The following is a 121551-nucleotide window of genomic DNA, read 5'->3' as shown; positions in this document are numbered from 1 at the left end:
GTCGGATTGTGACTGTGCCTCTGTGCCTCTGTGTTCCACGCATGTGCGGCCAAACGGTAGCCAAGCAAACAGTCTATATCTTAGACATGTGCTTAATATGGCCCAAGTGCACACAGATATACAAATGTACCGGGCAAAGCCCAGCTGACTAAAATGGTAAACATGCCAAAAACAATTACCAAATGCTGCAAAAGTCGAGAGCAAACAACGAACAGCAAACAGCAAATATTGCACAAATAACCGTACGAAAATAATAATAATAATAATAATTGTGGCCAATTGCTGTTTAGTTGGCAGTTAATTGCAACATGGCCAAGACAATCGAGCTGCACGAGTTGCTCAGCCTAAATGTTCTCCGACTTTACGATTCTTTTCCTCAAATTCAAAAGTTGCTGGGTTCGCTGAAAAAAGGCAAATGAACTAGTTCCAAATATAAATATTGCTAAGTTCGCTCTAAAACCAAATGCGTAAGTACTTATTTTTTAATTTTAAATAGAATAATAATACTTAATAAGTATGAATAAATAACTTTTAAATATAATATAAAAGAATAAAAAAACATCATTTTAAAAAATTAAAAACAAATATATAAAAGTGAATATAAATTACAAAATATTTATTTTATTTTTGAACAAATACAATATCTTTTAAATAAAGTTTATTACTTTAATTATATATAATTAGTAAAGTAATAAACTTTTAAGACTTGAATAAACTATTAAAACTTCCGTTAAAAATATTTATTTGCTAATTTTAATAATCAAAAAATAAAAACATATAAAACATATAAAGAAATTTCGTCCACCTTAATTTATATTTTAAAACTAAAAATTAAAATGATCTGATTATATACATATATTTTTATATCCATGTTAGCTGGCTTATTCAATATTTTTATGATTTTATTGTCAGAAATGACTCTCCATTGTATGCATTTTGTTTATATGAACTAATTCGGAATACAAAATATCCAATAGCCATTTCATCCGTAAATCCAGCATTGAAAAGGTTTATAACTGAATGTAAATGGCTCTTTACAAATCGTTGATCAAATATGTCTACTCATCTTCATTAAATTTTAATTTCCGGTTAAGTTATTAGTTTGTAAAATGCTAACAAAGGAAAGAAATATGAAAGCTTTCGTTAAAAAAGAATGTAATTATAAATAATTGTTATTTCTTTTCAAAATGTACTGCATAACATATTTTGTTTTGTTTCTATTTATTACTGCTTAAACACTTTATAAATTTAATTTAAAATATCAAATTGTGCTTTTGATCTAAGCACTGATAAAATGTCTTAAAAGCCATTTAGGCACTCACATTAATTTAAAGGTGACGAGCAGCGAGACAGAAAGTGCGTTGCTCTAATTAATGCTTTCAATCCCAAAAATGTTTCATTAACTTGTTCAGCTTGTTTATGTTTCTTGACCAAAGATTAGAGTTTTTATTTATGGCCCGAGATGCGGTGAATGAAAAACTGAATATACAGGTTGCTTATTCTGGGCTTTACCAATGCTCTAATGGCTAAAATAAACACCAAACTGTGAATTGATAAATAATAATGTGGTCCACAATAATTTGCCATCCCTCGTTCTTCTTGCCAAATGCAGAATGCAGGCTTAGAGACGGGGCTCACGTCGCGTCGTCGTGGCTGGTGACTGTCGTCGCAGCGACGGGACTGCTGCTTGGCTTGGCTTGACTTGGGCTGGCTTTTTGGTTTTGGCTTTGGCTTTGGCCGTGCCGCAATTACCAAGACAGGCAGCTAATTTTATTTGCTGTAAACGTGCGCCTCCATCTCTTGTCTGTTATTATTATTGTTGTTGCTTTTGTTGTTGTTGTTATTTATGCTGACTTTTTGTCGGTGGGAATTATTTGACGATGACTTTTCAGGCGTTGCGTGTCTGGGACGCATTAGCCACTAAAAATCAGAAGTCGGTCGGAATAGACAAAAGGCGCCTACGTCAATTGAGTTGTCAGCCAATTGACAAGACATTACTCAGGGTGGTCTAACAGTTCATGATTCGGCGAGTGTTAATGGAAGGCGTTGAAATGCTTAAAACACAATTTGATTTGTATTTTCTTTGTTGCTGCTTCGGCAAAGATATGCAAATCGAATAGGAAATCGGGGCAGCAGCAGAGGCGAGTGTCAACAGTTTCGTTGAGTGTATTATATACAATAGAATATATCAAATATTGCCAAAACAAAACTGGTTCGCATGAACGTGTCAGATTATCAGTGAAAGCAAAACAAATAAATAAAAAATAAAAATAGCATTATTATTTAACTAAAGACTATTAGTTGACAATGAGAAATCGCAATAACAAAATGGGTGAGATAGAGAGAGTGAGACTGAGAGAGAGAGGAAGGGATACGACATGCAAATACTCTGCATATATAATATATTAATTATTTTTTGGGAATTTTTCTCCGATAAACTAAACTTCTTTCCTTCTCAGAATTTGAAATTTACTAATGATCATATTAAAAATGAATAAAATACTGCGCAATGTATTTATTGGTATTCTTTTAACACAGTATCGAGTGCTTAAACAAGGTATTAATATTCTGGTAAGTAAAGTTCAGTTTATTATATAAAAATATTGTTTACTAAAAATTAATATTGAAATAGAGTATTTAAAAATTTTTTTTTATTAAAAAGACTCAAAGAATATTTTAAAATATATAAATAAAGTTTAAGTTATACTTTCCTTCAACTGAAGTATGTAAAAAATTAATATTTGAAATAATTCACAATTAACAAAATCACAAATTACTACCATATTTTGTGTAAATCGAAAAAAAAAAATATATATATATAAATAAAAATAAGTAAAAACAACATGAGTTTTGAATATTTAAATATACAATTCATACCTTAATTTGATTTAAAAAATATGTATTTTTAAAGCCTTTAAATAGTCTACTAGATACATAAAAATATCGTATTGTATTTCACATAATTAAAATTATGAGTTGTTTATCTATTAATAAATTAATTGATTGTTATATATCAAACACATGCACGCTGAGCATTATCAAATGACAAACGATGTAAGGTTCATCTCAATAATCTCTACTTATACATTTTCTGCCCAGCAGAGTGTATCAGAAATCTAAGAAGCTGAGCGAGCTTAGTTCATAACTCAGCATTGACACAGTATTTGAGACAGTTGGGAGTAGTCTAATGGATTGCACAACCTTTTTTGCAGAGGCCTGTTCGAGTTTATGTAAGCGAGTGAAATGAATGCCATTTAGATAACATTTAGCTTGGCGTGGCTCACAATTTGAGTGCCTGGCCATATGCAATATGGCCGTAGAAACTTAGAGACGTGTACTAACGCCAAATTTGGTGGATATTTTGTCAATATGTAGCCACGGATTGCGGACCTCAGTTCAGTGCGGGCCCAGTGGATGTCGTGTTCAGGCAAAGTGCAATAATTCACACTCACTTTGGTGTGACCCATTGGGGTTGTATTGGCTGCCACAACACGCTCTGTGCCACATGCCGCATGGTGTGGCATGCGAGCCATACAGATGCCGTGTTCAAATTATGCTTGAACCCCAAATGATTATGAAACTTTACATGCGCACGCTGCCACTTTGTATAGTTTATGGGTTGATAAAGCGGCGAGGCGTGTCGATCGAGAATTCCGCTTGAATTGTTCGAATAAAGTTATTAAATTAAATTTATGATTTCCATAATCAAGCGAAAAAGGAAAAACTAGAAAACTAGACACACAGAGCGTGCAGTTGAAAAATGAATTGTTTGCCAATTCCAAAGTGCCACCGGCGCTACGTAAATTTGTGGTTCGGTTAACAATTTATGACTAATTTACGAATGATTTATCCAATTGACAATAAACAAACTATGCAAAGTTGGCCAAAAACAAACCAAAACAAAACAACAGGAGAAAAATAAGTTGGCAAATTTAATTAAGTCGCACAAAGGCCATGGACAGCAGTTCGCATCAAAGCGATAATCGAATGCATTCAACTTGACGTGCTTGAAATAGATGTAGTACATGCACAGTGGGCGCTTAGCGGAGACACAAACCTCAAATATCTTCGCCTGGAACTGAATCGGCTGAGGCGACGACTCGCTTGCATCTCGGCTTCGACTGCGACTAAGACTTCGGCTTGTCTGTTCAGTCTCGGCTCTCAGTCTGAGACGGATCGAGTCGCTGGCTACTTCAACTTGGCGTTGCATAAAAAGTGGTTCAGTGGAGCAAACGGCTTCAGACTGAAAGCAACGCGTGCGCGACTAAAAAGTATCTTCTAGATATTTTTTATTTATAACTAAACTAACGGCGCGGAAGTGAAGTGTAGGTGCTAAGTACATATATATTTATGTGTATATATATATACTCTATAAAAGTAAATCTGCGAGCATCCTTTGTGCGTGCAAAACTGTGCTAATTTATATTTAATTATAGCAAATTTATTCATAATTTCCAATAAAAATTTGCATTTGCAGCTGTGACGTATACGCAATATTTTGGATACATATTTTTATTAGCGGAATTTAATATATCGAAGGTATTATAAAAATATCGAAGGTGAGTTTTGTGAAGGAAGTTAATAATGTTATTAAATTCTTACTCTTTAAAATTTATAAGGTCTATTTTCAGTAAATTATTATTTAAGAATAAATATTAAATAGAGAAAATATAAGCAGGAAATAGTCAAAATGGAAATTTTTAAAATTTAATTAGCAGATGAAAACAAAAATTTTTTTTATCCCTTCTATACAAAAATTTTGTCTTTTTATCGTTCACATCTATAAAAATGTTTATACAGATATTAACTTGCATTCAAACTATTGATTAACCTTAGTAAAAACTGAAAAAAAGTCTTTTAAATTCTTAAAAGTAAATGAGTAAGTAATTAACGAATTGCTCAAATAATAAAATTAAATGAATTCTATAACATTTAAAAACAAAAATTAAATTTACATAAAACATAGCTTAGAGAATAATTTAAAAATATAAATCAAAATAAACAAAAATTCTCAATAATTAAATTTTAAATTCTCAAAGCATGCATAATTAATACGGAATAATTAATGTTAAACCAGCAGAGCAGCACATGGAATTTAAGTAAATTATATAACTTGAATACGTTCAGGCTCAACAGCTTCAAACAACTGCGACTTTTGCGAAATTTAGCAAACATATAAATTCACAATTAGACATGTTAAATATACAATTTATTGAACAGCTCATGCTGTCAGCTGGATTCTGGTTTCTGCTTTGTTGGGAGAACAATGTCAGCTCAGCTGAGAATTCCAGATTTCAGTGCATATGTTCACATACATATGTCAATGTATTGGTGAAAGTATGCAATCATTATTATTGTAATTCGATTTGTCTATAATCAATTGGACAGATGTCAAAGGCGGCAAGAGCAAGAGCAAGAGTTAGTTAAACAAATTTGCATATTAATTTTAATTGAGCAACAACGAGACACTGAAGTGCAGTCAGTAAATTGAATCGAAATTGAAATTGAAAATGTCAAATTCGGCAATGGATTGCGAGAGTCGAGCTGAGTAAGCCATTGCGGCTCTAGCTGTGGTAGGTCGCGCACACAAAGAGTTCGCTTGTAATGAACACAAATTAACATACAATACGATCTGCCAGCGACAGATTGTCAAACACCAGGGCGAACTACAGAGAGTGCTCCAAATATCTGAGGCTCTGAGTCTCTGAGTCTCTGGTCTCGGGTCTGCAACCTCCGTTGATCCTGCCTAATGAATTATTCATGTACGGCTCTCGGCCAACATTTGTTGGCTGTAACGTGCGGCGTGTTAACTGCTTAACGCATTTCGTTTATTGGCATTTCAGATATTTCTTAGTAAGTCTATTGAGCTATTCGCCAGTTTGTTGCCTAAGTCTTTTGATTGCCATGCAATCAATTCATAAAATATTTATAGCCACTCATTCAAATTCGGTGCACTCCTTCACTTCCGGCTTGAAAGTAACTTTTTATGGCCAACATCGGATTACATGTTGCATGACATTGACCAAGCCAAGCAATATCAAAATAGAAGAAAAGATTGGCTAAGATTCGCACAATATGCGAATATTCGATTTGCATATATGCGAATATTCGATTTGCATATATGCAAATTTAATTCCCACGACTTCAAATTGTGTAAATTAAATAAAGTCATATGAAAGGCCAGTCGCTTGGACAATAGCCATTGAGCTTGGACTTGAGGCTGTCTGATTAATTTGATTGACATTTTACGTTCTTGTCATAGCTGAGACAAAGTCAACTTTTACGCAATTCAACGACAATCAGATATATCAGATATAAATTTAATTTTTTCCCAGTGCGCATCTTTTGTTTTTATTCGTCATTTTCTTCTTTTATTTTTTGACAACTTTAATGAAGATAATAAACTATGCCATACATTGGTACAAGCTGCCAATTAACGAGCCGCATTAAATTCACATTTCGCATACTCTTGCACAGAGCGCAAACCACCTGCTCTCATTTACTATAAACGGCAGCGAAATATATACATAAGCATTAGCAAATGCACATGTTAACCTATTTAACTGTATTACCTCATATAAGTTTGTTGTATTCAAAATACTCGTATCAGTATTATAATTCGACTCTGTCTAACTTTGAAATTAATAAGAAAAATGTTTAAAATATTATCAATGCATTATATGTAACTGTCACAAAATTATATTTATAATAAAAAAATATATATGTTTTTTAAAATATTTGTATGCATATAAAATTATTTGACTTGACGCCAAAATTATTTTGAACATCTTTTTTGTATGTTTTTTTTTTTTAATTTTATATTTAATTTAAATTTGTTTTTGCTATTGAAATACTATTGAATGCTTTTAAACATATTTTTTAAATATATAAATTAAAAATTTTAAACAAATCATGAAAATCAAAATTTTTATTTTTATTTTTTTTTTATTTTTAGAGCTTCACTTGAATTGAGTTAGAGTTAGTCTTAAATACCTTGTTAATTAAATTAAGCTTATTTTGATAGGCTTTTGGCTGCGTTAAGATTGGCCATAAATAAGCTGAGCTATGACAGCTGCTTGACTAATAGAACAGGGAACACTGATATTTATCTTAATGAAGTCGACGCATTGCAAAGTCAAATTGGACTTGGTTCTAAGCGCAACTGGCACTAGCTTGAGGCAGGGCGAGCCATATGCCATATGCCACATATCACATGCCACATGCCATAAGCTATATAAGCTATATAAGCTATATGCCACAGGCCCGACTGCGCCCAGAAATGCGTACGGCCTGATTGACAATTGCTAGGCTCGAAGCAAAAAGCCAAATGCATTATTCGACAGACTCAAGTGAAACTAACGACATTAATTGAGTTTCAGCAGAGCGGCTCAAGTGATTGCCTAGTCGAGCTGGCCTGCTAAAGTCACATTTGGAGCGAGCCACGGCTCGTTGCAGGCCAGGCCCGGGCAGGCATCTCTGGCTAACCTCAAGTGCATTCAAGGCCCCTCACTGGGCCAGTTGCCTGGGCGTACCCCAGTCTGATGGCTGTTGTTGGTTGTGTAACAAACGGAATCAGTTTTGGCTAGGCATACAAATTAACCAACATTTGGGTTCAGAGTTCAATTACAAGCGAGCTCAGCGTCAACAACAATAAGTGCAACGTCAGCGGCTCATTACGTAATGAGAGTTGTAAATCGATACGATAATCAAAACAAACACAAGCCAAACTACAACAAGGGCAAACATACACGAATTCAATTGAATCTAAAACATTCGTCTAGAAATCAACGAGCATTCCATCCGATTCGATGCACAATCGAAACTGAAAAACAAGACCCAGCGTGCTGTCTACAAATCAAAAAGAAGTTACAAAACAAACTTCTATGAATCTTGTGGGATTGTTGGCTAATTAAATTCAGTAGCCCCGAAATAAACGAAACTAACCTTCGGCGCCAGTCAAAAGTCAGTAAAAGTCAATTTAATATTATTTCATCAGCTCGTGTCTTAATGTTCTCTATCGGGTATTTCGAATACCCTGCAGTCTTCATTATAAGGCCAATTGTGGGCTGTGCCCTATGCCTTAAATAAAATATCATTGTCACGAATCTCTACCTGTAACCTTTGGGATTTTATTATAATTTTGTCACGAAATGATTGATGCTTGGATAGATGATGGGAGAATGAGAATGATTAAAGATTGAGCAAGTCTGAAGAAAACTTCAGGCTGGAATCAGGAAACGTGTTCAAGTTCTAAGTAATACAAAAGCTGTGATCGACTTGATTGAATATATTTTAGAGCTACCTGAGTCTTTAAAGGAAATATGTATAAAAATATTTACTGAAGACTACCTCTCAGGCAATTCTAATAGTTGTGCATGCAATAGACGTGAAAGAGAACTATGAGAAATGAAATGGAATGGAGTGCATGCTAATGCATTCTCTCTCTGTCTGTCTCTCACTCTATCTACCTTTCTCTCTTTGCCTTAAAATCTCTTTACTTAATTATGAAAGAGGGCAAACCTCTCACTTACAAGCAAATATATTAAGATGCTATTAAACTAATAAAATGAATGACAAATTAAACTGAATGGCTCAAACAATGCAAACAGGTTAACATGTAATTAATGGCATTGGCCCCTCAATCGCATGATTCACACAGAAGTCTTCCGATTTTGATGCTGTCGCTCTGAAATCAAAGCAATTCTCTATTTATCTCCTCAAGTCTTACAAAAGGGTTTATTGTATAGGTTGCCCTGCGGCGTTTTGGGCCAGCCGAAAGATCAAGCGATTGGCTATTATGAGCATTATTTGGTCAGAGTTCAAAGACGGGTTCAATTGGACAGTAAGTCAATCAGTTTGGGTTTTTGTTTGTGTTCGGTGGTTTTTGTTGTTGTTTTTCATAAGATTTTGGGTTTGTCAGTTATTTGGCCAGTCACGCATGCCTTTCGATTTCTACGAATCTCTGCGCGCTGATTTCTCAATTTGAATGCGAGCGCAATGCAAATTTATCTTTTAACTGAATTTGCATTTGCATTTCTCAAAAACCAAAGTTCGTGATATGTCACAGGCGTTAGAATGTGCCCCACCAAAATAGTAAGCAACAACAAAAAATTGAAAAAAAAAAAAAATTGGAAGTACTACCTAGACACCAACAACAACTGCAACAAGAGCTGTGACAGCATTAACAGCATTTAGTTGACACTTTGTGGCAATTAGCAGCAGCTCAACCATTGACATTCGAAATGGCAGCGCGTCGTATGCCAAAAAAAAAAAAAAAAAAAAAAAAAAAAACAATGAGAACAATTATAAGAAAAAAATCTGTCAACTGCTCTGATTGTCAGCCTATGATATTGTAAGTAGATATCTAATTGTTAAACCAAGTCTTTTTTTCTGTTATTTTCTCAAAACAAAAGCAAATGACTGAGGCAACGAACTTCAATTAGCTTAAGTAGTTATTTTATAAAGACGTATATGTACGTATTAATGAACAGCGTCTAAAGCTTGTGCCAACTGAGTAATAAAAGATAAGCTATAAAAATGTCTAAGCATCTTATATTTATAAGTAGTTTGAAGTATTCCATTCTAATCTGTTTTAGATTCTAGCCATAATTAAGTAGGCAAATGCTTTAATTAATTGCATATACTATACATGTGTGTGTATAACCCGTATCTTCTAGTTGCGTAACCATTAGACCCCCACCTCCAATCTATCTTCTCTTCTACATTCAAACTTGATTAATTACATTATCTGTTCTCATAGATTTTTTTTATGTTCGAATTGATTTTCATAATTATAGCGCTTTAATTACTTCATTGGCTCTTCGTTCTACGGTGCTAGTCTTGGCCAATTCTATTGGCTTCCATTGGCAGCGAGTGTTAACACCTGTCATCGTGGGTTATACTGGCTACACATTTTTTTTATCAGGTATCTGGGTCAATTCGGCTTGTCTATGGCTGTCATTTAATGCAAATTATTGTGCAATGTCTTTTTGGCCTGTTCCATTACACATTTTGGGGCTTGGGCGAGTGGTAAACGCATGTGGGCGTGGCCGGCGCAACAGCCGCTGCCATAAACTATCGAGCACAAGGCGTTAACTTTAATAACGAATTCTTACAAAAGAGAACATTGAATGTGTTAATTGATTGCGTGTGTTTGGCTCCAAGAAAGTTGCAGTTCGAGGTTATTAAAATCATGTTTATTATTAGTATCTGTGTCTAAAAAAACAATATTATTCAGAATCATTATGGTATTCCCAATGATTTGTCCCTGTTTGGAGACCATTCATCCTTACCTGTATACGGCTTTCACAGGTTATTGAACACGTTAAAATACAAATTCTTCAATTTTGCTCTGTTTGCAAGCAGAAAAACCAGATTTGTATACTCTACTAAGAGGTATATACATTTGGCAAATCGTTATAAGCATAAGTTGAAATAAAAATTGGGTTTATTACCTTACAATGTTACTAAAAATTTATTTCCGCGGAAAGCTTGAAAAGAGTTGAGAAAAATAATACAATATAATATATTATTTATTAATTACTGGATTTTATGCAATAACTAAACAAAATAATAAATAAACTAAAATAATAAATAAATATAGCTAACTATAACAAAAATGTATGAACTACTAATGCGCTAATTCTTTTTTTTTTTTTTCAATAAATCAATTCATTTTTAGAGTACTCAGTTTGCTGTGTTACCATATTTGTTACTTTAAAATTTGTTATGCTTCAAAATGGGTTTATCTGGTTATTAAAAAATAAATAAATAAATAAAAAAAAATTGCATACAATTATAATACATTAATTCTTTTTAACATTTTGCTATAAGATTTATCGCAACAAAAAAATTAAATAAAAATAAAAAAAAATAAACAATTTGCAAAATATTCATTAATTTTAATATATGAAATTAGAATATTTGAAGAATTTATTTGATACTTTTGTCTTTATTTCTTTGCTTGATGAAATTTGTAAAAATATTTCAAAAGTCTTGGGGTAAATTAAAAGCTCAACAATTAATAAGCATTACGGATTTTCTTTTATTTGTTGTATAAAGTTTGCTTTACTATTGCCTCAGATAATTCATTACTCAGGTATTCCAGGCAAACTTATTATTTGATTTAATTTTTGTTACTTTTCTTAAAAAATGAAAATTATTCATATGACAATGTTCAGCTGGAAATTTGATAATGGCAGGCTTGTTAGCCTAAGATTTTGGAATCTTAATTTTCTACAAGTATTTTGTCATATAACTTCTTCTAAGCTTCTCGTTCAGGCTTTTCGGAAATTTTGTTTATAAATATTACGAAATTGTTGATGTAGTTGTTGTTGCTGCTGCTGGTGTTTGAGAGAAGTGTTCTAAATTGGCTTTTAAGTGCCTGGCACCCCACGGGCAATTAAACGAATTAAGATTGCCCGAATGCTGCCGTTGCAGTTGCTCGGTTGACAAATGATCTGCTGTTGCAACGTGCAACTTGTTGCAACGCGCAAACGGTAAGCGGGCGGCAAGCAGGCGGCGAGGCCTGTGAACGACATCAATTAGCAATGTTTTTAATGCGGTCGCATTTGGCGTGAAACAGCAAAGAGCCGAAGCCACAGAGAGCCAGGCACAGATGCCAGGTAAAATGCGTACGATAGAAAAACGCCTCGAGTCAATCAATTTAGCTGTGTGCGTGTGTGTGTCGAGCGACGCGTATTACAAGGCAGGCGAGCGGCCTGGACTCCGTTTCCCTCCCGCTCGGTGCTAGAGCCAAAAGTGCTTTTGGGCTGGCGCAGCCTTGGACGCAGTGGGGCTGGCAGATTGCGATGTCGATGTCGATGGCGATGCCGATGCCAGATTGGAAGCCATTTGGAAAGGCGGCGCTCGAATTACGCGTTGACTTACGCAAATTTTTGGCTTTTTGTTTTTCTTGGAACGCCGCCAGGCTCAAAGCAGATGGCGATGGAGCTCCGCAAAAGCATGCAGCGACAACTCCAACGCTCTGGCACACCCTAATGCTATCTGCCTTCCCAGAGACTGGAAACAGCGCTTGGATTTTAATTGAAATCTGCGTTGCCTGACCAACAACATCTAACTAGTTTACGCATTCGAAAGGCCCACGTTGTACGGATAATTAAAAACTTGTCGTTCGCTCTGATACTCTTGAGATTTGCTAAAAGGTTTAGTAGCCACGTCGTTAGAAATGCATTTGGATTCATGCGATATTGACAGCTGCTTAACGAGAGAAAGAGAGAGAGGGAGAGCAATAAACAACATTTGAATATGATTGATTAAATTGTATAACTGAGTAAAGCTGATGTATGATAGGAACACGAAAAATATTACATGATAATATTGTTATATCTATATTGAAAAAAAAAGTATAATAATAATTATAAAAGTTCACTATATGGATTCCAAAAACCATTCGGAAAACCATTTTGGCATATTGTCATATTTATACCAAACTGTTCTTCATGCTATATGTAATTTGAAATCAATTATAAATTTGTCAACTGCTTTTTATGATTCATAAAAAGTTGACAGGCTCATAATTCCTCATCGGAAAGACCTGAAATTGTTGTAATAAAGTTGCTCAATCAAATTGTCATTATAACTTTTACGAACTTACTAGAAATGTAAAAGAATAATCAAAAATCAATACAATGAACTTCAATTAAATATTTATGTGCTTATGATTAATATATTTTTATTATGAAATCAATAAATCTTGACTTAACATTTTCAGTAAAATTTAATTTATAATCTGTTAAAAATATATCAAATTAAATAAACTTTCAATTTTAAATCAGTTTAATATCCAAATTTAAATATAAATAAATATCTATACACTTTTTAGAGCATTCAGAGTTCTGCGTGCGGAGCTGCAAAGTCTCGCGTCGCTTTTTGTTTCTATGTTGCCAGCGGCGCACGTTGCGTATACGCAACATTTGTCATAAGACAGTTTTTTAGTCTCGCTGGGATCATTAATTATTATGTTTTGTATGTTTTCTTGGTGTTTCTATTTTATTTTTATCGCCTGTACCATGGAGCAGTCGTCGTTTTTAAGGAGGATGATTTGATTTGATTATTGAGGTGCGTTGACTGTGCGTTTCGATGAGTGGAACTCGAATATATATTTAGACCACCCTCCTGACCGACTGACCAATCGGACCAGTTTATTAAACGGGTTTCACTTCATTAAGAAATAAAAACAGTAAATAATTGTGACGCACTTTCATGTGACGCCCGCCGCACAACATCTAGCGATTGCCCAATTCCAGGGTAAGACGTGACATCCTGCTACTGGGTAACTTAATATACGCACATTGATTGCATTTTATGGCCCAATCTTGGCCACATTTCGCCCCCAGCCTGGCCAGCAAAGTGAGCGGCAAACGCATTGGACACGCAGGCCCAAAACCAACTAGCCAAAAAAGAAATAAGTTTATGTATCCAAGGATTTTAATTATTTGCACAAAAATCTAATTTCCGTCCCAAATATATATATATATGACTGGGAGCCTGCGTTGCTGCGTTGCTGCGTTAACTGATGCAATCGCGCCAAAAAAAAAAAAAAAAAAAAAAAATGACCAACTGACTTTTGTTGGGCATGTACGACTAAATAATGCCCTGTACATGACATTAATATGTGCCTTTAAATTATATTTATAGTTTAAAATTTGATAATGAAAGTACGTAATCTATAGACTATATAGAATTTTGGACGAGACTCATCTATGGATATTAATAAAAAAAATTAATAGTTGGATTGATAAAAAGATAGTTGGATGGATAGATAAATAGATAGGTGGATGGACTGAAGGACAAGATAAAAATATATACAGATTTCGTTCAATTTAATATCGTTTCTTTAAACCAGTTGCCTAACGCATTGTACTATTAATTAGCTGCATAGTTACACTTTCATTAGTCCATCCAAATAGAAAATATAATAAATAACAATATATATAGTAGCAGAGGGTATATTAAAAAAATATATATATGTATATATAACGAAATACAAAATTGAGTGCCACGCAAAAGTTAACAACAAATCAAACGCCGTAGTTTGACACAGTTTTTTTTTCGGCGCAGGAGCAGCGAGTGGAAAATCAAACGACAAACGAAATTTATAGAGCGCGTAGCAGAAGAGAGAGACAGAAAGAGAGAGAGAGGGAAGGAGTGAGACGCATAGCACTTAAATGGATGTGGATGTTGTTCGCTCTTGTTGTTGTTGTTGCTATTATGGACCAGTTCGAAGTGAGGTGCGTGCGACGTCGCTCAATCAATGCAATTCATTCATTGAATTCGAAATGGCCAACAGCGAATTGAGACCTGAGCGTCTAGAGCCGCGACGCGAGATCTGAGACTTGAACTGTAACTGTAACTGCAATCGGCAATCGACAATCGGCATCGCCAGCCTGGCTGGCCGGCTGACTATCTGACTAGCTGACTAGCTGGCTGGCTGCCTTTGGCCAAGTGCCTTTCGAGCGGCTTTCTGTTATGGCCAGCCTGCTCGCATAAAGGGGCCAGAAGGCAAACCAAAGTGTTGCAGTGATGCAACAGCTTTCGATGGCGCAGGCTTCAAGTGCGCGTCAAGTACACTCAAAGTTGCACGAATCACAGCAAAAGGCTGCTCAAATATCGACTCAAGAGTTAGCTGAGAGGATGAGAGCTGGAGATTGCAAGAGACTTATAATACAGCGAAATCTTTTTTGGCTTAGTTTTTATGCAAATATTCATATATTTCTTACTCAACTTTTACTTACATCTTTCATTCTGCGCAAATGAAATCTGTTTTATCATAGCTCTAGATACTAGATACTACAGTATATACATATATATTTTTTAGTTTTCTTTTTTTGCTGCGACAGTCTCAACGCGCTTTTTGCTCTGCTTTGGGCCAGTGTTCGCTTTTTGCCAAGTGCATTTTTTTACATTTTCTTGTCCACTTTTGGCACACGCTGCAATGGCTGTGATCGTAAAAAATGCGTTGGGTGCGTATGCAAAAAATTAGCAAAAAAAAAAAAAAAAAAAAAAAAAACTCGATACAAAACTGCACAAAAAGTTGCGTTCGGTCACATTTATTGATTTATTGTGGACATTGTGGAGCGCAAAATTTATTACAAATGGAATCTGGGGCTATACGAATCTTGAGAATTGTGTGCGCTTTATTTTTATACCCTAAACCTATTAAAAATGGAAAATCAGGGTATAATGGTTTTGTGAAAAGTATGTAACAGGCAGAAGGAGTCATCGCAGACCCCATAAAATATATATATTCTTGATCAGCACGACGAGCTGAATCGATATAGCCCTGTCCGTCCGTCCGTGTGAGTGCGTCGATCTCAGAAATTATAAGAGCTAGAGAGCTGAAATTTGACATGCATACTCGTGTGTACCATTCGCAGATTTTCGATATCACGCCCTCCTCGCCACCAATTTGTAAAAAACGTATTTCGAATACTAGGGACTTGTGCTATAGATTGTACACACATATTAACTATATGATTACGCTCTGGAAGTTTCATTAAGTTTGTACATATGTCTACAAATGAAATTATTCAACAAGTAAATTCTCATAATATAGCCCACACTGCAGCGCAGTGATTATATGTACATGTGAATGCGTGTGTATGCATGTATGCCTAAAAGAAGTGCAGAATGAGTAGAATATCAGCTTAGAGGGTCCAGGGTATCTCCTAGTCGAGCAGTCTCGACTAGAGCCTTCTTAGTTGTTTTCTTTTTCTTTTTTTTTCTTGTGCGTGTCAGCTGATTTATAGACCGAGCCAAACAAAGGACTTAGGCAACAGACTTTGCCAACACAGAGATTGTATCAAAATCTGCCGCTGAAATCTGTACTTGGGAAGAACAAGCCAGAAAGCTCTAGCTGACTACTCGATTCCCTGAATCACACACGCATTTGCACGCACTCTGCTAACTGCGCAGTTGACAGCGCAGTTGACAGCGCAGTTGACAGCCACTGATCTGTATTATTAGAACTGATTTGTTTCACAAACACCCTTGTATTGTGGATTGAGAACCGGTATCCGAAGCATAACAAATATCTAAACTTTATAAAAATCTATATACGATCCTACAAAAATTTTATCCGCTGTGCTGCGATCTGCATAGCCAATTGAGATATGTGTGCATAAATGACTGGATACTATCTTATTATTGCTGCTGAAGGTTGTTTATTTAGTTAGTTAGCAAGTCAAACACCGCTGTGCTCTCTGATCCATTCACGAACATAGGATACTCTAGCAAATACGGACGGATGGTTAGGTTTTGCGCACGGATTGCCCCAAGACACTACGCCCACCAACATACCGTCCCCATTGACCATGGGACCACCAGAATCGCCGTGACAGGCGCCCTTGCCACCTTCCGAATAGCCAGCACAGATCATGCTATCTGTCACAATGTTGATTAGAAGGTTTTCCTTCCTACACTGCTCCTGGTTGACCAGCGGTAACGGCACCCGTCGCAGCCACTCGTTTGACTCATTAGAGTTCCTTGTGTCGCCCCAACCGCTTACATAACACACTTCACCGTCGTTGAACTCTTGGCCCTGCTTCGGCAGCTTAACAGCCTGCTTGGTCGCATCGAATTCAATTGGTTCCTGCAGCTGCAGCAACGAAAAATCATAATCGTAATTTAAATTGTTGTATTTTTCATGGTTAACAATCTTTTTGATTCGTAGAAGCTGCCCATTTCTTTTAATTTCAGAGGTTCCTAACCGCACGCGTAGTTGATTAGCTTTCTTACCACTGGAGTAGAAACAAGAAGAAGTTAATTTGTGAAAGTAGGATCTGCAGCTCGAACAATTTACCGGGTGCAATGCGCTGCCGTTAGTATCCACTCCTTCGAGATCAGTGAACCGCCGCAAATATGCTTCAAGAATATTAGAAACGATTCTTGCAGCGAGATTTGGTATGGAACATCTGTTATGTTTATAGGCTGGCCACCAACAATGCGACCATCTAGGCGCGGAGGTTGTCTGAGGAGCTCGTTGATTAGCGAAGGTTGCCGCTGGTCTGGCTGTGGTATAGAACGAACGCCCGCCAGGACAGCTACTGCGGTTTGGAGCAGCAAAAAAGTCAAAAGTTTAACTGACATTGTTAAGTTGACTCTGGCGGAAAGAAGAAAGCTCTTGGCTTTTATAAGGCCGACCCAGGCCCAGAAAACAATTATCTAAGTATCCCACTATCTAAGAATGTTGACTTGGCATACAAAAATAATTAGAAAATGAATGCACAAAATATTTCTTTAAGTGATAGACAAGTCAGGAATAATCTTGATGCATTATTTGAGTCAATGAAAAGGTGTTTTAAATTTCATTAGATTACCTTGCTACTTTAAATTACCTGTTTGCTCATTTCATTAGAGCATGGCTCAATATTTTCAAACTATTAATTTCTCGATAACAAAAAGGTTAATTTAAAGCGAAGAAGTGTTTTATGGTCTGCAACAACTTCTTTCATGTCATATAAGTTGTCTTCTATTCGCTTTTCTTATATATGCACGTATCGGTTATTAACTAAATTACTTTTAAAAATTTCCAATTTATTCGTGCATACAGTCGTAATCGATTTGCTACGCCTCCCCAATGGACGTAGATATATCCGCCATAGCTTTTTGATCTTGAGCGGATCTACAAACGAACGGACAGACAGACGGACGGACAGCAATTCGAACATTGCACTATGGTCCAAACTTAGTTTTTTTTTTTTTTTTGGCATAAAGTCTATTTTTCGATGTCTTAAAGTAAATTCATCATACATTATAAAAATGATAATACAAATCTTTAGAAGTGAAACCAAAGCCTTATGAGAGCTTTTAAAAGTGAGCTATCCATCAGCTGATTATTGAATAAAAATTGGAGCAAAAATCATCTGTTGCTTTGTGTTCTGCCACACGCATAAATTTAATCCAGAAAATTGAACTTAATTATGGAACATGAACTTCCATGCACTATCTAATATAATGTTTTATTTTATGTATAGATTGTGAATTTTAGTTTCGTGTAATGTTCAATTTATGTGTATTTTCTTAGAAAATTAACATGCGTTCTCCGTGTTTCGTGGAATATAACTAATAAGCTGTTCCATGCTGAAAGAAACTAATTGGTCCAGATTGTACTTGTGAGTCTTGTCTTCCATGGGAAACCTAAAACTCATCCCCGTTCGTCCCCCTTTTTTCACAATTTGTTAATTTATAGGCACTTATTGATATATGGCGCAGCAACAACCGGCAAATTCAATTGGTATCGGATTGGATTTACACCAATATAAATAAAAACAATATCGAATATGAGATAAAGAAAGAAATAGATAAAAAATCAGTATAATCAGATATCTACCCAAATGTAACTATATGCTTGAACGGTTCTGGTCTAAGCATACTGTATGGCTGGCGTCGAAAATATCAATTACTGTTAATGAAAACTGCAAGACCCCACAGCAAACGGGACGCCCAACCTTATCCTATTTGCATCTATTACCAGCTTTGGCGATACCAAATAAATAATTCGAGTTTGGTTCCCCTAGGATCATTAGGCTTCAGAAGCACGCAATAAAATTTACAAAAAAGACAGATTGTCAAACTCACGAAAAAATAGTCGGATCAATACTATGGCTGATATTTTTTACAGAGCTATGGATTCATCGCATCAAGTGTTTGCTTAAAGGAAAGAGAAAGAAAGAATACAAAAAAAAAAAAAAACCTTTTCACAAGAGGTGCTAAATCTTTTAGAGCTTCCGTGTACAGCTTCAAATGACAACGAACTGGAGAATGATTCTGATGATAATGAGGATAATAATTATTATAATATTGAATTAGATGAAGAAGAAAATGAAATAGAAATAACTAAATAGATCAAAAAAAAAAAAAAAAAAAAAATGTTTAATTCTACAAAAAATATACTTCTTCTAGTTAGCAAGGACGGCAAGAGTGGGCGTGGTCGCACTGATCCAAAATTTGGTGTACAAATTATTAGTGCCATAAAAATAAAATGTGCGAAGTTTGGATCTTATAAATAAATTTTTCGACTTTATGCCAAAAAAAACGTAATCTGGACCATAGTGCATTGCACAAAAACAATACACTCAGTTCGTGAATGATTTTGGAGACTACCACCTCTAGCTCAGAAACTCATTCCTATGTAGATGTTAAAATTTATAACTGAATTTTTGTATAAATATTAATCGATACTATTAATAGTAATAATAATTGTAGTAGCAATCGGAATTGGTAGCATCTGTATACCGTCAGATTTTTATTCATTTCTGCATTTTGGAATAGGTGTGGGTAAATGATTGGAGACTATTTTATAATTGATGCATATTGTAGGTTTTTTATTTAGTTAGTTAGCAAATCAAACACCGCTGTGCTTCCTAATCCATTCACGAACATAGGATACTCTACCGTATACGCCCGGATAATTGGGTAAGGCGCATCCCTTGCCCCAGGACACTACGCCCACCAACACACCGTTCCCATTTACCAAGGGACCACCAGAATCGCCCTTACAGGAATCCTTGCCTCCTTTCGAATAGCCAGCACAGATCATGCGATCTGTCACAATGCCGACTAGAAGGTTTTGCTTCCTACACTCCTCCTGGTTGATCAGCGGCACCTTCACCTGTCGCAGCCACTTGTCTGACTCATTAGAGTTCCTTGTGTCGCCCCAACCGCTTACATAACACACTTCACCGTCCTTGAACTCTTGGCCCTGCTTCGGCAGCTTAACAGCCTGCTTGGTCGCATCGAATTCAATTGGTTCCTGCAGCTGCAGCAACGAAAAATCATAATCGTAATTTAAATTGTTGTATTTTTCATGGTTAACAATCTTTTTGATTCGTAGAAGCTGCCCATTTCTTTTAATTTCAGAGGTTCCTAACCGCACGCGTAGTTGATTAGCTTTCTTATCACTGGAGTAGAAACAAGAAGAAGTTAATTTGTGAAAGTAGGATCTGCAGCTCGAACAATTTACCGGGTGCAATGCGCTGCCGTTAGTATCCACTCCTTCGAGATCAGTGAACCGCCGCAAATATGCTTCGAGAATATTAGAAACGATAATTGTAACGAGATTTGGTATGGAGCATCTGTTATGTTTATAGGTTGGCCACCAACAATGCGACCACCGATGCGCGGAGGTTGTCTGAGGAGCTCGTTGATTAGCGAAGTTTGGTGATGCACGGGCTGAGGTATCGTGAGAACGCCCGCCAGGATAGCTACTGCGGTTTGGAGCAGCAAAAAAGTCAAAAGTTTAACTGACATTGTTAATTTGACTCTAGCGGAAAGAAGGAAGCACTTGCCTTTTATAAGGCTGACCTAGACCTAGAAAGCGATTGTCTAACAATCCCACTATCGAAGAAAATATATATTTTCATGCAAAATATTTGTTAAATGATAGACAAATCAGGAATAGCCCTTGATGCATATTTTTAATTAATGAAAAAGTGTTTCAAATTGTATTGATTACCTTAAGTTACCTTAAGATACCTTTAGAACTCAGTTCATTATTTTAAAACTTTACTAATTTCTAGATAACAAAAAAGTAAGAACGTTGCAGTCGGGCATTACCGACTGCGGAATACTCATTAACATCCAATCAGCAATTTAGTAGTTAAGTTTCGTTCTAATACTGTAGAAAATTCAATCTTTTCCGATTTGCCACGCCCCTTCATAGAACGAGCTAACGGTAAACTATATTTGAATGCTTACTCTAAAAAAATGTGAAAATTACAGGGTATTCTTCGATATGCCACGCCCCTAAAGAGTCGTAAAAATTATTTTTGGGTCATCGATAAAGGAGGTTACTAGTAACTTAACTATCCAAATTTGAAGCTTTTAGCTATTATACTTTAGCAGATATAAGCTTTTGCGGTTTGCCCTGTGGGAGGATCGCGAAAATTAAAGCCCTTTGTAAATCGGAGATATACACGAGCATGTGTTCCAAATTTCAATAGCGCCGAATTGAGCTGCGCTCATACGGACAGACGAACAGACGGACGAACGGACAGCAAGACGGACATTGCACAAAACCAATATACTAACTCACTATCGTGAATGATAATAATTAACTTTCGTGAATGAGTATAAAAAGCTTCATTTAAAGCGAGAAGGTGTGTTGAGGTCTGCAATAATTTCTCCCTTGTCATATACAAAATTTTCTTTTATTCTTCCAATATATACACCTATTGGTTGTTGACTAAATTACTTTTAAAAATTTCCAATTTATTTTCGAGCATACTTCAATTTCATAAATACTTCATATTAAATGATAAGCTCAATTTTCTCTTAACACAAATTAAAAGCAATCTCCAACTTGGCTTTAATCTGTCGCACCCATATACGTTTGCATTACAGCGCTATTACTCAATCTTGATAAAACAAATTGAAACAAGTAATAAAGTCTAGTTTGCGGTGCTAGGAGTGACTAGCCCCGGCCAATCTGCATTATCAAATATACTCCACAGCTGGAATCCACATTAAGGGAAAAACCCTTTACCAACAATGCCATATTCGTACAAAAAAAAAAAAAAAAAAAAAAATTCAATAGAAAATAAGCTTTGCTCAACTTGAAATTTATACCGGCTTTCAATTCACCTCTAGAGAGAGAGCTAAGAAACCTAAACTAAAATAACAGCAGAGAATTCTAGCACAATTCAAACTCAACTATGATTCTCAAAATATGCTACAATACAGACATTTGAATGACTATTGTCACTCTGTAAAGGGATTGCTGAAAATATATCAAAATATCATTATATCGATATATCTTTCAACAAAGTGCGAATGTACAAAAATTGAATATGGTGAAAACGTAGTATTAATGGAACAGCCAAATGTAATTTGTGCCTTAAAGTAATGAAAACCAGTGCTAACATATTATATATGGCATCGCATGAAAATGATGCACTATGATGCTTTTGAGTACCGAATACTGGATTTCAGCGGTCTTTTCCATTTAAATAAAAAATACTTATTCGTATTACTATTATTTTTTAAGACGGATTATAAATTTATTGAGGGATTACAGTTTAAGAAGCAATAATTAAAATATTTATATATCGATATTTTTAAAGTTGCATATCAAATTAGTTATTTTTTCAAAACAAAATATCATCGATAAAATATTTGAAAGATATTTGAAAGCCCTACTCTGCAAGAAATGCCAACGCAATATTGGCTATCTTTGCAACTGACTTTCGAATGGAAGGGCAATTAGCTGTGCAGCCTGCATTCAAAATATAATAACAATACAATTATAAAATATACATATAATTTATATATATATAATTTTGGAGACTCTAACTCTTGCTCAGCAGTTTCTTCGGAAAGGTTGGAAATATAATTATTAACTGAATTTTGGTATAGAAATTAATCGATACTATTAATAGTAATAGTAATAGTAATACGAATCGGAATTGATTTGCTGAGACAGACACGATCTTCGCGTGCTATACAGGGACCTGAATCTTTATACCGTCAGATTTTTATTCATTTCTGCATTTTGGAATAGGTGTGGGTAAATGATTGGACACTATTTTATAATTGCTGCATATTGTAGGTTTTTTATTTAGTTAGTTAGCAAATCAAACACCGCTGTGCTTCCTAATCCATTCACGAACATAGGATACTCTACCGTATACGCCCGGATAATTGGGTAAGGCGCATCCCTTGCCCCAGGACACTACGCCCACCAACACACCGTTCCCATTTACCAAGGGACCACCAGAATCGCCCGTACAGGAATCCTTGCCTCCTTCCGAATAGCCAGCACAGATCATGCTATCTGTCACAGCGATGAATTGACCGTATATCTTGTTGCACTCCTCCTGGTTAAATAGCGGCACCTTCACCTGTCGCAACCACTCCTCTGACTCATTAGAATTCCGTGTCTCGCCCCAGCCGCTTACAAAACACATTTCGCCGTCCTTAAAATCTTGACCCTGCCTCGGCAGCTTGACAGCCTGCTTGGTCTCATCGAATTCAATTGGTTCCTGCAGCTGCAGCAACGAAAAATCATAATCGGGACGTGGATAGTTGTACTTTTCGTGTTCAACTTTCTTTTTGATTTTTTGCAGCTGCATATTTTGGGAGATTTTAGTGGTGCCTAACAACACGAGTATAGAATTGGCTTCAACTTCCCTGGAGTAGAAAAAATAGGGGATAATTTCTGAAATTAAAATATGCTGCCGGAACGACTTACCAGGTGCAATGCGCTGCCGTTAGTATCCACTCCTTCGAGATCAGGACAGCGCCGCAATAAATTTCCGGAGTTATTAAAAAAATTTGGTATGGAGCATCTGTTATGTTTATAGGTTGACCACCAACAATGCGACCATCGAGGCGCGGAGGTTGTCTGAAGATCTCATTGAACGGGCGAACGCCCGCCAGGACAGCTATTGCGGTTTGGAGCAGCAACAAAGTCACAAGCTTAACTGACATTGTTAAGTTGACTCTGGCGGAAAGAAGAAAGCCCTCGGCATTTATAAGGCCGACCTAGACTTAGATAACGGCCTTATAATAATATCACTATCCAGGAATGTTAGAAAATAAAATAATTGGAATATGAAGGTCTAGCCTATGATACAATTTATGAACAGCAGTTTTAAATTACTTTAGATTACTAAAGTTACCTAATTGCTCATCTATTCAGAGCTTGGTTAATTAATTTGAACCTTTATAAACTTTTAGATAGCTAAAAACTAATTTGTAAAAAAAAAAACGATGCAGTGTTATCATATGCAATAATTTTCCTAACGTCACATAAATTTGCATGATTTCGTTTTAATGTAGACACGGCTCTTGACTAAATTCATATTGAAATTTCTAATTTCAGTTTGCATTCATATAACTGTTTATGATTGCTGACTAAATTAAAATGGAGCAAAAAAGAGTGCATTAGTCGAGACTGCTTGACTGCCAGATCCAATAATTCTTCGGATTCCAGTAATTTTTAATGGATTATTATCTCTCTCACCTATTTTTTTAACGACCTCTAAATATATAACTTGAGTATTAAAATAATGTAGGATTGAAACATGGACAGTTTTTAAATTTCCAAGGAATATAACATTAAATAAATAAATAATCTAGCTTATGACAAAATATATAATATTTAATAATCTAGCTTATGACAAAATATATAATTTTCCTTCTAAGGGAATATAGATTGATATAAGATAATTGATTTATTCTCATATAAATGTAATGTAATTAATATATAGCTTTTGTTTTACATAAGCAATCTACTTAGGCTAGCATTTTAAGTAAGCTAACAACCGGTCTTCATAGCTCTTAAGCACATTTCATTTCATCTCATTTGCAATCAGCCCGATGAATAGCTGTCAACTGGTGCTGAAGGCTGCTTATAAATCACATTGGACACTTTCATTTATTTATAGCAATATCATTTTGCTATACGCAAACTTCACGATTGTTCTTTGAAATGTAGTGCATATATAATTGCTATGCATTAACTGAAACCTGTTTTCATATGAAGTAGAACTACCTGATTAGAAGAAGGAAATGATCAATAGTTATTATTAAAAATGATCCATATTCTTATTCACGTGTTGCACGATCCTTGTCCGTAGTTACCGTCTGATCATCAGACATCATTATCATTGGTAGTGATCATTGACTTTAGTCTTTATTCCATGTGAACAAGCTGAAGTTGAGTACAAAGTTGACGTTGCCTGAATACATTCATATCTGTACAAATGTACATGCATATACATATGTCTATTTTGTATTATTATATATTAATATATTATTGTATATATATATACTACTAGTATAAGTATGGAAATACTATATCCTATATATAAGAAATAAACGGCCATCACTCTATAGCTAAAAATGTAAATGGATGGTGGGTAAGATGGAAGGACTTACAGATGGAGAGACAGAGTTATAGACTGAATGTTTTGTAAATAGATGGACAGACATATAAATGAAGAGACAAACCCTCGACTCTATACTCTGTTCGAGTGCATACGAGTGTCTACTTCATGATATCACCCACGCCTCCTGCTGTCTGTTATAGATATTTTCACAAAAACAATATGTTCGACTTGCCCATTTGCAATAGATTCAATAGAAATTCAAGCGCGACTTAAGGCTTAACAATTATAACCCCTAAACACGCCTCACCTTAGTTGTTGTTGTTGTTGTTGTTGCTGTTGTTAAATAGCTTAATTAAGCGCCAAATTGATGTAGAAAAACACTGTTGAATGGTTGAGTTATGTTCCCATGAACCGCGCTGACTCGACGCCCACGCGCAAAGCACAACAGAAACAACAGCAACAACAACAACAACAGCATGCAACAAAAGCGCTTTTTGCCACACGCCACAAGCTGCAACTAGTCCACCCAGTGGCAGGCACATTTGAACCTACCGCCAATTGTGGCTCGACTCGCAGTTGATTAATATCAACTCTTGGGCGTTTTGAGTCGATAATGGAGTAGCGGGTGGGAGTTGTTGCCACCTGCTGCTGCTGCTGCTGCTGCCAGAGCCAAAGGGTATTTACTTATTGATTCCAGCTGACAGCTGCTCGAAGAGTCGAGGGCTTCCTCGTTAAGCTGGCTAATTAGTCGCAGTCCATTATAGCCATTGGCCACGGTAGTGATCGCGGTCTGTGCCTTGGGCAACCACATGCGAGTCCGCAATCCATGCTTGAAATATCACGCCAATTACGCGCCGCAGCTTCCAGTCGCAGCGCGCGTACAGTGGCTGCTGCAAGCGTGCAACCACAAAATTAAATCAATTAAATTACGCGAACTCGAAATGTTGAGTTGATGAACTTTAAATGCTCTATAAAGAGTAGGCGATTTTTTTTTTAATCAAATTAATGATTTTTCTGTGATTTAAGAGATGTAATTTTTGGTACATATTAAAAAACAACAAAAAAATCATGCATAAATAATAATATATATACATACTTATAAAATGATAAATATTAAAATATAATAAACAATATGAAAAATATAAAAATATATCAATGTATATTTATATTGAGCTATACTTTGTATCTAAATAAAGATATAGGAATATCAGAACTATAAAACTCTAGCTGGAGTCAGTTAACGCTCTGAGCTGCCCTGACGTTAATGCAATTCGCAATAGATCTATTTAATTTATTATGAATGAATAGAGTTCTATATAGTATCCATGCCCAACCCACTGTCTTAGTCAATATGCTCTCTCTCGATCGCTTGTAGGGTATCAACTGTGGACAGGTTAAACCACAAATAAACAAAAGCCAAATCAAAGCAACAACAAAAAACCGTTAACTGTAAAATATAAGTGATTTTCATCAATTATGTTTGTGTCTCATTAAACATTTATAAGATTGATTGGGGCTTCCATTATTAATTATGACGTGATAAACTAGACTCACTCCACCTCTTACTCAATCACTCTATCTCTCTCTTTTATAGATGTACCGCCTGTTGGCAGAGCTGCCTCGGCTGTTGCTCCTGCTCCTGCTCCTGCTGGTCGCTGCTCATCCTCTGGCAGCTGAGCCCGCTGGCTATCACTACGATCGTCCGTCTGCGGGTCACTATGCGCCGACGGCGCCTTCGGCCATTGTAACAGGACATCACTTCTCGCCTCTGCCCACGGTGCAGCCGCTGCCCCCTGTGCCGGCGCTGCCGCCGCTGCCCCGAACGCGCATCCAGCAGCCATCGCTGAGCCTGGCCAGCCGCTATCTGCCACCAACGCCAACTGCGCCTGTGGTGAGCCGCTATCAAGCGCCCGCCTATGCTGCGCCGCTGTCCTCGATCACCTTCCATGGCAACGCCCATGCCAAGGTGCAGGCCGAGGCGCCCACACAGCAGTCGCTGCCCATTCATGTGCCCAGTGCTCCGGCTGCTGCCCAGCCGCTGCGCATTCCCTTCGGCAAGACGGCGCTCTTTTCGCCGGGCGAGTCCTACGTGGCCAATGGACGCCAGCTGAAGCAGTATGCGGTCATCGAGATCATCGACAACGACATCAGCGACAGCCCAGCTCCGTTCCTCAACTCCGGCTTCTTGGATCAATATCGTGCGAGTGTGGGTGCCAGTGGCACCAGTGCCACGCCCACGTCTACGGGTGTTGGCTTCCAGCTGGACTCGCGTGCCAATGCTTTGGTCCTAGAACAGCAGGCCCTAAGCTTGCAGCCGCGTGCAAATCAAGGCGATGCCATCGCTCTCGGCTCGGGCGGATTGGGCTACATCCGACTGCCCAACGGCAACGTCTACTTGGGCTCCGGCTCACTTGGCTACATCAGTGGCCAGCAGCGAGTGGCCTCCGTCCTGGATGCGCGCACTCGATCCGAGTCCACATCGGATGCTCTACACTTCGGACATGGACCATATGGTGGAGCGGATAACTTCTTGAGATTCTAATGCCTATTTTATAAGAAGAGTGGAAGAGAGAAGGAGCAAGTTTTTGTACCATCCATTAATTGTTTATTGTAAATATTTAAATAAAACAAACAAAACAACAACATTTGTGTGTAGTTTTATAGCATCTCTATCAATTTATGAATATTCAATGTGTATGCGCATCTCTAAATATTATCGAAATAAATGGAAAAATAAAAACTAACTTTGATTTTTAAAATAGAGCGGGACTAGCAGTATGTAACCTGCTTACAGCACTGGTCATTTGTTAACAGTGCCATTTCGAGCTTAACATATCTGTTAATTAACAGTGCCATTTTGAGCCTAACATAATTTAATTGTTTGCAATTGCTCTGAAAGTGCGTGTAATCTTTACAAACAGCGCACAATTAATTTTATGACCCATTCAGTTGTTGCTTGAAAGTTGCTCCCACTTATTTTGAATGCGCTCTCAACAGCTGTTATCTATGGCGCCAAGCCGAACAGCTGTTCGATTGACTCCCGACAGAGCTGCCAACCTCGCTTGCAGTATTAGCAACATGTTGCCAGCACACAACATCGATATACTCGATACGTATCGACTCGAGCCCAAATGGAATTATTCTTCTTCGAAATTCGTGCGGTGCGGTTGTGCGCGTCGGATAAAAATACGAAATGAGCGTTTTACCAACTGCTTAAAACACCAAACACGCGCAGCGCTACAGACGATGCGAAAGGCGTTAAAAACAAAAGTGAACAGTAAAAAACACGGTCAACGAAATTTCAACAATACTCGCAAACATCTTTTTTGTTAAACAGCTGCAAAATAAAGTTCAACAAATAAAGTGAAACAATTCGTTTTGCAAAAAGCTAAAAAGGAAGAGAAAAAGAAAAAACAGTTGGATGCTGTGCTAAAAGCAACAAATACGTCAAATATTTCGTGTGTGCTGCGCCCTAAAATTGTACAAGTGTGCGTGTGTGTGTGTATTTACGTGTGTGTGTGCGCGGTCCAGTTTTGTGTATAACAACAAAATCTAAGCTGTGTGTCCTTTAAAGGTGCCGCAAAGGTTGTATATGTATTGTGTAGAAAAGCTTAGCTGCAGCAACGCAGGATAACGCATTAGTCATCAGCAGAGCCGCTGGCAGCGCAGTCAGCGCATCCTGTGTCTGTCGACGCCGGCTCGCACAGAAACAAAACACGAGCAATAAGTAACAACAAAAAAGCTTCAACACTAACAACAACAAAAACAACTTGTTCTCCATGCATCGTTTAACCCCTGCATGCGTATAACAACAACAACACGAACAACAGTGACAATAAGAAGAACGCAGGCAAAAGGAAATCGAGAATGGAGCGTAAATTCACGCGCGGCTTGAATAAGCCGGGCATGGCGGCACAGCTGAGAGAGAGCGTCTCTCAGGTGGTGCGTGAGAGCGCCGTTTTGGTAAGTTGTTGTTTTTTACTTTTTGTTTCCTGCTTCTTCTTCTCGTTGTCGTTGCTTGCTGTTATTGCATTGGCATTTGCATTTCTTTCCCTACTTGTTTTGTTTACTATTTTCCAGCTCTGCTGCTTTCATGCTGTGGGTGTGTCCCGTTGCATGTCAGCCTTTATTGTTGTTGTTTGCAGTAAATCAAATAGCTGTAAATGAATTCTTTTTTCGTAAACATTTTTCGACCAGTTTTCAATTTTTATTTATTCCTTCACATTCCATGTTCGCGCTATCGCTCGTGATGCAATGTAAGTTTCAGCTAGTGCTGCCCTATTTTTGGCTGCAGGAATTTATTTCTAGAAGGGAGTGATAGAAAAAAGCTAAAATACCTGGAGTTCACAAAATCAATGTCAGGTGTTAATATTAAAAGCATATGGAAATTGTAGTACAATTATTTTATTTGCATAATTTTGTGCAAACAATTTAGCTAAAAAGTTTCCTCTCCTTCTGGAGCACAACTGTCACTATGCCATAAAAAGCTAGATTTTATAGCGGCATTGTCAGCTCTAGAATTTTTTTTTGGCACATATCCAAAATGTTTGACTTTTCCGTTGTCTAATCATATTTTTCTTTCTTTCTTCCTTTTTTCGCCGCCTTTTGGCACATTTTAAATTTTTTTTAATGACGTTTGTGAAATGCTTGCAAGCAAAATTCAACTGAAATTTCACGTTGCATAAGCAACAACAACTGTCAATGGACGGGGGCCCTACAGACAAGTTCTCCACTGCTCACAACTTGTTCTTGCCATAGCAAGTTTATTCAGTTGTTTCTCCCTCTCTTTCTCTCTCAGTCTGTTACTCTCTCGTTTGCCGCTTCTCTCAGCATGCTTTGATAATAATAATCTTTAGCTGGCCAGCAGCCGTCAAGGTCGTGAAATTTGAAATAGCGCAGCTTCTAGTTTTGTTTACACTTATGTTTGAAAAACAATTATCTGATAATGATATGTTTGCCTTAAACAGTGCAATGAAATGTGCCTACAGGAAAGTGTAGTTATGAAATGGCAGAAAATATACGTACACTTTTTATTTTATAATTAAATACTATTTTTAAATATTCTATCTACTCCAAATGGCATACACATATGTATTTCTCTATCGCTATGTAAATAAAAAACAAACTACATTCAGTCATTTGTTATTTAACAGCCTCTCCCCTAACAAATTGTCTAATGTACCTAAAATAAATAATAAATAATGTAAGCGAAACATTCAAGTACTCCACAGTCAGAACTCTGTGTCAAGCCCATTTGGTTGTTAATAAACAAATGAAATGTCGTAACTGTAAATGTGTCGGAGACTGAACCGATGACTACTCGTCTCTCACTACATTGACCCCAAAATGAGATAAAAACATAAAACAACAAAGATACGCAGCGGGTGTCAACATATTTAATTAATACGATTAAGAACTAGAGTTTGGGTTGGGCAGCTGATAAGGTAATTAGCCAACTGATATGCGCACTAAGCCAAATGTTTTACTTTTATTATAAATATTACTTTATTTTGGCAAAATTAAATTTGGGCCAACAGCAAGCCGGACAAAGCTAAAGTGAAATTTGGCAAAAGACAGAAAAAAAATGTAAACAATTTGCGGTCATTCGCTGTGCAAGAGCCGTAACAAGCTGAAAGACACGGTTCCATCAGCTCTATTTAAACACATATTCGGGCCATGTAGCTGTTATTACATGTTTATATATATTATACACTGCTGACCAACGGCAGAGCAAGTATATTAGTTTATAAGGTTGTCAGACAAAGAGAGAGGATGTATGTCAACATGATAAGATTATCTACGAGCATCAATTTGTGTTAAGATAAAGGCAATTTTGTATGCCAAGCGGTTTGAATGTGGAACTTAAATTGTTTATTTAGAACAGTTTAGAACAGTTTTTACCGTATAATATAAATATATAATATTGACTCAGCAGATGCCAAGAGGTAAAAATATTACAAATTAAAATATGTATAGTCAACTAAACTGAACTGAAATAGACTGAACTGAACTGCGCACAGAGTATTGCGCAGTCATGCAGATTAGTTTGATTTGGTTTTCATTTGTTTTCTTTAATTTTCTACGGCCTGATTGAATGTCAATGGACAACTGTCGCTCCATAAGATATGTGCGCTCTGATATCACTTACCGCCTTATTACGCACTAATTGAATTAGAGAGGAAGAGAGAGTGGGAGTAGGGGCAGAGGGCCTCGGTATGAGTCCCACCCACAACATGAAGCACTCTCTAATTGGCATTGATGCGCATCTAATATTGCCCCCGATAATATGATTTTGTGTGCTGCGGGCCAAGTAATGTAATTAGCGGAACAGTTTTGCGGCAGTCACACGTGGAGAATGCTGCACTCGATTCCTGAAGAAAGTCACGCCCCAAAACCAATCCATGCGCCACATACACGAGTATATGCATTTGATTATTCATAGGCTCGTGGAGCTAATGATAATTGAGCTCAATGGAATTCAGGGCAAACATTGCAAATTACTCAGAGTTAAAAAAAAATGCTTAGTTTTAATGATTGAAAGAATGCAACTATTTGCATGGAGTGAATCATAATGGTATTCAACTATGTAACTTTGGCAATAAAATAAAAGCTGATCGGGCACTGTTATAGTGTGTATAAAAGCAAGGTTATTGTATTTAAATACCTTTGCTTATGACGAAGAATATTAAATATCATACAAACCTAATATCTCTTCTTGACATACATACAGATGTATTCCGTAAACTCTTGACTTACAGTTGCAATAGATACCAGGGCCTATATCATATAGAACTTGCTGCCATGTAAATAATAGCCTCGCAGTGCATTTACTTCTCTATTGTACTTTAAATTGATTTCTGCTTTTAGCTGCTTACAGTTGTTGTTTGCTCAACATATACAATTTCTCGGAAACCACTATAAAGAAAATCTTGCAAGCCGCCAAGACGTCTAAACTTTGCGTCGGTCTCAATTCAAGCGTTTAGAAACTACGATTCATATATGTCAGCACGATAAAGCTGAGAATTTCTAGATTAGAAACATATACATACTTATTATAATGCAGCTGCTAGAGTGTTTGAAATGACAAAAATATGGTTTCTTAGTAAAGTATTTTATATATTTCCATTATATATATAACCATATAAATATAAAGAAACTTAAGATTTTTAATTCCCTTAAGCTCAATAAATTCCATGTTTGCCTTCATAAATCTCATAAAATTCTCAAAAAACTTCATTTATTTAACGTGTTACGTTTTGCCTTTATGTTTTTTTTTTTTTTTTTTTTTTTTTTTTTTTTTTTTGTTCTGCCCACCTTTTTGGGTATGACTTCATCTCTCATTTATGTTGAGCACATAAAACAAAAAAACATGCATTATAAACAGGGTTCCATAAAAGTACAATAGCTATATATTCATCCATCAGTTTGCCCAAGATTCAGCTAAGTGTGGCTCAAGTGCTAAACAAGTATTTGTTTACTTGCGCAAATATATATAGAGACATGTATATGTATATGTGTGCATTGTCTACCTTATATACATAAATACGCAAATCAAATTAACATCTAGTACATATGCACATAATTCATTCGTAGAACTTTTATTGGCGGCATTTGTTATGATACAATGTTAATTTATATTATATTTCGCTCTTCATTCAGAGCACTATAGGTTTTGTATATATATATATATATATATATATATATATATATATATATGTTATATAGCTGTATTTGCTTAAGTGCTTCCTCTATTTACCCGTACGCTCGTATTACCCATTCTATCTGATTGTGTTTTATTTTTGTCGAAAGTGACGCTTCACGTGTTGAGCGCTTGTGTCACGGCTCAACTGCTTGGGGAGGGTTACTGTTTCTGTCTCGCAATACCCTGTGATTGACTCGTTCAAGGCATGAATTATGTTTGTAAACTATTGAAAATGAATGCAATCTAAAAATCTTGATTTCTTTTATAAAAAATTCCATAAATTGTTTTACTAATTTACCACATTAATATAACATACATATATTTATTTCTAAACATAAAAGGTTGGAGCTAATTAAAATGAAGATTAAAATCGTATATTTATTTTCCTTGATGCGAATTGAGTCAAATATTTTATATATGTATATTTTTTATATTATATTTTAAAAGGCAATTAAACTCATTTGAGTATCATTATAAATAATAAATTTATACATAAAAAAAAATAAATAAATAAAATACATATATTAATAATTGAACTAAAATTTTATAATAACGATTCACATGAATAGATTAAAGATTAAACAATCTTACTATACTTCTTTTTATATTTTGGTTCACATAAACAAATATAGAATATACATACTTTCCTCTTGATTATTTGCTGAATTATATACCAAAAGTGAATGTAAAACTGTAAGAGAATTTTTCGACTAAATCATAAAAATAAATTTAATCATATATCATGTTTACATTGGAATATATTAACTATATGTAGCGTACCAAACTATATCCATAGAGCATCTGCCAGTCCAGTACCCATGTTTGTTTGATTTCCTCTCTATGTGTTATTGCTATAAAGGTGTATTCTTTTTTGTATTCTCTTTTTACTTTTTACATTTTGCTGTAGTTTTCATGCTGTTCATTTGTTTGGCGAACGGAAGCATCGCCTCTGAACTTTTGACGTTTGCTTTTTTGTGAGTATGCATATATATATGTATGTGTGTGCGTGTGTTTGCGCTTTAATAAGCGCTACATATACCTGAATATGTTTACCTGCCTCATCATATGCAAACTATAAGTATTAACATCAGTTAATTATTGTATATATTTCCGAATTGTCTATACAAAGTTCTCTCTATACACACTCGTGACGCATCTTATATATAGTTAATGTTTACACACATATAAATATGCTATATATAATCAATGTTCAAGCATTTGAACTTAATAGGTTGTACTGATCCAAGCCAGTTGCTGCTTTTCTCTATCATTTTAGATACACTGCCCTAGAAGCTATCAGCGCAGTCTCTCCATTTTGGTAACGACAACAATTAACAAGCCCATTTAACCCACATTCAGCCATCTATAATCTGCACTCGATATATATAGACTGGCAACAACAAACAAAGGTCTTATCGATTGCCTTCAAAACGCGACCTTCACTTGGGCTGACTAATAAAATGCTTTCTATGGCACGCTCATCAGACTGAGTTCCTAAATGATTAATGAATGCATGTCATGCATTATTTAAGTGTAATTTAATGTACTCCCCGATAATCTCGACTCATAATTTTCAAGCACTTTCCATGCACACATAAGTCATGCGATTATTTCTCCCAACTTTCCACAATTCAAGACATTAAAAATCGTATTCACGATGATGTTGTACTCCTCTGTTTGAACAGTAGATGCATCTTTATCTAAATTCAATTTGCCGCCCGCCTTTTAAGGTGGAACTGATTGACAGACTGACAAACTGACCGACTGACAGTCGTGCTAATATTGACATTGAAAATGGTGACTAGTGGAAAAACTCGAAGCATAAAACTCGAAACTTAAATCCGAAACCTGTTCCTGCACTGAGAACGAATCAAGTTTTAAGCTTTTCCAATTCTATTTCTATTTTTATGAGAGTTGAGAAAAAAGTGAAAAAAAAAAAAAGAAAACAAAACTGCAGGTGCAATCAGTTTTATGGTTTATGAGTCTTGTTATGTCGCTGTTTATGTTGACTCACGGCCACTGAATGCTCCATTTAAGCCGCAAATTGTGGACCCCAGAGACCCCTCACGTCAACTGCTCCCCGCACACATTTGATGCTTATAAAATAAACTATTAATAATACACGCTCCTACTGTTATTGTTGCGAAATTTACCGGAAATTTGGCACAATTGTCGGCACCGGCAAAGCAAAACCAAAAAACAAACAAACAAACTATAAAAATAATTTAATTAAATGTATCCAATTTTTAGTTTTGTGCGAAAATGTGAAAAGAAAAACTTCTCACGCGAATGCTGAAGCCAACGAAAATGCTATGGGTATAGGGTATATTGGCTTATTATAAAAATACATATATATAAATAAGAAATTACAAAATTTTCCTTATCTATCGGCAATTTTTACTGACTTTTGTTCACTTAAAATGAATAAACATTGTATATTTACCTATATATACAGGTATTGCAATAGTCATGCACTCCCGATCAGAGCACTCGCATATCTTTCTTGTTTTGTTTAGATATTTGGGAATTTTCGTTTGTATTTTTGCACAAAGCGTAATATTCTACATAGGAAAAAAAAAGAAACATTCGTTTAGCATGACCTATAATAAAAACATTTCTTGCGAATCCGAAGCGCTGCGAATTTTTTAAATTAATGGCAACTTAATTTATGATCACGCCTCAGATTTTCAGCAATGATAAATAATGCAGAGAACACAAATTGAAGTGGCAGATAAATAAACATCTTGTGGATTCCACAGCAAGTGAAGCAACGACAGCAACAGCAGCAGCAAAAATGAAAATGTGTGAAACCACTAAGTTTAACTAGGCTCTTTAAGTCTGTAAGTCCGTAAAGCTGTAAGAGAAACTAGGGAACGTACGACTAGGTGAAAGGTGCGAATTTTACAGCTGTTATATGCTTAATAATCACAGAGATTTACAATCTTTATATAAAGAAGCCTCTTCGAATGAATATATAAACATTTTCAATGCCTTGTTCGCAATAACGCCAATGGGTGAAAATATATTTCGAATATAATATATATACACTAAAGTATTATTTCTTGTTAATTGGTTGAGTAAATAAATATAGATTTCACTTTCAATTGAAATATATAATCATTGAAGCAAAACATATTCCCATTGTTCATTCCATTCTTTTTAACTAGAATTACTAATTACCTTGAATAGTTCCACGATTTTGTATACTCAATTTAATTAGCAGTGCAATTTCGTATATCTTGTTGATAAAAGTGCTAAAAACTTTAGCCTTGCATACCAAAGAATGTTTACAGAATTGTAATACATGTATCATCTGCGAATGGATATTTTTTAGCATTCAAGAAAAATAGGTCTGAACTGATCAAATCTTTATTTTCTTTGAGTAATAATACATTACTTATCTTTTAAAGATTTACTAAATTATAGCAATATGAACTACTACTATATTTCTTAAATATTTATTCAACAGTCGGTATATTTCCTTAGGTATTAATTTTTGTTTTGCTGTAAAAATTCTTGGAATTTTTTTAACAAATGTATGCAGATTATATTGAAAGATTCTTTTAATTTCAATTCTTAAATAATTTAAATCTTTACAGCGAATCTTTCTCTGCATGCTTTAATATATTTATATACAATATAATGCCAAATTTAAACTTGGCTCAGCTCGTTTAATTGGGACAGTAGGGCCTTCGAGCCCTAGACACACACACAGACACAAATGCTGAAAAGATTCTGTGATAAATCAGACAAGCAAAGGTCGCTGACATGTCGCATTGTGTCTCGTGTGTCAGCAAACACTTTTTTCTTGTTTTGTACCCGTTTACACAGAAAAACAAAGAATGCGAATGAAATCCACTGAAAAGCACGACAGATCCAAACTTTGGCACAGAGAGCGAGGGACAAAGTTTGTATTGTCAGCGCTCCATACGGAAGCGAGTTAACTATATACATATATATTTTTTCATTTTGTTGTTTAGTAACTATGTCAACCCGAGACTCGAGAGATATAACAAACGATGTCTATTCTAATGTGGATACATGCTAAATATTTGCCAGCTAAGTCTGCAGATAAATCTGCCGTGTAGACGAACTCAAGTAGAATTCTATACCAAGTGCTAAATGCTTGCTCACGCATTGCCAACGCATCGATGGCATTTGTTAAGGGAATAGTCGTAAAAAATGATTGTTGAGCATCTGAGAAAATCCATTTGCATTTTACGACTCCAGTCAAATTTTTATGCATTACCTAATGTGGGTATATTGATTTGGGCATTCGGTATGTAATGTTTAGAAGTGGATGTTTATGTTGTCAAAGTTTTTCTGAACAACTGTCAGCTGTCAAATGAGTTTTTGTTTAGAAATAAACATAGTAAATTCTAGCCTAGATTAGTAATTACTCGCCCAGAAGCGTATATCAACTTCCACTTGACACAGCTAAACTTACTTTCTAGTTAATGATAGATGCCCTCACAGAGGTCTGGCCATAGGAGCTGACTGCGTTGTTCGTTAGCTCAGAGTCTCTAAACAAGTTAAATGAGAAAAAGTTAAATTGATATTGAAGTAGCTGCTGTTTGAGAGGGGGCTGCAACTGGGTGGCAGTTGTGCAGCTTGTTTGTTTATTATGCAATAGAGTAGAGTGCAAAAGCAACACCAACAACAACAACAACTGCCGTCAACAAACAACAATAACAACATAGTCAACTGTCAACAGAGCACAAAAGTCGCAGACATTCGCAAATAACAAAAGCGCGAAAAGTGCCAGGAGAAAGGGTAGAAAGATGATGAGTGCGCTGCATGGAGTGCGATGGCATCTAAATAGTTTTAGTAATGCCTGTTTTTTAGAGGCGTGGCAGTACGTGTGGGTGGCGAAATCGTTTGCATTGCGCATTTTTTCTATGAAAGCTCAATTGTCAATAATAAAGCAAAGAGATTCACGATGTAACTGTTCAATTTATGCAGCTCAGCAGTGATTATTGATTACTGTTTGCTGATTATTGATTTCACGTATACTCATTAGATGAACAAATATTGAAGTTTTAGCAGTTCAAACAGTTGAATGCTTTTCTATTTTCTCTTTGATTCTACAAATCAATGAAGTTTTTGTTGTTTATTTATGAATGAACTTATCGCTTATAAAAGCTAAGAGACTTTATAATTTTTATCAGCATGTAAAATACAAAATAAAATACTCAAATAAAATATTTGCCTTATATTACAAAAAAAAATTTATAACAAAAACCTGCTGACAGCCTTATATTCAAGTATCAGTAAGCTATACGATATTGTTTACATAAAGAGATTACAAATTAAATTAAATACCAAAATATGTATTTCATTATAATTGTATATAAGCTATGCACGGCATTAATATTTATCTAGAACTCAAGTCTCCAGTTAACTTAAGTAACGCTTGAAGGCCTTCCCAGCTGCATTAAGATGTGTGTCACCTGCTAGCCTAACCCTTCAAGGTCAAACGATACACTTAACTCCACTTGCCACTTCCCACCTCGGCCGCATTGGCTACTTTATTTCAACAAATTCATTTTGCCCTCTGGCAGTTGCTCAACAGCTTTTGCTGACGGACCGGCGCAAGCAACAACAAAAAAGACCACAAATCAAGCGCTTGGGCTGAGGCTTGTGGAGCGGTGGGGCTCAGCCTTGAGGACAACTACAAAGCAAACGCATGAAAAAGCAAGTGCAGCGCAAAGTAGAAAGAGCACAAAATATATAAAAAAGTTCCCACGCGACAAGAGTGCAGAAGCTAATCGTATAGAAAAAAAAACAACAGTTTTTCAATTCTTGGACATGTGAAGCAGCGAAAGAAAAGAAATAACAAAATAAACTAGTATCAAAGTTTTTTTTTTTTTGTGGTTGAAAAGACTCAACTTGAAAATACCCTGTGTCCCTGTGTCCAGAGCCAAGTTGGACAAACGGAAGTGGCTGACTTTGATTTATGATAGTAACTCAACTTAAATCTGAAAATATTCTTTATTTTATTTTTTTATGCCCTATCAAATGCAACTCGACCGATACAGCTCTTTCCACATTCTCAAGGGTATAAGGAAATAATTAAAGCCGATTCGAATCACTAGAAATCAAAACGATAGAAAGCAAAAGAAAAGCAAACACAAGCTTTTGTAATAAAAAAAAAAAATAAGTAAAATGAAAAACAAAACATTTTTGGAGTAAAAAGCACATTAGACGAACGTAGTTGAAAGAATATTGCGACGTCTTCAATCTAAACTCGTAATTGCCCCGTCTACAATTTAATGAACGTTGTGCTATGGCGTCTGCTTGGGAAAGTTGACAGTTTCAGTGCAATTGCTGTTTCCACTGGAAAATTGGGTGTGTTTTACACACACAGGCATGTCTATATATCATGTGGATGTCTACTTTCTAAATAGTACTTAGCACTTTCAATTGTACATAGAGCATAGCCATAAATAGCTGTAAAACAACAGACGAGAACCTGTCAGCGCCTGCCGACCAACTAATTATGGCCAAGAGACCAATCTTAGTTCGTTTTCTATCTGCAGCGACTGTGTAATAGGCGCTAATCAAGCAGCTGGCCAAAAAGTAAATGTCTGCCATTAATTGCTCAATTGTCACAGCAGCCGAGTTGTCTTTGCTTGGCGAGTTGAATAAACCTCTTGAGCTACAGCTTGAACTTTGGCAACTGCTTCAGCGAGACGATGCCACACCCACCATAAGCCGGCACTGGAGTTGCCATTTAGGTGGGCAGAAAAACAAGTTTCAAGAACCCAAAAGCCGATTAGGATGCCTTCAAGCAGATCTTTCGACGCTGCATTGAGCAATCAAATTATAAATATCAAGTCGAGTGATAGAGGAAGGCCGAAGAGTTTCGTTAAAAATATTTTTGATAACTTGAAATTGTTGAATGCACTTAATACACTATATATTTATCATGCAGACGAATGTCTTACTTGAGTTTATTAATTAATATGTCTTCCTTCTCCTTCCTTCCCTCTCTTTGTCTAATTCATTGTCTCTGCGTACAGGATCTTGTTACCTAGTGCCATCTTAATAATATGTATATTGCATAATCGAATGAAAGTCTTGCGGCACTTTTTCCCACTTGAGTGTTGCGTCAGGTGATGCGATTAGCAGTGCAGCATAATATGTGAGTTATAATGCCACGGCTATTGGCATTATACGAAATGATTTAAATGAGCCGCTGCAGTTGCCTGTCCGCCATCCAACCAATCGCATTGTGCGCAAATGAACAAAAAGCCATCTAATGAATGCCTCGAATTTGTCGAACGTGTTCGAGGCTTGAATTGTGCGGCTAATGATAAACTTCCTCATTTGTGGAATCGCGCATGTAAATTCGCTCACAAATCATCGGGCAATTTGTATTGAGGCTTAAGATTTAGGGCCAGCCGTCTTCCAAACTGGGTGAAATTTGTTTTTATTTTCTTCTTTTTTTTTTTTTATTTTATTTTTTATTTTTGCGCCAAGCTCTACATACAATAGCTCTCTTCAGTTCCACATCAAATCAATAGAATTGTCGGGCAGCTTAGAAAGTTCAATATTGTCAATGCGTTCGTTTTGTCAAAGTTATGCGAGAGATTTTCAAAAGCTCAAGTGGAATGTGTCGCTGGCCCATGGAGCCCTTAAAGAGCTTATTATAATTACAGCACGCATTGAAGTAGTTGACACTTTGAATAAAATATATTTTGTTATCTTTATTAAGAGGCGGTTTCATTTGGTGATGTTCAAGGGTTTGTTTGTATTTATTTCTGGCTGACTTTATATGATTAGTTTTTCTGTTTTTGAGACTTCATTACAGACAATCAATATATTTTCAGAATAAAACTAAAACTAAAATAACTAAATATATTTATAAAAATTATTACTTAAGTGAGCATTATTAGATCTAAAGAAATTGTATCAATACTCTGAATCAAATTAACTTCTACATATAATATATATATAGTAATCTGATTCTCGTATGAACTCCCACTTTTAATTACAATTTTCACATGCTTTACATCTGCTCGAATTCCAGCTCAATATTCGCTGACTAGACGTCAAAAATTGAATTTACGGCAATGTTCAAGCCAAGTAAACACAAACGATTTTTGCGACGGGTTCGTTGCACCCAAACCTGCCCTGATGATGACCAAAACCGAAACTGTCGCGCCTTTTGCGGCCTTTTCCGCTGCGTCACTTGGGAAACCGGGCGCAGTGACAGACGCAGCTCAGAAATGAAATTTTATAATAAATAAAAAAAAGTCTCAGAGTATCCATGCAAACAAACATAAGCATAACCCAGTGCATTGTATGATGACATTGCTATGCAAAGTATTTCTTTTTATCAGCGCAATTCATGCAAATTCTCAGCTCAGTCTGGTGGCCCTTCTCCCTCTTTGTTGTTATTTATGTAAAGAACTCTACAATAATATGTAATATGAAACGGCTAAAAATAGAAGTGGGGACAAGGCATGTGCCTTTAGGGTCGACAGTCTATCCAGCGGATGTGGCGGACACACTTAGATAAAAAATATATATGCGAATTGTTCGTCTAAACTAAGAGTATGTAGTATAGGACTGATAACTATTGAAAGTCCCTCATATTATAGTGTTTATATTCAATATTTTTATACTTGAATTGAATTGAGCAAAAACAAACTTTATGTAGTCCATTATATTTATTATCAGTTTACAGAGCTGAGTCATGTCTTGAGCTTTGATAAAACTGGCACAATATGCGTATATCAATTCCAGCAATTGCAATGGCCTTCAAAATTCTTTAAATTGCAATTCATATAACATAACGCAAACATTAGAATATTTTTTTCTGAAAAAAAATTTGAAGCTGTAGTGAATATGCAAATAAGTTTTCAAGAAATGACAATCAAAACATTTAAATATAATACATATTTATTGAATTGAATATAGGTCATATACAAGGAAGATAAATATAAAACTGAAGCAAAATACCAACTTAGCATTTTAAATTGTGATTTATTTTAAAATACGTTAGAAAATGAAAAGTAAAGTAAATTTGTACTTTATATACATATTTACTTTTTTCATTATATTTATACCCTGAACCCATTGAAAATGGGAAATCAGGGTATAATGGTTTTGTTAAAAGTATGTAACAGGCAGAAGGAGGCGTGGCAGACCCCACAAAGTATATATATTCTTGATCAGGGCGACGAGCTGAGTTGATTTGGCCCTGTCCGTCTGTCTGTCCGTCCGTCCGTCCGTCCGTCCGTCCGTATGTATGAACGCGTCGATTTCAGAAGATATAAGAGCTAGAGACTTCAAATTTTTTTTAAAATGTCCGTAATTACAGCGCGCATATCAAGTTTATCATTAAAAATCGATAACTCATCCCGATCTTTTTTTATCGATAAAAAACCTTATCGAAAACCAGTTATAAAATTATATCTTCTACACCCTTATTGCTAGAGTCTCCAAATTTTTAATGTATGCTTATATGCAATTTATACAATTTCGGTTTTTGTTAAAATTTACCCCCACCCTTAAATTCACCCCCTCACCCTCACTTTTGTAAAAAGCGTATTTCAAATACTAGAGACTTGGGCTTTGGAATATACACACATATTCACCATATGATTACGCTCTGAAAGTTTCATTAAGATCGTATGTCTACAAAAGAAATTATTCAACAAATAAATTCTCATAATATTTCCCCCACTGCGGCGCAGCCCAAGCTCAGTCGCTGCTTACTGCGCAGTTAGCAGAGCGCAGGCTTATGATTGCGTGTGGATGCATGTGTATGTATGTGTGCATAAAAGAAGTGCAGAATGATTAGAATATCAGCTTGGAGGGTTCAGGGTATCTCCTAGTCGAGCAGTCTCGACTGGAGCTTTCTTACTTGTTTTAATTTACACGATATGAAAAAATATACAATATATTTACTATAAGAGATATATCAATTCTAACGTATATAAATGTATATATCAATATTTGACATGTACATTTGCTTTATTTTATTCTATATATCAAATGTTTTTTATTCATTCGCCCATGCAGATATATCTCTCTTACATGGATATAAATATATATATTTTACTTTCAGAAAGTTCCATTAAAACCATAAAAAATCTCATGGAAATGGCAAAACACTTTCATTTCCATAGTGGATCACTTAAGCCCATTAAAATTTTTTTTTTTTTTTTTTTGGTTTAAAAACATTTTTTTGTTTTAGATATAGTTTATAGTGGCACATGCTCTTCAATATTGCGTTATATGCGAATGGGTATGTTTATCAAAGAACATTTGATTTGATTTGAGTGTGGGTCAAAAGTTCGCCCCACGCAGCAAAACTAAAATTAGTCAAAACTTTTCCATAGGCCCATAATGCAAATCAGTTTTGAAGCGATGCCTAAAGGCAGACCACTTCAATGGTTTCCAATTCACTTCAAAGCGAAACAAAAACAACAAAAAATACAATTTTCCCCCGACTATTTGTGCCGCTCTATTGTATCGCTCATTTAAGCGGCTCAAGATCTTTTTATATGAAAAGGCGGCTGCATTGTTGCAATTTAAATTGATTGGCGATTGGTGGGCTCAAAAGGGGGAAAGCGACCCAGCCATAGGGGAGTGATTGCTCTGCTTTAGCGACATTGTGGGGCTGCACTCATAGACATTGACATGGCCTGGGCTCCGCAGGCCTGGGCTGGTCTGGGCTGGCAAGGCGATGTCTACATGCTGCTACTGCCATATCGAAATCATCGAACGCCCCTCTCGGCTCGGTCATTGCCATTACCATAGCCGTAGCCATCGAACATTAACCATAACCAGCGACAAGTAGCCGCATGCCACTTGGCTGCACCGCTGCACCACTGCAATCGCATGGCCAGGCATAGAAATCATCACGTTTCGTGGTGGCGCCTCCAACCCAAACCAGCGTCTGATGATAGCGTTTGCTGTCTGATGACGATGATCAAGATGCTGCTGATGCCGGTGATGATGATGATGATGATGATGATGCTCAGGTTTCACGCCTTGCCAGGCAGCTGGACCAATGGCTGTTGCTCTTGTGGTTAGCCGCTGCGGTTTCGTTCCCTATCAGCTTTTATATATTTTTTTATAACAAATTTGCGTGTAAGACTGTGTATTCAGATCCAGCGATAGATTGCGCCCATATTGACTGATATGAACAAGTTTGCTGGCATGTTAAATGTTGGATGTTGGTATTTCAGCAACGCCCATGGCATTTTTCCATGCTCCGCTTGAAGGTCTCTGTCGTATGCGTAACTAGCTCTAAACAAGTAAGAAGGCTCCAGTCGAGACTGCTCGACTAGGAGATACCCTGAACCCTCTAAGCTGATATTCTAATCATTCCGCACTTCTTTTATGCACACATACATACACATGCATCCACACGCACGCATAAGCCTGCGCTCTGCTTACTGCGCAGTAAGCAGCGACTGCGCTTGGGCTGCGCTGCAATGTGGGCAATATTATGAGAATTTATTTGTTGAATAATTTCTTTTGTAGACCTACAATCTTAATGAAACTTTCAGAACGTAATCATAATGTTCAAATGTATGTACATTCCAAAGCACAAGTCTCTAGTACTTGAAATGCGTTTTTTACAAATTGGGGGCGAAGGGGGCGTGGTATCCAAAATCTGTAAATTACAAAATCTTTGTATTCATTAACTTTATATACAACGCAAATTTGAAGACTCCAGGTTTAAAAGTGTTCAAATTAAGCTAAAAAAACAAAATCAAATTTTCGATTATTCTCGATAAAAAAGTTATCGGATGATTTATCGAAAAAATAAAGCAAACTCGTACTGCGTATGGTACACACGAATATGCATGCCAAATTTCAGCTTTCTAGCTCTTATAACTTCTGAGATCGACGCACTCATACGGACGGACGGACGGACGGACGGACGGACGGACGGACGGACGGACGGACGGACGGACGGACGGACGGACGGACGGACGGACAGACGGACAGGGCTATATCGACTCAGCTCGTCGCGCTGATCAAGAATATATATACTTTGTGGGGTCTGCCACGCCTCCTTCTGCCCGTTACATACTTTTTCACAAAACCATTATACCCTGATTTCCCATTTTCAATGGGTTCAGGGTATAAAAAACACGTTGCCAACCTGTTAAATGCTAATGATGAAGCTCGGTAAAAAAACTTTGAGAACTATTTTCTTATAGCCAATTGATGAAGGAAGAGAGCAACTAAGTATGATGTATGTCGAGGGAAGTTGGTTTTCATTAAAGATGATTCTGTTGCATTTTCAACATTATTTGTTGGTGGCATTACGAGAATTATGGCATGGGTACAGCGACAAATTGAGGCATTTATTGTATTTTTTGCTGCTTGAAGAACCAGAAATGCAGCAGAGTAGCTTGAAGTTGAAAAAATTACAAAATGAATGAAATGAATATATTTTAAATATAAATATTAATTCTTGGGTAAACTTAATTATAGTTATTTAATTCATTAAATGGATAAATTATTTCAAAAATAACTTTTCAAAATGATGAATCTATTGATTTGCCTAATATTCCCAAGACTCTTTTATTTGCTTAATAAAATTATGTATACTCGAGTCAAATCATAATTTACCTAATATTCTCTAGATTCTCTAGCTCATCTACTTAGTATGCTAGGCAATACCCACTGTTCCCTTGATACATTCCATGCCTGCCCAATTGCGTCTTATTACAGGGTATATACCATATAAAGCCGTTATATGCTGTAGTTTGGCTGCCCAATTGATTTGGTAATTGCTTTGCGTAATGCCCGATGCACTTGTCGTCGCTCCAGCTCAGACTTTTTGAGTGGGGTTTATAATTGCGCAAGTGACGACGTGGAGGCAGGCAATTTGCATGCCTGTGCGTGAGTGAAAATCAAAAGATAGGGGGCGTGAAAGAGAGAGAGAGAGAGGGAGAGGGAGAGCACGACTTGGGCCTATAAAATGAAATGCTTTTCACATGTGACAGGCAATCACCGCGAACAGGCGACAAGTGCATTGACATTTAGCTCCTCACACGAACGCCTCAGGGTAGAGGCTACAGGCTGCAGTGGCTATAAGAAACGAGCTATGGACGTGACTTTAGGGGAAGAGTATAGCTGGCAGAGTTGCTCAAATGGAAATCGAGATCCGAATCAAAAATTTACCTTTACTTTTTTTTGACATATGCAAATTCTTAAGATTTATGCTAACTTTTTCTTAAGCTGTTTTATGGCTTCTGTTTATCTTCCCTTTCGTTCGCTCTTTGCATTAATTATATAAATTTATTTTCAAGATTTCACTGAATTTTCGATTATGTCTTTTTTGGCAACAGCTGCAGACATATATAATCTTATGAATAACACAAAATGATATACAAATTCTGCTATTTTCGTAACATTTGTATGATTTAACAATTTAATTCAGTTTCACTTATGGCAAATTTGTATTAATTATTCATCTTAAGGATATTATAATTGGGCTATAAATGACTAAATTCATCAAATTGTTCATTGACTTTTCATTATGTTTGTGAAGGTGTGAATGTATTAAAATATTGTAGACGCCAATGGAATCGCGGATCATAATTTATGTTGGTCTTTAAAGAGCTTACTCAAATCTCTTTCACTCTCTACTAGTCTCGCACAGAATGATTTTATGAGTTACTTTACTTTCTCTGGTTTTAGCAAACGCTTTGCTGACCTCAGACAATCGTTATTAGGTAATGCTTTTATATACCTACAAATATCTATATTTGACCTGTTTAACTGGCCGACACCTTTGCTTGTCACATTTTTCTTTTCTGAAGGCATCACACGATGCTTTCATTTCGCCATTAACTGAAGCCAGAGCCAAGCCCAGGCTGGGGGTTCGCGTCAGGTTGTAAGCGACACCGGAAATGGTACTTTAACCTTTTCGAGCTGGCGTCATGTCACAAAGGGTTGGGCCGCTTAATAGCACCTGCTGCCCACTTGTCAGACTGAGTTTGCCGGCGCACCTCCATAGTGTCATCGTGGCCAAGTTCTGAAACTCGAATGCGCAAAATGAGATCTCTCAAATTGGCTGCGGGCCGTTGCAAAATGTCGAATGTCGAATGCTGATTGCCGAATATCTAAACAAAGTCGATTTGTTTATGCCAATGGCTCGGACCACGCCGGCGTGTAGATGGCATGGAACATATCATTACAAGTTGCAGCCGTAGCCGCAGCAGCAACCTCTGCCAGACACAACAACAAAATATGAAAATCAAACAGAGACGTCGACATCCGCTATGTAATGCGGTCAAGGTCCGAGCAGTTCGTGGGGCGGCATCGGGTGGCTATAGGCAAATGGCCATAAATTTATTGCGTGCTTAAATTCAATAAATTCTTTCGGGCGCGCGTTGCACGAATTCGAAAATGGGAGTCAGCATAGCCATAAGTATTTAGTTATTGGGGGAGCAATACGTATTTATAGATGCGCTGTGCTTTTACAAGTGGCACACATAAATTAGCAAGAAAACAAGAATCTAACCAAAATATCATCTCACCCTCTCTCTCTCTCTCTCACTCTCTATCTCATTGCAGAACAAACCGCTCGTCGTGGAGCCAATCGACTTTGAAGCCTTTATAGCCAAAAATAAAACACTCATACAAAACGATCCGCAGCGCGAGCTGCTTATCTATCCAGCGGACGATGTCTCGGTGAGTTGCGTGGCAAAAGCCTAAAAGCCTGAACGAATAATTTATTCATTTCACTGGGTATGCACAAAACTTTTACTTTCGGATCGGCTCGGAATGAAATGCGGCGTCATAAATCAATGATGCGTACGTTTGAGATGTAGATTAGCGATAAATATGCATCTAGTGCTTAGTTGGAGCTAAACGAAAAGCTGGATCTAAGGATTAGTTTATTCAGAAAGGAGATCCCAATTTGAATAACTTTACTTGAAATTAACTAATAATTCCATTAAAAACTGTGTGTGTGGATACTGATAGTCTGAATAGTTTTAGCATATGTATAAATATAAACCCAATGGTAAATCAGAATATAATTATTTGGTTGCCAGACCTGAGTAAAGCAAATATATTCCTAGTCATATCTATGAACGAAGCTGTTATTATAGCCATGTCCATGGATCTAAGGATTAGTTTATTCAGAAAGGAGATCCCAATTGAGATATACAACACGCTTTAGAAGCTTTTTATTACTAGTTGATAGCTCAGGTCAATTTCCTAATATCTATAAAAATCGAACAATTTATTTCGCTTTTTAAACGAGACTCTCCAGATCTACTAATGAAGAAGAGTATTGTAATATATTGTAATTCCACCTCTTCGCATGTTCAGGGTATCTTTTAGTCGCGCAACCTCTTAGTTGTTTAATATTACTACAACATAATTGCTCTCCCCATGTATTCCAGGAGATTGTCATGCCGCGCAAGCAGCGCACCACTGCCAAATCTGTCACAGATCGATTTGTGCCAGCCAATGAGGCTATTGTTACGCCCCTGCATGGACCAATTGTGCTGGGCAGCAATGGGCACGGCCAGGTGAGCCGGCAGGGCAGCCTGCAGTCAAATGGTAGCCTTCACAATGGCCACAGCAGCACAGGCAGCCTTTCGAATGGCAATGGGCAATTGTCGCGCAAGAGTTCGCAGTGCTCGAATGGGTCGGTGGTCAGTCGAAAGACCTCGCAGGAGTCATCCTATGAATCGGCCTTGTCCTCCAACACATTGCGCTCGAATTTGGCACAGCCCGAGGAGGTGGATGAGTATGCGGACGAGGAGCCAGCGGCTAGCGAGGATGTGACAGATGCAACTGCTCTGGGCACGCGTGCCGAGTGCACGCGCTTCACTCGCCAGGCGCTCTACACGTACCGTGCCAAGAATCATCTCATCCACTACAAGTACAGTGCATATGGCGGCAACTGTAACGATCTGCCCAGGTAAGCCTGTGGGTATTCCAGCCAAGCAGCTTTTCTGATATTTGATGTCTCTACTGATAGCACCTCACCTGCCGAGGAGCTGCTGGAGGAGGTATACGAAATCGATGCTGACCAGGACCGCATCGATGAGCAGATGACTCGCTCCCAGGCAGACAGCATTACCAAACAAGGTTTCCTATTGAAGGGGCCCGACTCGGCCGCGGATCGCATGTTTGCCAACATTGGCAATAAGTCGTTCAAGCGTCGCTATTGCTATCTGCGCCAGGAGATCGATGGCACCTACATACTCGAGCTGCACAAAGATGAGAAGCAGTGCGAGGCCAAGGCCACCATTGTCATGGACTTTTGCACGGAGGTGGTGCAGGTGAGTCGGGAAATATTATCTCCAATCTATCCTATTCTAATTGCGATTCTCTCTTGCACAGAATCCTAAACGTGGTCGCTTTTGCTTTGAGCTGCGCATGACAACTGGACACAAGTCGTTCACCTTGGCCGCCGAGAACGAGCAGGACTTTAAGGATTGGCTGTCCAAGCTATCCTCAGTGCTGGCACAGAACAAGGCGCAGGAGGAGAAGCGCAACGCCTCGCTAGAACGCCAGCCTGCCAATGGCAATGCCAATGCCACGCCCACGCCACAGCTGCAACCGCCGGCCACGGAACCAGCCACTTTTGGCACACTCAAGGGCCTGGATCAGTCGCTGCATCCGCAGCTGATGAAGTATGGACGCGAGACGGATCACTCTATAGCGCAGGCGCGTCGCGAGCAACGTCGCCGTCTCTTCGCCTGCTACCAGAGCAACGCCAAGGCCGTGGGCAACGATAATGTGGAGCAGTATCGCGATCACTTTGGCACACGCGTCCTACTCAGCTGTCAATGCCTGCGCTTTCGCCTGCAATGTCAGTCAGTGGATATGGCGGATGGTGCTGCGGGCGAACAGCTGTGCCAGGTGGAGCCGTACATAACCAGCTTGGCGCTTTATGACGCCAAGGCCGGACGTAAGCTCAGTGAGAACTTCTACTTCAACATAAACGAGCCCAGTGCGGCCCAGATGCTGCCCAACACCCCAGTGCCAGCCTCCGTGGCGGACTGTGGCATCCCCAGGCGTGTGGAGAACGACGAGCGCAATGCTTCCCAGGCTCCACATTCGCTGTTCGACAGCGTCTCATCCGAGCTGCTGCGCTGTCCTCGCCAGCAATTCCATCAGCTGCGCCAGTGCATGCTGTCGGTCAGCGCACCGCATGCGGATATCTATCTGGTGCTGCGCATTGAGAAGGTGCTGCAGTGCAGCATTGCCCAGGCGGCCGAGCCATATATGAAGGCCGCACGTGATCCCAAGCTTGGCCAAAAGGTGCACAAGACGGCCAAGAGCTGCGCCCAGCACATCGGACACTATCGCCAGCCTTTCGCCTGGGCCGCCCGGCCGCTCTTTAAGGCCTACAGCCATGAGCTGGACGTGGACTCCAACTGCATATGCGAGTTCAGCACCATCTATCGACAGGAGCTGCCCAAGCTGCGCGATGAGGAGCTGCTTAAGCTGCTGGCCGACTACCGCAAGCCGGAGAAATTCAGCAAGCTGAACGTCATACCGGGCTATATGCGCCTGCAGGTGCAGTTGCTGGATCAAACGACGCCCTGCGGCTTGACCAAGTCCCTGGCGCCCTTGTCCACCTTCAGTGCCTCCGCCAAGCAGCCGCTCACTCTGGAACTCGCCGAGTTTCAGAGCCAAACCGAGCGTGATGCGCATCCCTATACCAGTTTCTGTAACCATCTCTATGTGTATCCCCTGAGCCTTCAGTTCGATAGTCAAAAACTCTTTTCACGCGCTCGCAACATCACAGTCGTCGTCGAGCTGAGAGATGGCGATGGCGAGTACAGTAAACCTCTAACGGTAGGAAATCCAGTGTTGAATCAAATGTATAAACTAATTTCTGTATTTTCTCTTTGCTCACAGTGCATCTATGGCCGACCTGGCCAGGAACTGTTGGTCTCGCAGATCGCCTGCCCTGTGCTGCATCACAATGTGACGCCCACGTGGTATGAGGAGATCAAGCTGCGTCTGCCGCTGGGCCTCTTTCCGGAGCATCATTTGCTCTTCTCGTTCTATCACGTCTCCTGTAACCTGAGCAAGAAACGCGATGCGCACGCAGCATTTGAGACGCCCATTGGCTATGCCTGGTTGCCGCTGCTGCAGAAGAATCGCATCTGTCTGGAGGAGCAGCTGCTGCCCGTGGCAGCCACGTTGCCCGTTGGCTATCTCTCCATACAGCCGCTGGGCTGGGGTAAAGGGGTAAGTTGTTGCTGTCGTCGCTGCTTGCATCGATCATTGACTCATACATCGTGTTTTGTGTTTTTGATCCACATCCATTCCGTGCTTGCCTAACCAAAAACCCGCTCTCTGTATTTTCTTTTCCGCACATTCTCTTCATGCACTGCATCCGTAACTACTACCCCACCCTACGGCCGACTACAAACCCTTTCAATTTCTCAGCAGAACTGCGGTCCGGACATTCAGTGGATCGACAATCAGCGAGCGCTATTCAGCGTTGGCCTACGTCTGGACTCCACGGTGCTGACATCCGATCAGCATTTGCACAACTTTTTTGCCCACTGCGAGCGTCTGCTGGAGGGCGGCAAGACTGGAGCCCTGCCCGCCGAGACGGAGACCTGCAAGATTCTCAAAGCGGCGCACGCCATCGACATGCGCTCCCTGATCAACTTTCTGCCCACGCTCCTCAACGAGCTGTTCACGCTGCTGGTGCACACGCAGTCCGAGGAGATCGGCCTGAATGTGATACGTCTGCTAACGAACGTCATACACCAGATCAGCGATGAGGCCAAGCGTACGGAGCTGCTCGCTTCGTACGTGAAGTATGTGTTCCATGCGCCCTACTACAGTCAGCAGACAGCTCGATCGCGCACCGTGCACGGCGAGCTGTGCCGCCATCTGCCCTACCTGCTCAATCCCAACAACACGGACTTTCTGATCGTGAACAAGTTTATGCGCTACTCCTCGATCTTCTTCGATCTGATTGTGAAGAGCATGGCGCAGCACCTGCTGGCCACGGGTCGCATTCGCATGCTTCGCAACGAACGCTTTCCCAAGGAGTATGCGGATCGGGTGGAGCAGCTGGTCAAGGCGCTGATACCATATATAACAACCCGCTACGATGATCTCGGCGAGGAGACCCAGCTGCTGAATCGTTCGCTGGCACGGTTTGTCCGGCAGTGCCTCAGCTACATGGATCGCGGCTTTGTGTTCAAGCTGATTCGCTTCTACATGGAACAGTTCTCGCCTGGCAATCCGCGCGTGCTGCACGAGTATAAGTTCAACTTCCTGCAGGAGATCTGCCAGCACGAGCACTACGTGCCGCTCAATCTGCCGTTCGTGCTGAATCCGAAGAATCGACCACCCGAACTGCTGCAGCATTACACGCTCTCGGAACAGTTCTGCCGCCAGCATTTTCTCTCCGGGCTGCTGCTGCAGGAGCTGAAGAGCAGCCTCAACGAAGTGGGCCACGTGCGACGCCATGCGCTGTCCGTGTTCAGGGATCTGCTGGCCAAGCACGAGCTGGATGCGCGCTACCAGCAGCGCGGCCAGCTGAGCCGCATTGCTCTGCTGTATGTGCCCTGGCTGGGAATTGTCATGGACAATCTGCAGCGCATCGATGATTTGTCCGAGTCGGGCGCCAGCACGCCCAACGGCCATGTCTATGCGGACTCGGCGTCGTATACGAAACGGCTCAGTTGCTCCAGCAGCTATGTATTCAGCAAAGACTCCTCGACCTTCGGCTCGCTAACTTCCACGCCACGTTCCAAGAATCGTCTCACGCCCCACGCTGACCATGCCAGTCCCTGTCGCACCTCGATGCACATCAAGGACCACAACTATCTGGCCGCCATTGCGGGCTCGGCGATTGGCAACGGCATCTCCAATTTGTCGCTCAACTCGAACTCCGATTCAGGCGTAAGCTAATTAGAAAATATATTCAATTGTCTATTTAAATTAAATAATTAAATCTCCTTTGCCCTAGCACTCACAGGACACCACAACGATCGGCGCTTACACCAATGGCGAAATGGACGTGGCCATGCGTAACGGTCACAATCGATCCGTGAGCGTGACCCATGCCCAGATTCTCGCACGCTGCGACAAGTTCAGTGCGGCGGAGAGCAAAGATTTGCTGCTCGGATTTCTGTTTATTGTGAAGCATTTGTCGCAGGATCAAATGGTCGCCTGGTGGCAGAGCTGCAACGAGACGGAGACACTGCAGTTCCTGTCCATTTTGGACTTGTGCCTACTGCAATTCCGCTACGTGGGCAAGAAGAACATTGTGATGGCCAGCGAGGCTCGAGTGCAGAGGCCGGCTAAAGCAAATACTCTACCCGCTCGCAGCACGCCGCCTGTGGTGGAGAACGGCAGCGCAGAGCCCAGCACTGGCACCCTCACCCAGACGCGTGAGCATCTGCTCGAGGACATGGATTTGTGCGCTAGATCGCAGCAAGCGCTGTACGAATCAAACCTGGCCACGGAGGTGGGCATGATCATACTGGACTGCCTCGGTCTCTACGTTCTGCAATTCCGCCAGCTACTCGCAGACAGTCTGGTGCTGCCCAAGCTGGCGCGCGTCTATCTGCGCTTCCTGCAGCTGGGCCAGTCGGAGCGCCTGTCCAAGCATCTGTTTGCCGCGCTGCGCGCCTTCATCAACAACTATTCGATGGCCTTGTTCAAGGGCAATGCAATGCTCTGTGGCCAGATGGTCTATGAGCTGCTGAAGGCCTGCGACAGCCGGCTGGTGCACATACGCCAGGAGTCCTGCGCCGTTCTCTATCTGCTGATGCGCAGCAACTTTGAGTTCAGCGGCCGCAAGGCGCTCACCCGCGTCCATCTGCAGGTCATCATCTCGGTGTCGCAGATGATTGGCAATGTGATTGGGCTGAACAATGCGCGCTTCCAGGAGAGCCTGTCCATCATCAACAGCTACGCCAACAGTGACAAGGCCATGAAGGGCACCGGCTTTCCCCTAGAGGTCAAGGATCTGACGCGACGCGTGCGCACAGTGCTGATGGCCACGGCGCAGATGCAGGCGCATCACATGGACCCGGAACGCCTGCTCGAACTGCAGTACTCGCTGGCCAACTCGTATGCCTCGACGCCAGAGCTGCGGCACACCTGGCTGGTGACCATGGCCCGCAATCACGAGCAGAACGGCAATCTCTCGGAGGCCGCCTGCTGTCATCTGCATATTGCGGCGCTAATGTGCGAATATCTGCGACTACGCGGCGGCTGCACCCTCAGCTGGTCCTCGACGGCCTTTGGCAAGATATCACGCAACATTCCGCTGGATGAGCAGGGCCTCAAGCTGGATGCCGGCGCCCAGGACTCGCAGTACACTGAACAAATGCTGCTGGAACAGCTGAAGCAATGCGCCGACTTCCTAGATCGTGCCGAGCGCTTCGAGTGCCTCGGCGAACTTTACAAACTCATCCTGCCCATCTACGAGCGCGCACGCAACTTTATTGAGCTGGCCCAGAGCTATGAGCATCTCACCCAGGCCTACAATAAAATAGTCGAGGTGAATCGGTCCGGCAAACGCATGCTCGGCCGCTTTTATCGAGTGGTCTTCTATGGCATGGTGAGTTGATCTTTTGTGAATCCAAACTTCCTGGAGCTGATATATTTATTTATATTTCAGATGTACTTCGAGGAGGATCATGCCATCGAGTTCGTCTACAAGGAACCAAAGCTGACATCACTTAGCGAAATTTCTGAACGCTTGGCCAAGCAGTATAAGGAAAAGTTCGGCGCCGACGTAGTCAAGCTCATAATGGATTCCTCGCCGGTAAGTTCGAAAAGAAATCAACTTGTTATTTATGATGAGGAGAATTCTTGAGAGCTCATTTATAGCATAGATAACTGGGTAGGAATGATTTGATCAGTAGAATACATACATATATAATATTTTATAACGAGCAAGTGAAATTGAAAAGCAGCTTGAAATATTTGCACACACTTATTGTGCTTACAGGAATACAAATTTTTATTGTGATGTTTGCTAAAACAAATATATATATAACAACATAATCACTGCCTCTATATTGAGTGCTTAACAATCTTATATAATTTGCAGCTTAAGCTCAGCTAAGTATAAAATATATATATATATATAGATAGTTATTCATGGATATAGGTAGAATTGTTTCGACCGGGCTAACAAACTAACTATACGATAACAATCAAGCTGCTTCTGCTGATTGACAACTCATTTAAAAAGAAGTAGACTGCTATACAATTGGACAGATGCTGTTATGAACAACACAATCATAAAACGAATCGGGGAACTAGCTCATTTGAACAAGTACTCGTTGAACTGGACATCGGTGTCGTTGTCGCCCCGCATTAGATTTAGGCGCTGCAAGAGGTGGAATTAGGGCGAATGTGATTTAAAATATTTCTCTTTTCGATTGTCAAGGCCAACTTACGCGCTTCACCTCTGACTGCCGCATCTGGGAGGCATGGGTGCTGCGTGGCGCCACAATTCGTTGAGCTGTTGCCGTACTGTGCTTAGTGCCCTGCGCCTGTCCTACGCCGCCTGTGCGGCTCAAGGTAGCTGCTTTGCTCAGTTTATTACTACTACTGGAAGAGGAAGTCCAATCAGAGACAGTCTTTCCCCTCTAATGTAGACTACTTACACATGGACATGGTCTGGCTGCTGCTTGGACGTGGCGAGCTGTGGACGTGACTCCAGCTTGCAATTCGCGGTTGTCTTGCTCGCCGCATTAGATACGATGCTTTGGCCAGTTTTGGGCTGGACGGAGAATTGGTAGGAGCGTTTAATGCGACTGCCATTTTGATGCACTCGTTCGATTGTCTTCTTGGCCGCCAATCCTGTTGCAGCAGTTGTTGTTGCTGCTGCATGTGTTGCTGTTGTTGTTGCATGTGTTGCTGTTGTTACTGCTGCTGCTGCTGAGGTGCCACTGCCGGAAGTCACGACTGCTGGTGAACTGAAGCGCCATCGCTGAATCTTGCTCTCTTTGTCCTTGTCCTTGTCCTTGTGGGTGGTAGCCTTACGAACTCCAGGCGAACTGCTCCATTTGACATGGTTGTTGACCTTGTACAGTTTGGGATAGACTGTGGACGCATTGTTCGGAGTTGGGCAAATGGTTTTCGGTGGGGCTGACGTTTTCTGCTCGTGTTCCTCTTTCAGCGACTTCTGCCCCGCAGCCGGATGCTGCTTGTTGGCCTTGGCACGCGCGTCAGCGCCATCGGGAGTCGAGTACCTGTAAACCTTCATGGTCGTAAACTCTGGCATGAACGGATCCCACTCGTAGCTCGACAGATCATCCTCATGAAAATGTGTCTCAGTGTTATCTGTGGGGTCGCTCTTGATCTCGCTGATTGCCAGTGGAATAGCGACTGGTACGGGATCAATTTCCATCGGTTCATCTCCGTTGCGAGTTTCGAGTCCGAGTTTCTGGCACAGCTGTTTGAATGCCTCCTGATAGCGGGTGCCGGCATCTTCATTTATGAGCTTCTCAAATGCTTTGATATCCTCGATTTGCCGATCGATTTCCATCTCAGTGAAGCTGCGTTTTTTGGGAAGAGCCGTGCACTTGGGACATATGACTGGCGCCTTTGCCTTGCTCTTCTCGTTCAATGCATCGCCCATGCGGTCCAGGAACTGTCTGGCTAAGTTATATCCAGGTCGATTCGATAGTGATCCATTCTCGTTCACTTCCAGGCGAAGGGAGGCAGTTTGGCAAAGTTGTTTGTCGAGCAACTGCCGTTTGCTGCTCTCCGGGGCCAAGAATTGAACATTGATGCCCTGGCCATTGGCGACCAGACTGAACTGGATCTGTAGCAGTGGCATGTTTGGGTTACCCAGTTGGTTCATCAAGTTGAATAGCTGACGTTGAATGCGAGCCAGCGTCTCGTCTTTGGTCATGTGCGGACCATCGCCGTCCGGCACATTGTTCACAAGTGTGGTGGACGAGCTGGCGGATGCCTTTGTCTCCTCTCGTTGATATTGGGGTTCCGCCTCCTCCTCCTCAGCATCGCTGCTCTTCATGTAGGATGGCACAAACTCAGCCGCGTTGGGATTGAGCGATGACTCGCTCAGGCTTCGACTGTTGCTCTTCATGCAGCAGTTGCTGTCCTCACTGCCCGCCTGCAGCGACTGGATGAAGTCCTTGATGAACTGTTGGTGCATCTCATTGCCAATGTCCATGTTAACCGCTAACTAATTGGCTGATCGCTATTCTAAATTGTTAACTATAATTGAAATTTGGTACTAGTGCACTCTGTGGGTATACAAACAATTTGCTATTTGTACGGTGCTATTTAGTTATAACATGGGTATTTTAGTGATATACATTTGAAATGATTGAATATATTGTAAAGCTGTTGTAAGCCGAAACACAAATGTTGCTGTGATATGCAAGCCCATGCCTCAGATATTCCAAGCAACTGTGATCGACATACATATATGTATGTATATTCGTTTTAATTTTTTTCCAAAATACCCTTTTTCTTTATAGTTTTTGCTATTGCATTATAGGTGCTAAAGCAGACATATAAATAGTTTAGCATAGACGAGAAGTTAGGAAAACAATATAATTCATTATCAATTTAAAATATTTTATTATTAACGTCTTAATCACGAGAATTCGCTCCACCTATCGTTAATGCTTCGAAGCTCACCTTAGAAAGGCATTAAGCTTTTTTTACTAGCGCCATCTATGCCTCAATTTCACATAGCCACTTCAGTTGCTTCTCTCAGGCTCTTATTGCCTTTTATGTGAATCGTTACGTTCTGTTCGCTTGCAGGTAAAGGTTGACGAATTGGATCCCAAACTAGCCTACATACAGGTCACCCATGTCATACCGTTCTTCACCAAAGACGAGCTCGATCAGCGCCTGAACGAGTTCGAGCAGAATCACGATGTGGACACATTCATGTATGAAACGCCCTTCACCAAATCTGGCGCAGCACGCGGCAGCGTGGAGGAGCAATGGAAGCGCAAGACGGTCATTAAGAGTAGGTTAAAGCTATGCATTCTGTTGTGATTGAGTGATGTATTATATGTATCCGTATATGTCTGCAGCCCGATATTCGTTTCCGTATGTGCTCAAGCGCATACCCGTCAAATCACGTGAGATCATCGAGCTGAGCCCCATTGAGGTGGCCATCGATGAGATGCAGTCAAAGGTTTCAGAGCTGGAGGAGATCATTCTGCCGCCGGCCGATGTTAAGAAGCTGCAGCTGCGCCTGCAGGGCAGCGTGGCAGTTACTGTGAATGCGGGTCCCCTGGCCTATGCACACGCCTTTCTGGACGCCAAGGTGATCAACAACTTTTCGCTGGATCGCGTTGAGGACCTGAAGGACGTATTCCGGTAGAGACCAACTGTTTACTGAATACTGAGAATATGCTTGATTAATCTTAAATTCTTTTCGAACTGCAGGGACTTTATTGGCGTCTGCCACAAGGCGCTCTGCGTGAACGAACGAATGATCAGTGCCGATCAGAAGGAGTACCACCATGTGCTGAAGGAGAACTATGAGAAGCTGTGTCAAGCGCTCAGTGAGTTACTCCAAGACGAGTCATTCCAGCCGCTTAGCGACGATGCCGACGCAGCCGCCCAGCGCAATAGCATGGCTTTATTCAATGCGATCAGTGGGGCCTCACATAACTCAAGTACAGCTTAAGTTCAAAAACAAAAACAAAATACCAACAAAAAACCAAACAATACCAATACCAATACACACTTATACGCACAGCTACTAAAAACGGTTTTAACAAAGCAACGTAGAAGCGTAATTTGTAGCATTAAACTCTATTGGGTGTTCCTTTTGTAATGATGTTTGATCTTTCACCTTTGACCTTTGATGTTTGATGTTTGATGTTGTCGTTATCGTTGTTGTTGTGGCAGGTAAACCTAGCAATGCGCCCCGTCCCCTGGTTTGTGTCTCATCTAACAATGCTAAACGCACGCATCCATACCACTAACGTCCAGGTAGTCATTACTAAAAAAAAAAAAAAAAAATAACGCAAACTAACCGTAAACAAATGAATTACTAAAACAAAAAAAGAAACAAGCAAACATCTAACCTAACCTGTACTAATTGCTTGAACCCTATCGAATCGTCAGCCAATTCATGCATTTAATTCAATTTTACTTTCTGTTTTAGGTTTTGGTTTTGCCGTTTATTAAAGCCCATGCAAACCAGCAAATACCATATATATATCCCACACAAACATCTATATAGAATAATGATCTACATATACAATATACGCATATATTTCTATATAAACGACATATATATTTATATATATCGACACGCACACATCCACTCACACAGACAAACGAAATTGTGACTAATTTTTCGACCAGTTGACCAAGCTCCAGTACACTCGAAAGAGAAAGCAAAATTGTTAAGTTCATAAAATTCGATGAATTGTTATTAAATTTTAAGTAAATACATATTGTACATACATCTAAGAATGTTTTAACGATTGTAAATTTTGTTCTATTGATTTTAGTTTATTATTTATATATAATTTGTATTTATAGCTTCTTTTTACAACCATATACAATTATTTCCAGTGTGATGCATGCCTGCAGAAAATGAAAATATTTAAATACCTAAACGTACTTCCTGTTTATTAAACTCAATGATATCCTTTATTAGTATAACTCTGCTGTGTCTTCGACTTAAAAATTGTTTGATAATGCAATTATAGTAAACAGACCTAACTAAATCTACTAAGAGCTGCAGAACTGTGAAACAAATAATCTATATTAATTGGAAATCAAAATATTTAGCTTGAATATATAATAAATTTCAAATTTATTTTACAATACTATGCGTTAGCTAAGCAGCTCTACCAGAACAAATAATATACATATTTGTAAACCTAGACCTAAGTTCCAGAAGCATAAACAGAACTTACCAAAGTATTTAAACAACATGAATATACAATATATATTTACATGCATTTTCTAGTGAAATCGAGTACTAAATAAAATATTTGTTAAACATCAAAAGAAATGTGCAATAATTTTTGAAATTTTATTTTTTTTTTTACTTGCTTGGCTTTAACCAGTGTTGGGTAATTAAATAATGTTTCTTTTACATACGACAAATCATTAGCTTACGAACTATAAGTCCTGATCTGAAGTCAGACTGTTCTGTAAAATTAAAAGAATTAATTTACTGGTCCCTTAGTTCCATATGTCTCCCGTAATTATCTGCATATATATACATATATTGCATCAATATAGTTAATTTTAATCAGATTCTAATTGTCGGTCGCTTTCATGAGACTCAAGCGCTGCAAATGATCGTGAGAATATATAATCTATTTATGAAATTATTACACATTCACGGCGATTACCTTTTGCACCTGTGTTTGGCGCATTAGGGATGTATGCGTGCTTCGCGGCACGAACTTCTGGCCACTAGTCAAACCTTTTTTGATGATTTGCCCTAAACTTTGTCGAGGTGTATGTATGCCTTTATTCGATTTTTTCCTGAAAATAGATATTTTATATACGCCTGATTCAATTGATATATAATTGGATTACGTACTCAAACTTGGGCTCCTGCTTGGCATGCATGGTTTTTGCACGTGTCTCAGCCTTGGAACTGGACATCTTAATGTTTTTCCAGTTTCCAGATGGAGCACTCACGTGCGCCTTGCTGGCGATAGATGGTTTATCGAACGTGGGAAGAGTACCATTGATTGGCACTGGTTCCGGCAGCTGCTGCTTGGCGTTTTTTAGCATTGATTCCTTGGATGTTGTACTGCCCACCAGCTGTTGCACGACATTGGTGTCTCTGATAGTGGCACTGGAGCTGGACTTGCGTTTGCTCTCCACGGATAATTTGCTCTCGATCGAATGTTTGCTACTCATCGATGACTTCAAATCCAAGTACTTCTCATCGATTGGCTGTAGAGCAATTGTAGGACGGCCTGATCCCATGGAATCTTCGTTCCATTCCATCTTATCGTTAAGGACATCGCCCATGCGCGCCATAAAATTGGCGGCCAGCACATTGGGCAGTCTTCGTGGTATTAGGGAGCAGTCGCTCACATCCAAATGTAGGGCAGCATCCTGGCAGAGATTCTCGTCGAGCATCTGCTTGCCGGTGACGCCGGAAATATCGGCCTTGAACTGAACATTGATGCCTTGCCCATCGGCTGCCAGGCTCACGTTGATCGCCTTGAGGGGCATGAACTTGTCGCCCATCTGGTGGAGCAGCTCGAACAGCTGCCTCTGGGCCTGCAAATAGGATGCATCGCCGACTACTTCACGCTGCACCAGCGTGGTGGTTGAGGTTGCCTCAGTTTTTGTCTTTTGCCCACTCGAACGCTTGCTATTATCGTTCTTACCACACTTCAGATACGAAGGTATAAACTCCAGAGCGTAAGGATTCAGTGACGATTCGCCCTCACCATCGGACTCATAGTGATTTGGATTGGACTTGCTAATGATGTCCTGTTTTGTTTCGCTTTTACTACCCATTTTATTAGGCTGCATCACTATGTCCGAAACGTATCCCCAAATTGGTGTGGTCAGTTATAATATGGACAGTAGGTAGTAACTAATCTAATAATTTATTATTTATACTTTAATGTGTAAAACTGTATGAGTGTTAAGAAACTATAGATGTGATTCAAATGCTCGGCAATTTGGCAGCTCCCATGTCAACTGTTCGATTTAAAAACTATGGCATCCTAGTGCTACTAAAAAGTCCGGAAGCTTATTTTCATTTGTCCCAGCTGTATACGAGCATGACGACGCATCGCCGCTATTGTGGCGCCATCTATGTGTCAGATGCTCAAGCAACTGCAAGCGTTTCGCTTTGATCTAACTGTTTATAGCTATTTGTAGGCAGCTAATTTGATATGCTTCATATGGTAGCTAAATATTATTTAATTAAAAATTTGAAATTCTCTTCATAATTAATATGAGAAATCTCCTCCACTCTCTTTAATGAAAACTCCAGTTAACTTTTTGTTATCAGCTTCAATTTGTATATTTATTAACAATTTGTTTTTAAAATTATTTAACAATTTTGTTTTTCATGCGCGAATCAACACGGAAATGTTATTCAAAAAAATGAGAACGGAATTGGCCAAAAGCGCTGGAAGAGTATTCGATCAATCAATCAATCAATGCTCCGTTTAATGCTACATAAATATGTTTTCTCTTTTTGTTTTGTTTCCTTGTAGGCTTAATTTAAGTTTTACATTTTAGAATTACAAACGCACATTGGGATTTCGGGAGCGCACAAAGTTGAGCAGCTCGTCGGAGTCCTCGCAGACGAAGGGCTTGATGTGATGGCAGGCGACATCGTGCCACTTGATGCCATCGTTGTAGAAGTTGTTCAGAATGGACAGGCAGCTCTCGTCGTTGCCCTGGGCCGCCTCACGATTGTCCGGCTGTGGCTGATTGTAGCCACCCGTTGACGACCAGTCGCCGGTGTTGCGCTGCGAGGTGGGGCCAATCTTGGCGCCCGAGCCGGACCAGAACCAGCCGTTCTCATTGGGCGGCTGCAGATCGGGCCTGTCGCAGCCAGCGAAGTTGCACTTTCTGCCCGAGGTCCAGATGTAGCGCACATTGCCGCGCGCAATGCGCTGCTTCACAAAGTCATTCTCCTGGGGCGTCTCGAGCGAAACGGCGTCCATGCAGTGCCGCCGGCAAATGTTGCGCGCATCCAGCCAGTCCACCTCCAGGCTGCGCGTCGGCGCATGCTCCCAGCTGAAGAAGTATGAGTGCGAGACGCCTCGGGCATCGCGATAGGTGGCATGTCGCACACGATTGGCGCAGCTGCGCGGATCGGGCAGCGCCAGACGACGCTGGGCCAGCGCCACAGTGGCGCTCACTGCCACCAGCAGCAACGTGCGCAGCACAAACATTTCGCAGTAGGCTTGGCTCGGCTGTTAATCGACGGGAGAAGTAAAGCTGCAAACAAGTAAACAAAGTTATTTCGATTAGGCGCGAATTGAAACTGTTTTCAGTTTAGATTTTGGATTTATTTTCAGGTTCCCATTTTCATGTACTTTTCTGAGTATTTGCCGAGTGACCCAACGCCCAAAATGGTGCCCAACCCATTTCCATTTCCGCTTGGATGAGTCGACATCTTTTTATGCGAAATCAGTGATTGGAAATACCAGACCGATCCACTCAATAGGAATCGAACCGATTTTGAGCGATTTTGACTGTGTGTTTTGTTTGGCTTTCTATATGGAATTTGTCGCTGACAATTGTTCAATTTGTTCAATTCGCCTAATTGAGTAGTTTTTTCCATTCCATTTTGTAACGGCCTTGCAGTGCAGTCAGCCCTATTTCGTAATCAAAAGAATTTTATAATCAATCGCAAAAATTCTGCTTGACAACAACAGCTGATCCTCTGTCGATTTGTTTAATAACTGTGCATGCAAATTAGTTGATTGTTTTATGCTTTTATCTATTATAAGTTATGGCTTTACTCAGGCAAAATTGTATGCAAATTTTATGGTCTATTGATGACAGCTGCGCCACCTTTAAGACTCATCACACTTGCATGAGTCAATGGTCTTATATAAATATGTTTATTACAATTAGATCCGGCTTAAGCAGTTTTTTAAACATTTGTTAGGCAAATAAATTGGAAAAGAGGTGTATGAGCCATGCTAAAGCTATGCTAATAGGTAGGAGCTATATAAATTGACCTTGGATTTACATTGATGGGAGACTGTGAAATACCAGTTCGAACTTGAATATTACATAGTTGCATAGTTGAGACAGGAGTATTTTTAGCTCATCTGTTTTAGACTTAATGCAAGCTAAATGCATAAGAAAAGGAATAGGAAATTTGACAGCTCATTGCTGAACTGTTTCATTATACATGCATATAAAAGACAATTAAAAGAAATACTGTTCAAGACCCACTCTTCTACAAACATTCAAGTCTTGTCTCTGGCCAACTTTAGCTTCAATTTGAACAAACTTCAGTCCGTTCCCGCGTAAACTCTTGACCTTCGCCCAATTCCAACTGTAGTTCCACTCATAAAAACTGACCTGGCCCAATATAACACACAACAGCAGACCTCTTACACTAAACAACAAGAGAACTGGGCAGAGTGCCAACGCTCTCAGGCGGGGCACATGCCATGCCCGACAGTTTTCTAGCTCTGACACCGTCTGGGTTTGCATACCAAGTAAGACTTTATTTTTTCTTGGCTTTAATGGAGAAAGTTGCAGTGCTGTAGTTGCTGTTGTTGTTGCTGTTGTTGTTATTGCTGTAGCTGTTGGGCCATATATAACACACAGTTGGCTGAATATTCAGCTGTCCAACTTGACTCTTCCGTCTGATAACAGAGCTAACGACTTTGGTTTCGTTTCGTTTTGTTTAGCTTTGATTTTTTCGTAGTATTTTTTGCTTTTTACATTTTGTGCCACGCACAATTGTCTGCAACTTTTTTCTTTCAATATATATATATATATATATATATTTATTTATTTTTTTTTTCATCATTTTCACGGCTTGTAAATTTTGTAATTCAAATTTCCGTTGCCTCATTTGCGCTTCCTATGTGCATTGCACACGTCTTGGCTGGGCTAATTGTCGTGGGTAAGACGAAAGACAATGAAAAGTACAAAAAAAAAAAGCTCAAAATCCAAAACCAAATTCGAATACAATTGAGGGCTGTCTCTTCTTTTATTTATTTTTTTTTTTTTGGCTGTTTGAAGAGGCCAATTGGAATTGTTTTTGAAATTTGTAGCCGCTTATAAATTGTTATGCAATGATTGAATATTTCAATTTGTATTTCGTCTGTTGCTTTTGGTTATTTTTCGGGCACTTGTTAATTGCGTGGATCATTTTTTGTTTTTTTTTTTTTTTTTTGGAGAAAGGCATTTCATATGTGATCGCCCACCTAGGCTTTAAATGTGACTAATAATAAGTGTGGAGCTGCTTCAGCTCAAATAAATGGCAAATCAACCTTCAAAACGTGCTCGATTGCCAAATGAATTGAGAGACAACAAATTGAATGCCTAATATTTTTTAAATTTTTTACTATTAACGTGAACATCTGTGCAACATTCCAATATGCGTTGTGTTTGCAGCGTGTGTGTGTGTGTGTGTATGTGTTTAGTTATGCCATTCCATGCGTTGCCATCTTGACATCTTCCCATAACATTTGGCCTGTCCATGCAGCTGCATTCCCTCTGCCATTGCCTCACAGCTGAAGCCTAACTCTACCATATACATATATATAAATAAACATATATATTTATATCTATGCGACAATTAATCTTCAGCTTATGCACTTTTTGCATTGGCGTCTTTAATACCATCTAATCGAAACTGGTTTTCACACTTGTGTAATTTAAAGTATTTCCTTTTTTGCATTGCATCGAATGCAATTTTTTATTTGTGCATCACGACTTCTAAAGCATTCATTGACTGCTTTATAAATTGCTACGAAATTTTATTGAACCAGTTGGCTAATTTGGCTGCCAAATTGTGGAAGACTAATCAAATTTAGTTGAGTGTGTGAGACGACTGCAAATATTTTGAATTAATTGAGTTTTCAGCGTATATCTAAAAACCATGTTTACATCTTATTTCATTTATGTTTTCAGATAATTCGACAAAAAATAATTAATTATTTTCATGGTTGAGAAAATTTGATTAGGAAGTGTTAAGGCTATGGTTATTTATTTTATAATCGAAAAAATATAATTTAATATATAAATAAATAAATTTCATTGTATATTAAAAAGTATATAATTTTTTAATGTATATAATTATACACTTTATAAAAGAAGAAAATATTTATATACATTTATATAAATATATTTGTAATTTTACTACTTAACTGATGGCTGGTCATATTTTGCAACTAGGTATCTCAGTTATGTTGAGCAATTTGGAAAACTCAGACATATATTTATTTTCAATGGAATCAGTGAAACTTAAGCTAGCAATCATTCACAATTTTGACGAACAAAATTTGACAGCAATTTTTGATTAAGTGCCAGGTCATCTTTGGCGTAGTCCCATTTATCAGAAACCTGCGCGATATTCACAAAACAGTCAATCAGTCTGCCAATCAGTCAGTGAGCCAACTGATCACTCAATCAAACTATCAGACATAGACATCATCATGTCATCTCATATTTGCCCAAAATTAAAAAAATTTAAGCTACAAAAACTGGATTCTTATTTTTACTTATTTTTTAAATATATAAAATATACAAAAATAATGTCTAGAATATAAAATATATTCAAAATTGCAGAAAGTAATGAAAATTAAAAATAAAAATAAAACAAAAGTAATGAAAATTAAAAAAAAAAAAAAAATAGAAAAAGTTGTAAAAAATAAATAAATGAAATAATACATTTTGTCAAAGAATCTGTGACTAGAAAAACTTAATTAAAAAATTACAAATCTATTGCCTAAGATCTATCAGTGGCTGCTGCATCAGTGCAATGAAAGCTGTTTTATTAATTAGAAATCAATGTTAAATCAGATCGTTCATCTCATTTGAGCTGGGAGAGAAATCTGTTGACTATCTGGCAGAGTGGGTCTATGCGTTTGTTTGGCTAGTATCGTGCTCGTATGTAGAACACAGAGGTAGAGGTGAGACAAGTTTTGTGTAGTTTTGAGCATGATGCACCGATGACAACAATTATAAAGAAGACGGATTTGCTAACCACAAACAACTGGCAACTGGAAAACAACAGCAACAACAGCAACAACTAGCACAACTAACTATAGTAACTGTCGACAACCAGTTGGGGCGTCTCTTGGCTTAAAGTAGGTCTGCTCCAAGCCTTTGTGTATCTTGTTAAGTATGTTTGCTAGCTGCTGTTGTTGTTGTTGTTGTTGTTGTGGTTCACGTCAATTAGAAGCATGTGAAGAGAACGTATTTTAGTTATGTTGCAATATTTGTCATATGACGACGACGACGGCCGTGCCGGTGGGTCGAATGGTGGGTCAAATGCTGTGAACTAGAATGCCTCAGTGCTGTTGAGTCTGAAAGGGCTATGCGCCAAGCAGGATGCGCCGTAAACTGTTAAGAAAGTTGCATGCGGATGCGCTGGCTGTGGCTTTTAATTGCCTCAACTGGACAGGTACCAGGTACCAGGTGCGAGGTATGCGAGAAGAGATATGTGGTAGGGGTGTGAGAGGCTTTCTGGTAAACAAAGTCGCGCAAATAATATGTAGAAAAACTGGACAGACTGTGGAAGAAAGTCAGCCAGTTGCCAGTTGCCAGTTGCTCGAAACTGAGCAAGTTTGTGCTCGTCCCAGACAAGACAGACAGCTGGACAGCGTTACAGCGCTACAGCAGTGTGGGACAGTGGGGCAGATGAAATGGCCAACAGACGAAAGACAACAGCCAGCAAAGGAGCTGTCAGGTTGGTTAAGCAAGGTGCGTTACTTTTACTGCTCAGCGGGCACAGCTTCAGGTTTGCAATTGGCAAAAAAAAAAGCCTAAATAAATAACAATAACAATGCCACTAAATGATAGTGAAAATATTTTCAGTTTTTGGTCATGACATAAAAATGAAAAAAAAAAATTTTTTTAAATGTCTACATCTCTACAAAGCAATGAGCTGAAGACGCTTCTGGACGCAAATCTTTTTGAGCAGCCCACGACAGATCTTTGACGCAACGCTAATGAATTGAATAAATGTTTTTCTTTTTTGTGGGAGCAACTGTCTGAGCCAGGCCTAGAGAAAGGTACTTTGAAGCGTGGCTGCGCAGCACGATGACTGGCGGCAGTTAATGATCGTGGCTGCCTTTTGCACTTCAAATTCAAGCCGAATCGTTAAATGCAATTTGTCAGCATCTCTGCACAGGGCCATAGCACATTTGTCACAGTTCCCGAGTTGACTTTGGGCAACTTTCCTCTGGGCGTCTGTGTGTGTGTGTGTGTGTGTGTGTGTGTGTTTGTGCAGATCAATTGCAATTGTTTGGCAGCGACTTTCGCGGCTGTATCAAAAATAAATTATTTGTTGTCAATTCGGCAGCAGCCTTGAAATTGCAGTTGGCTGTTACGAGTCGTTGGCGACGTGACTTGCGATTTCTTCACTGGAATTTCGTTGTCTTCTTTTGAGATTCGCTGCATTATATGGTCACGATGCCCAAAACTTGCTCATCAGCTGTGCAATTTGCAATACAACACCAGCAACAACAAAAGAATGCTAAGTATATATATTTTTGTGGGTATTTGCTGAGTGAGTTTTGAACTGTTATCTGTTTGTCGCCTGAACGCCATAAAGCATCATGAATTTATTTTATGTTTTATGTTTAACGACCTCCAAGCTGCAGTAGCAGTCGCCAGCAGTCAGAAGCCAGCAGCAGTTAGCTCCCATGACCGCAGCTTGACATTTTCGCATATTGCAAAAACTAATAAAACGAAGGAAAAAAAAAAAACGAAAATAAAACAAAATTTGCATGAGGCTGGAAAATTAGATTTTCCGCTCATTTGCACCGAGGCGGCCAAATACAAAACATATTGCACAATCTTCTGCTTCAATGCATGTAATTTGGTAGCAACTCACACACACACACACTCATGCATAGGGGCTGCACGTGTCTGCGTGTGTGTATGGGTGTGGGCCGTTCTCGAGCAGCAGCAGCGTTTTAAGCCAAACTAGGGCAGGTTAATTGCTGTCAGATAAAGAGCTCAGCAAATATGGAGCCCCACGTATCTAAATAAGTGCAACGCTCGATTTATCTTGCAGCTGTAAAATAAGACCTCGAGAAGGGTTTAAGAATAAAAATTAAATGTTTCTTAGTTTAGGTAAAAGCATGTGTGAAGATAAAGGAATTTAAACAAAATTTGACAAAGGGTATAGGGTATAAAAATAAATAATAATAATTAATTTAAATTATTATTATTAATATAAATTATTATATTATATTATTTCGCTTTCTCGACCCTATATCTTTTATATTTTTGGATTTGAATTGATAAGCACATTTGCTCTTCTATTATATTTATTTGATCTTACATCTCATTCCCAAATTAATATTGGCATAAGCTATAAGTATGATATAAAATATATAATTTATTATATTTTATATGGTCTTTATGATTTTTCATAAAGAGTCGCATGATTTGCCTTATGTTCCAATTTCTATTCATCTAGTTCTTTTTATAACATAAGACAAGAATCCTATGTATATGAAAGTTGCTAATAAATGGTAATTACCTAACACTTTTTTGCATAAAATCCACTTCAGTCTCATATTTTCAGTAATAAATTAAATTCTAATCCAAATTCGAACTTCTCTACGATATTAATATAATAACTAGTTTTTGTAAATTTAAACTTAAAAGTTCTCATTGAATTAGTCATTGAATAGAAACTTGATCTTCACTGAGATAAAATTAATATTTCATGAATATTTCATAAATAAATAACAAACTTTTAATCTATATGACCAATTAATTTCTGATCAATTTCAATTACACACCAAAATGCAAACGGTTTCGTATCTCTGAACTCATTTGTTATCAACTAATTTAACCAAAAATTCGCACATTAAAATCCACTACACAAAATCAAAGCGATTCACATATAAACAGTTTTTCATAGCATTGTCCTGCCAGGATCTGCGCAGATATTCACCTTGTGGACGTGTATATATATATACACTATATATATTTACGATGCTAGCAACACAAACGAATCAGCGGCGCCTGCCAGTTGAGCGAGAATGAAATATGTCTGATGTACTTGTAATTGTTTTATTAGAGTGTGGAGAGAGACAACCGCACGCAACGCTTCACTTTTACCAACTGAACGCAACGACGATCTTGCCACGGTTTATAGCTTGTCCCCAAAACAAAAAACCAAACAAAACAAAACAAAAACAAAAACAACAAAAGCAAAAATGAAAAAATGAAAAACAAAACGAAAATAAGGTGCACGGCAAGCCAAAGCCAACGACGACAGCGCTGCGGTTGCCGTTCGAACATGGCTCAAACCGCGCTTGACGCATCTCTCTGTGTGTATGTGTGAGTGAGTCTGGCAGTATATGCCTATGGTCGAACATGAATAGTCCAAGTGAGTCAAGCAATCGCAATTTCCACTCGAACTCCAGTTGGTCATCTCATTGTTAATTGAGTTATGGCCCAGCAAATCGACAATAAATTACACTTCACACTCTCTCACACACACACATGCACACTCGTATAAGTGTGTCACTGTGTTAGGTTTGAGCTGCAATTGGCAAGCGGCGGCTCGTGCAACATGTATGCAGGCAAGCAGCTCCTCGAAACAAGTTTGTTGCCTGAGTCTTTTGTTGCCTGTGGCTTGGCAAAATTATCTATTAGTGAGAAATACGAATGATAATCTATTTGAATGAAATAAATGCAAAATATTTGATGCCGTTACGCGTTTTGTTTGAACAAATGATTATCGAATTACTTATATGTATATATATATTATTTATTTATTTTGCTTCTCCTTTGTTATGCCCCTTGGCGGCATACAAAAAAATAATAATAATAACCCTCGTAATTTATCAGCATTTTTATTTACATTTCACTTATGTAATGCGAGCCGAGGTGAGTGAGCTGCAGGGGGGTACAAAACTGTGTCAATAATGTCAGTAAAATCAATGAAGCGCTATTGCTTCCGGCTAAATATGCTCATCATTAGCCACAAGTTGGAGAAAAATATGAGAAACCAAAAATAAAGGCAACAAATACTAATAAAAAGAAATATCAAAAATAGTTAAGTATTTATTGTGTCTGCTTTAACTTAATTGTAGCATATATTTGCGTAGTAGCGCCTAAACAAATGGTATTTTGATTAATGCTGTGCTAATGGGTTTGCTTGAATGAATTTTGCATGTTTATGTGCTGTCAGCAGGTGTTTTATGCTTAGCTCATTGCAACTGCAATATCGAATTAAGTGAAGATCAACTTTCAATTTCGATTTCAATTTTGAATTCAAGTTCACGACAAGGCAAAAGCGCATCCTCACACGCACACGCACAAGCACACGTACTCTGACAGCCAGGTGAAGATGCGCTTCAAATGCATTTGAGGCGAAGCGAGCGAAGGTCGTTGAGTAAATTAATTTTAATTGCAACTCATAATGTCGCTTGAAGTGGCAATCAAAATCGAAATCATAAACTGCTGCTGTGCAGGCAGCTTGACTTTGAGCGCATTTGTTCAAGTGATTTATGCAGCTGGAGCTGGAGCTGGAGCTGGTGCCAGAGCAGCCCATCTGGCAGATGTGTGAATCCATTAAGTGTGAACATTGCCAAATTGCAGTCGGTCGATTGACTTAATGAGTGACGCAGCCTGAACTTGAACTTGAAGTGTGTCGGTGCGACGTCAAGTGCCGCAACACGCTGACTTGCAAACTCAGCGCTGGACAAAGAAGATAAAAGATGCCAAGCGCCCCATTCCACGGCTATGACTGCAATTGGATTTGGGGCCCACCAAATGACCCCCGCCAGGCAATGCTGGCAATGAAGGCAATTTCGAATTGAGAGCCAGCAAAGTTGGCTGATATTAAAGCGGCTTACCATGAAGCCAACGGCTCGAGGCCTCACGCGCACAGCAGCATGGTATCAAGTAAATCTTTATATATGTATATACAAATATATATATACATATATATATATTTGTTGCTTATGTTTCTGTACTTATGTCGCTCAGTGTGTAGGCCGCTTTTCACTTTTCTCTCGTGCAGCCCACAGTGCGCCTGGCTGGCGCTTAATCAGCCATTTGACATCTCTCATCATTAAATACGAAAAGTTTTTAATTGCCTTTTGCTCTTTGGCTCATTGCTGTTTGTGTTCGGTTTATGTAACATTTGAAAATTGGGCATTGTCAAAGAAATGTGTTGTCATTTAATTGGCATTACGCGTGTTTTTGGGCGCTGATATATTACCCCACCTCATTTAATCTCTCTTCCTCCCACCTCTAGCGCGCCGCAAGGCCGTTCGTTTAGCGGCAGAATCTTCAAGAAGTGCGCGCACAAAGCGTAAACAATGATAAATTACAATAACAACAAATTGTTGTTATATGGCCCCATAATTAACTTGGTCTGTGGTGTTTGCGGCTCTTGAGAGAGCTAATTAACTTGTCTCTATGCAGATGTGACTGTGGCTGTGGCTGTGGCTGTGCCAACCTCTTAGCCATAACCCAGTGACTGACTCGAAGATTCTGTAACTGAAACAGAAACCAAAACCAAAACCCAAACCATTATCATCTGCCATTAAGTACGTACATTTCGAAACGGTAAAATAATTTAATTGCTGCCTAGCTCAAGTTTATCCAAACATTTTCCACTGGCCCTGAATCAAATCAAAAATAAAAAGATAATATATATAAAAAATGAAGTTTACAAAAATAGAATTCAGCATTTTTCAAGGAAATGTTTATAGAGCCGAGTCCGCCAATGAAACTAATCAAACAAACCAAAAATAGCAAATGCTCTGTGTGAAGAGCCTTCAGCGCGCCTTTATTATGATATAGATATATATGTATATTTTTTTTTCATAGTACTAATTATTATTTGCCTGAGCTGCCAAAAGCAAATGTATAACAAAATACTTAATTTTTTTTGTTGGAAATATTTGAAAATTTCGAGCAGCCTTGGGTTTCTAATTGGTTTAAGTCTTAGAGATAGCACCGCTGAGATACGAGTATAGTCTAAATATAACTTAACTCTGACCCTGGAGTATCAATTTATTGTGAGCTGATCAAATGACAGCATATGGCTAACAAAAATCATATTCAAGAACTATAAGCAATCTGATTATAAATAGTTTTATTTTTTAAGCAATTTTTTGATGCTGTACAAATTGGCAGTAAGCAGCATAAAGTTATACTATTTGCTCTCATTCCAGTAAGTTGTTGTTAAGCGACTTAAGACACATCTTAATGGCTGGTGATATTTATTTATATATATACATATATACAAAGAATAGAATTGTATTAAATGTATTTTAAAATGCCTATTCAGTCTTCCCACATTTATGAATTTTTATTTCGTTTCGTAGTTACCCAGCACTCGTTGCCCAGTGGGATCGAATGGGCTGCGTAGATGGCAGTCGGCCTTGTAGCGCTTGCCCAGAATATCGACTTCATAGTCACCCGATTTCAGATAGTCCACGTCCACCTTTTGCCCATCTGCGCGTGATATATACGCCTGCCCCAGGGATTTGCCCATCGTGTATGTATACTCAGCGCGGCGCAGCACGCCCACAGGCTCCCCATTGCGATAGACGCCCTCGAGACCCCAGATGGGCACCTGCTGCTGCAGCGTCAGGTACACCAGACGCTTCTTAACGCCCTCGGCGCGCTGCAGCTCCACGGCGGCACGGCCGCGATAGTCGCCCGTCTTGCGGCAGGTGAAGCCCAGGCCAGCCTCCAAGGGCGTATCATCGGAGCGCAGATCGAAGCTCCACAGATGGTAGCCCTTCTCGCTGCTGAGGGAGTACAGCGCCCGGTAGCCGGCGTTGCGCAAATCCTGGGACTTGCCCGCAGCCATTAGCGCCTTGTACACCGCCACACAGTCCCGCTTGGGCACATGCAGCTCATAGCCCAGCTCGCCCACAAAGCTGACGCGCAGCAGGCGCAGTCCGATGCCGTTCAGCGTGGCCAGACGAGTGCTATTGGGCGCCACATGCTCATCCGAGAGATCGCAGTCAAGCAGCGGCTGCAGAATTTGCCGGCTCTTGGGTCCCTGTATCGAAATGACTCCCAGATCAGCTGTGATATCCGAGAGCTTGGCATCGAAGCCCTTGCGGCGCATCTCGCTGCGCAGCGTGCTGTATGTGTAGTAGGCAGATGCTCCGCCGGCCACAATGTAGTAGCCCTGGCCCTCGAACTTGGGATCGTGCACCTGACCTGATCCAGATGCCAGACGACTGATGGTAACATCCGCCTCAACGCCGCCAGCGTCGTTCAGTGCGCAAGTATAGACAGTTCTGTGGAACAAGAAGATTTACAATTGGTTTTAGTTTATTATTTTTTTCTTTTCAACATAAAATCCAAATATAAAATATAAAATTATTAGAATATAAAATTATTTCAATTCTGTGATGTTTATGCGGAATTAAATTTTTTTTAGTATTTAAATTAAATTTAATTAATATTTAATTCGATTAATTATTATTTTTTTACGTTTTTTTTTTATCAGTAAATCATTAAATATAAAAAGAAAATTATTTTTTTTTGTTATCTATATGAAATCAAAAAATTACTCTAATATTTAAATTTAAATTAATTTAATTAATTAATATATAATTTGAAAAATTTATTTTATTTTTATTTGTATTTTTCATTTATATAATAAGTTTTAAAAATTTCTTTAATATCTGTATTCAATTAATTATTTAGACTTAATTGAAGTACCACAAGGCTAGCAGAAAACTTATTTGATATACCAATCTATAACTAAAATAAATTAATTAAATTATTTACTCACTTGGTTGGATCCCGATTGGTGTTGGCAGAGAAGAGCCAGTCGGCGGCCTTCTGAGCCTGTGGTCCTTCCAGCAGCAGCTTGGAAAAGTAGCTCATGTTGAAGACCACCGCATTGTTGCGACAGGCGAGTGCCTCAGCGCCAATCTGCAAATAGAAACTTTTAAATTCCAATTCCAATATTTAAAGGGTATTGACAATTACCAAGTCGTGATGCTCAGAGAAACTGCTGTACTTGAGATCGCCTTCGAGCACCTTCTCATAGCCGCTATCCTTGTGCCTTACATTCTCATAGCTGCCATACCAGTCGTAGGGCAGCACTGCCGCCGACTCTACGGCGGAGCCCAAGAAGAAGCCGGGACGTTCCCAGCCCTGTTTCTCCTCCATGAAGGCGTTGCACTGCAACATCTCGTCGTGCAGTGGATCCTTTTGGAAGTCACGGCCGGCGATCGGCTGATCGTACTTGAAAACCATGCTGTAGTTCTTTACATAGCTCTCGTGCGACTTCTCCTGTATCCACTTGGTGGCTCGACCCTGGTCCGGGGTGAAGCGTCGCAGATCAAAGCTGAACATGGGCACATCCGGTTGCCCGTTGATGATCCACAGGGCCATCTGCTCGCCACAGCCCCCGCCGAACATCATGCCAGCCGAATTGAAGCCGCAGTTGTGCATGAGGCCGGCTACGTTTGGATCCGGGCCCATCAGAGGCTTGTGATCCGGCGTAAATGACTCGGGGCCGCAAACGGTGCTCTTCACGCCATACTTGGCATAGGCGGGGCACAGTTTCTGGGCACCCTCCACATGCGTCTCGAACACCGACCAGTCCAGCTCGTAGAGGCCAAAGTGGAAGTCCTTGGCCACGGGGTCCAGCATAATGGGATTCGGCTCGTAGCCGCCCATGCAGATGGCATCGCCCTGTATGCGGAAATAGGTGGAATAGTCGTGATCTCGTATGTTAGGCAGACCGCGAACACCCGGAATGGACTCGGAGACAATGTACGCATGCTTCATGGGCAGCAGCGGCAGGTGGGTGCCATGGCGAGCCACCAGATCGCGACCCCACACGCCAGTGGCATTCACAACGGTATCCGTGCGTATATTGCCATAGGGCGTGGCCACGCCCACTACCTTTTTACCATGTGCACCCTGTTCGACCAAAATCTCCTGCACATCACAGTTCTCAATCACCTGGGCGCCGTTGCTCGTTGCGGCCCGCCTCAAGGCCGTGCAGAGCATAGCCGGATCCATGACGCCATCGCCCGGCGAATAGAGGGCGCCAATAAAGGCTTTCGGATCGAGCAACGGAAACAGTTTCTGTGTCTCCTCGGGCGTCAGTATCTCGTTCTCAATGCCCAGCGCAGCACCAACCGTGGCCAGGCGTCGATACTCATCCAAGCGTGTCTCATTGTGCGCTATGAAGATGCCACCATTCTGTATCCAGCCAGGATCAAGGCCCGTCTCTGCCTCCAGCTGGCGCAGCATATTGCGTGAATTGGCCAGCAGTTGGATGTCCACATCGCTGGGGCGCAGTCGCCAGAGCAGACCAGCCGTGTGCCACGTTGTGCCCGCTGTCAGCTGTGCCCGCTCCAGCAGCACCGCCTTGATGCCCCGCTTGGCCAGATGATAAACCGTATGGCAGCCAGCCGAGCCGCCACCAATGACCACCACATCCGCCGACTTTGGCAGTTCTGGAGGCGCCGAGGCTGAGCTCTGCTGCCGGCACAATAAACGCCTCAAGTCCTGGCGTCTTGCCTGCTGTACCACAATGCCTGTGCGCCACATTTCCGATTCGCAACCGTCCGATCTCAATCCACAGTGAAAACTGATCCAAGGCAGTTGGGAAGAAAGCTCTGAACCCAATCCAATTCGCATTGACAATCAAATTTCATTTGACCTCCCTGATCTAGTGGGTCTGCTGCGGTGATAAGCCCGCTAAGTCGAGACTCTTATCATATATACCACGCCCACTTTCGCGTTGTTATCAGCGAATTGTATGAGTAAACCACATATTTACCACCGACAGGTGGCGCCTTCAGCTCTCTTATCAACATAAACATAGCTAAAAATATCAGTATTTAATTATATTCTATATTATTTGGGTTCATTTCAGGTCATTTTTTCAGTTATTAGAAAAAAATCTATAATAGAGTGTCAACAAAAATTCGTTGTTATTATTTTGCATTTATTAAAATAGTAGTAAAATACGTTTAAGAATTTTTTACATATCAACTTAATTATTTTAATAAAAAATTTTTAATTGTATATAAATAAAAAATGTGCAATATATTTACAATTTTTTGCATAACCTTTACAGAATTGAAAATATATATAAACTGATAATCAACAAACATCTTATCGCATAAATGTAAATGCGACTAACAAAACACGTGTGATAATAATAAATGTGCCGCATGCCTCATTGGTTTGTCTATGTGGTCATTATATTGAAGGAAGCTTGGGGATGTGCCATTTTCATGGGTTGCTGGCAAAGGGCAACCCACAGGCCACAAGCCAAAACCAGACCAGACCAGACTCAACCACAACCCTCACAGAAATGTAGACTTTCCAGTACTGCAGTTTCGCTCGTTGTGAATACATGTTAATGTCGGGCTCTAGTTGTTGTTGTTGTTGTTTCCATTTCTATGGCTGTTGCTAACGTTATTGTTATTGTTATTGTTATTGTTATTTCTGGCAAATTGTGCGACAAAATTCTAAGCAAGGCGCATGATTTGTTGCGTTTTTCTCGTATGCACGAGGCAACTGACGCTGTCAGCTCATTAAGCTGGTCTCATTATGCAATCTCGTTGGCATTGTTCAAGATGCAGCCTAGTTGGAGTTGGAGATTAAGTAAATGGAGATAGACATACAGATGGAGATGGAGATGATGCCAATGACAACGAGTACGAGCAACTACTTGTTGCATCTGCTTGGTTGGACGTGAGTCAAGCGTTGCCTTATTTAGTATTCTATAAGATGTTGACTTAACATTTACTTTATAAACTGAAGAATGTATTATCAATAAACGTAATATTCAAATGGAATCTATTCCGAGTCGAATTCTACTAAGCGTTGATTCTCTAATATAGCAATTAGTCATAGAAATCACGGTATAATGGTGTGTAAAAGTAAAAGTAAAAGTGTGAAAGTGTATGTAACAGGCAAAAGGAGATGTGGCACACCTCTTAGACTATTCCACAGTACCTTGACATTTAATAAGTAACAGTATAGTAACCAAGTTGATATTAACTCTCTGCCAACTACTATTTTTCACGCTGCCACACATTTCTATTCCATCCACAACCACAGCCCCGTAAATTATTCAGCGAACGATATGTAGTCCGCTGATTTTAATACAAACCCCCAAGATATGCAACGATATTTTGCATGGTGCATATTTTTGACCGCAAGGTAAAATTATACGCAATTAGAATAATGATGTTATTTGACAAACTTACTGAAGAATCGCAATAATCTGCAATGTTTATTAATGTACAAGAGATAGGATAGGATTTATGTGAGTTATAGTAAAAGGTCTCAGCACATAAAACAGAAATCAATTTCAATCTAACATTTTTTTTACATATACTAAACATTGATTTTATATTATTGATTACATTTCAATAATAAACTCATCTTATATTGTCTTTTGAATTTAATTAACGTGTATTCTATATTATTTATAGATATAAATATTTAAATAGATTATTATTTCCATTTTATTGCTTTTCGCTTTTATTGATTTTTACAGTACATAACAGCAATCACATAGGTATATAGGAACTTGAACTTGAACGCCTGGTTTCAATTTCACAACCTGCTCAATTCAATAGAATTAGGCGTTGCGTTGCTGGTATTCATTAGTAAAACAGCTAAACAGATGATAACAAAATAAAAATGAATAAATAATGAAACGAGCAGCAGAATTGATATATTTCAATGGTCGACTAGAAATCTACCTTAAAATTTGATGAAATGAGACTTACAAATGTTCTATATTTTGTTGAATTAGATTTACTTTGTATATGTAATATTTAATTATATATGTATATATACATATGTGCATTTTTAATTATATTTTTATATACTTATCTAAGCTAAAGTATAGACAAATTATTTATTTTTTTATTCAAGGTAATTGTTTTTTGAGTTTTTAATATTTTCATATTGTATGCTAAATCACAGAGAAGCTACAATTGACGCAGAGCCTCACTTACGCATTTACACAATATTCACATTTAATTCATTAGATTACTCATTTTGTAAACAACCAGAGAGGCAGCGAGACGAAGAGCGGAGAGTTAGAGCCTTGGTCTGCCGGAGCACTTAAATGCGATTACAATACGCGATATTTAATCTCTGATAACAAGCGGAAACCAGACAGTCGTCGATTAGACGTGAGCTCCCTAAAGTAGGCCTCAATTAGAGAACATGTCAGTTTTTATTTAGTCCTCCGTGCGCTGCTTGACGAAATGTTACGCCACAATTCAGCTCCGCCGCGTTGCTGGCAGTTGGCCTTGCGCCGCATCTTCAAGGCTCAGGATTTCTATGGCAGCATACGGCCGATGATTGGGCTGGCCCTGGTGTTGGGCATTACGCCGTATTTCGTCTGTCGCGACGGTTGCCAGGGCGAGCGAGTGGTGCGCGAATCGTGGTATGGATTTGCCAATGCCATCAGCCGCTGGCTACTGATCGCCTACTGCTACTTGTACACACTGCAGCAGAAGGAGAGCCTAATTGGCTACTTCATGCACAACCACATCTCGCAGCTGAGTGCTCGAATGCATGACGTCACCGGCATCGTTGCCGGCATCGTCATACTCATATTGCCGCTCTTCCTGCGCCGTCATCTCCGCAATGCCCTTGAGAAACTGGTGTGCGTCGATAGGCTTCTGGATCACCTGCGTTTTCCCATTGACTATAGGCAGGTTCAATATCAAATTCTGTTGGTGCTACTGCTGGTCTCCACCCTGGATTCCACCATCATAATTGTCTGTCTCGTCTGCCTGTCCATTATGGAGGTGCAGCCCACATATCAGCTTATTTTTAGCATGATGTACGAGCTGATCATCATATCGATAACCATTTGCATGTTTTGCTTGTTGGCCGGTTCGATTCAACGCCGCTTCGAAAAATTGCACAAGGTGAGTCGTTATTCATTTCGATTTAAGTTAATAATATCTTTAAGCCTGTATATATATCTACTTCTTAAAAACTCATATGAATTACAGACTTCTTTTTTTGATTCGCACTTTTTTATAGCTCATATTATATATGTATTTACTTCCTTCATATGACATATGACATAACATACATGAGTAGCACTCAGTCTTATGTAGGTCAATAGCCTTTGCATATTTGCACCTTCTGATATATATCTATGTTCAGCCGCTCACATACCTGACATAATTAAATTGAATTTTCGAGTTTGCGCAAAAAAAGCCAACTGGTGTCCTGCTCGGCCCGCTAGCTCAAGTATATAGCCCGTCATTCAAATGTCATCGAAAATAAACTATTCTGTTTTTTAGCATGCCACGCTCCATAAACGCGATACATTATGCATGCGCACAAGGCACCGAACCAACAGAAACTGATCAGCATATGGCCAAGAGACGCCATACCCCATTGCTCAGCTCCAGCTACATATTGCGCATACGCCTCGTGAGCGGCTCAGCTGAGTGTGACTGTCTGCATGCGTTTGTGTGTATGTGTGTGTATTTGTGTGCTTGTGTGTAGTCATGAGTGTCAAGGATATGTGTTGATAATGAATTGCGAGCCATGAAAGTGTCGGAGCACTTCCGGATGGGCGACAGCAGTTACAACAATATTAGAGATGAACAAATTTCTGCTAGCGGGATTCGAAAATTAATGGGTATAAAAGTAAATTGGAAACTATAAAAGCAATTTATAAAAGCCTTTGAATAGCTAGATTGTTAACTAAAAAAGTAAATCAATTAAAAATATTTATTTCTTGTAGATAAAAAATCATTTTAAAAAAATCAAATATATTATAAAAAAAATAAAATTAAAATATATATTTTAATACCTAATATATTCTAAAAATATAGTCCTAAATTATTGTTTAAAATCATATTATTTATTTTTATAAAATATACTTTACTTGTATTTTCATTATTTTATTTATAATATTTCATAAGTATGATATATTTCCAATTACTACATGTATTCAGAGGAATAGCCTGACAGCCCCTACATTTCAAACTCCTGTTTACTTGTGCTGCCTTAATCAACCTTCAAAATTATATTGAGTTGATATCATAATATAGTATTAAAATAATACCAAACATACAGAGAATACCCAGTAGCCTTATTATTAGACAATTGTATGCATAACAAGCAGGATGTTGTCTGCGAAGCAATGAGCCGAGTGGACAGAGGTTCTCTGTCTTGATACGTCATTGTATCACTTATTCAATGCCAAGGGCCACCCACTCCACCAGTCAACATCCTCGCATAGAGAAAGCGAGACGAGAACTCAGTTATGCTAACAACTAAATTAAAGCCAGACACTGGCGTCTGCTTGACTATGCTATGCATTGCTCACCCTCAAGGCCACGCACCAACACAAGCACCAACACTTGTTGAGTTTGGGCTGCTGCGATAATCCGAGCGTTGTGAGTTGCTCTCACGTTCTGCCAACTGGGAAAGTGAATAAAAGCCGACTGCATGATGAACATCATAATGAGCTACTCGCACACGCCCACGCCTCGGTTACACTTCCGTGAATGATGCTCTCTTTCACTCTCTCTCTATCTCTCTCTCTCTCTCTCACTCACTCAGTCTACCACTCTCCCTCTTTTTGTTTTCATTTTTTTTTTTTTTTGCGATATGTTTTTGTTTTCGCCAGCAAGCGAATCGGGCGGAACGTCGTCCTGGCTGCAGTTCGATTTGTCACTTGGGAGCTAACGGTTGTGCGTCTTCATCATTTGTCGCTTGTCATACAAAATGTCCACGGCGTTGCGTCGGGTGCGAAAGTACTTTATATCGTCGCAGGTCTATGAGGCACTGCGTCCACTACTTTTCCTTACCTTTCTGTATGGACTGACGCCGTTCCATGTCGTGCGCCGTAAGATGGGTGAATCGTATATAAAGATGTCGTGCTTTGGCATCTTCAATATATTTGTTTACATTCTGCTGTGCGGCTTCTGTTACATCACATCGCTGCGTCAGGGCGAGTCAATTGTCGGTTACTTTTTTCGCACAGAGATTTCAACAATTGGCGATCGCTTACAGATCTTCAATGGACTCATTACGGGCGTCGTGATCTATACGTCGGCGATATTGAAGCGCTGCAAGCTCCTGGGCACCTTGACAATTCTCCACAGTCTCGATACGAACTTCTCGAATATCGGCATACGCGTTAAGTACTCCAGGATTTTTCGCTACTCGATCATGTTGCTCATCTGCAAGCTGCTCATTCTGGGCGTCTACTTTGTGGGCGTATTCCGGCTACTCGTCTCCCTGGGCGTGACACCCTCCTTCTGCGTCTGCATGACCTTCTTCCTGCAGCACTCGGTGGTCTCGATTGCGATTTGTTTATTCTGCGTGATTGCCTTCAGTTTCGAGCGACGTTTGAGTATCGTGAATCAGGTAAGTTACATCAAGGTGATTAACCCGCACTCCCTGGACTAGCCCAGCTCAGGGCCTGCGCAAATAGTGAAACTAGAGGGAGGGAAGCTATTGCCTGTTCACCCTAAGGGCACAACACTTATTGCTCAGCCACAAATCAAGTGTGAAATTAATTTATGTTAATTCAAATATTTGTTGACTACGCTTTTGTTAAACTGTTGCTTGTGACCTGACCTCTAATAGATTACCTAAATAGATTTAATTTCACATGTGTGCAGGTGATTATTAGAATAAATTCGTTGGTTTGCTATTTTGGTGTGCTTAGGTGCAAAAGGTAGGAAATGAACAATATGGAGCGATGTTAGACTCGCAGCATGCTAGTTATTTGCTTATTATTGTTGATGGGTCAACTTTAGGGCTAAAATGTCCTCGGCATAGAAGAAAAGAACTATCAAGCAGTAATCACCAGACATGTTGCTTTTAAAAAAGTCAATAATGTTGAAGCTTAGATAATCAAAGCTCATCAAAAATTGTGATATTTGTATATATATATATATATATATATTTCCTCAACTATTACCTACATAGTTGGAATATCTTCGAAGCAATAAATATACATAAAAGATAAGATAAAATCCGATTAGTAATTACAAATAGTAATTGGTGACCTGTCAGCTGACAGTCAATTACAAATAACAAATAACTATGATAAATACAGGAAACTCCATAGTCATAGACCATGTTAAAAATAACGCATTACCAAAAATCCAATAAGCTTCAATCGTAATGCTTCTGATAAGCTTTAATTTTTGAATATACATAAATTTATATTGAATATTGCGATTAAATATTGTATTTTTGTGAAAATATTTGCTTAGTGATAGTTTTAGATTTATACTTACAGAAAGGGTTATCTAAGTATCAATACCTTACCAATTTATAATGGTATCAAGACGTCCTAGAAGTCCTTCAAATCATATTTAAATATGCTCTTATCTCATCCTTCTGTGACACCAAAAAGGTAAACAAACCCATTTACTGTCAATAAATTTACAATTTACAAGCAACACACGTGGGTTAAACTTGTGCTGCTCTTATCAGCTTTATGAGCATCATAATTGTCACGGAAGCAAAGGCTGTTGTTTACTACTGTTTCCCTTTCTTTTATGGTACTCCAGCTATGTCGCATAATTCTAAAAACACAAAGAACCGTTCTACGCCGTTGAGCGCTGAGCTGTTGTCGTCTCAGAGCTCTCGAAGACAACTGGAAATCCTTCCCACCTTTTACAACCTTTTATGGATATTGTATGAACAAACAATTTTGCTAATTTCCCGCAGAGCAATGACCATAAATTTATGCGAAGATATTGCAGCTCATTCGGGGAATCCATAAATATCTTTGAGTTTTAGTAATAAGTATTAATAAGAGTAAAAGACACTAACAAAGCTAAATGGGGACAATCATATATAAACAAAACAAAAAAAAACTAAGAGAATTTACTCGTTCTGCTTATGTTATTTTAGTAGATATCAACCATACTGAATTAGTGTGAGCATTGCAGATATTGTGAAAAGGATAGATATATATATATATATAGACAAACAGAAAGGAAGATGTAAAGTGAGTGTGATAGACCGAAAAAGAAACAGTGTGGTAAGGCATAGAGATAGAGACATTGTAGGAGGGAGAGAGATACATAAGAAAAGAAGAAGATAGAGAGTCAGTGACTGACTGAATGAAGAAGATAGACTGAGAGAGACAGAAAGGTAAATAGTGAGAGACAGAGAAAAGGAATGAGGGAGATTGATGGAGAGGCAAATAGAAAGAGAGTGTGATAGAGAGTGAGAGTGGAAAAAATAGATAGGGACAGACAGAAAGATAGAGCCTACATAGCTATATTAGATATATGATGGACTATACATTCCCATCGCACTTTAGCATTTGTCATTAATCCGTCTGTCCTATCATGACGGGAGATAAGTATTCTTTTTACTCTGAAGCAAGACAGCTACGGCATTGCTCTATATTTCTTGTGAATATTTCAATTGTCTGTTAGGAATTCATTGAGTAAGAGTTAAAGTGCCCAAGGGTGCACAGACAGACAGCCAGACAGACAGCCAGACAGCCAGACAGACGGACAGTGAGAAAAGTGTTACCTTTTAAAATGTGGGTAAATCGTATAACTAATTAGTAAGAAAGCGAGAAAGAGAGAGACCCTAGGGAAAGGCTCCCAGTCACCTGTAACTGGCCATTAATTAAATAGAACAGTTTAAGCTAACAGCACTTACACTCAGTCATATCCGTATTCGTATTAATATTCGCATTTGTATTCGTATTCATATTCGTACTCGCTGTCGTTGACATGCGGCATAAAAATGCTAAAATTATTTACTTTGAGCCAACAAGCATGAAATGAATGAGTCGTGGCCCCACCTCATTAGAACAGAGTCCGGTCCGGTCCGGTCCGGGCGCCGGCGCCCGGCAACATGCAAATTATTTGTGCTGCTTGTGTTCAGTTGACGCGTAAAGCTCCAGCTGTGCAGACCACGGCCAATAGGGCAGCATGGACACCAAAAAGGATATTAGTGTGGAAATCGAACTGAATACTATGCTGCAACATCCGTTTAGGCGTCGCGTTCGTCGGTGGTTCACCGCCAAGCAGCTGTACGAGAGTCTCCGTCCACTCTTCCATGTGACCTATTTGCATGGACTGACATCGTTTTACATTTGCAGCGATGGCAAAACCGGACGCAGGGACATTAAAAAGTCCTGGTTCGGCTACCTAAACGGCATTGCCCATATCGTCGCCTACTCCGTCTGCTATACTCTGACCATTCGCAACAATTGCGAGTCCGTTGCCAGTTATTTCTTTCGCTCTCGCATCACTTACTTCGGCGACTTGATGCAAATCGTGAGCGGCTTCATTGGCGTCACGGTCATCTATCTGACGGCCATTATACCCAAGCACCGGCTGGAGCAGTGCCTGCAGAAGTTCCATACCATGGATCTGCAGCTGCACAGCGTTGGCATCAAGATCATGTACAGCAAGGTGCTGCGGTATAGCTATGCCGTCATGATCTCCATGATGCTCGTTAACTTTGGCTTCTCCTGGGGCACCTTTGCAGTGCTCTACTCATCCAAAACGCAGCCCACCTGGGCACTGCATTTCACATTTATGGTCCAGCATACGGTCATTGCTATTGCCATTGCCATGTTCTCTTGCTTCACATATCTGGTGGAGATGCGATTCGTTATGGTTAACAAGGTAAGCAGCAGACTTAAGGCATACGAGTACCTAGAGATATTTCGTACACATAAACAAAACTGTTACCAGCTATCGCTATATTGTATATATCTGATGTACTGGCCAAAAAATATCGTTCGCGGCAGTTTTCATAAAATAAATTGATCAAATTATTATTATTTTATTGTTGATATTATCGATTAGTATACAACTTTTAATTAAATAATAATGAGAATTAACTCATCAAGTTTACCTCGTTTTTTTTTTACATATTTTTATATATTTATATATTTTATTTTTACTATTTTTTTGTTTGTTTTTGTTTATCAAAATGTTCCCCTTTTATTTTTTTAATTTACAAAATAAAAATCAATTCACAAAAAATTGATATTAAAGATTTCATTCATACGGACAACCAATACATTTATTTAATGTTAAAATTCATTAAAATATCTCAACAACGTTCGACCGTCTTGAATTTCATTTTGACAATGCCTTAATTCGGCAAGTAAGCGAATTAAAGGAACTTAGGGAGGGCAAATATAGGCAGAGCAAGCACTGGGAGAGCAAATCCAGGAGGAGCGACATACCTATGTCTGCGTCTTCAAACAGCTCTTACAAATCGAATTCGAGTGCCGCTCTTATTACTTAGAAATACTTATTTGTAAGACATTCAAATGAGTTACATATATTTGTTCTGTTACTCCCCTATATACATACAAATAATATGTAGATATATAAATATATTTAAATATATACTGTAAAGTATTTATAGAACAAAGAATTCTCTAGAAATTTACACAGCCATAATAAACACAATGGGTTTACCAAAAACTAGTATTTGCACATGTCATTATTTAAGTCAAGGGAATACTGAATCTTAAACAGCTATTAAAAATGCTTTATGCATCTAAAATTCAAGTTGACCGATTTTAACATTATTTATCTGTGCTCATATCTCGCTTCACGGCAATATTAATATGACACATGGGAATAATTACAAACAACATAAAAATATTGCATGTTTCAATGCGTACTCACAGTTGGCTACATTACGGGTTATATTTTGTCTGGGATACACATACACCTGCATATATTATATACATAAAGTATACCAAGTCCTTTGTGTCATACTCTATTTAACGTCAGCCAATTATTGGCAGCGTAGCAAATTCAATTAAATTAATTAACTCAACCCTCGCAAGTTGGGGGACATAAACGCTTTGTCCACCTCACGAGCGCTCACTTTATAATTTCATAGCAAAAACAAACAAAGTGAAAGTGTCATGAAATAGAATGAGAGTCCGACAGGTTTCCCATTACGCGAGACCTGACAGCTCCTCAATTCCGACTAGACGAAGTTCAAGGCTTTAAGCTCTATCAATAAATAATGTGAACCACTAAGTTGCAGTCGCTCTATAAAAGGTGCATCACTTCCGCTGTCCAAATCAGTTTGAACTCTTCACCGCCATGTGGCCAATTTGGAGGGAACTGCTCAGTCCACGCGACGCCTACGGCGCTGAGCAAACGCTGCTCCTTTTCACCTATGTGCTGGGTCTAACGCCCTTCCGGCTGCGTGGCCACGGGACGCGCCACTTTGAGCTCAGTCGTCTGGGCTATCTGAATGCCCTGCTGCAGCTGACCTTCTTTGGCTACTGCTTTCTGTCTGCCCTCGTCCAAGAGCAGAGCATTGTGGGCTACTTCTTCAACTCGCCCATCTCCCAGGTGGGCGACTCACTGCAGAAGTTCATCGGAATGACCGGCATGTTTACGCTCTTCCTGTGCTGTGGTCTGCGCGTGCGACTTCTGATACGGCATTGCGATATGATCGCCTGCATCGATAATCACCTGCTCGACGTGGGCATCTGCTTCAATTATAGCCGCATTATGAGTCTGCGGCACACAAAACTTTTTCTCATCGCGGGCGTTCAGCTGGCCTATCTGGCCAGCTCGATTTCGATGCTAATCTACAATGATGTGCGGCCCAGCTACACTGTGGCCGTTGCCTTCTATGTGCCTCAATTATTCCTGCTCAGCATTGTCGTGCTCTTCGGAGCTATTCTGCACCGCTGCTGGCAACAGTTCGATGCGTTGAATAAGGTAAACGCGAATGGGAATAATTCTGAATTGGTTACAAATATATATCCAATTTGTTTGGTATTCCAACATGCCATACCTTTTTTTGTATTCCTCCTGCTCTTTTTGCTATTTCTCTGCTTATAAACAAAGTAAGGCTATTCGTCATAGATTCGATTTATTAGCTCCATTCGAAATTGGCTTTTTATTTAATTAATTAGGCACAATCTAAATCTAGGTTTTGATGACTCGGGCTAGGCGCTTAATCGCCTGCGTTGCTCATACGCCATGTGGCTGCCGAGCTGTTTGGATAGATTTGTGCACCCGGCCAATGTCTACGACTGCTACCGTCTCATATTTTATATGGCTCTGTGCTGTGGACTTATGCCTTACTATGTGGACAGTTCGGGGGATCGACTGAGACTTTCCTACTTCGGCTTGCTTAGCGCAGTTCTACGAGTGTTTTTCTATCCGGCGAACTTTGTCTACAGCAGCATAGAACGTCACTCGATAATGATCAGCTTTTCGCTGACGAACGTGTCCAAGTTCACGGCCGACCTGGAGTTGTTCAATGGCATGGTCGGAGTTGTAGTTGTGATAGCGACGTCGATATTGAGAAGTCAGGACTTGTTGCAGCTGTTGGCCATATACGACGGTTTGGAGCAGGAGGCGTTTCCACCCGTTGGAGTTAACTTTAGGCAGAGTGAAGCGACCAGAGAAATCGTTCGCCTGTCAACATTTCTATTCCTCACGCTGTTAAGCTTTGTGATCTATAGCTTCGTCTGGGTTTTTCCTCGACTAAATCCATACATCTGCTACTGGGTGGTTGTAAGCTATTTCTCGCCCAATTTTATAGTTTGCATTGTAAGCATAGTCATCAGTGGACTGTTGATCAAACTACGCATCTACCTGAGTGCATTGAATGAGGTGTTGCTGACTCTGAATCACTTCTATGCTTGAGCTAATTATTTTCCATTTTGTATACTTTCAGGTACTCAAGAACCTGGCCCATCAGTGGGATACACGCAGCATCAAGGCCGTGCAGAAGCAACGCTCACTGCAGTGCTTGGACTCCTTTTCGATGTACACGATCGTAACCAAAGATCCCGCTGAGATCATACAGGAGTCCATGGAGATTCATCAGTTGATCTGTGAGGCAGCTGCCACGGCCAACAAATATTTCACCTATCAACTGCTCACGATCATTTCAATTGCCTTCTTGATCATCGTCTTTGATGCTTACTATGTGCTCGAGACTCTGTTGGGCAAATCGAAGCGCGAGAGTAAATTTAAGACCGTCGAATTCGTGACATTCTTCTCGTGTCAAATGATATTATATTTGATTGCCATCGTTTCCATTGTCGAGGGCAGCAACCGGGCGATCAAGAAGAGCGAAAAGACCGGTGCCATCGTGCACTCGCTGCTCAACAAGACCAAGAGCCCCGAAGTGAGAGAGAAGCTGCAACAGTTCTCCATGCAGTTGATGCATCTGAAAATTAACTTTACAGCGGCTGGACTCTTTAATATCGATCGCACGCTCTACTTTACGGTGAGTAGTGGAGTCTCTTAATGGATGATATTTATTTATATTATTCAAAACAAAAAATTAATAAAAGTAAATATTCTTATAAAATCCATTTTATTAATTTATTTATATTATTTAAAATTTGTTTATCATATATACCGTCATATTTATATTCTATGTTCAATTTTAATTATTTAAATAAAATTTTATAAAATTTCTTCATCTTATACAAGATTGATTTTTTCTACTTTAAACTTAATTACATATATATCTTACTTACAACTTATTTATACCATATTTTCTTTTCACATTTCAAAATTTACTTTTAAACAAATTATTTATTTTACTCAATTTTTCAGATCAGCGGCGCTTTGACCACATACCTCATTATATTACTACAGTTCACATCTAATTCGCCTAGTAATGAGAACAGCAGCGGCTTCGACTGTTGCGAAGCGTATCATAATATGACGAATCATACCGTTTAGTGGCAGGACGGACGGTTTGTCGAGCCGAATCTGGAGCTGGTGAAATCACTTGTCGATGTTACGTCCAAGGGTTTTTTGGGGCAATAATATTAAGCAGTTTAATTCGATGTTGTTGCTTTTGCATGTATTATCAATGTATTTTTCATAGATCTATTTATTAGTAGCAATAAATGAAGAAATTTATTGAGCTGATTATATGGCATCTGGCAGCAAATGAGGCATAATTTATATTATGGTGTCGATAGCTTTAACTAATTAATCATGGCAGACAGCAGATGCCCCTTTTGTACAAAGATTGACATGAAAATTGGATGAAATATAACAAAAGTAATATAACGCAAATGAATGAAAAGCATATAATATGCTAAAGGCTAAATCCATTTTCAAACATATACCAAATGTTTTTATACATAATATTTGTATTGTTATACAAAATAGACATTGTATAACAATTCTTATTGGATTATTTCTTAAATTTTACATACACTTTTTTATCTAGTAAAAATTAACTTATGGCGACAGCTTTTTTATTAGTGTAAAATGTAGCACGGAAATGAATATCCCTGTTCGTTCAATTAAGCTAATTAATTACAAAAAATAGTTGGAATGTTTTGTTAATATTAAGAAAAACCGTTTGCAGATATAATAAAACTCTATATTTATTACCCCTGTTACTTTAGTTTATAAAGTAAACATTGAGTGGAAATAGAGTTTTATATACATGTATATGAAGGAAGACCATATATTTATATACATAAAAATATACAGCAAGAATTTCCCACTCTAAAAGTACAATTTACTTTTCAGCTAACGATGAAATAAACCTTAAATCAAACCCAAAACAATCTTTTTCAATTGATCCAAAATAATTTCATTTCAAAAACTTGCCAAAAGAAAAAATTGCGAACTGTTTCGATTTTCATTCAAAGTAAAATTAAAATTAAATATTTTAATACATAAGAAAAGATGAAAAAAAAAGATAACTATGTGTACGAAATCATTTTAAAATTCGCAAACGTTAATGGTTAAAAAATCCATATTGTAACATTAAAATTTTAAATAAAAAATATATATTTATATAAAGCTATACAAATAATTTAAAATCAGATGAACTTGAAGCACTTTTCATATGCATAATCCATTAAAGTCGTCCACAAATTTGTTTATACTCTTTCAGTCATGGAATTTGGTATGTATTGGTGACATAGGCTCTAGCATATACATAATTACACGCACACATACACACCTGTATATATTTCGTAAATAACTTGTTGCACTTGCTAAGCAGCACCTGACGCTATGCTACGCATTTAAGCGTAATTAAATATTTACCGATATTGATATTAGCTTATTAAGCCGTCCAGTTGTCCAAACGACTTCTGTTCCAGTTACGCTAACGATGCTGACATATGACCCAGCCTGACGACCTACAGCAATTTCGCATTTAGTTAGCGGCGAGCGCGCGAGGTGACCTAACGTGGATTCGCGACACGGCAGACCAAACTTGGATTCGATATGGTTTTGAAGGTGTTGAAGCGCATGTCACAGGCGGATAATGTATTCCAATCGCTGCGTCCGCTCACCTATATATCGCTGGTGGGCCTGGCACCGTTCCAGCTGAACCTCAACTCGGACAAGGAGGTGCACACTTCGTCGTATTCCTTCATAGCTGGCATTGTGCACTTCCTCTTCTTTGTGCTGTGCTTTGTGGCATCCATACGCGAGGGCGACTCCATCATCGGCTACTTCTTCCAGACGAACATCACCAAACTGGGCGATGGCACACTGCGCCTCACTGGCATCATAGCCATGTGCACCATCTTTGGATTCGCTATGTTCAAGCGCCAGCGGTTAGTCAGCATTATACAAAACAATATCATCGTGGACGAGATCTTTGTGCGCCTGGGCATGAAGCTGGACTATCGCCGTATCCTCCTCTTCACCTTTCTCATCTCCATGGGCATTGTGATCTTCAACGTTGTCTACATGTGTGTCAGCTATGGGCTGCTGGTCAGCGCCACCATTTCGCCATCCTTTGTCACCTTCACGGCATTCGCGCTGCCCCACATCAATATCAGCCTAATGGTCTTCAAGTTCCTCTGCACCACCCACTTGGCCCAGAGTCGTTTCAGCATGGTGAATGAGGTGAGTCCTTAGAAAGTCAAGAAATATTCCAGCCCAATGGAGTACTTCATTACTACGACAAACAGACAACTACAAATTAAAATCAAATCAAAATTAATTGATTACACACAAGCCAAATAAACTCTTAATTTAATTTTTTTCCCCTTTATGAGTTTGCTCAGCTTAGCGCTGAGAGTTATTCGCGGAGTTGCAGTCGTAAATAAACTGATACAAATGCATTGAAAGAAAGCTTTATAAAATTAGTAATTCCAGCAATAACTAAAATTCGAAACAGAAATGGAAAAATATTTTGAAGTGAGATTATGCATATAAGTATTTAAGTTCTTATGCAAACTACTACATGGACAGAAGACAATAAATAGAAACAGAGGATTAAAGAGAAACAAATACGAATAATTTAGTCAAGCACAACCAACTCCATAATACTCCTTCAAAGTCCAAACAAAGTTTTAAATATCGTTTGTAGATGTCTTATTTACTTACTAGTTGCCACGCCCACAATGAAGCCAGATTAAAAATACATATTTTACAAAAACTGTATGAATAAGTATTTATTGGAATCTAGAGATCTGTAGTGTCAACAGATAGATGACCGAAGTAATATAAAATTACATATAATATAATTATATATTATAATATATATGTATATACATCGTTATGCTCTTTAAAAAGAAAACATTCCCTTGAACTTATTGCTACCTACACAGATTCTCCAGGACATTCTGGATGCTCACATTGAGCTGAACAGCGCTTTGGAGCTGTCGCCCATGCATTCGGTGGTGAACAATCATCGGTATGCGCATCGGCTGCGTAATTTGATCAGCACACCCATGCAGAGGTACAGTGTTACCTCGATAATACGCCAGAATCCAGAGTACGCCATCAAGCAGGTGGCCAACATTCACAATTTGCTCTGCGACATTTGCCACACGATCGAGGAGTACTTCACCTATCCGCTGCTGGGCATCATTGCCATATCTTTCCTCTTCATACTCTTCGACGACTTCTATATACTGGAGGCCCTGTTAAATCCGAAACGCTTGGATTATTTTGAAGCCGACGAGTTCTTTGCCTTCTTCCTAACTCAAATGATCTGGTACATTGTGATCATATTTCTGATCGTCGAGGCCAGCAGTAGCACCATCAGGCACAGCAGCTGCAGCGCCGCCATTGTGCACAAGATTCTCAATATAACCGACGAGCCGGAGCTGAGGGATCGGCTGTTTCGTCTCTCGCTGCAGCTCTCCCATCGCAAGGTCAAATTCACCGCCGCTGGATTGTTTCGCTTGGATCGCACGCTTATTTTCACGGTTCGTCTCCATATAAATACGAATATTTCTTTGAAGTTATTTATTAATGGCTCTCATCGCAGATAACTGGCGCCGCTACATGCTACCTCATTATACTAATACAATTTCGCTCCACTCATCACGTTGAAGACTTTGGAAGTACAAATAATACGGACTATATGTAACTGAACTAAGCTTAACAGCGTCTTTTAAAAATCTTTGTAATATACACATTATTAAAGCTATTTGTTATCAAAAGTATTTAGTCCAGACATTAATTGGATTGGATTATATATGGAAATGTTCTTCCAGGTGAACATAACTGGCTTACTTTATAGAATCGATCGTTTGTTATTTTAACTTGTTTCGGCCCTTTTACCATCGGTGATAATTTTTTTATGTTTTCTGTGTACCTTACAAACGTCTTCGCAGAGCTCCAGTGTTGGGAAGATATTGGAATTTCCAAGGCAACCATTATAAGGAAACATTTCGCACTCATTCGTATCCAAATGGTATGACCACATATTACGAAGTAGGTTGCACGTTCCTCTTACACCGGGCGGAAGCCGGCAAATAGCTAAATAAAAATTAAAATGAGGCTCGAATTCAATAAACAACAATTTATTTAAATTCTATTTCTTACCGTGCTGCCTGTGACTCAGAACAATTGTAAGTTGGCCGCAAGCCAAATAAAATACAAAAGCTAATTTCATTTTGGGCCTTTCGAGATTTACTCAGATATTCTTTAGTTGAAGGCTAATTTACTCTCAGAGCTGCAGGCACAATTCAACTGAAATGAAATAATATACAATTGAATGAACATTTTAAAAATTATAAATTTCAGCCGTAACTAATAAGCGAATCATGAGAATTATTATTATATTAAAGTGCTTAACAAGACATTAAAACTTTAAACCTCATGCTGTTCATTCTATTATATACATATATTTGCAGGCAGATTTTTAATGTAACTTGTAGTATATGAATTAAAAAAAATTAAATTAAATTAAATTATAATATTTCATTAATTTATTTAAATTTTTTGCATATATGTATTTTCCGTGTTTTTCAATTCAACACGCTTAAAACATAACGAGCTCTCGTTCAAGGCGTTGCCAGCACATATAAAAGCTTTGCTCAAACAGCAACAAGCAGTGCAAATCAAGCAGTGAACCATACACATCATTAAACAACGCAGCAACCTTTTCAAAACACGAACTGCAACCGTTAAAAGAGCAAAAGAGACGCGCAGTATTGTCCTAATTTCAGCGGCTTGTCGTTCACAGTTCGCTGAAAAGGCGAGTGTGAACTAATTGCCACAGCCTAGCATAATCGCAGACGGACAGCGCTCGGCTTAGGCGCCATCCGTCACTAATCAGTGGTACCAGTAATCCGCATAGACACGACATTTGGTCACCGCGCACTAGCCGCATAATCCAATAAGCGAACTCAACTAGTGTAACGACATTTGATTGTTTTATTGCCTCAGTAGGTGACAATTTTATGTTAAGTCTATTGAATGGCTTTGCTCAATTGTCAAGAAATATTTGCGTTTGCCCAAACCAACGGACTAGTTACATTCGAAACGTAATAAATACATACACATACATGCATGCATACTTGTATGTAAATGCGAATACATGCATATTTATATATATATATTTCTAATCAGAATGATTAGCCGCATTGATAAGACCTGAACAATTTGTTATCAGTACCATTCGATTTTAATGATTTGTTTACTTTTCCACATACATATGTACAGCCGTCAAAAATGAAATGCCCTCAACACATATAGCAGCTGGATTTTGTATACGAGGAGAGTCAAATATATACATATACGCTTGTGAAGTGAATGCGTTTGGGGCGTTCGCTTGATAACGCCTTCTACAATTGCTCCAGATTGCCCAGCAAAAATGATTGTGATTTTTAATGTACTTAAAAATGCATGTATATCAAAATAAATATAGAATTAGGCCACAGCCAAGCTGCGCTCATCTAAAGAATAATTTGCAATTTTCTTGCATATTTCAAAATACGGCGGATGAAAATAAATAAATAATTATCCACAGTCTAAAGTGCACTGCTTTGCTATGCCTGACTCACAGAGACTCAAGCTTCAAACTACAGTTTGAGTGGCACTCATACGATTGCTCATACATTGCAGTTTCAGAGCCACTGACTTGATATTTAATGCATTTCAATTCAAATTTCAATGACAATCATATAGAAATAAGTGAAGCGCAAATTAACGCTAGAGCACAAGCACACCCACACACTCGCACACACACACCGCCACAATTATGTATGTATGCATAGCGGCAAATATTCATCCGCAGCAACAGCGGCGGCAGCAGCCGCCCGTCCCCAGCTACTTATAGTAAGAACAGAAACGCCGTAGCCAAAGTCGAGGCAGCGCCAACGCCAGCCCCGTTAGTTGCCCGTCCGCTAGAGAGGGCCGCGCACAGTCGTAATCGAGCATTGGCGAGTAACGGTACACAAGCGCAATTTATTTAGCACTCGCGCTCGCATTCGCTTTTCACAGTCCGATTTGATTCGTTCGGCTTTTGTCGCGTGTCGCAAGCGCTGCTCGCGCATCCTCAGAGCCTTAGAGCGTGTGGACAAGCTGCAAAAGTGAGTTACCGTAAAGCAAACAGAAATCAAAAGATTTCGAACAAAAGTAACAGCTGATTTCCATAGGTAAATGGAAAATCATAATAAGTCAAGAATAAGTATTGAAAAGAAAAAAATGCTTATTGTTTAATCGCACACAGACTTTTCAAGATTACAAACAATGGACAATGGCCACGCTTATAGGTACACGCACACACACACACACACACACACACACACAAGTACTAAGTACTTGAGCTGTTAATCTAGTTGCCGATAGGCCCAGACAAACAATGGCAAATCCAAGAGTAAAAGTACAAACTTTAACTTTACTTTAGGCAAATGTTGGTTCTGATTCAGCTCGACTGTTAAAGAAATTAACAACTATTTGTAACTTGTCTATGATTCAGCTAATTAAACGCCAATTAAATGAACATTGTCAACACACTTGAGCGCTTTGCTAATCGCTGTTCGTCACACGAGCCAAAAGAAAACGGAAATGTAATAGAGTAAATAAATATTTAGAGAGCGCTCGGAGCAGTCGGAGCTGTTGCGTTTAATGAACATTTAGTGACTGCTAAAAATACGAACAAATTCAATTGTATAGGTCAGGAAGCAATGCACGCTGACATCTCTGAAGAGGCGAGAGAAGGCGGCATTTGTATCTATATCTCACTCTAGTGGGAAGCAAGTGCAAAGATATAGTAAATATCTATTTGTCTACATACTTATGTGGTTCTTGCAATCATAGCAATAAATTGCAAATTGCGTTGTTGCCACAAAAAAGTCAAGTCTATGCCACAATGCCATGTTTGCGGTCAGCTCTGTATTCGAATCTCAGTCGGGCTGTCGATAATATTAATATCTGAATAGGAATCATTTTAGACTGGGCTGCACTTATAACACTTCTCACTGTCTGATTATACAAATAGAAATATATATATATATATACTCGCATATCTGAGCATATCTGGTTTCCATTTGTTTATAAAATATTCACGTGTATTTGTGGCTAGAAGTTCTCAGCTCTCACATTAATTTTATTTTGTTCAATGGAAATGTAAATAATTTTCACTGACGTAGCTCAATTAAATAATTAACTAGCGTGATTAACTCTCTTGCTTTAATTACAAACTAAAGGTCTATATGTGTATACTATATACAAAACATTGCAATTGCTTAGCTATGCTTATTATAATTTTATTTACTAATCAAAATTCTAAACGATTCAAGCTTGAAACAAAAATATTTATAGTTAGCAGATGTAATCCCTTGGGGAACAAAAAAAAAAAAAAATTAAAACCCTATTTTGACTGGAACTAATACTGCTCTTTCTTAAAGAATTTTATGATTTATGATCCCTTAAATATTTTAAGTTATATCCCCAATTCACTTTTTGATTAATTTATATACTATAAATATTAATCAAGCAGCAGTTGATTTAAAACTGCGCCAAGTTTGTTATTTTAAACGCTGTTGATCAACAGAGCAATTAAATAAATAATTCATTCATTTCCAGTACACATGTAACTGTTAAAAATACACAACAAAGTAATGCCAGTAGATCTGTAGATATCAGCGCTGGGCAGCTTGGGACTTGCACGTGAAATTAGTTTCATTTCATTTAACATGTTCATACTTTTCATATACTGAGAGGGGGAAGAGACGGGGAGAGACGGGGAGAGAGAGAGAGAGAGAGAGCACTGAGCAAAGCAAATAAATTATAGAAATTATAGAATAATATCCGCTCCATTTGTAGCAATTTCACTAAATGCACTAGCGAGATCCTTGTCTATAGTCCATAGTTTTATATATTGAATACGATTGCTGCAGTTCCCTTGCATGCAAAGATCACAAATGTTAACTCGAGCTCTACTTTTTTTCGAGAACAATTTGTTGGCATTTACAACTCATTTCTTTCACACCCGAATCACATTGTCGTTTAACGATTTGGATTTATTATTAAAGTGGAATATCACATGCTTAATTTAATAATGAAAAAAAATGCTTGATGCTTGCCGCAGAGCGCGAATCGCCACTCAGTAAAAGAAGAAGAAGAGACAGAAAAAGAAAAAACGAACCTAATTGAAAGCAATTATTCCATGCAAAGGCTTCGACTCTTTTCATAAAATTTAGTCAACATCTGGCCCCATATATAGAGATATATATGGGTACCATGGCATGCATGTCATTTTATGTTTTGAGCGTTGATCTTGATTTCAATTAAGTTAAATTCACATTAAAAGTACACGTTAAATGCTCTCTCCAAAATGTAGAGATTGTATACAATATATACTACTCTACTAAATTTATTATATTAAAAAATATATTCGCACACTTAAAAAGCATTCATATTATTCCTGATAAATATAACTAAGTAATTGTCAATCAAAATGAACAATTTGCAACACGTCGAAGATCAGATACTCTATTTTAGGCAGTCTACTGTAAAAATCATTTTAGAAGTTTGTATTTGTATTTCTTTTGAAATCAATTATAATATTATGAAGACTAGATGCAACGGATCTACTTCTCAATTTGATAGTTTATAAAAAATAAATAAAATAATAATTTTTTATATTTTTTTGAACAAATTTATGAGAATTCCTCCCGAATAAACTTTCTCTTATAGACATATGTTCGTATATAGGCATTGATATAGCTCAATCTGCTCTGGTAGCAAAGCTCATGTCAGCTATACAATACCCATTAGAATAGAGTAAAAGTTTATACGAATTGCCGGCAAGTAGTTGTCTTTTTTTTTTTTGTTTTTTTTTTTTTTTTTCTTTTTTTCATAACAATATGAATGCATTCATCAACGCGTTGCTGCTCTCTTTATGTAGATATGCGAGTTTTTCTTTTATATACAGTCGTTGGGTACGGCAGAACGGTAAGTGTCAAAGACCCAACCATAGCTCACATCGGGGTCAATTGATAGACTCAATTATGGCAAAATATCACAGAGCCGAGCGACCATTCAAACACATGCATAGAGCCACGCCATATATGTATATATTAGTATATATTTATATACATATATAGAAATATATCTGAACAAATTGAACGTGACACGTTACGTGTGAATTTGGAAGGAAATATGGCTTGTGGACCTGTGACCCAGCGATAAGATTGCAGTGTGAAATGTAATTTCGTTTGCATTTCCGGGATTTGCACGCCGGCTGTCTTCAGTTACCGCCGCTGCTTATCGGGTTCAAAGTACGCTTATCAATGACAGCCGCCCAATTGATTCACGCCGTTTGATGACGCTGTGGTCCGCATATCAATTGCTTTCTATTCAAACAAACCCACACGTATATCGTTTGTGGTAGCTGTAAACAGCAACGGCAATTGTAATTCAAAAAGTTTACAGATACATTAAGTATACGTACATACATTACGCATACGTATCAAGTCACATCGATTATAAAAATATGAAAAAAGATTATATATATACATATATGTATATTTCTATATATGCCGGCTTGCATGTGTAGTCTTCGCAATTATCAACACTGATATGACAGCTACACACACCATCGCAATAATTATGAATACAAATGCCCGATTATTTACTTTGGCTGGGTGTAAACAAGTTACTCACGTGTTGTCATTATTATTGCACAGCTATTAGCAAAATCCACTCAATTGTTGGACACACAGTCAGCTCACTCGCCCGCCTACTTAAAATATTTATTTACTTACTGATATGCAATTTTCGTGTTATAATGTATTTTATTTAAAACAGGTAAGGCCAGTAATAAGTGTGAACAACTTTGGCCAAGTTTAGTTGCAGGAATAAAATCTATTGTATTTTAATTAAATTATTTGTAGAATCTTTAATTAATGATGGTGATCAGCTTTAGCTAGATTTAGTTTCAGAAATAAAATATATTATAGTTAAATTAAATATTTTTTTTTATGATTTTATAATCATATATGGACGTTAGTTAAATGCAGCTTCGTCTTTCTATCGTGAAAGTTTAAGCAAATTAACTAATTAAAATAGATTTCGTACTATACTATTTTACATACGTATTTTTTTTTTAATGTAAAATATTAGTTTTTTATATTTGTTTACTATCGGCCAACATTTATGACAACTTAATCTAAACACAAATTAATTATTTACATTTTCTAAGATTCCCCATTCTAATAATGCCCGTTGAATCATTCCCTAAAGTATGCAATATATTAGTCATATAATTTGATTGTAAAACTCATGTTTTAACAAATACAAATTAAAAGCAAACTAAATATATTTAATCAAATAATCTAATTGTGTTGTTAAGGTACTATAATTGGATTTTACACATTCAGCGCATAAAATAAATATACACAAAAAAAAATTAATCAGAGTTGTAAGTGTTTTAAATTTAAATTCAAGAGTTTTTTGTCAAAAACTTTTAAATATAAACTTGTGAAGAAAATTCGAAACTTTTCATTTACAGTCAGCAAACTAAATCAGTGCTTCATAACCATTTTTAACACTTAAAGGAAACATTTAAAATTTCTCTTATCAAACAAATCACTCTGCAACAGTTGCTCAAGCCGACTCGACCTCATTAACGACTTCAGCATACAACAAAATTAAAGTCTGGCCAAGAAGTAGAACTAGTGCTTAGCCTATTTCTTATTTGCTTTTTTCACGTGATGAAATTTCCCAATTTTCTATGGCTTCACGTTTTAGGCTAATAATAGCATTGAGACACTTTTGACTACTGGAGCAGCGGAAAGCAGCAGAGCGACGTCAGCCATGCCTACACAGAACAGCGCCATGTGGCGGCAGAAGAGCAACCGCGGCCTGTTCATTGGCATCTTTGGATTTTGCCTTGGACTCTTTGGAATTATGTGCGGCATGTTCTGGGAAGATATATTCAATTGGATCAAGCATAAGGTAAGGCGACGTGATGCGTGCAGCTGCAATCGCTTAACGCCAATCAAAAGCCAAATCAGAGACGGGACGAGACGAGTCGCGTCGAGCAGGTGGCTCAAACAAGCCGCCTCAATTGAGGCACACTTGTTGAGATTCTTTAATTAATGGCAATTGGGATTTGATCTTTGTACAGGAAATGGCGCTCGCGCCCGACACACGTGTCTATGAGAACTGGAAGACGCCACCGATGGAGCTGCACCTGGACATCTATCTGTACAACTGGACCAATCCCGAGGAGTTTGGCAATCTGAGCAGCAAGCCCATACTGCAGCAGCTCGGCCCATATCGCTTCATCGATAAGCCCGACAAGGTCAACATCAGCTGGCATCCGGCAAACAGCTCGGTTACCTATCGCCGGCGCAGCTTCTACTATTTCGATGCGGCCGGCAGTGCGGGCAGTCTGGACGATGAGATCACCACGCTGAATGCAGTGGCTCTGGTAAGTATGCCGACCCCTGCTCATATCAATCTTGTCCAACACTCCATGAACTCTTGCAGTCAGCGGCAGCCACGGCCAAGCAGTGGAACGCCGTGAAGCGGGGCATGGTCGATGTGGGCCTGAAGCTGTATGGCCAGGAGATGTCGGTGACGAAAACGGTCGATGAGATGCTCTTCACTGGCTACAGCGATTCCATGATCGATGTGGCCATGGCCATGCCCATCTTCGGCGATGAGGTGAAGGTGCCCTTCGACAAGTTTGGCTGGTTCTACACGCGCAACGGCAGCGCCGATCTAACGGGCGTCTTCAACGTCTACACTGGCGCCGACAATCTGGCCCAGCTGGGTCAGATGCACTCCTGGAACTATAATACGCACACGGGCTTCTTTGATTCATATTGCGGCATGACCAATGGCTCGGCCGGCGAGTTTCAGCCACAGCAGCTGCAACCCGGCGGCAGTGTTGGCCTCTTCACGCCGGACATGTGCCGCACCCTGCCATTGGACTATGTGGAGACGGTGGAGATCGAGGGGTTGCAGGGCTACAAGTTCTCTGGCGGCGAGCGCTCCGTTGACAATGGTAAGCATGAGCTAAGGGAAACTTGGGTATATATACTCATAGAAGGGCAGCTTATGGGAAAATTTCCACGTACTAATGTCTGTCTGTCTGGTGATTTGCATATCAATTTTAGCCAAATGCCTCGGTTGCCATATAATTTGTCTACACTCTACAATTAAAATTCATAATCTATAGATTTTATGTAATGAATAGTATTCACGTTAAACATGAGTTAAATCCATCTAAATGATCGAGGCAGATGAATCTGCTCACGAATTTCCAACAATTACAAATCTTCTGCTTCAATAGAGCCAGACAGAGATCCATGAAAAAATGATTTTCCAATGAATGAGTAGATAATACAACTCAGATATCAAATAACTTTTACAAGAAGGCTTACGCTGACAATGCTCGACTGATACATGCCCTAAAGCCAGAAAAATTTAGTAGTTTTTGAAAGCATAAATGTTAAATGAATTATATTTATTAAATTTGTTCAATTCATATATATTTCTAGTTCCATATTAAACTCTTCTCTTCCAGGCACACTTTATCCCGAGAATCTTTGCTTCTGTGGCGGAGAATGCGTGCCCTCTGGTGTGATGAACATCAGTTCCTGTCGCTTCGGCTCACCTGTATTCATGTCCTATCCGCATTTCTACAATGCCGATCCGTACTATGTGGAGCAGGTGGAGGGACTGCAGCCGGATAAGGAGCAGCACGAGTTCTACATGGTCGTGGAGCCGAGCACAGGCATTCCGCTCGAGGTGGCGGCGCGTTTTCAGGTCAACATGCTCGTCGAGCCCATCGACGGTATTCAATTGTATACAGACATTCCACGCATTTTCTTTCCACTCATCTGGTTCGAGCAGAAGGTCACAATTACACCCGAGCTGGCCGATCAGCTCAAGCTGTTGCCCGTGCTGCTGTTGGCTGGCCAAATCTTTGCCGGCATCTGCCTGGCTGTCGGTCTCATTCTGCTGCTCTGGATGCCCATGCAGCAGCTGCTCAGCTGGTGCCAGTCGCGTCAGTACGACGTGAAGACGCAGCAGAAGAGCAACGGCCAGTACAAGAGTCGCTCTCAGTTCTCCAGCGCCGAGGAGCTCAAGTCCAAGGCCTCCACGTTGGTGTGCGAGAAAAGTGCTGGAGAATCACCAGACAGCTCACCGTTGCTCGAACGGGATATCAAGCCCGCCGTAGTGATAACCAAGTCACAGACCGGTGACAATGAAGTCACAGCCATAAACAAGGGCACGGACAGCAAACAGGACTAAAGCAATTCAACTGGAACAACTAGCCGTCCTAGTGCTTTAAATAGTTTATAGTCAATTAGTTCAGGAAAAAAAAAATTTAATATATATACACCTTCCGACTCCGGAATACATTCATAGCTGGCAATGCCAAAGATTATATAGCTGGGAGAAGAAATTATTGAAATCATATCTTACGAATACTCTATATACATATAACATATATTAATAAGTTTATGTTGGTATTTGAAATTTTAGGGTAATGAAGATGACCAAAAATTTTAAAATGTTAAAGCTGATTAAATTAAAGATTTTATATGCATATACAAAAATATACATGTGTGATTTTTCATATAATTTGTATTAGCGGTAATAATACAAAAAACAATGAATAAATATCAATTTACTGTATAATAAAATCATATTTCATTGAATTTATAAAATAAAACTGGTTAAAAAAAAAATAATAATAATAATAATAATGGCCATTTGTTGGAGCCATAAAAATAAATATAGGCTATTTGTTAAAGCCAATATTTATTTTTTAATATTAAATACTCAAACTGTAACTGAAATTAAAACTGCTGTGTACATTGCTTATAAAACCTGTTGCTTAACTTTACATTGCTTGCAGAGAGCTTTGATCTATGAATTTAAAACTGTAGCCAAGCTCAATTAAAATTTGTTGCAAAACACTGCTTACAAAATGCACTGCTTTTGCTTGCGAACTGCTCAAGCAAATTTAATTCCAAGCTTCGTACTGCTTGCAAGTGCCACAGTAGCCCCCAAACTGTAGGATTGCCTTCTCAAGCATAAAAATCGTTCGATGGAAATGATATTCAAAAATCGTTTTAATAATTATAATAATTATGGTCTGTTTAATGGGTAACAAAATTTTGATTTTTATTACGTCAACTTCAGCAATCATTAGAATAAACGTATACAAACATACATACATATGCACATAAGACAGATACTTAAGCTATATAGTACAATAAACCTTAGCAAAAACAAACCCTATTTAGGCGTCCGATGTTCTGTTTGAATACTCTAGAGAAAATAACTACAAATTACAAAAGTACAACAATATTTGCAATATCACAAATGACCCAACTTATTGATATAAAATACGATACAAACAAAAATGAGGTATGACAGAGATATTTAAATTATTTCTTTGACATCTTGTAGCCCTCATCATAGCCATAGCTGTCGGCCTCTGTGAAAAGAGAAAATGTTATATTTGTGAGCTGTAGAATATTTTTAGAGTGGGTATTTACGTTCATAGTCCTTCGAGTAGCAGTCAAAGAACTCGCCGAGCAGCGGGCCGGGCGGCAGCTCCCATGTGGCAGTGCCTCCATACTTGGGTGGCAAAGCACTGGCATCAATGTGCGACGTTAACGCCTTCCAGTCCTTGCCATGGAAGAAGATCTGCATTACAGAGAGAAGCAGATAATTTAAAATATATTTAATTGAAATAAATTATATACAAATATATAAATCTGAAACTTACGCGCTTGCGCAGCTTCTCGCGAATGAAGGGCTTGAATATGGCAAAGAGCATATTAAAGATGTACGAATTGTTCACAATGTGAACGGCCTTCAGGCGCATGCATATGCACTCCTGAACGTAATCCAACAGCATGGCGGCAAACGATGGCGTGAACTGTGTTATGTGGCTCAAAGGTAGACCTGCAGCAATAGAGGCATTAAAATGTGTTAATGGGTCGTTAACCAGAGTGCCGTTAACACAATAAACTCGCGCTTTATTACCTTCCATATCAATTATGACAACGGCACCACAGATTTGTGAAAGCGGCTCCACCATGGAGCCCAGCACGGTGAGCTGTATGCCACGAAACAGATCCACAAGCGGCACCTTCGATGGTTTCCATTTTTCTGGAAGAGTAAAGAGAGTTCAGCCCTTATCCACATATATCTGTCTCATGCTATATACTTACTGCCCGCTTCCAGCACGAGTATCCGACGACCATGCTGATCTCGATTGGGCAACAGATTTAAGATCTCGCCCTCAAACACATTCTTCAGCTTCGATGGCACAATGTTCTCACAGGCGATGCCATACTTGGATTTCATATTGTAAAAGTTCTTAAGCTGTCGAAAATGAAAAATAATAATTATAAAACAAATATTTATATATGTATATAATAATTGCAAACTTACTCTCTTCAACGCACTCTCGGGATAATAATGGCAAGGACGCAAAAACATCATCATATACTCATCATCCAGCGGCAAGGTCAGGTGCTTCTCATCTGTGAATCGTGAAGGTAAATAAACTGCAACTACTCCCATGCTTATCTTATCTAATCACTTTGTATCAGCTCTCTCAGCTCCTTGATGGCCTGCTCTTTAATGCCGGGCAGCTCGCGCAGCTCGTCTTGTGCCTTCTGGAGAGCCCAGTCGGGCGCCTGCTCCTTTTCCATGCGTATCCGCGCACTGCCCAGATCAATGTATGGCACATGGTTGTCATCGTAGCTAATGCATTCCGCTTTGCCCATCTTGACTAGTTGGTGCTGCGAACGAGAATAAAAATTAATTTGGTATAGTCGATGATTTTTGTAGCCGTAGAGCTATCGCCGCAACTGGGTTATTTCCGCCCCTTCGTAGCGGTTCAATGCCTTGGCCCAATGCTCGAAAAAACATGACTCAATGCTGATCTTCATTAACAAGCCCACAACGGAAGACGTTGCCGTAAAACAAAAAAATACACACCAACACAGACACCGAAAACAGCGGCCGGGGACGCTAGGGCGGCAAATAGACAACGTTACCAAAACTGGTCACACAACGTCACTAGACACACGTCGCACGTCGAAGAATCACTAAGGTTTTCATTAACACACTAGCAGCAGAGGTGCTTAACATATGCAATGAAGTTTGGCTATCACTGTAGTAGTTGCATGCAAAGGTTTCATTAGCTTTATCTACAGTGCATCTGAAACTGTTCCGAAATAATTTGCTGACATAGGCTATAAATATTAATTCTTAATTCGACTTATTATGCCTATATATGGAAATATAGTATAAATGTTAAAAAAAAAAAAAATATAACAATTTAAAAAGTTATACAAGAATTTAAAGAAATCTTAGATATATTTAAGAGTGAATTATAATACAAGAATTTCTGCAAGAAGTATATATAAAAATTGAGATAAAAATTGTAATTTATATAAGCATGAATACTATTCTTCATTTATTCTTTGTTCAAGAACGAGCTGTTTTATATATATTTTCCATGGACAATCTATAGTCTAGATATATGTATGTATATGTATAATTCTATATATGTACATAGATTTTATGCAATGAAGTCTTATCAAGCCAAGCTCAACTCTCATTTCTGCTGCTTCACTAACTTCCGCATTTAATGTTTGTATAGAGTATTCAAGCTTCGATTTGCATACAAAACATTTTTGCTGACTTTATGTTTCAGTTATTTTGGGCTACACGTAGAAGACTTGGCAACGGCCTGTTTAACAAAATGAAAAAGCGGCTCAAACTTGACAGAGCATGACGTAGCGACTTATGCTCCACACTTGACCCAAAGCAGAGCGCAAAAAAAGGAGAGTAACAGCGAGCAAAACTCAAATATACAGAGAGAGAGAGAGAGAGTATGTGTGTGTTTATGTGTGTGAGTGAGAAGGCGCCCATCAAAGTGATCGAAAAGCCGTTTTACGACTCGGCCAATAGAGCAATTAGTATATCCATTTGAATGCGACATTTTCAAGGTAAAAGTCAAGGCCATAGCACAGCTGAAGCCGCTTCACTATTCAATTTGAACAATGATTGAAATCTATAGAAACCGCTGATATTTGCGTTTGTGGTTAACCACTCAGGCAACGTGTGCAGTTCGTACACTCAAAAAATTGAAAATTTGTGTAATTCAAGTTTTATTTTTTTTTGTATTTCCGTTTGTCTCTCGGTCTCTTACTCTCTCCTTTACTCTCTGTCTTTTCTATTTATAGGCTTTGTATTTGAGTTTACTTTGATGCGAGTTCAACAGTCCATAAATTTATGCGCATAAATTTGACTACAGACCTTCTGCACAACAATGTAAAGCAAAGTAAATTTAAACACTTAAACATAAAAACAGGCTAAAATACACAAAGCTAAGACAGTAATGCAGCGTGCAGCTAATTTGAGTCGCGGATCGTGACAGAAATGTGTTTACCAATTAGCCGCATGCAAAGTGTCACGTAAATTACAGAAGCTTGGCAACAAAATTAAGTTTAATGATGCCCCGCTATGAAAAATCAAATTGATCGTCAATGATATAAAGGGCGAACCGATTTGCAGGTATTAAGCTGTCAAAATATTTTGATTATGATGAGCGCATAAGTGAGTTATTAACAAGAAAGTTTTTGAAATACAGAAATATATATACAATATAGAATGTAGATATACAGCGAAAGCTTGTCATAAGTTGCGTTAAGTAAATCTCGTATATATTCTGATAGATAACAATTTTAATTTGACAGCAAAAATAAACTCCTGTTGAGTCATTGTTCCAGCTGGTTATAAAACCTGTATTTCAATATATTTCGCAATAGATTTTGTTATTTATTGTCTGCTTTCGATCGATGCATAAACAAAGCGTTCCTAAACAAAACATTTCTATGGCATATCAGATAAAAACATTAAATTTTATTCGACTTCCCTGTGCATATCGTTCGATGAAAAGAAGCCGCTGCTAACAGAGCATCAAGGTTTACAAAAAAAAAAAGTTTATGAGACAGTTTTGCACAAAGAAACAGATAACAAAGGTGCTAATAGTTAACAAGGAAGGAGACTATGACTATGAAAGTCAAAGAATATACAATATAACATTGAACATATAAAATTATATATAAAATCACTTATTGAATTCACTTTTTAATTAACACTTTTAGTATTTTATTTCTTTTGTTATGCAGATTAAAGAGTTGTTATTCTTTTTGTATCGAAACTACATTCTTATTAAGTCTGTCGTTAACTTGTTTATCGAATCCTTATAAACAACCCATATAGCCAATCGCCCTTCAGTATACTTTTAAAGACTGAAAGTTCGCTCGCCCTTTGGCATTCAGTCCGATTCGTCCCGCTCAAGGCTGGGCTAAATATATTTTAAGTACAGTTCTCTTTTCGCTGACTGAGATAAACAAATAAATAATAAAACCACTCTCAGTCAAGGTCTACAGGTAATCAGCTTACTTTATTTATACTTAACGACTCAAATTACTCGACATTTCTGTACGTCAATAAAGCGAATAATTTAAGCCTTTGCGACAAATTTATGCAGTATATTCCTGTTGCAATTATCACTGACCTTGCTTGCTATAATTTCTTGTTGAGCTGCAGAGCAAATGAGACGTATCACTGTCGACGGCAACTCGGAAACTGTCTGGACTAAAGTTTGTATAAAACTGCAAGTGAATATAAGCAACTAGCTGACCGGCTGGCTGGCTGGCTGGCTGTCTATCAATATTCGTTTAATCACTCAGTAGTCGCGAGCTAACTGGCAATTATTGGGCATTATTTGTATGCTGATAACTGGTATCGGTTACTCTTTTCTTTAAATATACACACACAGAGATTTATGCGCTCCAGTCCAAAGCAACAAAGCCGAATGCAAAAGTCATAAAAGAAATTAGAGATGTGTGCGAGTGTGTGAAGCTCAAATCCATTGAAACAGGTTGCATTCTTAAGCAAATTTATTTATGGTATTCAAATATAATCCACAATTAAACGAGAACTTGTTTATTTCCACATTGATCGATTTTAATTAAATCAATTAGAAATCCTAAGCTAACTAATAAATAGTTGCAATGGGGAAAACATGGAAAACTCTATCATTTTTATAATTATACCCTGAACACATGGAAAATGCGCAATTAATATGTTTGTTAAAATGCACATGACAGGCAGAATAAGACGTGGTTTAGCTCAGAAAATTTATAATAATAAGAATGACGAGCTAAATCAATAAAGCCTGTTATTATTTATAAACAAATTCGACCTTGAGATTTGAAGCTCTTCTCTGCATGGCTCCCCTAGTAGCGAGACTTTTTCTTAATTAGCATCTGTTAGAGACCTTTTTGAAGTCTTTCTATAGCACAAGCATAATGAATTTATTTAAAATATCCGCTAACTCTTCTTGTATCAATGTTTATTAAATCAGATCTCTTACATTTTTTCCAGCTAGACCTTCCAAATTTTGCATTTAGTCTCATATATATTTCTTCGATTCAAAGTTCGGTTTGCGTATATTGCTATTATGAGGGCGCTTGTATTTTTATAAAATTTAAACATACAATAAAATGCAAACATATAAAGCAAAGCCTAAAAGTTGTATACAAATTAATTTAGTAACACAATATAATGAACATTTTTTTAATTCAAAAAATGTCAATCAGCACCATTCTTTATGCAAATGCACTCATACATTCAAAGTCATTCATTCTTTTTCTGTATATGCTATATATACTTCATTTCGCTTACTCAACCATGATGTTAAGCCCATAAGTTACTCCTAAAGTTACATATAACCACAACCTATTGAAGAGCTAACTTTAGAGACTGCCACTAAAAGTATTTGGCGAATTTTGCAATGTAATAGTCATTCATGTTGGTGTCTTACCAACAACAGTTGGCCTTGAATGCACTAAAAGCAAGCAACAGCTACTATAATTTGTTAACTACACGAACCCAAAAGAAAGGCATGTAAATAAAGGTGCAAATTAAATCATATATGACTACAACAAAATTACATTTTTTTTTTTTTTTTTTTTTTTTTTTTTTTTGGTAAATTGAAATGGCAATGAAGTTGAGTCTGGTTTCATGGACGTACACAACACGCTCACGCTGATTCACGCACCCATCTCTAGTCAACTGTTATTATCGTAGTTTCCAGAGGGTATTTAAATGCGTATACATACACAAATTGTATACTTAATCGGTTGCGTACATAACATACAAATATATATGTCATGTGTGCATAATCTTTAGATTGTAGGTGCAATTGTTCAAGCGATTATCTTCTAAGCATACTAAAGCCCTTAAGCCCCGATAGAAAGTTAAATTCAGTAGTTGCTTGATTAATGCTAGAAAACCCATAAAAACAGAAAATGGCATTTTAATATGTCACGATCTGCTTGAAAATGCCCATAAAATTACGAACTGCACTCAAGTCATAGGGAAAAAGAAAATAAATATACATATATTTAGATATAGATATAGATATAGCGTGACACGCATAAATAAATCCGGTCAATCACTCGAATTGATCAGGCAGCCAACCATTAAATGCAAATTACTGTTTTTGTACACAGATTTTATAGACCTCATAAGAGTAACTGTTTTCTAACCAGCAAAAAAGAAACAAAAAGTGAAAAAGTGAAAAAATATTCACATACACTTGCCAATGACTTGACAATAATAAATAAGCTTCAGCATAGCTTATAGATACATATATACGTAGTCCGAGTTGTAGTCTCTCTCTTCGTTGTGCTTCGTCTGAGAACTGCACGAGCTCCGCCTTTATAATGACTATTCACAAACTGGTAACGAGCTAATTGCAAGAGTCGTGAAAACAATTTCGTAATACTGTAAACTAAAGATTCTGATGACAGCCAAGTAGAATAACCTGTATTGATGGCTGTCTGTATGTATGTAGACACATTAGAAATATAACACACAGATCGTATTTATACTCGTTTAGGAAGTCAAAAGAGTATGTTTTTTTTTTTTGTTTTTTTAAATACAGACTTGAAATTTGTATTATATACTCTTTGGTGGGCTGGTCTTATAGCAATTCTAATGCGCCGTCTAGCGGTGTGGCAGATCAGGAAATACTCTGTCGAGAGACGTGAACTAGATTGGAGAGTTAGAGTTTGGCTTATTCTTGATCTCCTCTATTGATCAAATCATTATACGTTTATGCCTCTTGCATATTTTTGAAGCCAGAGTTCTACTGTATACTTTATTAATTAATTTATTCTTTTCATATTATTCTATTGCATACTTGCTGATCAATCCTATACTAAATACGATTCAACAGGCTCTCAGTAGAAAACAAGTATTATGCAGTCATTGACGCCCGAGTAAACCATTTCTACTTGTTGTCCACTGAACTTAGCACTTCCAGCAATTACTCACAATTACCTTCGGGCAGAAATGACAGTGCTAAATGCAAATTGAGCTCATTATATGTTGGGTTTTATCCCCAGCTGAACTTTGAATGCGCTTGCAGTATCCGATATAACAACAAGATAAAGCGAAATGACAAAATCGTATTTGTTTACATATAAGACTATATAACATAACAATTCATGATGAGCAATATGAATTTGTTATTGTATAGATTATATGAATACTTCATATTTTATTATTCTTCTAATCTTAAGCTATAGAATTCTTTTTATACCCTGAACCCATTGAAAATGGGAAATCAGGGTATAATGGTTTTGTGAAAAAGTATGTAACGGGCAGAAGGAGGCGTGGCAGACCCCACAAAGTATATATATTCTTGATCAGCGTGACGAGCTGAGTCGATATAGCCCTGTCCGTCTGTCCGTCCGTCCGTCCGTCCGTCCGTCCGTCCGTCCGTCCGTCCGTCCGTCCGTCCGTCCGTCCGTCCGTCCGTCCGTATGAGTGCGTCGATCTCAGAAGTTATAAGAGCTAGAGAGCTAAAATTTGGCATGCATACTCGTGTGTACCATACGCAATACGAGTTTGCTTTATTTTTTCGATAAATCGTCCGATAACTTTTTTATCGAGAATAATCGAAAAATTGATTTTGTTTTTTTAGCCTAATTTGAACATTTTTAGGTCTGGAGTCTTCAAATTTGTGTTGTATATAAAGTTAATCGATACAAAGATTTTGTAATTTACAGATTTTGGATACCACGCCCCCTTCTCCCCCAATTTGTAAAAAACGCATTTCAAGTACTAGAGACTTGTGCTTTGGAATGTACACACATATTTACCATATGATTACCCTCTGAAAGTTTCATTAAGATCATATGTTTACAAGAGAAATTATTCGACAAATAAATTCTCATAATATTGCCCACACTGCAGCGCAGCCTAAGCGCAGTCGCTGCTTACTGCGCAGTTAGCAGAGCGCAGGCTTATGCGTGCGTGTGGATGCATCTGTATGTATGTGTGCATAAAAGAAGTGCAGAATGATTAGAATATCAGCTTAGAGGGTTCAGGGTATCTCCTAGTCGAGCAGTCTCGACTGGAGCTTTCTTACTTGTTAATAATTGTTTTTCAATCGATGCCTGTTCTATATAATTCAAATATTGTTCTCAGCCAATAGACATGTCAGCTTTTAATATATTTCTGAATTCGCTATTATCTAGAGTAATGCAAAAAAAATGGAAAATTATATTTATTATATTATTATACTATTTAAATATTTATCTTTATATCATTTCTTTCATTACTTTGTTTATTTGATTTTTTAATCAATTTCGTATCCAAAATTTATAGAGTTCTTATATAATATTGGCATGATCTCATCAAATTCACAAGTCGACTTTGTGTAATTAACAATATTATTCAAATTCGTTTTTTTGACTTTCAGACAAAGACTTTTTACTTGAGTAGTAGAAAGGAAATGCCCAGTATTCAATTATTAGAAAATAATTAATGATAATATAATATATACCAATCATGTGAACTTTATAATTTTCTAAAAATTTCCAAGAATTAATCCAATAAAAGAATTAAAAACAGTCTTCATAAAATTATCACGTACGAAAAATAAAAAATAACAAGGTTAGAGCAAACTGTTTTGACAGCAATAACAAAAATTTGACCATGGGAGCTCGGTGTTTGTTATATATATTAAATCTAAAATATTTATTTTTCAGCTAATTTTCAGAAGCTTTCGACGCGCTCAAAAAAGAACATTAAGCCCAGCTCATGCTGACGTTGCAAATACATTAGATGGATGGCAAGATTAATGCAAGTCATCCTAATTTAGATATATAACATGTTAACTGATATTAACAGAAGCTTTTAACTATTAACAGGGTCTTTAAATCAAAGAATAATATACAACATATATATATGTACAGCATTTCATTCTTTCTTTCTATCTATATCAGTAGCTCTTACACTCTATATCTCCTGCTTACCAAATGTTCATTTCCGTAAAAAATTTGACCGAATAACTCTGATTTTTTCACTTAAAAATTTGCAATCACTCTAAAACTAGTCTCAAGTAGCTGTCACTTAAAATTGCTTAAATATTTGCATACAAACGTTATATCGAAAACTTTAAATATTTTGCCGGCCAAGAAACCGAGCTCTAGAACCAAGTAAAGCCGGTTTCGATGCCAATCATTGGTAACGACATATGCATATATCATTATATATACTATGTATTATATTTGCTTTCAGTTCAAGAACGGATTGACACACGCGAATCTGTGATTCGCATATAAGCAAATACCAAAAAAAAAAATTAACAAAAACTAATTCAATAACGGCTTTGGTTGATTTTTATGTTTTGTGTCTTTTTGCAGCCCACACTTGTCAATTCAAATGTTTAGGCTAAATACATAGGCAGTTGGTGGAACACATGTACACAGCTGAAATCTTAGCGACTGTTAAAGATGTTTAACTGGTTTTTCAGTTTTATTTTACAGACTTTTATTATGCTCCTCAGAAACTGACTGCATCTTGGCTTATTCGGCATACAAAGTCGTCGAGTCATCAAGGCCATTGAATTTCAGCAGTTGATATTTTATTGAAAGAGCCTAAAATTGTTAAGACAAATACAAATTGAAGCACAATTGGAATCGGCTAGAGTCTCAGTGTATGATCGAAACGTTTTGGTGTCATTAGCACAAATGCTTGACCATTTGACTGGCATAATATATTTATAAGGCCAACGTACGCGAATCCCATGAATCAGCAATAGCACAGAAGGTATATTCGTATATCGTACCATTGCAAATGCGAATACTCGGGCAAACTGCAAATTATATGCAATCAAACGCCATGCGTAGCGGGCTCAACAACCTTCAATTAACACACTGACAAAGGGACAACTCAAAGCTAATGCCCATTGAACATATGCTACAATAACAATGAGCTCAACTTCGTTGATATGTATATGATACATCAGAGAATATAAACAGACAGCGACAGATACGGATACAGCTACAAATTTAAATTTAGATAAGCATGCAGATGCAGATACAGATACAGATACAGATACAGATACAGATACAGATACAGATACAGATACAGATACAGATACAGATACAGATACAGATACAGATACAGATACAGATACAGATACAGATACAGATACAGATACAGATACAGATACAGATACAGATACAGATACAGATACAGATACAGATACAGATACAGATACAGATACAGATACAAATACAGATACAGATACAGATACAGATACAGACACAGATACAGATACAGATACAATTCCTCTCTTTCTGCTAAGTCTTTTTACTGTCTATTAAGCTGCAGGTTCAAAGAGTCAGAGACTACTCAATGAGTCCTATTGACCTACGTTCACTTGGCTAATTTAACTAAAATTATAAAAAACACACTCGACAAATAACCACCTCTTCATTACGGTTTTCATGGGTTAAAGTTCCTCCCTTAGTTATAAACTTTCTCAGGCAATTTCGCCAACTTAAATTGCAAAAAATAAATTTAAAATCTGGAAATAATTTTAATGACTTGTACTTTGGCTCTAAAAGTATATACAGGCGAAACAATTACAAGAACAACTGCTTACTTACAGCTTTTACCTTTTTGTAACATCATTTTAAAAATATATTAGTTTAAAGAAAATATATATTAATGCTTGGGTAAGGTGCAGTGTTTATAAAGGTATAACCTTGAAAGGTATATATAATATACATATTCGCAAGATTAAAACAATAGTCGGATAGCAACAAATCAGTTCAGTTAAATCCCATCCACATGTATATCCTAAGTTTGAGCAAAACACCTTTCAAGTTACGAAGAAAGTTCGCAGTTTATAAATAAAGAACAGGCAATTGGACCTGAGTTGCTGAACTTTAATCCGACTACATATAAAAAAAAAAAAAAAAAAGAATATAAATGAGAATACGAGGTGTGCTCAGTCCTTTTGTTGTTATTGGTACTTTTGGACGACATTAATACCGAAAGTCTCAAACATCTTATTAATTTTTGATAACTATTTTAGTTAACTTATTTAACATAGTCCAAAAAATAGAGAAAATAATTTGAATCACATTCTTGACCAAAAACAATACATTAAAACGGTCACAGCCAGCACATTCCTGGAGCCACTCCTAAGAGGCCCATATACGATTCAACTAGTCTAGCCGCTTATGCATACAGTCGACATATTTTATAAATAAAGAAAATACAAAAAAAAAAAAAAAAATCTTCTCATTAAATTTCAACTTTCAATTAAAACTTCACCTTCAAGGCCAAATCGGCGATTACATTCTTTTAATTACATTTTACCACCCTTTAGTTAAGTGTAGTTATGCAAAGTGTTATCGATTTATCGTGAGATTAAGACCTTAAAGGTATTTTATGTATTTATGTAAATTCATTACGGGTAAATGGAAGCCCAAAGCAGCAGCTGATGGTGCTGATTATCTATAGGCGGCTAGATTGAATCGCTGACGAAATGCTGCAGGCGGCAGGCAACAGCAGCAGCCAAGTGGTAATTGTTTTTATTGCCAATCCGTTCGAGCGGCACTTGAATGCCAGGCCGGACTTTCTGTGGCTGCCTGTTGCTGCAGGCGAAGGCAGAAAGTGTGTCAACGCTGCCGCACATGCGCATAACTAACTAACAACAACAACAACCGAAACAGTAGAAACAACAGCAACATTATGGAGTACTGGTAGTCGAAAAGTGACCTGAGCGTAACTTACCGCAACAATGGTTTAAAATTCACACTGTTTCACTTGAATATCAAAAATAAAAATGAAACAAAATTGGCAATGGGCCAAAAAAAGTGATTTCACGTTTCACTTTACAAAGATTTTGCAAGCTCAATAGACGCACGAAGCACACACACTGACACTCACTCACATACACACACACGAGCAGTGTGTACAAAGGCTTCGGCTTGTAATGTTTATGGGCAGGACGCGGCGAGGCGGCGAGATGGCGAGACGGCGAAAAGGCAAAGTGGCAATAGTTGGGATATGCTAAGAACGCGAGCGCGACAATTGACGTCCAATTGGTAGCGCGGCTAAAACGACTCTGAGTTGGGAGCTTGCGAGCGAGCTTATGAAATTAATTAACGGGCCAACTCAAGCTTGGCAAAATATGTAAAAGAAGCAAGCAGCAGCAGAAAACACAACAAGAGATACATACAACAACAACAGCAACAACAGCAGCTGCGATACTTCGATAATGACGATAAAAAGCTTCGCCTGCTTGATTGTGCGCTCTCTGTGCGGCGCTGCCAACTTGTTCAAGGCAAAGCTTTGCCTTCAAGTACAAATATGCGCAAGCTTTTTTAAGTTTGGCTGAGGGCTTTTTGCTTGTGTCTGGGTTTCGGTTTGCTTTAGCTAAGCTTAGCAGTATTTTTTTGTATTTTCTGCGGTTGCAGCTTTTAACATTTGAAAATTAATTTGTATTGCGTGGGAAGCAAAAATAAATTTATTTAAATCGTACTTTTTTATAAAAATAAAATATTTATTGTATATTTATCATAAATATAATTAATAAAATTAAACTTTATCTTTTTTATTTATTTATATTTAAATGGAATACGACATATTATTATAATTATTATTCTAAATTTAAGTTTAAAAAATTAATACAATTATTAGTTCAATACATAAGAATGAAATTTCAGATAAAGCATTTAAAATTACCTTTATATATGTTATACAAACGAAGGAGTACTTTATTTAAGGTTTTACTTTACTTGTTTGGCTTGGTTTGCCTTTGCTTCGCGTTTGCTTGGCTTTGCTTTTATTTTGTTGGTTCGCTAATAAAAACAATAAACTCGGCGCAATTATTCGTTGGCCAAGCCATAAGGCGCTATCGGCTATCGGGTATCGGCCGTGTTAAATCATTCAATAAACTTCAGCTACCACGGGGGGGCATCTACCGTGGACTTTGGCGAGTCCAAACCAGTTTTGGTAATTGCTGATAAGTGAAGTTGACAGTAGAGGGGCTGTGTCATACACCTGGCTGCTTAGTACGGCATTAAAATATATGAAATTCTTACCTTTCTTCACTTTCAATGGCTTGCCCCAGGGGCATTTGGTTGAAGTTCAACGCTTTTATTCTTCACTTTTGCAAGTTTGCAATTTTTCAATTATGCAATAATGGCAAAAAGTTAAAATACATATACTAAATTGCTTATATTTTAAACTGTTTATCAGCTAGCTTTTAACTTGCCACTTATCTAAATTGTTGTTGCCATAAAAATATTTGAAAAAAACAAAAACAATAAATGTTCACAGAAATTAAATCATAAAGATAGACCTAATGGCTTGTTGATTGATTACGAATCAAACTATGTAAACGATAATTGCAGAAAAATGTCCGGAAATTTTTCATAATTTGCATTATATTACGCATACGCACTGTCTACATATCATGCTCAACAGATCTTTGTAAAATTATAGCACGCCACAATTTAAGCTAATAAATCATTGCAGTATGCATATAAAATTTAATTTTTATGTAAATTTTACGTGACCGACCTTAGCATAGTTTTATTTCATGTATGAATTTGTCAAGCAAAAAGGTTTCTGATTACTGCGACAGTTCATCTGTTTGACCTTGTTAAGGTTAAGCTCCAAATTGTTAACTACACAATTCCGTCAAAATACTAATTTTACTTACAAATATTTATATTTCCATTGGTTTTTTAATAATGTTTTAAATTCATCAATATATATTTTTGTATTCATAGCTTATTGAAAAAATTGTTTATTGAAATTTTGTTCAAAGCCCAAATATAATTTGGCCAAGATATGAGCAAACATAGTTTGCATTTCTTATGAAATACCGTTTTTTTTTTTTTACAATAAACATTTATTTTATCTCTTATAACTAAACAAATGAAAATAAAAATATTAATAACATTAAAAAGAGAGAGAGTGAGAGAGTGCAGAAATAAATAATATCGTTCCATCAAATTCCTGACTAAAAGATAAGAAACAGAAATAAAAGTTGAAAGTACAATTTATGAGAAACACCGAGTAGTCTGCTTTGTTGTAATACACGCATATTTATTTGGCAGTTATCAAAAAGCAAGTAAGTAACTTGATTAGCGTATCGCATAAGATAACGCAAAAATAAATATACATACTCCTGTATATATATGTACATGTACTTGAATTGTACATTCATTCGCCGAAATTGTTATGCTCACACGTCCAAGAGGATTTTTTGCAATCGCTGATTGGCATTTTAGATAAACTATTTAAAAAGTGAACTTTTATTTCGTGAAACTACTTATTATGTCATCCAGATGCAGAAATTTGCAACTCAAACAAACTTTATCAAAAGCAAATTAAAAACTCAGACATCAATCAGTCAGTATTTCAGTTAATCATAAGCCTTTCAGTCAATCAGCCACTATTTAAATCGGACATTCATGAAGTCACTCACATTTTCACTCAGTCAATCGGTCAGTCAATCAACCAGCTAACCAATCAATCACCTAGCAAATGAAGCAATCAATTAATTATTCAATAAGTCAGTTATAATAACAGTCAATCAGTCGATTATACCATCAATCAATCGTTAAATCAGTTAATTCAAGCAGAATGCTCTTTCAGTCAATCAAACGTCAATCAAGGAGTGAGTCTGTCAGTCAAACGGTTAAGTCATGAATAATAAATCAAATAGTCAAATAGTCAGTCAAACAATCAATCATTCAATCAGCCTTACAGTCCGCCAGGCAAACAGACAGTCCTTCTTTTATTCCGTCAATCATTTGTTCAATCTGTTTGTCAATTGGCAAAGCCAAACACGTTCGCAAAATGCAAACACATTTCCCAATCAGTAATGCTCTAAAAAAACATTAGCCCTTCGGCCCAGCTCAGATATGACTCACTTTTACTTGGTTTGTGTGGTGAAGCATCTGTTGCCAGTTGAATAAATTTCAAGACGTTAAGTTTAACAGTGCCTGGGTCACAGAACATTCAAAACTTTTCTTTTGTTCAAAGATTCTCGATGGCGTCATCGGTCAAAGTTTACCCGGCGAGCGTCCACTTGCTTCAATTTCCACATTGACAAGTCATCAAGTACTTACGCTACATTTGTAATTTATAAGTGGGCTCTACACTTTCTTATACCGTCTCATTATCGCTTGATCGAATCGAAAGTCGCGATATGTATCCAAAGTACATCATACGATTTCGCAAAATATACTTTTTATTGTGAAGCTGAAGAACTTAATTGCCGGCGACTGTTTCCCTTTATGAATGGAACAAATCGCCGAGCTGTGCAAAGTACAAGCCACAACAAATACTTCTACTTCATAACAAATACTTCCAGCGCGCTGCGCGCTTTCTGAAACACGTAATGCGGAACAGCGTTTGTGCTTGGCATAGTTTGCTCGCTTATCTAAATTGGAGCACCCGCTTAGGTTGTGTAAAATATGCCGTTTTTGATAGTGCGCACTAAAATAGATTCATTCTATGCTTCCTAGTCAGCCTCTGCGAACTGCGAACACTTTGACATTCTTGCCATCAATTTTAAAACACTTATGTTGTGCAAATATATCCAAGCCTTGACACACACAATACTCTAGCAAATTTGATTTATTTATTTCTTGGAATGTTGCAAGTCGTTCATTTATATGCGGTACTTGAGTATACAAAAAATATATAGATATATCAAATATGTGGAAACTATTTATAAGTAAATTAAATATCATTTAATTTTTTTATTTTTATGAATATTATTATATTATATTAGTTATTTAAAACTATATATTTTTTAAAATTTTAGATAATAAAATTATTATTTTTTTTTTTTTTTTTTTTTTGCAAATTCCTTTTTTTATTTTTTATAGTTATATTTATAATGACATTTCTGAAAAACAAATTTATTTATTTAATTGATGAAGGTTTAGGGTATTTTAAAGTGTAATGTTTATTGAGTATTAATGTTAAAAAATAAAATAAAATAAACGAAAAATATTTTTAATTAAAATGATTTCTTTTGATTTGTTTTCTTATATTTAATAAATGTAGAAACTTAGACTTTGGCGCCTCGAAGTTGCATCGCAGATAAGGCAGCCCTGAGCAGCCGAAGCTTAGTCAGTTTTGAAAGCGTGAATCGATTGCAATTAATGCAATAAAATATAATATAATATAGAAATACTTCTGTGTATATATTCGAGCCCATACAATATGAGTTGTTTGAATGTGTGTTATCTTTTAACATATTTAAATGCTCATTAACAAACGCAAAAACAGAAGTTCGATAACGCGTCAGTAGCAATGGCAACAACAACATATTTAGCACACTCGGCAACTAAACAAAAAATGAATATATAGAACAAAAAGTACAACAACAGAAACAACAACAGAAACAACAACAGAAACAACAACAAATACTTGAGCAATATTATAAAACAAAGACAGAAGCAAAAACAACTTCAAAGCTTACAACGACGCGAGTGTCGAACTCGATGACAACAAATCAAATCAAGTGCAAAGACTTTGCCCTATGACTACAGTAACCGAATGCGCGAATCCAGTTATATTATATACATACTATACATTGTACATTGTATATTTGTGTATGTCATATGGTGTGCATGGGTTAACGAAATCTTTAGTTTCCTTAGGTATTAGTTGTTTCCGATCACAAAGGCGCACGTTGCCACAAACTTGGCAAGCTCAATAATAAATAATAAAAATAAAAAATAAAAAAACGAACACGAAGAAATTAACAAAGATAACGAACGGCAATGTTTCGCTGTTTTCAAAAGCATGAAATTGCCCCAATAACGGCAACAGGGAACAACTGTTTCACGGCACCTGATAAATTCGATATGCTGTAGCAAACCAGCCAGCGATTTGCAATCACACGAAATCAAATGGCTTATCTTCTGCTCAAGTGCATGCATGCTGTCACCATAACTCAATGCAACTGACCTAAGAGCTACCCTGTGGAATTGTGAGTAGTAGTAGGCTCTGCTGCTTCGTTGTTGCTTTATAAAATGTCAGTCAAAAACAAATTTATAGTACTGGAAAAGGGATACCCTGAAGAGGTACCCTTAAAAAAATGTTTACTATTCATATTGCTTAATTTGAACTCCAATTCACTTCAAGTAGTAGACAGATTTTAGAACCTTTTCTCTCCATAAAGTCATTTTTATGATCTCAAAAATAAAGAAAAAAAAAAAATCATTATGAATAAAGCAAAAGTACATCGACTAGTGCTGACTTCATAGCAGTTGTGCTGTTTAAGTTCTATTATTTAAATCATTATACTTTACGCCGAGATATTATATTTTTTTAAATAATATAATATATATATGCAAAATATAGTATTGTAGGAAATATGTATATATTTATTTTTATTATTTGCAAAATTTATTTTTAGCATTTGTAACCTTTTTTATTTTGAAAGCAAAAGTATTGTATAGTAAATAAAAAAAAATATAAAAAAAAAAATACAGATAATACAAATACCTCTTTTACTATTACTACTTACTATTCAAATATCACAAACACAAAAAAAAAAAAAAAAAAACAAAACAAAACAAAATATTATTATTAGTATTTTTTTATTCAATGCTAAAAAATACTTTTGTGGGTAATCTCTAATTTAATTGCTGTAATAAAAATTAAATTAAACAAAAAAGAAACCAAATGTGTATTAATCTTTAATTTGTGAAGATATTTGAAGTATTTAATAATTAAATATAAGCAATCAGTCCGAACTCTAGAAAATAAAATATTTCACCCATGAAATTATTTCTTTCAGCTGTTTAAGTTCCTTGATATCAATATATTAACAGTTTTTCATAATTTAAGATGGTACAGTAGTAAAATTTTATTGACAAACAAAACATCTTAAATTAACCCCAAATCTGCTCTAACAAACTCCATGATGTTTCAATTGTATCCCAATATAGAGTATTATTAGAAATACGGAGATACTACAAAGTTTTTTTTTTTTTTTTTTTTTTTTTTTTTTTTTTTTTTATCGTCGTTTTGGCTGCCGCCTTAGCAGTCGACTGCGCCGCCAACAGCGCCACCGACGCCGACGTCGCTGCTAAGACACTTGTCGATATTGATAAGGACTATCTAGGCAGAATGCAAGCGGGCGCGGCGCGGCTGCACTAGCTGCCTGTCAATTGAACATAAAAATGAAAATAATAAACACAGCGATAATAGCTGAAATTTTCGGCGCTGTGTTATCAGCTAAAGACGTTGTGTTTAACTTGGACTTTACTCGCTGGAGAAACAGTAAGTATCCATGTTGTTTCCATGACCA

At 38.3% G+C, this 121551-nt stretch overlaps 13 protein-coding genes and 1 long non-coding RNA gene across 39 annotated transcripts; 6 read left to right on the top strand and 8 right to left on the bottom strand.

Moving 5' to 3' along the window:
• The first annotated feature begins 4164 nt into the window (after positions 1-4164).
• Positions 4165-27496, top strand: LOC108609607 (uncharacterized). Of its 5 annotated transcripts, none has more exons than XM_089465112.1 (3): positions 4165-4325; positions 4478-4539; positions 26446-27496. In XM_089465112.1, the coding sequence occupies exon 3, from the start codon at positions 26446-26448 to the stop codon at positions 27391-27393; it is 948 nt and encodes a 315-aa protein (XP_089321238.1). In that variant the 5' UTR covers positions 4165-4325; positions 4478-4539; the 3' UTR covers positions 27394-27496. The 5 variants fall into 5 exon arrangements, with proteins under 5 accessions (XP_089321238.1, XP_089321237.1, XP_089321239.1 ...); XM_089465111.1 differs by having other exon boundaries at positions 4478-4559; XM_089465113.1 differs by having other exon boundaries at positions 4165-4329; positions 4478-4559.
• Positions 16162-17136, bottom strand: LOC108609604 (trypsin-7-like). The gene is made up of 2 exons (XM_089463590.1): positions 16823-17136; positions 16162-16760 (listed from the first exon to the last, which is right to left on the bottom strand). The coding sequence occupies exons 1-2, from the start codon at positions 17107-17109 to the stop codon at positions 16205-16207; spliced, it is 843 nt and encodes a 280-aa protein (XP_089319716.1). The 5' UTR covers positions 17110-17136; the 3' UTR covers positions 16162-16204.
• On the top strand, positions 17163-22931 carry LOC149269718 (uncharacterized). The gene is made up of 3 exons (XR_016268933.1): positions 17163-17835; positions 18047-18134; positions 18212-22931. It is a non-coding gene; the product is annotated as an uncharacterized LOC149269718 (long non-coding RNA).
• Positions 19318-20271, bottom strand: LOC149269719 (trypsin 3A1-like). Its single transcript, XM_089463591.1, has 2 exons — positions 19985-20271; positions 19318-19922 (listed from the first exon to the last, which is right to left on the bottom strand). Exons 1-2 carry the CDS (start codon positions 20269-20271, stop codon positions 19367-19369), a joined length of 843 nt encoding a protein of 280 aa, XP_089319717.1. The 3' UTR covers positions 19318-19366.
• Positions 22544-23448, bottom strand: LOC108609605 (trypsin 3A1-like). The gene is made up of 2 exons (XM_018001326.2): positions 23210-23448; positions 22544-23148 (listed from the first exon to the last, which is right to left on the bottom strand). The coding sequence occupies exons 1-2, from the start codon at positions 23446-23448 to the stop codon at positions 22593-22595; spliced, it is 795 nt and encodes a 264-aa protein (XP_017856815.2). The 3' UTR covers positions 22544-22592.
• A 481-nt stretch (positions 27497-27977) lies between the features above and the next one.
• Ziz (dedicator of cytokinesis protein Ziz) lies at positions 27978-61152 on the top strand. Of its 13 annotated transcripts, none has more exons than XR_001915650.2 (14): positions 27978-28814; positions 33830-33871; positions 47110-47226; positions 47946-48469; positions 48530-48833; positions 48895-50358; positions 50422-50757; positions 50959-52434; positions 52502-54103; positions 54164-54310; positions 57295-57505; positions 57573-57861; positions 57931-58398; positions 58658-61152. XR_001915650.2 is itself a non-coding variant. In XM_018002398.2 (14 exons), exons 1-14 carry the CDS (start codon positions 28719-28721, stop codon positions 58678-58680), a joined length of 6861 nt encoding a protein of 2286 aa, XP_017857887.1. In that variant the 5' UTR covers positions 27978-28718; the 3' UTR covers positions 58681-61152. The 13 variants fall into 13 exon arrangements, 12 of the variants coding, with proteins under 12 accessions (XP_017857887.1, XP_017857889.1, XP_017857899.1 ...); XM_018002398.2 differs by having other exon boundaries at positions 50962-52434; positions 57931-58163; XM_018002400.2 differs by having other exon boundaries at positions 52511-54103; positions 57931-58163.
• LOC108610359 (uncharacterized) lies at positions 54469-56922 on the bottom strand. 2 transcript variants are annotated; one of them, XM_018002414.2, is made up of 3 exons: positions 55161-56922; positions 54951-55104; positions 54469-54880 (listed from the first exon to the last, which is right to left on the bottom strand). In XM_018002414.2, exons 1-3 carry the CDS (start codon positions 56693-56695, stop codon positions 54815-54817), a joined length of 1755 nt encoding a protein of 584 aa, XP_017857903.2. In that variant the 5' UTR covers positions 56696-56922; the 3' UTR covers positions 54469-54814. The 2 variants fall into 2 exon arrangements, with proteins under 2 accessions (XP_017857903.2, XP_017857904.2); XM_018002415.2 differs by having other exon boundaries at positions 54951-55101.
• Positions 59526-61011, bottom strand: LOC108610364 (uncharacterized). The gene is made up of 3 exons (XM_018002424.2): positions 60059-61011; positions 59865-60000; positions 59526-59801 (listed from the first exon to the last, which is right to left on the bottom strand). The coding sequence occupies exons 1-3, from the start codon at positions 61009-61011 to the stop codon at positions 59769-59771; spliced, it is 1122 nt and encodes a 373-aa protein (XP_017857913.1). The 3' UTR covers positions 59526-59768.
• A 333-nt stretch (positions 61153-61485) lies between the features above and the next one.
• On the bottom strand, positions 61486-69294 carry LOC108610370 (uncharacterized). The gene is made up of 2 exons (XM_018002433.2): positions 69107-69294; positions 61486-62439 (listed from the first exon to the last, which is right to left on the bottom strand). Exon 2 carries the CDS (start codon positions 62391-62393, stop codon positions 61734-61736), a length of 660 nt encoding a protein of 219 aa, XP_017857922.1. The 5' UTR covers positions 62394-62439; positions 69107-69294; the 3' UTR covers positions 61486-61733.
• A 3084-nt stretch (positions 69295-72378) lies between these two features.
• Positions 72379-75760, bottom strand: Sardh (Sarcosine dehydrogenase). The gene is made up of 3 exons (XM_018002412.2): positions 74131-75760; positions 73931-74073; positions 72379-73430 (listed from the first exon to the last, which is right to left on the bottom strand). The coding sequence occupies exons 1-3, from the start codon at positions 75706-75708 to the stop codon at positions 72485-72487; spliced, it is 2667 nt and encodes an 888-aa protein (XP_017857901.1). The 5' UTR covers positions 75709-75760; the 3' UTR covers positions 72379-72484.
• Positions 75761-78100: 2340 nt separating this feature from the next.
• On the top strand, positions 78101-89834 carry Gr28b (Gustatory receptor 28b). Of its 5 annotated transcripts, none has more exons than XM_089464499.1 (3): positions 78101-79067; positions 87826-88383; positions 88719-89834. In XM_089464499.1, the coding sequence occupies exons 1-3, from the start codon at positions 78396-78398 to the stop codon at positions 88845-88847; spliced, it is 1359 nt and encodes a 452-aa protein (XP_089320625.1). In that variant the 5' UTR covers positions 78101-78395; the 3' UTR covers positions 88848-89834. The 5 variants fall into 5 exon arrangements, with proteins under 5 accessions (XP_089320625.1, XP_089320627.1, XP_017857910.2 ...); XM_089464501.1 differs by lacking the exon at positions 78101-79067 and adding an exon at positions 80634-81534; XM_018002421.2 differs by lacking the exon at positions 78101-79067 and adding an exon at positions 84048-84779.
• A 481-nt stretch (positions 89835-90315) lies between these two features.
• Gr28a (Gustatory receptor 28a) lies at positions 90316-92888 on the top strand. Its single transcript, XM_018002440.2, has 3 exons — positions 90316-90992; positions 91700-92302; positions 92365-92888. The coding sequence occupies exons 1-3, from the start codon at positions 90363-90365 to the stop codon at positions 92464-92466; spliced, it is 1335 nt and encodes a 444-aa protein (XP_017857929.1). The 5' UTR covers positions 90316-90362; the 3' UTR covers positions 92467-92888.
• A 1794-nt stretch (positions 92889-94682) lies between these two features.
• santa-maria (scavenger receptor acting in neural tissue and majority of rhodopsin is absent) lies at positions 94683-102406 on the top strand. 3 transcript variants are annotated; one of them, XM_018002423.2, is made up of 5 exons: positions 94683-94915; positions 99582-99788; positions 99961-100266; positions 100326-100845; positions 101368-102406. In XM_018002423.2, exons 2-5 carry the CDS (start codon positions 99648-99650, stop codon positions 102096-102098), a joined length of 1698 nt encoding a protein of 565 aa, XP_017857912.1. In that variant the 5' UTR covers positions 94683-94915; positions 99582-99647; the 3' UTR covers positions 102099-102406. The 3 variants fall into 3 exon arrangements, with proteins under 3 accessions (XP_017857912.1, XP_089319587.1, XP_089319586.1); XM_089463461.1 differs by having other exon boundaries at positions 94683-94981; XM_089463460.1 differs by lacking the exon at positions 94683-94915 and having other exon boundaries at positions 99308-99788.
• A 545-nt stretch (positions 102407-102951) lies between these two features.
• Positions 102952-115413, bottom strand: LOC108610365 (alpha-tocopherol transfer protein-like). 3 transcript variants are annotated; one of them, XM_018002425.2, is made up of 8 exons: positions 114996-115413; positions 104410-104611; positions 104259-104350; positions 104036-104189; positions 103848-103973; positions 103588-103766; positions 103355-103505; positions 102952-103293 (listed from the first exon to the last, which is right to left on the bottom strand). In XM_018002425.2, the coding sequence occupies exons 2-8, from the start codon at positions 104594-104596 to the stop codon at positions 103244-103246; spliced, it is 939 nt and encodes a 312-aa protein (XP_017857914.1). In that variant the 5' UTR covers positions 104597-104611; positions 114996-115413; the 3' UTR covers positions 102952-103243. The 3 variants fall into 3 exon arrangements, with proteins under 3 accessions (XP_017857914.1, XP_089319588.1, XP_017857915.1); XM_089463462.1 differs by lacking the exon at positions 114996-115413 and adding an exon at positions 108265-108420; XM_018002426.2 differs by lacking the exon at positions 114996-115413 and adding an exon at positions 107404-107652.
• Positions 115414-121551: the final 6138 nt, after the last annotated feature.

Source organism: Drosophila arizonae, chromosome 3 (genome assembly GCF_054131065.1).
Source record: "Drosophila arizonae isolate 15081-1271.41 chromosome 3, UAZ_ARI_1.0, whole genome shotgun sequence".
Taxonomy (NCBI): Eukaryota; Metazoa; Arthropoda; class Insecta; order Diptera; family Drosophilidae; genus Drosophila; species Drosophila arizonae.
This window is presented reverse-complemented; position numbering and strand designations above follow the sequence as displayed.

What these genes read in the sequence shown, in the direction of transcription:
- LOC108609604 (XM_089463590.1), bottom strand. Translation starts at nt 17,109, where the DNA reads ATGTCAGTTAAACTTTTGACTTTTTTGCTGCTCCAAACCGCAGTAGCT. An exon ending in ACGGCAGCGCATTGCACCCG is followed by an intron (nt 16,761 to 16,822) that starts GTAAATTGTTCG and finishes TTTCTACTCCAG; the next exon opens with TGGTAAGAAAGCTAATCAAC.
- LOC149269719 (XM_089463591.1), bottom strand. Translation starts at nt 20,271, where the DNA reads ATGTCAGTTAAACTTTTGACTTTTTTGCTGCTCCAAACCGCAGTAGCT. An exon ending in ACGGCAGCGCATTGCACCCG is followed by an intron (nt 19,923 to 19,984) that starts GTAAATTGTTCG and finishes TTTCTACTCCAG; the next exon opens with TGATAAGAAAGCTAATCAAC.
- LOC108610365 (XM_089463462.1), bottom strand. Translation starts at nt 108,297, where the DNA reads ATGCAAAATTTGGAAGGTCTAGCTGGAAAAAAT. An exon ending in CCGAGAGTGCGTTGAAGAGA is followed by an intron (nt 104,190 to 104,258) that starts GTAAGTTTGCAA and finishes CATTTTCGACAG; the next exon opens with CTTAAGAACTTTTACAATAT. An exon ending in CTACTCGAAGGACTATGAAC is followed by an intron (nt 103,294 to 103,354) that starts GTAAATACCCAC and finishes CTCTTTTCACAG; the next exon opens with AGGCCGACAGCTATGGCTAT.
- Sardh (XM_018002412.2), bottom strand. Translation starts at nt 75,708, where the DNA reads ATGTGGCGCACAGGCATTGTGGTACAGCAGGCAAGACGCCAGGACTTG. An exon ending in TCTCTGAGCATCACGACTTG is followed by an intron (nt 74,074 to 74,130) that starts GTAATTGTCAAT and finishes TTCTATTTGCAG; the next exon opens with ATTGGCGCTGAGGCACTCGC. An exon ending in ACCAATCGGGATCCAACCAA is followed by an intron (nt 73,431 to 73,930) that starts GTGAGTAAATAA and finishes CTTGTTCCACAG; the next exon opens with AACTGTCTATACTTGCGCAC.
- LOC108610359 (XM_018002414.2), bottom strand. Translation starts at nt 56,695, where the DNA reads ATGGACATTGGCAATGAGATGCACCAACAGTTCATCAAGGACTTCATC. An exon ending in CAGCCAGACCATGTCCATGT is followed by an intron (nt 55,105 to 55,160) that starts GTAAGTAGTCTA and finishes TTCCTCTTCCAG; the next exon opens with TAGTAGTAATAAACTGAGCA. An exon ending in GGCAGTCAGAGGTGAAGCGC is followed by an intron (nt 54,881 to 54,950) that starts GTAAGTTGGCCT and finishes CACCTCTTGCAG; the next exon opens with CGCCTAAATCTAATGCGGGG.
- LOC108609605 (XM_018001326.2), bottom strand. Translation starts at nt 23,448, where the DNA reads ATGTCAGTTAAGCTTGTGACTTTGTTGCTGCTCCAAACCGCAATAGCT. An exon ending in ACGGCAGCGCATTGCACCTG is followed by an intron (nt 23,149 to 23,209) that starts GTAAGTCGTTCC and finishes TTTCTACTCCAG; the next exon opens with GGAAGTTGAAGCCAATTCTA.
- Gr28b (XM_018002421.2), top strand. Translation starts at nt 84,078, where the DNA reads ATGGACACCAAAAAGGATATTAGTGTGGAAATCGAACTGAATACTATG. An exon ending in GATTCGTTATGGTTAACAAG is followed by an intron (nt 84,780 to 87,825) that starts GTAAGCAGCAGA and finishes GTATACTTTCAG; the next exon opens with GTACTCAAGAACCTGGCCCA. An exon ending in ATCGCACGCTCTACTTTACG is followed by an intron (nt 88,384 to 88,718) that starts GTGAGTAGTGGA and finishes TCAATTTTTCAG; the next exon opens with ATCAGCGGCGCTTTGACCAC.
- Gr28a (XM_018002440.2), top strand. Translation starts at nt 90,363, where the DNA reads ATGGTTTTGAAGGTGTTGAAGCGCATGTCACAGGCGGATAATGTATTC. An exon ending in GTTTCAGCATGGTGAATGAG is followed by an intron (nt 90,993 to 91,699) that starts GTGAGTCCTTAG and finishes CTACCTACACAG; the next exon opens with ATTCTCCAGGACATTCTGGA. An exon ending in ATCGCACGCTTATTTTCACG is followed by an intron (nt 92,303 to 92,364) that starts GTTCGTCTCCAT and finishes CTCTCATCGCAG; the next exon opens with ATAACTGGCGCCGCTACATG.
- LOC108610364 (XM_018002424.2), bottom strand. Translation starts at nt 61,011, where the DNA reads ATGCAGCCTAATAAAATGGGTAGTAAAAGCGAAACAAAACAGGACATC. An exon ending in AAGCAGGAGCCCAAGTTTGA is followed by an intron (nt 60,001 to 60,058) that starts GTACGTAATCCA and finishes ATCTATTTTCAG; the next exon opens with GAAAAAATCGAATAAAGGCA. An exon ending in GCCAAACACAGGTGCAAAAG is followed by an intron (nt 59,802 to 59,864) that starts GTAATCGCCGTG and finishes GATCATTTGCAG; the next exon opens with CGCTTGAGTCTCATGAAAGC.
- LOC108609607 (XM_089465112.1), top strand. Translation starts at nt 26,446, where the DNA reads ATGTACCGCCTGTTGGCAGAGCTGCCTCGGCTGTTGCTCCTGCTCCTG.
- Ziz (XM_018002397.2), top strand. Translation starts at nt 28,719, where the DNA reads ATGGAGCGTAAATTCACGCGCGGCTTGAATAAGCCGGGCATGGCGGCA. An exon ending in GCGCAAGACGGTCATTAAGA is followed by an intron (nt 57,506 to 57,572) that starts GTAGGTTAAAGC and finishes ATATGTCTGCAG; the next exon opens with CCCGATATTCGTTTCCGTAT. An exon ending in TGGGGCCTCACATAACTCAA is followed by an intron (nt 58,164 to 58,657) that starts GTACAGCTTAAG and finishes TTTCTGTTTTAG; the next exon opens with GTTTTGGTTTTGCCGTTTAT.
- LOC108610370 (XM_018002433.2), bottom strand. Translation starts at nt 62,393, where the DNA reads ATGTTTGTGCTGCGCACGTTGCTGCTGGTGGCAGTGAGCGCCACTGTG.
- santa-maria (XM_018002423.2), top strand. Translation starts at nt 99,648, where the DNA reads ATGCCTACACAGAACAGCGCCATGTGGCGGCAGAAGAGCAACCGCGGC. An exon ending in TCAATTGGATCAAGCATAAG is followed by an intron (nt 99,789 to 99,960) that starts GTAAGGCGACGT and finishes ATCTTTGTACAG; the next exon opens with GAAATGGCGCTCGCGCCCGA. An exon ending in CGCTGAATGCAGTGGCTCTG is followed by an intron (nt 100,267 to 100,325) that starts GTAAGTATGCCG and finishes GAACTCTTGCAG; the next exon opens with TCAGCGGCAGCCACGGCCAA.